Source organism: Pteropus medius, unplaced genomic scaffold, assembly GCF_902729225.1.
Source record: "Pteropus medius unplaced genomic scaffold, Ma_sr-lr_union100, whole genome shotgun sequence".
Lineage (NCBI taxonomy): Eukaryota > Metazoa > Chordata > Mammalia > Chiroptera > Pteropodidae > Pteropus > Pteropus medius.
In genome coordinates, this window is record NW_024344377.1 from 1,211,094 (window position 1) to 1,354,639 (window position 143,546).

A 143,546-nucleotide genomic window follows, 5' to 3' on the forward strand; every position below is an offset into this window, starting at 1 on the left:
TTCTCAGTCCTGCTGCGGTCACAGTGGCTGCTGACCAGACGGGCTATGATGAACAGACACGAGAATCCAAGCAGAAACTAACATAGATTTGCATAAACTTAAAACGATACCATCCTCACTAATCTGTTTTTGGGAAAATATATATCTTTCCAAAATTATATTACTATATAATGGGTTTGTTGTTTTTAAACAACTAAATAATTTTATAGAGCCTACATAAATAAAGGTTCTTTTAGAGTCCTCAATTTTAAGAGTGGAAAGACCAAAATGTTTGAGAACCATTACTCTAGAAAATATGAGAGATTCAAAAAAATACTTTATTTTCAAATAATTATAGATTCACAGGAAGTTGTAAAGAATGATTCCCCAGGACCCTTCACTCAGTGGCCCCAATGGCTACATCTTACCTGACTTCTTACCGTCCCTATCAAAACCAGAAAACTGTGTGAGTACAGTGTGTGTGTGACGCGCTCTCACACGTACACACACTCATGTCAACGTCGCCACGATCACCCTCCTGCTACCTCTTTGTTGTCACATCCACTGCCCTAATCCCCTTCATTCCTCAAATCCCGAGAGCCACTAATACGGTCTCTATGTCTATACTTTTGAGATTATACAGTGGAATCATACAGAAGGTGGCCCCTTGAGATTGTCTTGTCATGCCGTGTAATGTCCTTGAGAGACACCCGAGCTGTGGCGTGCATCCACAATTCATTCCTTTTCATTACTGACACAGATGTACTGCCATTTGTTTAACTATTCATCTACTTTTGGATATATTGGAGTCATGAGATGAGGGGATGAGAGCCTGTACACTAGAAATAATTAGGAGCTTAAAAATGTTTTGATGACTCCAAAATTAGCTCAGGTCACACGTGATCTACACAGAAAAACTTGTGATGGTTCGTCTAGTACAGTGAGACAACAAAAGTGCGTATTACTGTCCATAGCTCCTCTCCGTTCATACAGAGAACTTTCTACTGCAACCCTTAATGATGCCGGTGCCCGCCCGAGAAGGGCCACACCTCCAGCTGCAGGCACGTCTTTCAAAGCATGCATTCTACTCTGTAGAGCATCTATTTCCTGTAAGTGTTTTAATAGTAAAATGTAAAAGCTCCTAAAATTATCACTGGAAACATTTTCAGGCAGTAGTTCTTGAAACAAGAACTTATCTCCAGCTGATTCTCCATCTGCCAAATCTGAATCACGTGTGTTTTACATACTTACCCAACACCGACGATGCCTTCGCCGGGCTTGGTGACGTTTTCCGGCCACTGGGTGTTATGTCCCACCCGGAGATGGTTAAATTGACCACACAGATTCTGCAGAAAAGGCAGCAACTCAGAGTGAGGTACACTGGAGTTGTTGCCCGCTTTCTTTGGCAGGAAAGAAGACGCTGCGTTCTGAAGATCACTCTCAAGGAGAGAACGGTTTGGCGGTACCGTTTTACACTCCTCGAGGCTGGGAGCATGTCCTCCGCCAGGTGGCCGTGTACCCCCATCTACATAAGCTTTTACATCTTCGGTCACGTTTCCGGGTGTGAGCCCAGCTCTGCCAGGGAAGGGTGCGGAGGATGACCCGCCGAGGGCTGCTGGAGGAGACGGCGATCGGAAGTCAGTCACGCGCCTGCACGCAGCACGTCCCCACGCCGACTGGAGCTGCTCCTCGATGGCAGCGCGATTCTGAGCGAGGTGAACGAGTAAACGTTACTCTTCACATAGTGACAATGACAGCTGACCCTGGGGTCATTACTATGAGTCGGGCAATGTGCATTCTTGCTTCTGATCCTCAAACACCCATGTGAAGGAAGCTACGCTTACTAGCGATGCTAAGTTGAGGACACCAAGGTTAAAGGTCCTTGGCCAAGGCAACACAACCCGTGAGTGGCAGAACCGGGCCATGCACCCCCAGAGTCAGGGCTTTTAATCACCTGACTGTAGCTTTTCCTCAAGAAAATGTTAAAACGAATCTTAGCGTGCTTAGTAAAATTGCGTTGGGATATTTTAATATTTCCACCACCAAGGCCTCCTTACTTTATGGCAGTGAGATGCAGTACTCTCAACTGACTCACAGTGGTGGAGAATTTTCGTAGAATGAAATGTCATCTGTCAACTTTCACAGTTAGGAAGCCAGCCTAAGGCTATCTCTAGCAACTATTTTTGCATGAAAGATACCCAGGTTGTTATAAAGTTAAAGTCTGATGTTCTCTGGGTGCACTGTGACATTTTCCGTGACTAAAATGAGCTACCTTGAGCCATGTCAGCTTTAATAATTTGTACGATAATAGATTATGTTCTGTGGCCTCAACTGGCTCACTTTTGAGAGGAGGTGACACCGTCTCCCACGCAGGGGCATGTTCTTGCTATGCTCTTCGATTTTTCCACAAGAGAAAAGCAAAGCCACCTCTTGCCTAGTTAACTTTTAAGTTCTCTGGCTCTACCCTGAGTTCAAAACCTCGACCTCTACCCGAGGGCCTCACCAGGGGGTGTCATCTCGACCTCCTGCTGCTCACTTCCTAGTGCGAGGGACTGAGGAAAAGATTATGCAGGATTAGCTGAAAAGACTCCATCCACTTTCTAGATATTCTGAAAAATGACTCCTGGATTAAGCCAGTCCCAAATTCTCTCATTTGACAAATATTTACCAGAAATCTACTCTGCTTTAGGTACCGTTTCAGGCATTGGAAATAAGACGGTGAACAAAACAAATGAGTATCGCCCGTCTGTGGACCCAATGACCTATGCGGGCAGGGAGAGACAGACAACAGAGAAAGAAAGGAAACATATCCCACGGGTGAAGACGGTGATGAATACTTAAGGGAAAAATAAAGCAGGAAGGGGGATGGTGAGAGCCAGGGCCGGTGGTGGGACCAGGGGGAGGCGTCTCTATGCGAAGTCGTCCCCAGAACCGCGCTCTGGAGAAACGCTCTTCATAAAGAAAGGCTACTTCCTTCCATTGCATGCAAGTTTTGAACAAAGCTTGAGTTATTGCTAGAAGAGGGACTATACGCAATGGTATTTACAAAACGTTAAACTCAGACCAGCCTCCTGTGCTGGAGAGCAGCTGTACTCAGTCATGATGGTGAAGCTCAATTACTTTTGGTGGTGGTATAATACTGCAAAAGACTTTATGATAGAAAATTGAAAATTCTATACCTACAGCAATCGTATTTGCAGTGGAATCAATGTCAAAACTGTGCATGACAATTAATTTGGTAGAAATTTTAATTAAAAAAATCCAAAGGCAAATTAGGTGTTTGCTATGAGAGGCTCCATGATCCAGGCCTCAACCTACTTTAAACTTCTGTCACTTCTTAGCTCCAGAGAAATGAACTTCTATTCGATTCCCAGCTATATCTAGTCCTTCTAGCACTGAAGATTTAATGCACACTATTTTCTATCTGTGAAACTGCATCCCTCCAAATTCCATGCCTAATTCCATGCTTCTCAGATGCCTAAAAACATGAAACTAAAAATCCTTAAAGACAGGCTATCGAGCTCTAATCTGAATCTTCTAAAGTGCTCAAAACAGTGTCTTCTTCACTGAGAAGGTGCTTAAGAAATACTTGCTGAATGAATGAGTCAATTCATGAAAAATTATGAAGTCTGTAAAAAAAATTTTGTAAGAGGGTAGGTCTACAGAATGCTATTTTTACAAAAGTTAGTAAAGGTAACAGTCAAATCAATAAAAGTTCATAGAAAAATTGAAGTCACTGCACGTCCTTATAGAAAGCCATCATTCTGAAATTTTTAAAGGTGTCTGGAAAGAAATCCATCTCTACTTACCTGCTGCTGAAATCTAACCATACTCATCAACTGCTGAGCTCCAGGTGATAACTTTGACCCCATGGACTCCATGATAGTTTGGACTCTCTCGAGGTCTATCCTTGATCCTAGAGCAGGAGAGCTTGTTGAAGAACTTGCTAAAACTGGCCTCATGTGTACCACAACTTTACTGATGAACACACACTGCTTCTCACCAAAGGAGAGCAACTGTGATAAAACAAAAGTTCCAGGAAATAATATTAAACAATAATCACTATTCAAGGTCACCATTTTCATATAACTAGCAATAGTGAGATATTCAGGAGAGCAAATATAAACTTTAAATACATTTTGTTGTTTTCCCTGAAATTGTATTGGTCAGTACTTCTAATTTATTATAAGGCTCAGAAGGCTTATTCGTGTAAAAAAGAATGCCATTTTCAAACTGAAAAAATACATAAGTTAGACAAAGGGGCTGAAATAAAGTTTCACTTACTTAATTTAAGGAATTAAATAAACTATACTGAATCTGGAAACCTTAACACACCATAGCTAGCTGTAATGTAATACAAAATAAAGCTATTCAGAAGGCCTTCCAAAGTATTTACTGAAATAATAAATATAAGTCAGTCCTTTAGAATTTAGAATAAGGGAAAATCAAGATGGTCTAACATAACCTGCTGGTTCGCACACGAAAAGATGAGGTCGGTGGTGATTTTCTAACTTGTTAAAGGATTACCCAATTAGCAAAGGTCAAGCTTGGAACTTAGCTCTTCTGGCTTCTACGGCAGGGTCCTCTCCAATGCTTTATACTGCCTCATTTCATCCATGTTTCTGAACCAGAATGCATTTCACGTGTGATGTGGACAACAGAGTAGCGAGGTGGAAAGGGAACAGCATGTAGAACAAGACAGACCTGAGTTCACTGGTGCCTGTGCTACTCAGACCCTGTACAACCCTGAGCAAAGGCCAAAAGCTAAGTCAGAAATAAGAAGAGGGAAGGTGATAACAACGATTTCACACGGCCGTTGTGAGGATTATGTATTGAAATCCCCAGTACTCACCACTGAGGAAGTGTTCAAAAATATGTATCGGTAACAATTATTTTTAATTTTCATACACTACTGACCCAGAATAAGCTTCAGTAAGTTCAGGATTTTCCTAAATGGAACGGCCCTTTGCACTCCCATGTACTTCCACAGAACAGTTGCAAAAAACACTTAGCTTCAGAGACACACATGGAACCAACCGTAAGCAACATGAAGACGCAGGTCAAACTAGACTCTGGATCCAAGTACTCTGAATGTGGCAGCAAAAAGATGACTGGCCTCAACAATTAAAGAACCTTTCCTTAAATTTATACACCTACCTCCTAACCTCCCTGCTATCCCCTCTGCTTCTCAATCCCATATCCTTTCTCATCGCTGAATATTGTACATATTTTACTCGTTGAGTCAGCCGACTATCTGTCCACCCCACCGAAATGGAAGCAACATCAGAGCAGTCATTCCAGTTTACATATTACTGCTAATTCCTCCATGCCTAGTAGAGTATCCATCATCAGTAGGCACTCACAAATTTGAATGAATATTTCATGTTAAATGAATGAATCACTCTATTTAAATAAATTTGGAAGCTATCAACATACACTATCTAAAACAACATCTTGGAATAATCAGTTCGTAAATTTGCAACCTGACTGCTATGAAAATCACTTACTTCTTTTCTTATTCTAAAGTCTCCTAACCCCGAATGAAGTAATGTGGAGATAAAAAGATTACGATGATTTAAAAAATTTTTTTTAAAAAAGCTTTATTGAGATAATTCATGTGCCAATCAACCCATTTAAATGTATAATTCAATTCAATGGATTTTAGTATATTCACAGAGTTGTGTAACCATCACAATTTTAGAGCATCACTCTAAAAAGTAACCTTGTACCATTGGCAGTCACTCCCTATCCTCCACCTCCCTCTCCCCAGCCCTAGACAACTAATTGACTTTCATTCTCTGTGGATTTGTCTATTCTGGATGTTTCATATATATATATATATATATATATGGAATCATAAAATAAGTGGTCCTTTGTGACTGACTTCTTTCATACAATATGTTTTCAGGACTCATCCAGGTTTGTAGTATGTATCAGTAACCCACTGCTTTATATGACTAAATACTTTTCCACTGTAAGGGTATACCATATTTTGTTTATCCTTTCATTAGGTGATGGATAATTGCGTTGTTTTTACATTTTGGTTATTAGAAATGATATTACGAACATTCACGTTACACAGTAAGGGTTCATCTTTCTAAGCACTCAGATCGCTCCGTGAGGTAGTTCCAGAGATAAGGAGATCTGCCCACTGTCACTCAGCTGGTAGGCAACAAGGCAGAATATTCTGGGCTTATGACGTCTAGCTTACTACTCTTTCTCTAGACTTCAGACACACCACAGAAGTTCACCTGTGATATTTTTCATACTCAAGACACCAGTTCAAGTCCCTTTAACTTTGAGATGCTCTTTCTATAACCTCTACTTCCCTTCCGCTTTTCTTGATATAATGGAGCCAAAACTGCATGCGGTAATCTTGACACTATAGTTTTATGTAAAGAAAACCAGGAGCCAAGTTAGACTAACTGTATTATCAAACCAACCAAAAATAAGTATGATTCATACAAAACATTTGCAGTTGTCAAGTTAGTTAGAATTTACTGATACTTACCTTTATTTTACAAGCAAGAGTGGAGGACTCTAATTTTAAATATTTTTTGTAGAAAATAATTTCATGTTCACTAAAAATAAAATAGAATTTAAATTATTTTTACTTTTATTATCACTTTTAATAGATACATTTAAAAATGAATTGTTTCTAGGTCATTACTTAAACTCTGAAGTTCAATTTGTCTGGCAAGGGACAAAGAATTGGAGGTCCCTCCTCAAGTGACCTCGTTACCAACATTGTGTCTCTTCTTTCTACATTTGTGAGAGAATTAAATGAGATAAACTACATAAAATCATGTAGTACAGAGCATATAGTAAAAGTCAATAAGTCTAGCTTTTATTTCCGATATGCACAAACAGTCCATGTTTTGAGTTATACTAAAGAGAGATTAGGGAAGAATTTCTGTGTAAAGAGCCTGAAGAAAAATCAAACTACAACAGCTGAATTGTGGATTAAATAGGCTGCTATGGTACATGCTCGGGCCCGTTTACCGTTTGTTATGGACTTCTTTCCAAAAAAAATGTGTTCGAAGTTCCAGACCGGCAGCCAAATTAATGTTTGGAGAACACACCACTGTGAGTTCACGGAGAGAGTGAGGCGGCAGTAATAAGGGCCACACTCCATTTGACGACACAGTCCCACTGGCTAGTGCAACCCTCTACCTGGTCACTTCCCCTCTACCAGCCCTAAATTTCCATGTTTATAAAAATGAGAAAGCTTATCTAGATTATCTTGAAGATCCCTTAAAGGTAAAGTTCTATTCCTGCTGGTATATTTTAATCTTCTCTCCCCTAACATCTGGCACCAATGTCAGAGAATTGATAAATATTGCAAAAGCTGAGGAAAATAAGACTACTTCAAAAGAACACTTCTGTATTAAGCAGTCACAAACCTGTTATCCAGAACATTACAAACATTCTCGCCCCTACTGGTTCCACAGTACTCCTCTCCCAAGTATACTTCCATATTTCTTGCTGAACTTAAAACGCCAACAGAAACGATTTCTTCACCTCCACCAGGCTCACATCTTAGGTAAAGGAAGCAGGGGTTTTCATCTTGGCTGTTGAGGCTCCTTTTCAAAATCACCAGATCCTGGCTGAAAAGAAAATTAAGAATATTGTAGAGCCTAGTGCTCTGAACCCCGTTGTTAACCCACTTATTAGGCCACTTATTAGGGGTTGACATTTTATCCAATTCATTTACTTGTGCATTTGAAGCGCAAGAGCCGTGCGACGCAACCGACGAATGTTCAACACACAATTTATAAAGAAATGTTTTACACGTAACGGCTTTCCACTCTATTTTTTCCCTGACCTCTACTTTCTAAGCGACTCCCTGTATCAGTCTCTCCAGTTAAATGCATTAACTGGACACCCAGTGAACTAAGAACCGGTCAGAAGTGGGGGCGGGGGGGAAACAGAATAGAATAAAGGACGAAAGTGTGTCTTTTTGAAAATTAAGAGGATGGAGATTCTCGACGGCTGGAATGCTTTGTAAGCCTATTTGGCCGACAGGAGGTTTTTGTTTGGAGGGGCGGATTCTGATTTTGACAGGGGTCCTCGTGAGCTGACATAACGGACGTAGGGCTGTGTTTGAAACGCCGAGGTGCCAGGTGCCCGGCCCCCACTCCCCTGCGCCCGACACTCACGCACTCGCAGTAACCGCCGCCTTCCCGCCGTCCTGCCCCCCAAGCCCCGGCCTGCCCCTCGCCGACGCAGGCCCGGGCTCCCCGCACAGACCGGTCACCAGCTCCGCTCCCGGATCCCGGATCCCGGGCCCTGACCCTCTTCCCTCACGGCCCCCGGCTCCTCTCACGGCTCCCCCAGCGGCGTGGCTGTCACGGAGCTGCAACCCCTGACCCCGCCGGCCAAGCGCACCCCCGGGCAGGCGGCGCCGGCAGCTGCTCCCAGTCGAAGTCCCGGGCGCTGAGACCAGCTCCGGTGACATGGAGGCTCTGGGCCAGGGCCCCGCATGTGGCATCCCAGGAAGAGACCAGCGTCGGGCGACCAGTCAATCCCCCGTCCTCAACCCGGGTCTCCATTCGATCGCCTCCAGGCCAGGCCAAGCCCGGAACCTCTCTTCCGGCGCTCGCGTTTCCGCCAGGGCAGAGGGGAGAATATCAAGCAGTGCCACTTCCGGCCCGTCCTGCTTCAATCCGAGGAGCCGCGGCTTCTCGCGTCTGCTGGGAGAGAACCAGCTACCGTAGACACGCATGCGCGTGCCGGCCAGATTCAGCAACCGCGTTCAAAACCTGCCGGGGAGACTTCAAGGGCGGAGCGCTGACGGACGGAGCATGCGCACTGGCAGCACCTCGTCCCGCCGCTGGAGCTGCGCGCAGGCGCAGTGTGGTGGGGGTGTTCGACTTTGTCCCGGGAGGAAAAGCTGGTGGTCGATGACGGTTGCTGGGCGGCCTGGAAGAGTTGGTCCAGGGAGGAGAGTCTGTCGTCAGGGAGTTGTGGTGTCGTCGCTCCGCACGGCCTGGCGTTTTCTTTTTACTCCTCTTCCTCTGCCCACGGACGTCTGACCTTAGACGGTGGTTCGGGGAGGCTGGCAGGGTGGCCTTACCGGGCGGAGGTTTGCAGGGTGTCACGGTGCGGCACTGGGGCCGTGGCGGGTGGTGTCAGCAAGGAGGCTTGGGGCACGCCGGGCCTGTGCGACATCTCCATCCTAGCTGACGCCGGCCTGAGGCAGTGGCACGGGCGAGATGAAGACCTCGTGCCCTCGGGCCGCAGGGACAGGGGTGGCGGGGTTGGACAGAAGGTGGAGAAAGGCCAGTGGCCAAAGCGGGGACCACACCGCCGGATCTGCGCCCCTGGCCCCAACAAGAGCGAGCAGCAACGGGGTCTCGGGTCTCTGGTACAGCAGAGTATGAGCTGGGATGTTAAAGGTCTGGGAAGGCGGGTCAGAGAGAGCTTTCTGGATGCCTCCGTGGGTTAGGAAGGTAGATGAGGATGCCTCTTTGCTCCTTTTTCTCAGCTTCACCTTTTGAAAAAAGAATGGAAATTAGGTTCAAATAAAGTTAGAATGTCAGCATTCTTCAATTTTGGGCTGTCACTTATGTATTTAATGGCGATATTCTGTGTAGAAAATAGAAATCTTACTTTACCAAACTTTAGTTTTGTCCGTATAGAACTTCTTGTTTTAGGTTTATGTTTCAGTCAAAATAATTTTTTAGTTTTTTAATTGGTGTATTAGGAGATGTACCTAATGAGGCTACAATGTCTCATTCTTTTTACCTGTGGAGCCGTGCAAGAAAAATTATGAATGTATTTTTCTATAGGTAATCACTTATCTGGGGTCTATATTAGATGGATTTACCAAGTGTGAAGGAGAAACTGAATTCTGACAGTACAGAATTCGTAAAGTTAAAAGTCCTTAATTGTTAATGTCCTAGTTTTTTGTGATTGCAAGGATTAGTACCCCAGAATAATCCCAAGTTGTCTTCAGTGGTAAATTTGTCCTGCCTCTTGTGGTCATAAATTAACTTTGATTCGTGTGAACCTGTTTGGAAGTGCAAGGAAAAATAGGCTCTTCTTCAGAAATGGCAATCTGAAATTTAATGAGCAAGATTAATATTATCAGTTGATCTTGACTTCCTTCAATAAACCTGAAAGACCATAGGTCAGAAGACTGAAGACCCCTATCGTCTCATTTCATTTCTATATATCCCATGAATGAAAGTCTTGTGGTTTTTTTTTTTTTTTTTTTAAAGAACTCCCTCCTACCCCCTTTTCCATGTCTGCCCCTTCTGTTTTCAAGCTCTAACTTTCACCTGGACAATTCCAGGAGTCTCTACTGGTCATTAGCTTTCATTTTCATCACTTCTGTGTCATCATCTGTACTATCCTCTCATTCTGGAGCCTGCTGGTCCTGAGTCACCATCACCTTACTCATTAGCATTGTATACAAAGCCTTTTGTAGTCTGACTCCTGCCTGCCTCCCAGTCTCCTCGCCCTTTGCACATAAGTTTTATATAGCAGAGAAAATTCCGTTTGTCATTCAAAACCAAGCACAGACATCCATTGTGCTCTAGAATTAACCACTAATTCCTCTGGATTGCACTTGGCCGTTTTAGGTACTGTAATTCTCTTGTGGTTTGGAATTTAATAAAATAATCTGACATTTGTGTCCCCTGCCATCTGTATGATTATTGAGATTGGGAATTATTTTAGACCCGGTAGAGGTGTTGAGAATAGGTTTGTTGTATAGAATTGATAGGAGTAGCATCAGAGGTGGTTTGAGAACTTTATCAAAGAACAACAGAAAAATCAGTAAATTCAGTCTTACACTTTCTTTCAAAGCCAGGGTGGTTGTGGTAGTGTGGAGGCGACCTCCATTTTAATCTGTGAAATTATCTTGTCGTGAGCTGCCGATGTTATCTCTTGCTTTGTTTCATTGAAATAAAATACTTTCGTAACCTTTCCACCAGTATTACAATGTGATTTTCTGCTTACCTATTTTAAAGAGCAGCTTATTATGAACATGATATTTACAGCGAGAATCACAGCTATTTAACCATGTCTCGTAGCACAGTTCTAGGACCCTTTATAGCCCTTAATATGTTGCATACTCCAAAGAGTATTGTATTTATGTGCATTTATATGACTAATTTTTTAAAAAACACTTCTGCTTTCAGCTTTGACATGAAAAGAACTGGGAATTCATCACAGCTGTCCTTACAGCAAGAAAAAAACGGAACAAAGTGAAAATCAATGACTTAAAAAAATCTACCACATAATTGATGTAACAGGGCAAACGACCACCCTGAAAACTGGAGAGACAGGTGAATACAGAAAATCACAGTTGAGATCAGTTTACCAGGAACGATCTGAGGGACTAACCAGTGGGGACACGTAAATGGTCATTGTGAGAAGCCTCCAAACTAAAATCTCATCTTCTCACGGTGCATTCCCTAGCCGTGTGATAGTTGAACATCATTATTGAATATCCGCCTATAAGACATTCTCTTTCCCGTCACCTTGTTTTATTGTTTTCTAAGCAAGTATAATTCGAATTATTTATTTTGGTTCATTTACTGTGTCTTCTCTACTTAGAATATAAATTCCATGAAAGCAGAGATTGTAACTCTAATTTTCATTTTGATATTTCCAGTCCCTGGAACAAGACTTAATAAGTAAAAGGATTTTATAAGCCTGGAGAAGAAAAGAAAAAAGAAAATATATACATGACACCATTAACAGTGATTGTCTATGAGTAGTTGGGGTTATGGAATTTTTATTACCTTTCTGATTTTTCTGTAATAAGCACATGTTCTTCTTGCAGTGAGTTATTTTTAGGTAAAAAATAAATAAATAAATAAAAGGCCTTTGTCTTTAGGGCATCACTCTTCGGTCAAAAATAAAACAAAATGTTCGTTCTGTTATACATGAAGATTACAAATCAGAAGTTGGGTTTCCTTACAAACTGATTATTTTTTTTCTATTCTTCAGTTACAATCATCTTCCTTCAGCCTTTAATATACTCTTTGCTTTTTTAAAGACTACACATGAAGAAATCGTAACGATTTTTTTCCCCAGGTCTCAAAATGGGAGAAACCAGTTGCTAGCTGATTACTTTGTAGTGGGGTAAATACTACTCAGAATTAGCTACATGATTGCGTGGGGGTTGCGTGTGGAAGGCATACTCCCACTCACTGCAAGGGCTGCTGACTCTCCTTAATGCCATCTATGGACACCAAGTAAATCAAGCGGCAGGGCCAGCCTCGGAGGGGCCAAGTTGAAGGAAGCCCACAAAGCCCTAATGCTGCTACTTAATTTCAATAACCACCATTAGATGCTAGAAAGACCAGATAATAAAGCATAAGAATCATCTTTTCCACTTCCAGTGGGTCAAGGCTTCAGTTTCCTCATGTGGGTGTGCAGCTCTCCGGCCATCTGGGGGAGTCTCTGTGGAAGGGATCCAGCTGCTCTTACCTACAGGTGACAGTAGCGTCCACAAAACAATGACTGATGTCCTGCTGACCGATGGCTGTCTGCCTGGCACTGGCTCTTAAAGATATTTAATCTTCTCAGAGACCCTATGAGGTAAATTATTATTATATGTATGATAACCTAGGAAGGTCGAGAACTTACCCAAGCCCGCACAGCTAGTAAGGAAGAGGGCCAGGAATTGAACTCAGCTAATCTGGTTCCAGAGGCAGGCTATTATAAATCACAAAACCAATGGTTATCAAGCTGTTTGCACTAGAATCAACTTTAGAGCTTTTAAAATACTATTTTGTAGAACAATTTTATATTAAAAAGTTGAGCAGATGAGACAGTGTTCCCACATGCTCTCTCTGCTGCAGTTTCTGGTATTAACGTCTTGCATTCCCGTGGTACACTTGTTAAAATTAATGAATCGATATTGATACATTTTAAACCAAACTCCACAATTTACGTTTGTTTTTACTCTCTGTTCTACAGCTCAATGGCTTTTGATAAATGCATAATGACATGCATCCACCCTTACAGTGTCATAGAGATAATGAATAGTTTTGCCCTAAAAATCTTCTGTGCTTCACATATTCAATACTACCTCTTCTATGCCCTCACTCCCCACTCCAGCCTCTGGCAACCACTCTCTTTATTGTCTCTATAGTTTTGCCCTTTCCAGTGTATCATGTCATTGGAATCACGAAGTAGCCTTAGACTGTAGCCTAAGTGAAAAAAGACTGGCTTCTTTCACTTTGCAATGTACGTAAGGTTTATCCTATTTTTGTGTGTGTGTATGTGGCTTGATAGCTCATTTTTTTGAGTGCCAAATAATATCCCATTGTATGAATATTCCGGTTTATCGAGTCACCTGTTGAAAAATGTCTTAATTGCCTTTAGTTTTTGTCAATTATGAATAAAGCTACTATAAAAATTCATGTGCATGTTTTTATATGCACATAGGTTTTCAACTTAATTGAGTAAATACCTAGGAGGTCATATGGTAAGACTATTTTGGGAGAAATAATATGAAATGGAAACAAATTTCAGTTTATGCAAACTTTACAATGCATATGACAAGTAGTTAAGAAAAATTTCAAACAAAAATACAAAAAAGTTTATAGAACTAATAAGTGAGCTTAGCAATAGTATAAAAAGTTCATTGCTCCAGATGCCAGCAATGAACACTTGGGATTTGAAACGGAAAAAATATATTACGACAGCACCAAAAATAAAAAGTTCTAAGGTACAAATCTAAAACTTTGAGCAGGCGATATATAATAAAAACTATAAAACGTCGATGAGATTAATCAAATAATATCTAAAATTGAGAGAGATCCTATGTTCATGGATAGAAAGGTGTCGACTTTCTTCAATTTGATACACAGATTCAGTGCAGAAAGGTTTTGTTAGATATTTACAAGCTGATTCTCAAATGTATACGGAAAGGCAAAGGAATTATAATAGCCAAAACAATTCTGAAAAAGGACAAAGGTTGAGGACTCACACTATCAGTTTCAAGACTTATTTCGAAGCTACGATAATTAATAGAGGGATTGGAAAATGATAGACATTGATCAATGGAACTGAACAGAGACCCACAAATAGCTCCAGAGAAACAACTGTGTTTTGAAAAAGGCAGTTCAATGGAGAAAGTATAGTTGTTTGAAACCAACTGAATATCCACATGCAAAAAAAGGTCAACAAATACCTTATACAAAAATTAAAGCAAGTTAATTATAGACCTAAATGTAAAACATAAAACTATAAATAAAACATGTAGGAAATAGAAATTTGTGTGACCTTGGGTTTGGCAATACTTTTTGATATGACGCCAAAAATATAATGTATGGAAAGGAATAAATTGATAAATTGGAATTTATTCTAATTGAAAACTTTCTGCTCCGTGGAAGACACCCATAAAAGAATGAAAAGACGTTTTAGTGTAGAGCAAGATAGCAGAACAGGAAGCCCCGGACCCTCTTTTCCCCAGGTCAGAAAGGAATGGGATGATATAGTCAAAGTATGAAAGGAAAAAAAAAAAACCCCGCTAACCAAGAATGCTATACTTGGCAAATACGAAGGAGACACAGGACTTTCCCAGACAAAGAAAAGGTGAGAGTTCGCTGTTAGACCTGCCTTACAAGAAATGCTGAGTTCTTCACGTTGAAATGAAAACATGCTAAACAGCAATGCAAATGCATATGAAACTAGAAAACTCGTAAATAGACAAATACAGTGTACTGTCATACTGCAATGACGGTGGATAAATCAATACTAGTATAAAAGTTAACAGTATTAAGTCTAAAAATATAATGGGTATACGATATGAAAAGATGTAAATTGTGACAAAAACAAAGTGGGAGAGTAAAAGTGTAGCGTTTTTTGTATACAATCATAGTTATCGGCTTAAAGTAGACCGTAATATTTTATGTAAGCCTCATGGTAATCACAAAGTATATACCTACACGAGATACACAAAAGAAAAAGAGAAAGGAATCAAAGTATATTGTTTCAAGAATGTGCATGTCGGTTATGGTACAGTAGATTTATGTGAGAATGTAGCAGCTGTATAACTGGTGTATTATTAGCAATTTCAAGAGAAGGGGCTGTCCTGCTACTCCACGCATGCACAGAAGGTTTATAGGCACACGACTAAAGCCCTTCACTGCATAATCTCAACACCTGGCACATTCACACTGAGTAATTACTTGTGGAATCAAATCGGCATTCTTGCTTTGCCCTACCATTTGTTAAGATTATAAATGAGTTGGTATCACTGAATTTTTTATCCTTCTCTGCTCTTCCCAGAGAATACAAAATCTTAAAGGTCAAAAGACTGACCTAGATGAAAGCAGGTAGCATGGTGCTGTCAAGAACACATTAGACAAGATGAGATCTGACCGATTCTGCCGGTAAAAAAATATGACTATTCACTTCTAAATTGAATCGGTTATTACCTACATATACAATGAATGAGAGATTAGACAATGGTGCCAAAAACTCATTCCACACTCCAAAAAGAACGATACCAAAACAAAAGGGGGCTGGATGACTATAATGCCGGTTGTAGGATATTTCGGATGCAGTTCCAGTCCGAAGCTAAGTGGTTTTGTATTCCGAAGTTCTGTTGGGGGTGGGGGCAATGCAGAGGCCTCATGCCTCAGCAGAATCAGAGGCAATGAGAAACTGTCTCACGGGAGCCTCCCAGAGGAGAAAGCGGGTGAGTGGGAGATGTGGCAATTTCTTAGAAGCTTCTTGTCCTCCCTTGATCCAGAGGATCACAGAAAAAAAACCTATCTCCCCCACCCCCGTCTCCCCAGCAGAGACAGAACGGAGAGGCTAGAGACTTCCTCTCTCACCAAACCACCCTCCTTGCCAGGGCAAGGTCAGAGACGGCCGAGTAGAGAGCTGAGACTTTGTCCGTGGGTCGTAACACCCCTGCCCGACCCCCATGGTGCCAGTGGACACCTTGGGGAGTCTGGACTTCCAATCCGACCCAGTGATAAGGAGGCACCACTTCACCTGACTCCCAGGGGTGTGTCAGAGGAGGCCTAATTGAGATTCAGGACTTTCACCATTCCCCAGGGGTAACAAAGCCACCTCCACTGTGGTGTCAGTGGAGACCAAAGCTTGAGGGCATCTTTCTGCAGTCTTCACGATAAGAAGCCAGTTGAGCTTTCAGAGGGAAAACTCATGAAAGTGTACCCCCACGTCGCCCCCAAAAACCTGGGTCCCCAGGACATTCTTCAAACTCTCAAGCTAGTCCTCATTCAGCCTCCAGCAATGCATTAACTGCCATTTAAGTGTCCCTACCAGTTGCTGGCCCCAGAAGTGGCTTCTGTCCCCGGTAAGCTGCTCCTAGTAAACTGATTCTCTGTGTTCACCCGTCTCTGGCTGGCCTAGGAAGACTTGCTGATGTTCAGTTTGTCCAGCTTTTTAACTGTTTCGAGAATGACAACTCTCAAGCTCTTTCCATGTTGGGGTGGAATCTAGAATTTCTATGTTCGTTTTTATTCACTGTGTTCTTTCTGTTCCTCAGACTGGATAATCTCAAATGATTATCTAAAAGTCTAAAAGTTCGCTGATTCTTCTGCCCACTCAAATCTGTTTTGAGTTTTAAGCCTTCCTAGTTAACTTTTTTTTTTTTTCAGTTATTCTACTTTGCGACTCCAGAATTTCCACTGGGTTCTTCTTTTTTCCTACTTCCTATCTCTTTCCTTATATTATCGATTGGTGACATTATTCTCATATTTTTCTTTACTCCCTTAGACATAGTTGCCTTTGAATATGTTTAAAATAGCTGATTTAAAGTCTTTGTCTAGTAGGGCTAATGTCTGGGGTTCTTTAAGGAAAGATTTTATTGATTGCTTCCCCTGCCCCAACCCCTTTTTTATGGGTCATACTTTCCTGTTTCTTTGCATGTCCTATAGTCTTTTGTTGTTGTTGCTGCTTGCTATAGTTGTTATTGTTGGATTAGTGACTCTTTTTTCAACTAATTCTGTAAAGTCTGTATTCTTTATTGTGAAATCTCCATTGATTAGCTTAGTGGTCAGCTAATGACTGGACAGAGATTCTCTTAGGTGCCTGGAACCAACAAATCTCCTAGTCTTTCACGACAGGCTGTGTACATGCTGGGGCAATCAGCCAAGCAGTTGGAAACTCTGCCTTAGCCTTCATTTTCTGCTTAGGAAAAGCCTCAAGGTCAGCCAGGGGTGAATGTTTAGGGCCATCTCATGTCTTTCTTGATCATGCTCACAGCCCTAGGCATACACACAGCCCTACACATGTGCCTAACCTCTAGATTTCCAGGGATCTATCAGAGCTTTTCAAAACCTCTGTGGATATCTCTCTTACCGGCTTTTCCTTTAAGCTTTCTGGCTAGTCTGTCATTTGCCCCAATGTTATCCACTGTCTCAGGCAGCCACAAAGTTAAAACAATTGCCTGTAATTGTTTTTGCCAAAGTCCCCTGAGTGGAAGACTTTTTGCGCTGGGTAGGCCCCTACTGAGGTCAAATACAGATTACTTTGTAGGTGAGGTCTTCCAGATAACCAGCAGACAGGTCAAATCATGACAGTTCTTTAGAAATGAAAGAACTGTCATTTCTAAATTGGAATCTGGGCTGTGATTTTCAAGGCTGCCACGGAACTGAAGAGTAAATCATGGAACAGTGACATAAAACTTGCTGTTCATACTGAAATCCAGTTGTTCTTCTTGAATAAATGTTTCCCGAGCTGCTGTAAGATTTTAGCTAATTTCCAGAGTCTGAAAAAGCTGATTTCTGACCAATTTTGCCAGACTTTTCATTGATTTTACAGAAGAGAGAATTTTAAGAGATCTTATGCAATTATTTTTGTTGATATCTCCCCTGTTTTTCATGACTTCACCCAGAGCAGCAAGGAATAACCTTCACGGTTAAAATAATTTCCTCATTTAATTAAACCAACTTAGCTGGATGTGAGTATCCTGAAATTGTAAAAACCTGATTTAGAACAGCTATGCTATCTAAATTACTTCTTGAAATCTTTTTGTCTTAATCATAAAGTATGATAATATTCTGAAGCTAGCGAACCTATATCTGAATCCTGTTAAATGGCTATAACTTTATATTACTTCACCATGTGGCTAAAACACAAAGTCTAATCAGTCTTTTATCACTGAACTTTTAGACCTATGAGTATTTTTAGATATTAGGCTCTCCATATTACTGTCCCTTTATTATGAACTCAAATTTGCTTTTGATTAACAGTCAAATCTGAAAAGGTGAGATGGAGACTAAATGATTTAAAATTATATTTGGGCATTCCTATTTCCATTGGTGCTAAAATATATCTGAACATGGAATGGAATTCAGAACTTCAAGAAAGAGAGGTGGTGTCTCAAGAGTTGATGTCACACAGCCTGTGTCCTGAGAGGCATAGAAGTTGGAGCTGGACAGTGGCTGTTCATTCTGCTAACCGTGGCAGAGACTGCTCTTCTAAAAGCGAGCTCTTCAAACTTAATATCTTAATCACTTCTAATGAGGATAATAAGAATTTTCTTTCTCAAGTTAAAGGTTTAAGAAATTCCTGATAAGATGTACTGTTTCCTAAAGCTTCTTTTAATTGTGTTTTTCTTTTACTGCCAGCGGTCATCCGGCTATCAAGTCGTAGACCCGGGTAAGTATGTTTGGCAGCGATTGCTTATTCTTCTCTCCTGACTCACCGTTACTTAGTTTCAGGGAGTCGGGTTAAACAAGTTGCTTATTCCAGACAAATTTGATTTCCTGGGAGGATTTAGGATTTAGGAGAAAGAAAGTCAGTGGGAGAACTGAAAACTTAGTTCTTAAAACATGTATCGCTTACAAAACGGGTCTGTATATGCTCAGCATTGTCGAACGTGACATTTTGAAAGAGTCGTTCTCTTAATCGTTCCCATAGGAGAGTTTTAAGTCTGACATACAGTGAGAGGTTAATTCTTACATAGTTCAGGGGGCCAGGTTTTGGGGAATAAAACCAGTCGCTCAAGCGCAGGCCTGTTTGTTATTTACAACTGCTCATTACTGCCTACAAAAGGGAGGAGAAGATTCCCACTTGCCTTTCCTTCCTTCTCGCTGTATTGAGCATTTCAGCCCCATCTCATTCATAAACAAAGCCTCTTCTCCATCTCTGGGCCAGCTAAGGCTCCTAGGCTTCCCTGGGAAGTCTCATGTGTGTCTCACACCCAGAAGGCTCTGTGGTTCTGGGTTCGTTCTCCCTTCACTAAAGTAAGCATTTTGAGGTTGCTACCTGGCCATGTGGGGAGGGAAGCCATATTCACTGCTTGCCTGCACTTCTCTGCCTAGCTGGTGCATCTTCTGATATCAACTCGATAATTATGCTCTGCATTGGTAGCTGTATTCTGATGGCTATGCTCGTGTTGATGGGTGTCGTCATTGGTCTTTACATCAAAGTGACCAGGGCATTAAAGTGAGTGAGTAAATAACACCCCTCAAATGGGACCCTTGAGCAGGGTCTCTCCTTGCCCTGGGGCCGCGCGCTGGGCAAGGTCAGGAAGGTGGGGGGTGGGCAGGTTTAAAAAGGCAAAGGCAGGTGAGCCTAGAATCTTGGCTTCCTCCCCTTCTGGCTTGGGGTTGTGAGCTCATAAGTGAGTGTTCTCAGCCAGGTGGCTGTTGTGTCAGCGCTGCGGTGCTGTCGTCGGGGCTTTGCCCTCAGCGGGTTGACTCGGCACACTGGCTGGGCCCCTCTGTCCCCGGCACGGCACCGTGGACCGAAGACTGTGAGGAGACTGCACCAGCGAGTCTCTGCCCCGTGGTCCCTCAGGCCGGGCTGACTCCATCTCTTGCCTGAGCTGAGGGGCGCTCAGGGTGTGCTCATATTCTCTGCCCATGGCCTTGGGGACAGTGAGGTGGTGGCCTGTCGGACTGTGAGGAGCCAGAGCTGTGTGAAGCTCCTGGGAGACACCTGACAAGGGAGTGTAGATCAGACAAGACATAATTAAATTTGGGGACAGGACCTTTCAAATATGGGAGAGGTGAGGCATCAGGAGCAGTGATGTTCCCATTCTAGGGCAGCTAAGCCCGTGAGCTGGAAGGTAAACTCCAGACCCGGGGGCCGGCCGACTGTGGCCCCTTCCCCATCATGCTCTGCACTTGGCGGGCCTGCGGCGACCAGACCCCCCCTGGCACGTCACTCTCCCTTCTTCTCTGTGATCTGACTTGACATTTCTAGCAATCTTAGGAGAGGAAGAAACTAGATAGGAGCTTGGGAGGGGGGCAGACAGCTCTCACGTCAGGCTGGTGACCCATGTATGGCTGGCTCCAGCCCTAAAGTTGCCAGCTCCGCCGACAATTCGTTAACAAATGGACTGAGAGGGAAGATTGTAATCCCGTGTGTTGTGTGTTTTTTTCTTAAGAGTTCCAAACGTTCCTGTTTGTTTCACCTTAAATAACGATCCAGCCATGGTCGCCCAGGACAAAGTCACGGCGGCCACATCTATCACCGCCGCGTCCTGTCCCAACCTCGGGTGCTGTGATGACTGTAACTTGTATGCCAATTTCGAAGCCCTGCCACCGTGCTACTGTAATGTAAATGAGGGGCTCTGACTTGGGGGGACACAAATATCCTGATGAGCAATATTTCTTTCTTAGTAGATGTTTTATTATTCTAGTCGTTTTATAGTGTTTACGTTATATTATGTACTATATAATAATATATTTATGTACTTTTGAATAAATGCAATATTGAAAATAATCCTGCCTCTGGCATTTTTGTTATAAATATACCTAAATTTGTGTATCACCCACTCTGGGACTCGGGGCAACTAGTTTGTAATATTACATTGCAGTAGAAGGAGAGAGTAGAAAATAGGAACATCTAGCACATCTCCAACCCCCAGAAGAAAAATATGTATTGATCTTCCAGCGTTTCCAGTTTCCAGCCTAGCTAAACTTCCCACGCTGGAGTGAGTAGTTCATTCAGCTCCTCTCCTTCTGAGGGCTTCGTTCCCTCTAATCCGGCTACTCCACCTCAGACAATCAGGTTCCACAGCCTGACGGGGATGGCCACAAATCCCGGAGAGCGAGAGAACAGCCAGGTGGGATGGTGCTGGGTTTTTCAGGCTGCGTGACCCGTGTAATGATCGGGTTGAGCTCAGCGGCGCCAAACGGACATTTACAAAACCTGAGATTCCTCCTCCGGGCGTCCTCCGAATCTTCAGATTTCCTCCTCCTCGGATTGCTCTATAATACTGATCTTTGCTGACTCGGTTGTCAATGTCTTTAACTGCTAACGGGCCCCTCCGGCTCAGTGCCAAAGCCCAGGTTCTCTTGGTGCCAGCAGTAGCCATAGGATGTACTACTGACGACTTCTGTTCCTGCTCTTTCCACTGAGCCTTCTGGAACCCCTTGCTAATCACAGACTCCCCATCTGTAAACCATAATTTGTATTGTCATTAACAAAACCCTTGCTTCGTGAGCATCATGTGTCTTACTGAATGTAAAGAATTAACTAGTAACAGGTGTTTACCCACTAAAAGGGATTAAAAAGGATGACAGGTAGAGGGAATATTCAGCACTTTAGTAACAGTGGAATTTGCCAGAAGGGGTATGGGAGTGGAGCTGTTTTCACAGAGCAGTCCTTGGAACTGCGGAGGATCTCCCTGGAGGGTGAGTGCCCCCAGCCCCAGTAGGAGTTTTAAGAAAGTCAAGGCTGCATCCTCCTCCTCGAGAACTTCTGGCTGAGCTGGAGCTCTTTGTCTCTCTCCTGGCATCTACTGCTTCCAGCCTTGTCTTAGGTGGTATATGCGCTTCCATTTTCTCCTGTCACCAGCAAGCTCCTGAGTGGAGCTGCGCAGGTGCCTTGGTGAGCGTCCCACCTCTTAGGGAACACAATGTCTCAATGTCACAGGTGCTGGCCTTGCCACTGCAGCACCGGGCGTGGGGCCAAACACCTGGTGCAGGGACCCAACCTGGAAAGGATCCTCCGGGTCACAAGATAGGCCTGTGCCCTCTCTAAGGACCCCAATATTCTAGAGCCCAGTGAGGAGTTCTGGGCACCAGGACAGTCAGTACCTCATAGAAGGGTTGAGGGCAACCAGGAAGGTTAGAGGATCACTCTAACCTCACTTTACCTCCACAGAGCTGCTGGGAAGATTCTTTAAAAATTAGTCATCATTTCCTGCTTGAAAAGCTCTAATTGAACTTAGAATAAAATCCAGACTCCTCATCCGACCTACAAGTTCTTCACCACTTGAGCATGATCTATCTCTCCTTTCTATCCTCCCATCCACAAAACTGGCCAGACTTCCCTTATTCTGCTGATGTGCCCAGCTGGTTCCTGCCTCAGGGCCTTTGCACGTGCCCATTCTTCTGCCTAAAATGCATCCCCCAAGCCCGGATCACATGCGAACGCCTCTTTCTGTGTTTGTTGGAATTTCGTCTTTTCAAGATGCCCCTCTTCCCACCCTAATATTGCATCTCTCCCCGACCAAACGCAGCCACTCTCTATCCCGTCACCATTTTACTAGATTTATAGCACCTCCCACTATTCGTAGTTTATTTTTATTTGTCTTTTGTCTCTCTCAGAGAATAAGTTCCACGTGGGCAGGGACGGTGTTTCTCGTATTCAATTCTGTATCCCCAGGCCCCGGAACAGTAGCTAATGAATATTTGTTGAATGAATGAATGAATGAATGAGAAGAGGGCAGCCCCACATACAAGCTCCTCATAAGCACAACTTCCGCACATCACAGGTGCCGGACGTGCCCCGGCAGCACTGCTCTCACCTTGGACACCAGAGTCCCTTCTCTCATCTATAAAACAGTGCCCGGGGGACTTAATTCGCCTTCTTCAGGCTCTCTGGACGTAACCAGATAGAAATGCCTGGGAGCTGAACCTGGACCTGCCCCGTTTTTTCCCTCCTCATCCTGTGCCACCACCTCCTGTCCCTCAGTGTCAACATCCTGGCAGGCATCAGAGTGGCCCAGGTGCCACCCCCACCCCCACCCCTCAGGTGATCCAAAGGCTGTAATATTTAAAGAAAGGCAGTGAAGGCCGAAGGTGTGAACGATGGCACCCCTTTGCGATTTGAACAAATAACGGGGCAAGGGCCCGATTCCCAGTCTGCACCACGTGGAACTTCAGTGCCCACTGTATGCCAAGTGTTGCAGATGCCCTGGGAGACCTTTATCTCGGTGCTCCCAGGAGAGCAAACACTCACTGTTGGGGGTGCTGATAATGGACCAGCCTCACAGCTGCTATATTCTTATGGAAATCTACTCCTTATGTGGTCAAACTAACACATGTCCCTGGAGGTCGCCAGGAGGCTTATGAAACCAGATAGTTGTAGAACAGAGAAGTATAAAAGCTCGCTTGCCCTTTCTGCTGTTCCTCTGCTTACGAAGATGGAAGCCATGAGAAGCCTCATCCCTTTGGTTCTTTTAATTGTGTCATGTTTGGCAGAGTTTAATTTGACTCAGTCTGAAGGTAAGAAATTGAATCTGTTTTTTAATCAAAACAGGGAGACCTCCTTTCAAGAGGCCTCTGCCCAAAGTTTTTAAACATTTAATATCTGCCGTTGGCCCTAACACACAGAATATTTACTCATGTGCTTTTGATGGGATTTTAAGTTAGTACTAAAGTTTTTTTTCAGGCCCATAAGGCAATAAAAATTAAAAAGCACAAAGAATTTTACCAGGAAATTTCACTACTAAGAATTAATAGTTAGGAAATACTCATATAAGTGCACAAAGGTATGTGTACCGTGCACTTACATAATCGTAAAAAGCAATGTTCATCTCCATCACTTATTCTGTAAGTTATGATAAATCCATACAAAGGAATAATCTTTGGCAATTTCTGAAAGATAAGATTGGGCTATAAGAAGGGTATCTAGGATCTACCTTAAAAGGAAAAAAAAACTATCTGAAATTTGTACAATAGGATGATGTTTATATTTAAAATACATACATTTGAGAATTAAAAAAAATTGAAGTGGAAGAGAAGAAGAAAAGTAGGTTCTGGAAATATTTGCAAGAAGTTTTTAATGATCATTCTTGGGCGGATGGGGTTATATATTTTTTCTTTAATTGTCTTTGCTTCCTAGTTTTTTTCACTAATAATATTAACAGTTATGGTCAGGGAAAACGAAATAGAAGACTACCATTATAAGGACATCACCCATCTGTCACAGATAAAAATGAAAACGAACACCTTCGTTTCTAAGTGGAGTTTTTAACCATTAGTCAAGTTCTGTTACGAAGTATTTGATTTTTTAAAAATTCCCATTCAGTTATAGTTGCTGCTGCTGGTCTGCCTCTTCTACAATAGCTTTATTGCAATATAATTCACATACTATAAAATCCATCCTTCCAAACTGCGAAATTTAGTGGCTTTTAGTATAGACGCAGGATTATGCAACGATCAACATTAATTCGAGAACATTTCATCCCCCCACAAAGAAACTCCGTACCCACGAACAGTTCCTCTCCATTTCCCCAATGTCCCCAACGTCCCCAAGGGAACCGCTGCTCTCCTGTTCTACCTCTGTAGATTGACCTATTCCGGATATTTTGGACAAAGGGCGTCAGGCCCTATGTGGTCTTTCACTCCACACCGCGGTTACAAGTTTATTTATGCTGCGCCATGTACATCGGCACCCCATTCCTGGTTATCACCGGATAGACCGCACTTCATTTCCTTATTCACCAGTTGATGAATATTTGGGTTTTCCACTTTTCGTTTGGGGGTTGTTAGTGCTGCTAAGAACATCGGTGTACACATTTTCGTGTGGATCTATTTTCATTCCCCTTCGGGGTATGGCTAGCCCTGGAGTCGCTGGGTCATGCTAACTCTGTTTCATCTTTGAGGACTAGCCGGACTGCTTTCGTAGGAACTGTCCCATACCCATTCCCTTGAGCGGCGGTGAAGGGTTCCAGTTGCTCCACACCTTTGCTAATCAACACTTGTTATTTTCTGTTTTTGACTCTCGTTTTTGTCTCACATCCTAATCGGTGTGAAGCGGTATCCCATTCTGGTTTGGATTTGCATTTTCCTGATGACTAATGGTGTTCAGTATCTCTTTTATGAGCCATTTGTGTCTCGTTTGGAGAAATATCTAGTTTGGTTCTCTGCGCATTTTCAATTGGGTTGTCTTTGAATTATTGAGTTGTAAGAGTGTTTCGTATACTCTAGCTATAAAGCTTCTTTTTAAAACTATTGCTTCAGGCCCTAATATATTTATTCTTTGATGCACCATGTATAGAGAAATCATAAATTTCTCCCCAAGGGCTCCAAGAACAGGACATCAATTGCCGGTGGCTGACTTTGGAGTGAGCTGAATTACCATTCACAATTACTGGCCTGCCTGTGTGGATATTCCATGTGGGGTTAGACTCCCAGGCCCTGGATGAGGAGGGTATGGACTGCCGACACTCAATGTCACCTGTGGTCTCTACCAGGCAAATCCAGCTGCAGGGCCAGCCTGGGAGGCGCCAGCCAGTCAGAGATCCACAAAGCCTTTATCCTGCAATTAAATTCCGACGAGGACTGTGCCTGGACTCTAGAAAGACCAGAAAACAAGAGTACCAGGATCGTCTTTTCCCATTTCCAGTAAGTAGAGGCTTCAGGTCCTCATGGGGATGGCTGACTCCTCTGGGTCTCTGTGGGAAGGAGGCATCTGCCCTCTAGGTGGTGACAACACCCACGCCCAGGGTGATGATAATGGCTGATAGGCCCTGACTGATTCCCGCCCCTGGCTCTGGTCACAGAGGTCTTGCGAGCTTGGTACAAGCGCTACAGGCACAGGGAGGTTGGGAGTTGTCACAGGTCACAGAGCAAGTACGTGGACTGTCCAGGGTTAGCATCCAGCCAGCCTCCTTCCAGGTTCTAGGCCCTAAAACACTAAACTTGTAGTTCCAAACATCACTGTGCATAGAATCCACAGGGGAACCTCTACGATCTCAGATTCCCAGGCTGCACCCCACGGAGTCAGGTCACGATTCTGCGGGTGGGGCCCAGGCACACTGTGTGTGTGTGTGTGTGTGTGTGTGTTATTGTAAACATTTTATTTTGCCATATATACTCACAAGCGTGTTATAAGGGCCCAGGTGATTGCAGTGGGGGTCAAGCTGAGAGCAGGCCCCCACCCCCCAGCCCTCCGGGACAGATGCAGTCTAATCCCCATTCACTGCGTGAGAAGGTCCAGAGAAGTCCCTTAAATTCCCCTCAAATCGCATACTCATAAAAGTGGGAAAGGAATTGAATCCAAACAACCTGGCTTCGGAGTCAAACCCTTATTTTCTAAGCCTCGTCACCAGACTCTTGGCTGTCGGTTTGAATTTCCCTTTTTAATCATTGCAAGTCCAAGTATATGTAGTCTACACTAGCAGCAAGCTCAGTAAGTCCTCACCGAGTGTCATCAATAGGTTCTGTGACTTTAACCGAAACGACATATAACAACGCCAATTCTACCATAGGCTTACTGATAGAAACAGGAGTTAAGGGCCCACGGCATCTCATCAACGTTACAATGGAATGGCATTGAACAGAACGGCATTGTTTGAGGACCTGCTGTCCTCTCGCGCCATCCCAGCGGTCCTGAAACCAGAGAGGGTGTCAGACACACCTGCGGGGTTTGATAAGCCATGACTGCTGGGCCCTGGCCCCAGATTCTCTGATTTGGATGGGGTGGGCGGGGCCTGAGAATTCCCATAAGTAACCAGCTCCCAGGTGATGCTGCGGTCGAGGTCCTACACTTTGGGAGTCACGGTCCGATACCAGTGCAGTAGGAAGTAACTTCCGTTTGGCCTTCAAAGAAACAAAGGAGAAGGTGGGCTTTCACACTTCCTGGAATGGTGGAGCTGTTGAGAAACACGTATTACTATTTTCGCCGCGTCGGAAGAGAGAAGAGAGAGCAGAAGCGTGGGCAGCACGAGCAAAGGGGGAAAGGACACTTCGCTCCCCGGACCCCGCCTGTGTGCCGGGCCTGTGCCTGGGACTTCATGCCCTGATATCAGCCCACGTGCCAAAGCATAAAGTCGGCGTGAGAATCCCACCTGCGGGCCAGAGAACTGTAATCGAGACAGGTTAAGTCACTCTCCAGATTACACGGAGGTGTCCCAGGTGGGGGAAGAATTCGGGTTTGCCGGCCCTGGTGGTTTTTCCTCTAAGTCATCCTAGAAATGTGACCTCTGAGGGCATTTGGAGGCACCTTGTCAGCATGGGCTGAAAACACAGCCCTGGACTGCCCTGTCTAAGGCGGGATGTGGGACTCGGGACGAAATGGTGGTGTGAGGGAAGGAAGGGACGACCAGGGAGATGCCCCATTTACTTTACCTTGAGAAGGGTGGCCATTTCAAAAAACTTGCTTCACCTTTAAACAGCTCTGGATTTCAAACGACAAAGGGGACCGATTCTAAACAGGGAGGTTCTGCGCCCAACAGTCAGATGGGCACGGAGAACGGGAGAGATGGGAACGGGGAGAAGGGGCGGAGTCCTGGATTCCAGGCCCTCCCCTTCCCGACTCGCTTCATGTAAGACGCTGGCAAAAGCAGTTCATTCCGCTCGCTGAGCCATTTGCAGATCGGCGCCGCGTGGCTGGATGTTGACGGAGGTGTGTGTGCACGCGGCGGGTCTTGGAGACGTTGAAATGAAGACGGAATTACCACCGCTTGGTAAACTAATGCCAATGTGAACAGTTGACTTCTCTGTGAAACCCTCTCTGCCGGTGGCTCTTTAACCACAGGTGCGTTCTGTTCACAGGCTTGATCCAGATGGAAGTTGTGAACGTGAAAACATTAAAGTCTTTGACGGAAACTCTACCAATGGGTCTCTGCTGGGGGAAGTCTGCAGTACAAGTCACTACGTTCCCATATTTGAATCAGCATCCAAAACGCTGACGTTTCAAGTAGTCACTGACTCTGCAAAAATTCAAAGAACCGTCTTCATCTTTTACTACTTTTTCTCTCCTGGCACCTGTAAGTTCTCATTTATGATTCCTATGCACACAGCACCTTTGAGGACGGAAGGTTATACACTCTCCCACCGGGGCTGTAATCTTGAGTCTGAGTCTGTTCCCTCAGAGACATCTCTGTCTGCCAGAGTAGTCTCTACCTTGCATATATAAGAATCACCTAAAGAGCTTCTGAAATCAGATTCCTGGGCCCCACCACAGAGATTCTGATTTGTTACTTTTGGACTGGAGCCCACGAATTTGCCTTTCTAACCAGGTCCCAGGTGAGGCAGATGGGTGGGGCTGACAGATGGCTGGATTACATGCTGATCAGATCTCTGCACCGTGTTAGAGACCGAAGCAGACTCTCTCGGTCCTGCCTGTCTGATGACAACCCTGAGGTCTCCTGAGATGCCTACTCAGGGCCCGCCCCGCCTCTGCGCTGACTCACAGGCTCTGGGTTGGGGCTGGAGAACCTTCACGTTCAACAGGTTCCCCGGGTGACTGAGGAAGACCGGAGGGCAACGGAGAAGCACCGACCTAACTGGTCGGCCATCCGACGTCACGTGGTTCTGCAGGCACGGCTCCCAGGCTCCACTGCAGCCCGAAGCGGGGCCGAGCAGCTCTGTGGGCGGGTTCACGTGCGAAGCCCCACTCTGGGTCTTTCCGAGGCCCGGGGCCGACCAGGTCACTCTGCTCAAACCTCTGATTCCTTGGTGCTGACACATGTCCAGGTGGAGCGGTCGTGGTTTTCCCAGGCGGGACCCTGGGCACCTTTCCACGCCTCACCTCTGGCCGCTACCTGGGGCGTAGCCTGTGTTTCAGGCCACCCGAACCATTTCCCCGCCCCCTAAAAGGAGCCTTCGGGGTGGTTTCTTCGTGTTTTGTTTGTCCAGCTGCGTGCTCTCTCCTGGGGGAGGGGGAGCCCAGGGCGGCTTCGGGGAGGCGGCACTGAGCTGAGCTTTGAACAGTCATGTGACCAGGGGAGGGAACGGCGGGAATCAGTGGAGGCCTCGTGTCTGCTGGAGCCCCCAGCCTGAGGTGACGTGGGAAGAAAGGACAGACTGGAACAGCCAGTCACGTGGTCGTGGCCAGGGAGCCTGGAACGCCAGGCCGGGGCTCAGTGAGGAGGAGCCTCCAGTGTTAGTCCTCAGAGTGTGACTGCGTTTTCTACGGCTCAGTCCAGGGAATGGAGGGTCTGTCTCTACAGCTGGGACAGATCTTACAGTGAGAGTTTAATAGTATTTGGCAGTGTTATAAAAATTTCCTCTCTGCCCTGCACCGATGGGCAGAAACTCCAGTGATAAGGGTGAAAATCTCAGTGTGCTACCATTTTGAAAGAGGGAAATGAAGTAAAACTTGGTGAGACTTAAGCAACTCCGATTCATGCACAAAACAAAGGAAAAGTCTGTCTTGATTTACACTCTTGGTCATCCTCAACTCCTTTCCAGCTATCCCGAAGTGCGGTGGTTACCTGGACACTCTCGAAGGGTCCTTTACCAGCCCCAATTACCCAAAGCCACATCCCGAGATGGCCTATTGTGTGTGGCACATACAAGTGGAGAAAGGTTACAAGATAAAATTGAACTTCAAAGAGATTTTGTAAGTACTATGGTCCACTTCTGCTGGAGCAAGTGCAGTGAGTCCACCTGGCAAATGGGGCGCTTGGAGAAGAGAAATTTTCACATACACCCTTCTCCCCATCAATAAACACTTTTCAAATAATGGGATGTATAAAAGGAACAGATACTATTGTATTAAACTGACTATTTTTCTGAAGCTGTGGAGGTCACCAGGGACTGGCAAAGCCCTAGGTTTGTCATCCTAAACCTGAGATGTCATTGTAAGGAAAAATCCTTAATCGCTTAAGACTGGGATGGTTGGGATTATAGAAAATAGAATTGCGTGGGTTTGCAAAGCTGTTTTACCAGACGCCCTGCTCCTCCAGCCTGGAAGTGGACGAGCAATGCAGATTTGATTTCGTTGCTGTGTATGACGGCTCCTCCACCACCTCCGGCCTGATTGGACAAGTGTGCGGCCGTGTGAGGCCCACCTTCGAATCCTCATCAGACTCTCTGACCGTCGTGCTATCAACAGATTATGCCAATTCCTACCGGGGCTTTTCTGCTTCCTACACTTCGATTTACACGGAAACCGTCAACACGAGTAAGTCATGTTCCCTTAGCTATTCTGAGCCCTCTGAAGATTGTGTACGTAGAAATGGCTCCTTAATTTTTAGCCTACCTGTGGCTTTCCCTGTGTGCAAGACTGTCACATGCGCTTTGGAACATATTCATAATCAGGAGCTTGAGTTCTCTGTATTGCTTAATACAAGAGGAAATTAATGATTGTATTAACCTGTAAAAGATTTTTACAGAAAATTCGGTTTCCCTTAATGCCTTTTGCAAAGGGCCATTAAAAACATTAGGTTTATAGATTCCGGCTGCAAACAAGGTCACAGCGAACATTGTAAAGCAGTGGATCGTCATCTGCTTTGCTATCTCGGGCTTCTGATGACAGTTTAGGGCAAAATGGGTTTTGCGTGTTTATATATTCTCCTGCTCACACGTAGCTTTCTAAAATCCAAAGTTCCTGGTTAACATAATCTTTTTTTTTTTTTTTAACAGCGTCTTTGACTTGCTCCTCTGACAAGATGAGAGCTATCATAAATAAATCCTACCTGGAATCGTTGAGATACAATGAGATTAACTTAAAACTAAATGACCCAACTTGCAGACCCAAAATATCAAATGTTGTGGAATTTTCTATCCCCATTGATGGATGCGGAACAATCAAAAAGGTAGAGTTAAGCGTCAATAGCTGGGTTTTGTCAAATGCCAGAGGCCGTGGGGTAATGCTGACGGCGTGATACTGGCTGGCTGCTTTAACCAACGACTTCCAAATCTTAGTGCTTGAACACGTGGTAAGCACGTATGTGCATTTGGTGCACACACTCATCTACACACAAGTGCCAACTTACTGCATTCATACTCAGGGTAACTAGAGGGTAGTTATCTTTCCCAAAAGGTAAAGAACTCTGAGAACTCACTGGAGTTTGAATATCTATATGCTGTGGGTTTCACAGCCCACTAGTAATACTTGCATAGAAAATGTTACATCTCATACTTAGCAAAAATCTAGCTGTATTTTTATGATTTTCTTTTCCCTATAAATACAGGAGGTAAAAACATCCTTACTTTAAACATGAAGGACGTAAGTTTGTGATTTGTTCTACATTTTCTAGAACTTCAAGACATTTTCAACCCGTGGGACCCCTTGATACATACATACCCTGGACTTTTCGCTTAGGTTGTTGAACAGGAATTGCTAAGAAGCAAATCATTATTTTTTTGCCCAAAATGTATACCTGGGATATTACAATGCAAATCTCTAGGGAAGGCAGCCTGAGCCTATTGCAGGACCTCTATCTGCATATATTTGGGAAACTGCCCAGTTAGCCATCCTTCCTTAGTGCTGTTTATGGAAGTCAGTATGTTATTGGGTCTAAAATCCTTATATGGCTGAAAATTTGTATTCAAAATTGTTTTTAATGTAACGAAAAATTTCTGTCTAATTTTCCAAGTCTTTCTGATCCAACCTAAATCTTTCAACTCACACTTTTTCTTTCTACCAAAAATGTTTCTTAAAAAAACCCCACACATGTAAGGTTTATAGTATTCTGACATGAAAACCATTATCTCGCGATTTAAGAAAATCATGTCTCTACTGGCAAATGGTATTCACATCAATGCTCTAAAATATTACGGGACTTATAACATTTGAATTCCATCTTGTGCTGCAGGTAGAAGATCATTCAATTACTTATACCAATATAATCACCTTCACGACATTCTCAACTTCTGAAGTCATCACCCGTCAGAAACAGTTCCAGATTATTGTGAAGTGTGAAATGGAATACAATTCTACCGTGGAGATGATGTACATAACAGAAGATGATGTAATCCAAAATCAAAGTGCACTGGGAAAATATAACACAAGTATGGCTCTTTTTGAATCCGAGTCATTTGAAAAGCCTATACAGAAGTCACCATATTATGTGGATTTGAACCAAACTGTTTTTGTCCAAGTCAGTCTGCAAGCATCAGATCCAAATTTGGTGGTGTTTCTTGATACTTGCAGTGCCTCTCCCACATCTGACTTTGCATCTCCAACCTTTGACCTGATCGAGAGTGGGTATGTACTGATCGATGACATTCTTCGAGGATTAGTAATGACTTTAACGAAGTAATATGTCTATATAGCTCATATATACATATATATTCTCTAGTACTACTGCCTTAGAATTTAATAAATTTAACCTTTTCATAAAATAGTGATAGCTACAAATAAGTGAAAACATTTCTATAGCCATAGTCCATATTCACTAGACTTTTAAGTACATTTACAAAATATCTGCTGGTAGAAACAAATTTGTTTTGTCAAGAAGATTTTATTTTTGCTTTTTTCCCCACACATTTTGGTTATTTAAAAAAAACCAGAAGATTATTTCATATGTTCCAGAAAACGTGTAATTAGTAAAGTATATGTGGCATTCTTATTTTTAAAAAAGGTCAAATTCTTTTTTTTAAAAGCTCTCCTTTTTTCCCCCTATAATCGGATGGATTTTAACTATATCAGCCAAACTGACACATTCATGGCAAGTATGTAAAGCAACGTGTTTGAATTTAATACATCCGAATTAATTTTCTAATGAATTCACATGGACTCGGAATTTTAGAGCCAGAGGGAACTATCTCACCCAGGACCTAGGTCTGTAGGCTCAGTCACTGCGGTCTGAGCTAAAGAATTGGCTTTCTAGGGAGATTTTTCAATCTAAAAATTAGACAGTTTAAAGAAAACTTTATATCATCTCTTTTCAATATCGAAACTACTGAACTTCTGTATACGTTCTAAATGTGTCATCAATTCTGCTCCAGATGTAATCGAGATGAGACTTGTGAGGTGTATCCCCTATCTGGACACTACGGAAGATTCCACTTTAATGCCTTTAAATTCTTGAAAAGTCTGAGCTCCGTGTATCTACGGTGTAAGGTTTTGATATGTGATAGTGGTGACAATCAGTCTCGCTGCAGCCAAGGCTGCATCTCTAGAAGGAAACGAGACATTTCTTTATACAAATGGAAGACCGATGCCATCATAGGACCCATTCGTCTGAAAAGAGATCGACGTGCAAGTGCAAATTCCGGTAAGAAAAAAAGCTATTTCACGACCTAAGAACACTTCGTGGCTCAGAAAATGCTGCTCAAATATGGTTCTTCTTAAGCACATAGAGGTTGGAGATTTACGATAATTTCAGCAATCCCCTAAAGAGGGTATGAGTTTTAAGCGCACAAGATTAATTTTTATTTTTCTTAGTATAAATGTAATGTCCTCACTTCTAAACACAACATTTTCCCTTAGCTTTCTGACTTATTATAGACACTATGGCACATAAATAAGTCAAAAGCAATGTATTTTTAAGGTGAACCAGCATCTCACACTATCACCTATTTGGGGGAAAAAAAGCTTTTCTTAAAAAACAGAAAATATTATATTTTTAAAACATCCCTGCTTCTTTTTAAAGGATCGAAACTAGACCTCTGCCAAGTTTCATGAAAAAGAGGCAATGGTAAATACTCAAGGATAATCTATAATTCAGTGGTTTAGGATAAACCATGATTAAATAAAAACTGCTTATAAGAATTTCTTATGTGAAAATGATCCTGGTATAAAAGAATCCTATGATTTGTCTTTATTACTTGAATGGCCTGTGAAGGAGTATGATTTGGTCTGTGCAAGATAGTTCTATGACCAAAACAAAAACAAAAACAAAAAAAAACCAACAAAAATTAAATTCGGTAATTGTGTAAACACATTAGCTAAAAAGACAATGCGTCTATGATAGTTTGAAATTAGTTGAAAAGTCTTGAATTAGAAAAATATTTTTCAATTTCAAAGGAAGAAATTGTTTCTCCAACAATAAAACATATTTTGACAACACTGGGCAATAGTGACCATTAGTAAATGAACCTGCATTCTGTTTGATTATTATGCTTGAATTTCACAAGTTTTTCACCTTATGTCAGGGAACCAAACTGAATTAGCCATTTAAACAAATAAATGAAAGGACATTTTATCTTTGAAATGAAACATAAACATAAGCTAATTCAAATATTTGATAACAGTTCCTGTATGTTGTGTTCGTGTGATACATTAATTGGTGCATGAGATTCATAGGCTATGTAGAAATACACATTTATGAAAATTTTGTAATGCCAAGTAATACTTTCCTTTAGATCATTTTTACCTTGTTTTCATTTACAGGATTTCAGTATCAAAATCACAGAGATGACACTCAGAATCAACCTTTCAACAGCCTGCACCTGTTTTCATTCGTGGTCCTTGCTCTGAATGTTGTGATTGTGGCCACAGTCGTTGTGAGGCATTTTGTGAATCGGAGAACAGCCTACAACTACCAGAAGCTGCAGGACTGTTAACTAAAGGGTCCAGCCTTACGTGAGACATGCTGCTCCTGAGTGTGGAAATGCTACCTCACAGCTACATGCATCATGAATAAACTAGGGAAGGTCTCATCAGAGTGACAGGCAGGTCCTCCTGTCGTTGTGGTCAGAGTGTGTTTCCTTGCAGGACGACTGAAATAAATAAGCATTATACATTAAAAAACTAAGACCACCAAAATAGTTAATGAATTTTTAAAATGTTTTACGTTTATGAAAAAGGATGTTAAGTAAACGTTAGATGATAAGAAAATGGTTATTTTTAAGAAAAGTAGTCTTCAGCATTAAATGTATTTATTTTGTAGATGTGAATATGCTACCTTTGAAGCATATACAATAGTTGTAACTTCTGAAACTAAAGGATGACAGCGAGAATTGACATCTCCTTGAGTCATAGGCCTTACTGCATAAATGTAGAGTCTCAGCACATCACACCTTAAACATCCAGAAAAGGGCATTGGAACGAAGAACCTGACTTTAAAAGGAGACTTCCGGATAGCTTGGTTAATAGATAAAACAACAATTCTCCTCTCATTTACCACTAAACACCAAAACCCAAAGTAATAATCCCAGTAAAGAGTGGCAAGGACAGTATACTTTCCCATCTATAGCAGCCGAACAAATATTGTTAAAGACCTCAGTGTGAACTAATCATACACATGCCCTATGTCACATCTAGTTATCTTAGATGAACAACACAGCTCTATTTTGTCACCTAACAGCGCAGCTGGTTTCAAGTTCTAAAATGCGTCAAAACAGGCAACCACATTCCTGAATGCCCAAAGTGATTCCCTTCACTCCTATATACATGTACTGAGTGTACAGAGTGCTGGGGGATACACATAATGGGTATGATCGCGTCTCTACCCCCACAGAACAGGTTCTTAGGGGCCCGATTGATTTCTAGCCAGAGTTCAATTTGTTCCTTTTGAAACAGACAAAGCTTGTTTTGAGTAAATGACGTGATGAGTAAATGATGATTTGAGTCAACTAACCAGTTAACAGAGTTTAGAAAAAAAATAAAAGAATTATGGCTTCCTGGCAGACAGTTTATTTTTCATAAGACTCTTGGCAAGATCTGAAAATAAATTCTTATGCCAGCAGACGGACAGAAACCAAAAGGTCAACCTACTAGCATCTGAACGTTAAGGAGTCAATTAAAAAAATCTTTAAGGTGGCAATGTGGTAAAGAGAGAGAATTCTGTTCTTTATAACATTTTGTACAGTTTAAGACAATGATAAAGGTTTTGATAATGAAGAATTAGAAAATGCAACATTTCTAGTCTGCAAAGAGAGTGACTGCCATAGAAGTTTAGTAATCAGAGAAGATTTAATTAGCAACAAATCTCAGAACCTCTTTAGCTGTTTCTTTACCCGTCTCTATGAAGACACCCTCTGATTTGTCAAACTTACTACTTTATCAAAGAGAAGTAAACTTTGGTTCTAATTTCTAACAGATTCATGTGAAAATTGAAGAACTCACACTGTTCTTTCTCTGATCAGTTCTCTGTGGATTTCTAGCGGCCCCACCGTTTGGAAATGCACAGCCCGCTCTTCCCTTGCCTCCACGGGGCCTGCACCCCTCTTACCCCGCCCTACACAGCCCTGTGAGCAGCGAGAGGAGTGGTCCCTAACTTTGCACACGGCGACCTTACACTGCAGGTAGACCACATCGTAGCTGCTGAGAAAGCTGAAGGCATTGAACTTGAACTGGGCCATGTTCTTCTGGTGAGAGTGGAGGTTGACATAGGTATTGTCTTTGATGCACCTGATGGGAAGAAGAACGCCAAGTCAAAGGATTAAGTTAAAGCATGAATTCACTCTGATCCAAACAATTAAGCTTGGATCCAGACCTCTGAATTCTAAATAGAGTTCTTCCCATTACCCACTCTTCTATTTAAAACAAACAAACAAACAAACTTTATAACACTACCACGAGTGGAAAAACCATTATTTCTGGCCAGAAATAGAAAGGAATTATAAAATAAACATAATAAAAACAAAACAAGGTGATTATATTCTAGCTAGAACCATTGGCTTCAGAAGGCCTACTCTGTTTTGTCAAAGGGAAGATGAAAGGATGGGGGTTGTATTATTTGAAGGTGAACTTAGATTATTTTAGAATGTATTTATAAACCCTAGTGCAATCACTGAAAGAGTTAAGAAGTATAAATGATACATCAAGAGAGGAGATAAAACTGGAATAATATAAAATGCTCAGTTAACACCAGCATATAAAATGCTTTGTTTAAACCCAAAGAGACAGCACAAGGAGAGAGGGGTGGGGGAGAAACATGGAACAAATGCGACACACAGAAAATAGTCATCAAGATGGGAGATTTTAATCCAGCGATATCAATCATCACTTTTAGTGCGAATGGTCTAAATATACTGATTTAAAGACAGTGACTGCTAGCGTAGATTTAAAAAGAATCCAAGACTTAACTATATGTTGTCTATAAGAAACCCGCTTTAACCATAAAGACATAGATAAATTAAAAGTAAAGGGATAGAGAGTTACTATGCTAGTGCTGATGAAAAGAAAGCTGAAGTAGCCATATTAATTTCAAACAAAACAGCCTTCAGAGCCACGATAATCATCAGAGGTGAAGAGAAGCATCATATAATAACAAAGGGTGAGTCCTCCAAGGAGACATAACAATCCTTAGTGTAAATGCACCTAGCAGCAGAGTGTCAAAATATATGATAGAACGGAATATATGCTGATGGAACTGAAAAGAGAAATCGGTAAATCCACTACTATAGTTGGAGACTTCAACACCCCTCTATCAGTCATTGACAGACCTAACAGGCAGAAAATCAGGAAAAATACAGATGACCCAAACAGCTTTGTCGACCCGCTAGACCTAACTGTCACTTATAGAACACTCCATCCAACAACAGCATTCTTCTGAGGCCCACATGGAACATTCACCAGACCACAGACCACATTCTGGATCACAAAACGCACCTTAACAAATTTAAAAGAACAGAAATCACACAAAATACATCCTCAGATCACCATGGCATTAAACTAGAAATCAATAACAGAAAGGTTGCTAGAAAATTCCTACATATTAGGGAATTAAACTGCACACTTCTGAGTAATTCATAGATAGAAGAAAAAGTCTCAAAAGAAATTTTAAAAATATTTCAAACTATGCAAAAATGAATATACGATTTACCAGAATTAGTGGGAAGCAGCTAAAGTGGTGCTTAGAGGGAAATTTATAGCCTTAAAATGCATATATTGGAAAAGAAGAAAGATGTAAAACCAACAATCCAAGCTCCCACCTTAGGAAATTAGAGCAAGAAGAGCAAATTGAACCTAAAGCAAGTAGGGAAAAAAGTGTTGGTTGTTAAATTCTGGCACCAGACTGTACCAAACTCAGCCTCCTCCTTGATATATTTGTGAGAATTAAAGGGAAGAGCTTTCTCACTCAGACTTCAGTGCCACATCTGTGCACTGCCCACACCATGGCTCACACCACCTAGGGAAGGGGCTGCCTCTTGCTCCTCCCCTGGCTTGGGGAAATAGGCACTACGATGCTTCTCAGGGCTTAGGATATATCAGTAAGCAATGCGTTTTTGATGTTTTTGCACTGGTTGCCAATTGCCCATTTGTAAACCTTTTGCTCTTATTAGGGAACAAGGGAGCTACAGAGGCAAACAACGTGCCAGAGTTCTAACTTGACAGATCCTTTGTTTAACCAAAGGAGCCAGAATAAATCTCACTACTGCACAAGCTTAGCCTGGGATAACTCGCCAGGCCACCAACGTGGGCCAAATGTCCTGAGGACTGGGAAGTATTACAAAGTTATAAACCTCAGTGGAAGGGAATGGGAGTGAAAGCGGGGGATGGGACAGCGGAACCCAAGACAGCAAGGGCTCTGCCCAGGACCCTTGGGGGATTCAAGGGAAGTTGTCCAGTTTCTATAATTTATTTGTCCCGCAGTGGGATCAGAGGGATGGCGAGGGCCTTGACTCTGCCTCTGGGGCTTGATGAAGACTCTTGCACAGGGTGACGATTTAAGACTACTAGTTGAGAAGCCACAGGTCCCCTTCCCCGACGGGACTGCCCCATGAATATAACAGTCAGCCCCAGAGGGCCTTCCATTTTCCTTACCCTTGCCGGATCAAATCATACTTGACAGTTGTAAAATCATGGGGATCTGGAGAAGCCACGCAGGTATCCACGAAGACCCTCAGGCTGGGATTGGGGCTGCGGACCGTGGCCTGGAGGAAGACTTCGTTCCTCTGCCTGGCATAGTACGGCCCCCTGCTCCCCGCGGGCTGGGCCACGGGCAACTCGAGGAATGATATGGACACATCGTAGCCGGCACCCTGCCTCGGGACGTCCGCCCCAGGAACAATTTCAATGGCTGACTGGCCGTCTGCCCTGCAGGTGAGCTTCAGCTGAGGCACCTTGTGTCTCACAATGACCCAGCTGGGGTGGCCCGACATTCGGCCTCTGATGGAGTTGGAGTAGCTGCGGGAGCCAAGGCTTTCCTGAGAGGACAAGAGGGGAGCTGGTGGCTGGTGCTCCTGGCCGCCGACAAGCATCTTCCTTTATGAGTGGAGACCTCTGCTGCTTGGTGCTAGCTCGCTGATGGGCTGGAGGCCAGAGGCTTTGGGCCTCACCTCCGCGGTACCTAATGCCATGATGCGGTGACCGTATATCTTTGCTCCTTGGAGTTTGGGGTGCATGCAGGGAGCCCCCGGTGGGTGAGCCTGGACTCCCTTCTCCCCTCCCGTGAGGGCCGGGCTGTGGCGGGAGGCCCCCGCTGGCTACTGTGATCCTCCACCCATTCCCCTCCTCAGCCCGTAGGCTTCTCAGACAAGCGCAGACACCCGCGCTGAATTCCGATCCTCGCTCAGGCTCCTCCTGCGAGGTCAGGCCACAAGCGCTTACACAGTTAGTACTGTCCTAACCCCAGACCGGTTGTGACTCCATGTGAGCTGTGGGCCTGGCCCTGGTGACTTCTGCTTTCAGCTTTGCTCCCTCGAATCCAGCATAACTTGAAGGAGCTAACGGGGCACTGATGGCTGATGAGCAGAGGGCCACCGCCTCTGGCAGCCTCCTTCCCACAGCCCTGTGTGTCACCCAGAGACTCAGCCTGCTCAGGGACATTTGTTCGAAGAAGCCTCGCTTTGCGTGACTCAGGTCCTGTGACATTCGGCCCTCCAAGGACTGCTTAGACCACTGTCTCTCTGGCCTGTCTTTTCAGACATTTTCTTTTCTACTCATCCTGCCCCCTCTCCAGCCCCCATTATGAAATGTTAGTACAACATACACACTACATATATTCTGTATGTGTATCTGTGCTTTATCCATTAAGAAAGCTTTTTTGTTTTTTGGCCTTAAGAACCAATATCTCTTCTCCCCCTTGAGGGTGACGTCACCCTTGGTGAGAAAGCACAGTCTAGAAAAGCTAAACTCCGTGAACACGTGAATCTGCCCCTTTCCGACTCGACCTTGGGCTTCCTGGAGTTCACGGGCCTCGAGTCCCTTCCTGAGCCCTCCATGCTTGCGGCTGCCTTGGGGCCTGTGCGCCTGCCCACTGCCTGCCCGGGGCATTCCTCCTCTCCATCCTGACCTGGCTCCACCTCCTCATTCAGGCCTTGGGCCTTGGGCCTTGGCCACCCTGTTCGAAGTGGCCTTCTGTTCCCTTCCTTGCTTTATTTCTTCTTAACCCTGTTTTCTAGGAAGGACTCTCATTTGTGTGTTGGTTCCATGCCTGTCTCCCTTTTCTGGACTGTAAGAGCCGTGGACAGGCCCTGTCAGTCTTGTTGGCTGCAGAGTCCTCAGTACCTAAAAGGTTGCTCGTTCATTGGCTCTGAAATCAGACACAGAAGCTTTCTGTGGTGTTCTCCCAGTGGGTGGCCTGGGACCAACCGTCACCCCAGGTGGTCCTGACCTGCTGTGTCCTCTGGCCCTGGCACAATGCTCAGCATACAAGGCTTGCTGAGGAAGCCAGGCTAGCCAGGGCCAGAGAGGACAGCTGAGCATCCTCCCTTATGGCCCAGAAGCTTCTGGGGCTGTCCTCCTCCCAGACACCAGGGGGCTTCCAGCATGGCTTCTAAGGCAGAAACTTCTGAGGTGAAAACTAGAATTTCCAGAGCAAAAAAATGACTGTGGTCTGCACATACCCAATAGACAAAATGTCACATATGGAATGAAAGTGATTATTGGCATCGTGAAGACTATTTGAATGAATTCAATTTCCAACCAAGTCACGGCTTGTGGCTTTCCTCTCTTCCCACCCAGGTTTTTAGCCGGTGGTTGAATTTTGAAACCTTTCTCCTTGGCCTCTATCCACAGAAGGGTGCCGCCACCTTGTCGACTTCTTACCTGCTGGACAGTGCCACAGCGGCCATAGGGAATGCTGAAGATCAGGTAGCGCCCCGTGACCTGGGGGCGACAGAGCTCATCGTTCAGGTGGACATCCCAGGAGGAGTAGCCCAGTCTCCGGAGGTATCCTCGGTCAATGACGACTTGGAAGAGGTGAGGCAAGCAGGAGAGCTGGGCTGCAGGAGGAGGGGGTGGGGAGAAGCTCACACGGAGAACCTGGTACACTGGTCTGTAGGGCTGCAGTGCCGGGTGTGGCCGTATGTTTATCAAGTACCATGGACAGTACCCCGGGTTGGCTGAGTTCTCATCACCACTCCCACCTTAGACGTGACTTTCATTGACTTTATTTAAATCTCCTTTTTCCAAAAGTCCCACCATATCCTTGGGGATCCCACCCACAGCATGCATCCCATGGGACGTGAGTCAGAGCCTCTTCTAAGGATTTCAAGGACCACTCATTTCACATGTTGAGAACACCTGAGCCTGAACGTGTGTCTATCTGGGCCTTTGTAGGAGAGGTAGGTTGGAAAAAGAGTGGAAGCAAAGGGGGAGGCAGGATGGGTGCAAAGGGGCTTCTTCCCCAACCTCCCAAAGCCCAGTGAGTGGACAGAGACAGAGAAATTTCAGTAGAGACACAGAAGCTGGTCCCCCTCACGGCCTGTTCTTTCTCCCTCAGACCACTGCTCTCCTAGACCTCCTGTTCTGCAGCCTCAGACTCTAGGAAAGAAGGAGATTTTGCCATTGTCCTCGGGTACAACAGAGTCAGCTCTCCATGGAGAGGGAAGAATGATGAAAAGCAAATGTCAACTGTGCAGAAACACTGGAAGAGGGTGATGGAGCCAGCGGTAGACACGCAACGTAGGGAAATGGGCTGATTTGATGTAGCTATTGAAGTTGGAATACAACGGCATGAAAATACCCCAGGGCGATGCCAGAGGAAGAAGAACCCAGAGCCTCCTGGTGAGCCGGAGGGAGGGATTCTGGCATGTGCGAAGCAATGTTGACAATGTGAGTGTCACCACCACAAAGATTTGCTGGAGCAACAGAATAGTAAGTAAAGGGCTTCGCAGGTGGTAAACACCGTCTCACACATGAACTCTGGTTGGTGACCCTTCCCATGCTCACGGCACACTCGGAAACTCAGGCTGGGAAATACGAAGTATGTGACCCCAGCACAGAAGCAAGACAGGGCAGTAACCTATGGCCAGTGCCCAGGCCAGGAAGCACAGTGACCAGACTCACTCAGCCCCTTCGGACACGCTTGGCCCCACATCCCGCATCCTTTGGCTGCTGTGCCTGATGAAGAGGAAACTGCTTGGTGCATAACCCAAGAATGAAAAATGAATTACCATTTACGGTGGGCGCCCGGACAGCGGGAGGAACGGCTGGACCTGTGAACAGACGGTAACAGCGAGGCCCTGGAGGAGGAGGACCCATCGCCCCAGGCAGACTGACTCCACGCGGCTCCCGCAGGATTAATGTTTTTCTCAACACGATCAAAGGTTTTCTCTAACGTGTTTCTGATCCCTTTTCTATTGGGGCCCCATTTCTGTGCAAAACAAAAGAAACTCCTACATCAAGGTAAAAGCAACGGCAATGACTTCTTTACCTCGTTTACCTATACAAAACTGAGAACGGAATGGATGAGGTGAGCTCAGATTTGTTCACCAAAGCTTAGAATTCCACGACTTTTTGAGATTTATGTGGGTGAATTTAGGACCAAAATAAGGAAGCCCTACTCCACACGGAAGGGGTCAGCCTGTGGAGGTCAGAACGACAAGACAGATCTTGGATGATAACAAAAGTAGTCCAGGAAAGGCGTAGGCCAAATCTTGGATGAAAGGGACAGAAGGGGGAACTCAGGACATTGCAGGGTTCTGACTTCCGAGGGCTAAGGGAAGTCTGTGCCCTTGATGACCTTGTCAGAGATTGAAAAAGGGACCCAGACAAATTGTGATCTGACTAATAGCAGCGAGTGCTATGTCCTTAATCATTTCATTACACCATTGTTTCTTCCTTCGGCCTCATAATCTTGTAGCTGTCCTTTGGAACAAATATTGCGTTGACTTGCAATTAATCAAAACTGATTATTAAAATCCCAAGCCTGTATGATTAAAGCATTTACCACAACACTTGTGTACCAAATATGCTCTCTCGTTATTCCTGAATCTGGCGCCTCACCAACCTGATATTCCCTGGGATGGTGAATTTTGAGAAAAGACGGGGCGGAGCCTGGGGAAGACCCCAGAGCCGGGCAAGGCGGGGCGGGGCGGGGGTGCTCGGTACCTGCACAGACCACGCCCGCGTCCTCCCGGTGCTGGCAGTTGTGTTGAGCCCAGCCCGAGTGGGCGCAGCGCTCCAGCGCATCCTCGGTGCCCGCGCAGCGCACGTTGTCCAGCAGGATGGGTCCCGAGCCCGGGCCGAAGCGGCTGCGCCCCGGGGCCCCCAGCGCGGGGCCGCAGCCCAGAAGGCGGCACACGACGCGGGCGTTCTTGATGTTCCAGTAGTCGTCGCACACGGTGCCCCACACGCCCTGGTGCCAGACCTCAACCCGGCCCTCGCACGGGCTGCCCCCGCCCGCCAGGCGCAGGCGCGGGCCTGCGGGAGGTAAGACAGCGGGTCAGGTGGGAAGAACGCGTGGGCAGGCCCCTCCCGCCACAGCGATTCTCAGGCGTTCCTTGTTATTTACGGCAGACAGCAACATTGGGATCAGCTCTACGTCTGTTTTGTGCGGTTCTCTCTCCCTCCCTCCCTCCCTTCCTTCCTGCCACCCCCACATTTCTGTTTCTCGTTCACTCTCTCGCAAAAAGTAAAACTTTAATTAACTGAAACCCTCAAGGAATGGCCGTTATGGACAGCCTCATTTCCCAGATACCTAAGAATTTAATCTTTAAACAAAAATACTAAAACTCCAAAGAAAACAAAAGAAAAAGGGCAAAACCTCCTAAATCTTTGGAAGACGATTATTCTAAAACGAGGCATTGCCCTGACTCCAAACAAAAATCTATCCAACGAAATTTCTTCTACTCCTGATGAATAAAAGTCGACATTTTAACTGTAAACACTCTATTATGGGTACAACTTTCCAGTGACAGACAAGTACTGGAGATGTAATGTACAGCAATATATACAAATATTGAATGATTATGTTGTACACCTGGAACTAATATGTTACATGTTAATTATATCTCAATAATAAAAAAAACTATATGTAGCTATTCCATTCCTAGGTATTTACTCAAGATAAATGATAATACATGTCTACAGAAAGATTATATAGTAGAATTCTCAACAGTAGACACACACACACACACAAAAATGGAAACATTCCAAATGTCCATCCACAGGAGAGTGGATAAATAACTGTGATATATTCATACAATGGAATATTACTAAGCAATAAAAGGAACAATAAAAGGAACAAATCACCAATATATGAAGCCACGTGGACAAATCTTATAAACTTGTTAAGCAAAAGAAATCAGACACAAAAGAGCACATATCATTTGATTCCATTTATATGAGAATCTAGAAAAACGAACCTAAACTGCAGTGACAGAAAGCAGATAGATCAGGGGTTGCCTGGGGCAGGTGGGTGAGATTAACTGCAAAGGGACATGAGAGAAATTTCTGGGGTGATGGAAGCGTTTTATGTCTTGATCGATTGTGGTGGTGGCTACACGGTTGTACGCATTAGAAGAACTCTTAGATGTGTGTAATTTCTTGTATATATTTATACTTCAAAAGAGGTGATTTTAAAAAGTAAAAATAATAAAAAATAAAATCTATATTATGTTGGTGGTGCCACACCCACAGATATGTTTAAACTGATTTGTCTTCGTATAAATTGATTGCTAGTGACTATTTTCCAATTTCCTGCTCTGTTTGCTACATAGAGGATGCTTCGTGGCGTGTAACAGACACCACGGGCTCCGATCTCTCTGGGGCTGCATGATCTTGATCTAGGACAGTTGTTCTCATCTGATTTGTTGTTGTCATTTTGGAAGCGAGATAACCATGCTTGTTCAAGCTAGAAGTAAAGGCCAATAACTTCTGAATGAGGTCTCAGGAGGTGAATTTGGGCCTTTTGACCCACAAAGGGGTGTGTGTGTGTGTGTGTGTGTGTACTCATAAGTTTTCTGTAAAGAGTAGGAAATTTTAATGAAAAAAAATGATCTTAACAATATTAATGATATGACCAATTTAGTGCTTAGAAACAAACAAAAAGCACCAGTTAAAGGGACTCTCTTCACCAACTGAAATTGTAACTGTAAAAAAAATAAAATTAAACTTAAAAAATGCATGTCCTCAAGGTCACATATTTAATATGCAAAGCTGAAAAAGAACCACACGTTTTCTCTAAGTTTAAACACTAATACTCTTGTCTAAGTTTCTACTTTGGTTTAGGGACAGAAATACTGTCTGTTAAGTTTTATTTTCTTGGCTTCGGCGTGTAACGAGTGATATTGTGTCCTGTTTATTCTTCCAAAGATAAAATTTTTTACATGGTCAGAAAAGCTTTATAAATATACTGAATTTTTTAAAGGAAGAACGCAAAAGCATTATATTTTGCAGGTAAATTTTTTACAGGGTCTAAAAATGAGATGAAGAAAATCAATTCAGTTTCCTCAGAAGAAATTTGAGGTAAGAGAAAGACCTCAGAAGAAATTTGGGGTAAGAGAAAGATCATATCTGAGAGGCATAATTCCATATGAAAATATACAGAGAGAGAAGCAAGAGAGAAAAAATAACAATGGATTTTATGCTAGAGTATGGTTGTATAAATTACAGCAAAACTAGGCGTTAATCTAGCAACGGGCATATGAACATTACCAGGTGATGGTGTCATTTCTGTTAAAATCAGGTCTGTGGCTGACAAAAAAAAAATTTTTCCAGTGAAAAGAAAGCTTTAAAATTTAGTCGATTAACAAAAATTCCCATCTTGTGTATCTACACTGTGTCATATAATTTACGTTTCTGCTCTTTACAACACTGGTGCCAGGCATCATCTCTATTTTAGAGATGAGGAAATGGAGATTCAGCGAGCTTATATAACACGCACCGTCACCCACAATGCCCACCAGTGAGGTCCCAAAGCACACACACTTTCTATACTGCTTTGCCTTTCGGGAGCATAAGATGTGGGCGTTGTATTCATTCTGGGCTCAGCGAGCTGAATCAGGGATGAGAGGAAAGCAAGGTAATGGTTTAACAGCCACCACCACATCGGTCCTCACACTCCAAAAGGCATCTCCTGCAGAAACAGGAGCGATCTGGGCTGTCCTACTTTCATAAAAGGAAGTAAATCATGTGAGCACTACCTGACCCGTGTGGAAAGCAACCCGGTTACCATCAACCAGGTCTACAAAGAAGAGCATGCCTCGAGTGATGTCGAGAGCCAGTAGGAATTACAACTGGGAATCCTCTGCCAAAGTGGAGTCATGATGGGGGCAGAGAAAGAAGCAAATGAGGAAGTGATGGAGGAAGGGAGGAAGGGAGACAGGGAGGGAGGGAGAGAAGGAAAGGGAGTGAGGAAGGAAAGGAGAGACAGAGGGAGGGAGGGAGGAAGGAAGGAAGGACGGAAGCCAGTGCTTAAGTCTAAGTGAAAAGGAAGTCCTAAACTGTGGTTTCATTGAGTTTACTCAGTATATCTTCAAAGTAACCAGGACTTGAAAAGAAAGAAAACAAACAAACAAACGAACAAAAGCCTAGAAGCAGTAGGTCCTGTTATGAAGACATCAATAGCACAGGGGTTTGGGGGACTCATACAGATGGCTGCATCAGCAAAGCCTGAGAGCAGACAGGACTTCGGATGGGAGCCAAGAGAACAAGCTTTGCCTTGCTCTAGCTCTGTGACTGCGATGGACTAAACTGCAGCTCCTCAAAATTCATATGTTGAAGCTGCACCCCGCAATGTGGCCGTATTTGGAGATGGGGCCTCTAAACAAGTAAGTAAGTTTAAGAGAGGTCCTAAGGCTAGAGCCCTGACCCATAGCACTGGTGCTATTATAAGAAGAGCTTTTGCACTCTGGCAGCCTGTGAGAAATGCAGAGTCCAGGCTCCACCCAGAGTGACTGAATCAGAATGTGCATTTTAACAGGTTCTCCAGGCCTCCCCTTGCACGCTGACATTTGAGAGGCGCTGGTGTAGGTCATCTCTAAGGCCTCCTCCAGGGTTGATGTTTGAAGCTATTTTATGCTCTTCACCCACTACCCACACCTGCCTTTGTTCTGTTCAGAATTAGAACCAGTGATGGGGGCGCGGCCTGGAAGCTGCCTGGCCTCTCCAGGGAAAACAGGAAGTGTTCCCTTTGGTGCATAAACTTGCTGACTGGGGTTTCTCAGAAAGTCACTCGTTAGGGCTAGAGCAAGAAGCAGAAGCATACCTGGTGCAGGAGGCTCTCTGCCTAAAGTGAGAGTTGTGTCTGTAAACGAAGAAGAATCAGATTCAAATATCAGTGAAAAAGCATTTTTTTTTTTAAAGTGGTGTAAAAAAAGAGCTGAAGGGTGAATGGGGAGAAGCCACCTGGTTCTCTGGTGTGTGTGTTTTGGAGTGTTGGATGGGCCAGAGCATCACCTGAAACAGAACACACGACACCAAGCAGGTGGAGGTGTGCACCCCCAGCCCTCGCCTCCCTTGGGCACGTCTGATTAAGACCAGTGCGAAAAGCAGAGGGCGTTCCCTGGCGGAGGGGCCACTCTGTGTTTATGGATGAATCAAGGGAACGTGAAAGCTTAATTTCTGTGAAAAGGCTACTGGGCCTTCTGCTTACATTGGGAATTATCCCATAGACAAATTATTTAGGACCTATGTTCATTCGTTGACTAGAAAGAGCTCCGGAGAGTTGATTGCATTTAACTGAAGAAATGTGACAGGCAGAAAACATTACCAGTGGGTATGTCCACTTCTGCAGAGGTGAAAGGTACATCTGTGTATGAACAAAGAAAACAGGACACTTTAAAACGAGAGAAGGGACTTCCGTGTGTTTTCACTGCGGTTTACTTGGTGGTCATAATGGCCATCGGGTGGGCTTATTTTCTAAATACGACATGGCCAGGAAGAAGCAGATGTCATTGTTTAAAGAGTACAACGAGAGCACCTTTATAAGCGCCCTCTATACCGTCCTCCCCCAAATAAACCTCCAACACTGTATTTGGACAATTCTAAACCCAAAGTCATATCAGGAACTCCGCGGATAATTGCATCCAGCCTCCATTAGCATAGAATGCCATCGCCGATGAGGCTCTGTCTGCTATGCGGTCTCTCCCTCCCAGTCCCTGTGCCTCTCCCCTGTTCGTTGTCTCACGTAAAACACAGACAGTAGGGAGACCAGAAGGGGACTTGCTATTTGTGTAAGAAAGTAAGAACAACAGGCCCTGTGGAACGCGCCTGTGTGTATTCAAGTGCTCCACTTGAACTTGAATGTCGGACCTCACCTTGGCCGTGTAGAGGCCCTCTTTGTCCATTTCAGAGTTCTAGGCTATTATTAAGAGATCAATTCAGCAGAGTGACCTTTGCCAAATAGTATAATTGTACTCTCTAGGTAGAATTGCAACACAGCAATATCTTTTGGATACGTCATAAGAGGAAAAATCAACAGAAAACTTGTTACCCGTTGTAAGCACCACATCTGAGGCTGAAATTGAAGTAAAAACTGTGAAAACAAGCATAAGATAAATGACAATTAAATAGCATCCTTTGCAATCAAGTTTACTGGTAAATAATTTTTTTGCAAGTCACTCTTTACAAATTATGCGCCGGTCATGAGCATATTTGATTCTGTTCTGTTCCTGTTTGACTTTTTCTCCATTTCATTAAGCTAAGGGACCTAAATAATGGAGGACGTGGTACTTGGGTGTATGCACCAGGAGACCTGGGTTCTAACCTCTGCTCTTTGCGTAACCAAGCATGTGACCCCAGGCAAGTCCCTTCTTATTTTGCCTCTCTGAGCTGCTACATCTGCAGGGCTAGTCCATAGACCAGAAGCATCTGTATTACCTTGTTAAAAATGCAGACTCTTAGGCCAACTTCGGACCTACTGAATCAGAATCTGCATGTTAACAGGTTCTCCAGGCCTCCCCTTGCACACTGACATTTGAGAGGCGCTGGTGTAGGTCATCTCTAAGGCCTCCTCCAGGGTTGATGTTTGAAGCTATTTTATGCTCTTCACCCTCTACCCGCACCTGCCTTTGCTCTGTTCAGAATGAGAACCAGTGATGGGGGCGCGGCCTGGAAGCTGCCTGGCCTCTCCAGGGAAAACAGGAAGTGTTCCCTTTGGTGCATAAACTTGCTGACCGGGGTTTCTCAGAAAGTCACTCGTTAGGGCTAGAGCAAGAAGCAGAAGCATACCTGGTGCAGGAGGCTCTCTGCCTAAAGTGAGAGTTGTGTCTGTAAACGAAGAAGAATCAGATTCAAATATCAGCGAAAAAGCATTTTTTTTTTAAAGTGGTGTAAAAAAAGAGCTGAAGGGTGAATGGGGAGAAGCCACCTGGTTCTCCGGTGTGTGTGTTTTGGAGTGTTGGATGGGCCAGAGCATCACCTGAAACAGAACACACGACACCAAGCAGGTGGAGGTGTAGACCCCCAGCCCTCGCCTCCTTGGGCACGTCTGATTAAGACCAGTGCGAAAAGCAGAGGGCGTTCCCTGGCGGAGGGGCCACTCTGTGTTTATAGATGAATCAAGGGAACGTGAAAGCTTAATTTCTGTGAAAAGGCTACTGGGCCTTCTGCTTACATTGGGAGTTATCCCATAGACAAATTATTTAGGACCTATGTTCATTCGTTGACTAGAAAGAGCTCCGGAGAGTTGATTGCATTTAACTGAAGAAATGTGACAGGCAGAAAACATTACCAGTGGGTATGTCCACTTCTGCAGAGGTTAAAGGTACATCTGTGTATGAACAAAGAAAACAGGACACTTTAAAACGAGAGAAGGGACTTCTGTGTGTTTTCACTGCGGTTTACTTTGTGGTCATAATGGCCATTGGGTGGGCTTATTTTCTAAATACGACATGGCCAGGAAAAACAGATCTCATTCGTTTAAAGAGTACGAGAGAACCTTTATAAGCTGGAGATGTGACTTCTGCTGAAGTTGAAGAGATGTCTACGGAAAAAGAAGAAGAAAACTTAAATGTCAGTAGAGAGGACGCCCGGGTTTCTGCTTTACTAGGGCCGTGCTGGGGAAAAAATTTCCATGGAACAGCCTAACTGGAACTCCAAGAGGGACAGTGGACAGTATTTTACCTGGTGCGGAGGTCACGGAAGTTGTGATTGAAGCTGTAGATGAAAAAAAACAAGGCCTCGATCAGCTAGCCGTACAGGCACAAACTTCTGTAAGATACAGGAGATGTAAACAATGGCCACCGCAGGTCAGTGCGACTGGCCTGGCTTGATTTTCTGCTTTCCAGAGAGGAGCTGCCCAAGGCACCTCCAGGTCCTCCATCGCCTCCAGGCCGCCCCTCCACTCCCAGGGTCTCCATTCCGCTCCCCGCCCTTTCCTTCTCCCCTCGGAGGTGGAGGGTACCTGTCCGGAGGGCAACGCCACTGCTCCCAGTTTCTCTGCTGTATGGGGCTGATCTAGCAAAGATTCTGCAGATGGAGTCTTGCTCTCCCTGCGACTTACTTTCCCGGTCCTCCCTCCTCCCTTCAAATGGGTGGGAGGCAGTGACCCAGGAGAGGGTCAGCTCTGCAGACCGGAACCGTCCCTAGGTGGGCTGTCCCAAGATCTAGAGTGAGCATGAGGAGGGGGTGGCAGGTGCACCTGTCTCCTGTGCGAAGCGTTGCCCTCCGGTAATAAGCCCATGTTTGTGTTGACTCTGATGTTTTCTTTCTTAATTGCATTAGCACCTGGAGTGGGGTAGAGGGCCCTCTATACCGTCCTCCCCCAAATAAACCTCCAACACTGTATTTGGACAATTCTAAACCCAAAGTCATATCAGGAACTCCGCGGATAATTGCACCCAGCCTCCGATAGCATAGAATGCCATCGCAGATGAGGCTCTGTCTGCTATGCGGTCTCTCCCTCCCAATCCCTGTGCCTCTCCCCAGTTCGTTGTCTCACGTAAAACACAGACAGTAGGGAGACCAGACGGGGACTTGCTCTATGTGTAAGAAAGTAAGAACAACAGGCCCTGTGGAACGCGCCTGTGTGTATTCAAGTGCTCCACTTGAACTTGAATGTCCTCACCTTGGCCGTGTAGAGGCCCTCTTTGTCCATTTCAGGGTTCTAGGCTATTATTAAGGGATCAATTCAGCAGAGTGACCCTTGCCAAATAGTATAATGGTACTCTCTAGGTAGAATTGTAACACAGCAATCTCTTTTGGATACGTCATAAGAGGAAAAATCACCAGAAAATTTATTACCAGTTGTAAGCACCAAATCTGTGGCTGAAATTGAAGTAAGATCTGTGAAAACAAGCATAAGATAAATGACAATTAAATAGCATCCTTTTCAATCAAGTTTACTGGTAAATAATTTTTTTGCAAGTCACTCTTTACAAATTATGCCCCGGTCATGTGCATATTTGATTCTGCTCTGTTCCTGTTTGACTTTTTCTCCGTTTCATTAAGCTAAGGGACCTAAATAATGGAGGACGTGGTACTTGGGTGTATGCACCAGGAGACCTGGGTTCTAATCACTGCTCTTTGCGTAACCAAGCATGTGACCCCAGGCAAGTCCCTTCTTATTTTGCCTCTCTGAGCTGCTACATCTGTAGGGCTAGTTTGTGGACCAGAAGCATCTGTATTACCTTGTTAGAAATGCAGACTCTTAGGCCCACCTCAGACTTACGGAATCAGAATCTGCATTTAACAAGGTCTCGAGCTGAGCTACATGCATGTTAAGTTTTGAGAAGCAGCGAACAGCCAAATGGAGATGTCTCCTGGACCAGAAATTAATGATGTGGAGTAGAAGGGAACTAGATGGCACATGTCCACATAAAGGGGGTGTGGTCCTTCCCTGCTCCACCCCAGACAATTGGTGCTCTGCCAGAATTCAGGCTAGTATTTCCCATTCCCTGTTTTTTTTTTGTCAGAGCTGAAATTGGTACTTTTATATAAAGCCTCCCTTACAAAAAATGTGGTATTAAAAAAAATGAAAGAGCATATAAGCAAAACTGTTATCCGAATCAAAACCCATTCATGGGTCAAAATTGGCCCATTGGCTGCCATGTTCCGGCCTGAACAACCTCTAACATTTCTTTCACCTCTCGGACAAATGATACCCCGTGATGATGCCGTATTGAAATTCTCCTTGCTTAAGAGACCTGGAGGCTAATTTTCACATATCCAACCTCAAAGAAGAATTCGTTTAACTGTCCGCTTTTCTGTGGAGGTCAGTTTCTAGGCAAGCTATACATATGTGATTGATAAAAGCAAGAAAGAAAGACAAATTACCAGGCGAAGTGGTCGTTCCTGTAGCTGATGCTGAAATTGACAAACAAAAGAAACTAAAATACGATAAAATCCAAACAAAAATCCCACCCACGAATAGGAAATTTAGAAGGCAGGTTTAATTTTTAAAATGTATACCACAGATATACTAAAATGAGACACGAAAGACTCGTGAAATGAAAAGAAACGTTTTCTCGAATGAGACTGAAATGGACATAGGGATGCGGGAAGTGAGAATTGTTCATTGGTTCTGAGAACAGTAGAATCTCTCTGGCAACCAAAAGTGAGTACCTGAGCAAACGACCCCGGCGTCCTCCTGGTGGCCACAGTTGTGGACGGACAAGCCCAGATGCCGGCACTGGCCCAGCGTGGTCTCGTTGCCCTGGCACTGCACGTCGTCCAGCAGGATGCGCCCTGCACCCGCCCCGAAGTGGCTGCTCCCCAGGGCGCCGACGCCCTCCCCACAGTCCAGCTGCCGGCACACCACGTGGGCAGCGCCGATGCCCCACAGGTCGTCGCACACCGTCCCCCACGTGCCGTTGTGGTATACTTCAAGGCGCCCCTCACAGCGACTCCTCCCGTCCACCAGCCTGATGACCGGCAAGTCTGGGGGAGACTCAGAGGTTACTATGAGAATGTGATCGGCTCTTCTGGCAATTAATTTCTAAATTTCTAGTGGGACTTTTCTTTAGTTCTTCATATAATAAACCTTGCCTCCTTTTTCCGGGTCCTATAGGGATAAGTCAAATGAGTGCTTATAAATGCAGTGACTGGCTTTTCCAGCCTATCGTTTCATGTCTTTTATTCCATCATTCCCATCTTTGGATTTGAAATATGATAAATGCAAGGGTAAGATAAATATCGATTTCAAAGCTGAGTCATCAGATTGCTAAGCAATAATATCGGAATATGTCCAGCTTAGCTTTTCATTATTTCCTTTAAGCCAAACGTGTCCACTGATCTAGATTCAAAGTTAAATTTGAGACCCCCGGAGACTAGACAAGCGGCCACCTCTGCTGGTGACCTCTCCATCCACAACTCTTGCCTCCCCTGTTTCCTCAGTCCTGGGGAGGCAAGAGTCTAGGTGGATGCTGACATCACTGGCTATCACCTCGGGGAGTCTGCCAGAAAGAGTCAGTAACCAGGAAGCCTGAGACAAGACATGACTGAAACGAACAATAAGAGGATTACCGGCTGGAGGAGCTGCTTCCGCTGATTCCGGGGCGACTTCAGTCTCTGCGAGAGAAAACCCAAGGCACTTACGTTAGCAGGCAAATCCACGTTGGTGCCAGTGTGCTGGTTCAGGACATCCTGGCCCGTGCAGCGTCGTCACGGGCAGGCCAGCATTTCTAAAGATGGAGTCCAAACCAGGGAGCCTCTCTGAACCACCTTTCCCTCACCTGGCTTTTGACAGTAATTGGAAGCATCTACCTGAATTTTTCCAGGGAGAAGCCATTGACGGCCTCTCAGGAGATGCAAGGCCATAAAATAGACAGATGAGTACTCGATGCCATTTTAACTCAGAGTTCTCATCGGGAGATACCACGACGTGTTTGAGACATCGAACGACCTCCCTTCAGATTTAAATGACTATGGAACAATAGAAGGGGAGAGAAACATCCTCGCCCCATCTCCATCTTCACCCTTTTGGAACCTCCTCTCCACCCGGCCCTCTTGGGATGGAGAAGGTGGCCTTGGGCTATGGGGAGACCCGGCAGTGGGGTGAGGAAGTCACAGGTGTTCGTTGTAGATATTACTTAGGAACAAGAGGTAATGAAACAGGGTTTTTAAATATTCGTTCGGCTTTTTTAAGTGGTTGCATAAAATTGCCTGTAGAGACAAGAAAAACCCACCTTTGGCAATCAACGAATCAGGAGAGTATTAACGTAGAGCTTTCTCTGAGAAATAGCTTCATGAGAAATGTATGAGGTTCACACACATAGAAAAATCATTCCTGGACATTATAAATCTTTCAAGAGAGAGGATACAATTTCCTGGTTCTCAAGTATGTTTTTGCTCATAGGACCTCTTCTCTGCTCTGAGCCAGGGGAACTGGTCGTGATATTGGGCACACTTGAGACTAGCGTGACCAAGGTCCTAGGTTGTCTGAATTTGAGAGGGTTCCCAGGACATAAGACTTTCAGTGCTAAAACTGGGAAACTTCTAACAAACTGGGACAAGGCGGTCACCTGACCTGGGACCCCAAGCCTGCCAGGGTTGGTCTGCTTGGCAGATATGGCTCCGCTGCTTGGGAGAGAAACCGGTGTTGGGAGAGTCCAGGTACCTGAGCAGACGACTCCAGCATCCTTGTGGTGCCCACAGTTGTGGACGGACAGGCCGAGGTGGTAGCACTGCCCCAGGCTGGTCTCATTGCCAACACACGACACGTTGTTCAGGAAGATGGGGCCAGAGCCATCACCAAAGAGACTGCTCCTCGGAGCCTCCAGGGCCACCCCGCATCCCAGCTGCCGGCACACGACCTGGGCAGCGGGCAGGCCCCAGAGGTCGTCACACACGGTCCCCCAGGTGCCATTGTGCTGGATCTCCACGCGGCCCTCACATCCGCTCCTCCCGTTGGCCAACCTCACCACGGGCAGATCTGCAGGAGCCAAGGGCCAAGCTGGCTTGAGAAGGTTCCCTTGACTCTCAAATGAGGCAGCATTCCCAGTTAGAGAATTCTAACTGCAGTTTGCTGTCCCAGCAGCGTATATCTATAGGGAATTACATATGCAGAGGCAATGATACGCTCTCGTAAAAGATGCTTTTTGAATCTGAAATTTAGCACAAACTACGTTTTTCCTCACTGGGCAGGTTCTTTATGGGGATCCAGGCCATGTGCTGGCTTTATAGAAGATGTGTACATTTAAAAGTCACCTCTGCCTTCATCCTCTTTTGGGTGTCATTTTTTTAATGTTGTTTCTTGAAAAATTTAAAACAATTCAGTAGAATGTCTGGGATTCAGACTTCACATTCCTAACCCAGGTCTCTCAAAGAATACTATGAAATTCTCGGAACAAAATTAATTTCACTTTACTTGAATTGAAGAATTATAAAGTATTTATTGGAGGATGATGGCGGAGGTTGGGGGTTAGAACAGCAAGCAGAGGAAGAGATGGTGTCACTACTTCAAGAAGGTAGGGAAGTAAATGGCCAAGTGAAACTGACTCCTCATCCAAAAGTAGATGAAATTAATCTTAGATTCTGAGCCCAAGAGATCCCATGACAGCACTCTGGGGGTCACGGCCTTAATACAGGGCTTTCAGTGATGCTTCGAGGATGAAGGGTGGGTTGGCTCTCCTCCGGGAGGCCCCTACGCAAGAAGAATCCACCGTAACACCAGCTGGCCTCAGATGAGCACAGTTCTATTCCATGTGGCACCAGGGCTGTGAAAGTAATGTCGGCTACATTTCTATTGGCCACAGATGGAGGGACCCCAGCCTGAGAAAAACAGTCACGAAATGTAAAAATAGAAAAAGTACCTATTGGATGGAAAACGTGTGGCCGTTCCCCAGCAGGTGAAGAAACTACACACGTAAAAAGAAAAACAGACATCGTCAGTACATTTCAAGCAAACGCAATGAAATCGCGCCCTCTTCCTCACGCCATCAAAATCACGTGCGTGCGTTTGCCTTTAAACGACCCCCTCCGATCTCTGATCAGATAGTTACCATTTAAAATGTGATGGTAGCTCATAATTGTGTATACGTTATTCTGATTAAAATTTCACCTTCTGGAAGGGTGGAGGGGTCTGGAGCTCAAAGCTCTGTCAAGGAAAGTTAAGGCTGATAAGGAGGACTCTGAACCGGGGGGCTAGTCACCAGTCAGCTAATAAAATGATGTGAACTCACAGATACCTGGACGTCCAGCTGCAGCATCTGCAGAGATAAGGAGCTAGGAGAGAGGTTTGGCCATGGGAACCAGGATGTGGAGTGGATTCGGCCTCACAGTTTAAATGTGACACACAAGCTGGAGTAAACCATTGCTCTTAGGCACCTAGGGCTGTCCCCTCCAGGTTTTTATAGCCAGGTATAGGTTGTATCACCTGGCTAAAAACCCTGAGGCAGTGATTCTGAAAGAATTTGACTTAGTAACTAAAATACCACCATCACACCACCACCAAAATAGATAACGTTCCTGTCCACTTCTGGCATGTCGTTTGCTTGACTGAATGTCTATGTGGAATGTGTTATTTAATCCTCCCGATGATGCCATGAGATAAGTACCATTATTTTCTTTATTTCACTAGTGATTAACCTCTGTAGACGCTCATGTCGAATGCTGTCGCATGTACTAAACAGCTGGCATTCTACTCTTCAGAGCTAGAACAGAAATCCTCAGTCCCAGACATAGGGGCAGAGTTAAGGTATGGAGGCATTTCCAGACTCCATTTGTAAATTCCAGGCTCGTCCTGGGCAGCTCCGTGACTGGCCCAGAAGGGACCCATGCTCACCTGAGCAGATGACACCAGCGTCCTCATGATGCCCACAGTTGTGGGTGAACCAGCCACCATGAGGGCACTGCCCTAGAGAGGACTCGCTTCCCGTGCAGTTGACATCATCGAGGAGGATGTGGCCTGATCCGGGGCCGAAGCTGGCCCCTGGGAGGGCAGACACGACCAGGCCACAGCCCAGCTGTCTGCAGACCACGCGGGCATCCTCTATGGCCCAGCCGTCGTCGCATACCGTGCCCCAGGTGTTGGCGTGGTAGACTTCCACTCGGCCCTCGCACCTGCTCGACCCATTCACCAGCCGCAGGCCCAGACCTTGTTGGACATTCCAAAAAACGACCTCCATCAAGGCTCGTCCGGAAGGGCCACCGGAAGAGAAATACAGGACTTTCTGGAAACTGTGCACTGACCATCGATAATAACAGATCTATCTGCTCCCTGCTGCTCTCCATTTCATTTCATGGATTTTTGCCTTCGGTATTAGTGTGTCTTTTGAGGTTACAACTGGTTAAGAAAGAGTTTTGTTCCCTGGGCGGCTGGCGCAGCGACCTGCATCACCGCACAGCCGCCCGCTTCTCTTTGACTGCGAGCTGCGAAGACTTGGTTTCTGACACAGGATTCATTGGATTTTTCATGAGCAACTATCAGGCACACAGTCACTAGGGTGTGTGGAAAATTCTGTGTGCCCTAGCACATGTCGATCACATGCCAATAACAATAGCTCATCTATGCTGTTCCCAGGAACAGGTACAACCATGCATGGGGAGCCGTTCTGGAGACTGTAAAGAACAGTCGTTATAGCTGACCCCCAAGTTAAAAGGGCAGCTACAAAAAGGAATAGAGGCTGGATATGCTCAGAACACAACCAAGGCGAGCTCGTGGCAGAAACGCGTGGAGATCTGGGGTCAGCAGGGCACCCCTATTCACCTACCTAGGTGCCAGCTTCCCAACCAGCCCCATAAGCCATTCTTGCATCCCCCAGTTTCTTATTTCCTCTCACTTTCCAATCACAATTTTTTGGGGTGAAACCTAGATATTTTCAGCCCTTCCTCCAGCAGCAGCCTTCGGCATGGCCGAGGCTGGGGAGGAAGGCGTGTTCAGTGAGGACACTGTCTCCCACAGTAAGGCCGGAGTTTTTCTGAGCTAAAACTCTACAAAAGGAGAAGAAAAGCTTACCTGTGGGTTTGGCCACCTCTGTTGGTGCCGGAAAAGATGCTAAGGACAGAAGAGTAGAAGGAAAAGTTATACAACATCTCAGATGCCAACACACTTAACTCTCATCCAGCTGTCAGTGGGCTCTCTCCCCAGTGGATCGGCTATAGTGTGCGAGTTTAAATTGATCCCCTCCCCAAGCCATTTCTCCGCGGGGAGCTCTCCTTCCATCGCCCAAGTGGTGTGTCCGCAGCCACGTGATACAAGCTCAAGAAAACCAAAGCATGCCGACTGATATTTTTAAAAAAACAGATATATTTTAAACTCAAGGACACATTCTTTGGGGGTCGTTGCTGTTTGGCATAACCTGCTCCGGTTCTTCCTTTAACAGTTTGGGGTCATTTCTCTTTTCCCCCAACTCTTTTCTGCATATTCTCTTTTACTCTTACAGACCTGGCCGGGGGAAAGCACTGACTTAATTTGAAGTGTGACAATTATTGGGCCGATCACAGAGTCAGGGAAACACTAGAAAGTGGTGCCTTCGGCTTCTTCATCTTTTACAATTCTGCCAAGTAGAGAGCGATACACAGAGATCGATGCCGGCTGCGCTTGAAAGAGGTGGGGTGAGAAGGTCATGGCTTCCCACATCCAAATAGTGTGGCCCATGCAGCCGGCACTGCCCCACCTACTCCTCCCGGAGAGATCCGCTGAACCCCAACACGGCCTCAGGAAGCAAAGGCTATGCTCCCCCTTATCTGGATGAGGAAACTGAGGCACAAAGCAGTTCAGACATTCTCAAGGCGCCACAGCTAGTAAATGATGAAACTGGGAAAACAAATCCAGGGTTTTTGGTCCCCAAACTGTACCTCACCCCACCTCAGGTGATTTTGTCAAGGCGAGTTATACTTAGTCAGTTAAGGACAAGTGACATTACCTGAAGTTGGGTGACTCACGGTGGCCGAGGATGTAGAGTAAGGCAGGGAGGCTACGAGAAACATATGCGGAAAGGTGAGGGCAGGTCATGCCCTTTATCCTTCCTAAACCCGAGAGGTCGGCATGCTTATTTGAATCAGAAAGGCGCATATCTTGTTTGGGGAAGAAATTGCACCCAATCTGGGCATCTGAGAATGGCCTTGAGTGACCGTGGTTACAAACACCCGCCGTCTTTGGTCATTGGTTTCATTTCTGTCCTGCTGCCGGCCGCTGCAATGTCATTTTGTAATGTTTTTTTTTTCCCCCTTGGGAAACCGTGGCCACCGTGGTGGGTGCCTGAGTGTGGGGTGCCTGTCTTGCCAGCAGCTTTGGTTTTCACTTTCTGGGCGTGCGAGTCTTACTTCTCAGAGTAAATGTCGCTTTGCAAAGGGCAGAACCACTTTATTGCAAGGACATACACTGGGTGGGAGGTGACAGGTCCAAGCGTGGGCGAGGCGCTGGGCCAGGAGCTCCAGGGTGGGGATGAAAGACACCTCGGAGCTGCTGCTTTGTGACCTTTCGTGCCTGACAAACCCCCATCGCTCTGCCCAGGGCCCTGGCTCTGAAACTCCCCACTCTCTAAGCCCCCAGCCTTTCCCTCTGATGTCACACTCAGCGTGGGCTTCAGCTCTTGCTTTGCTCTGGACACGGATTCTGTCTGCCCCTTTACTTGTCTCCTCTCCACTCAGAACCTTCCAGTCCCCCCAGCCCCTGTTCGCTCTTTCCTCCTGGTCCTTGCGGCCAGGTCTAGCTGGTAAGCCAGTCTGCCGCTTCCCAGCCAAACCCAGAAGGATGGGGAATTAAACAAGGGCTTTTGACTCCAACGACTGAATTTATTTGCAGAAACTCAACTGGGATGAGGGGGTTGGGCCAAAGAGATGGTTCCCAGAGGCCTGACTCATCACTGGTGGGATGAGAGATCATTCGAGGTGAGGCATCTTCTATTTTAAGAGTTACATACTTATTACATTAAAATTTAAAACTTTACATCAGTTCCAATCTGATTAGGGACGTGTGCAGATACGCATAGCACGAACCGATTAGATAGTTCGCTGTGTTTTAATTTTTAAACATTTTTAACACTGTTGCGTTGCTGCTGCGTTTACTTTTATGTGTTTATTTGTGGCCAGTGATCCTGGCTATCCACTTATGGCGGCGAGGGAAAGTTTGCTCGTGAAGTGAATCGTTTAATTGAAGGAAGAGAAGTCACGTGAAGGGAAGGCCTAAGACAGTTACTGTGTGGGTGGCAGGCGGGTGTGCCTTGGGTCGAGCAGGGACGCCGAGAGGCTGAAGCTCGGGACAGCCCAGGATTTCCCTGCTGCCCTATGCGCAGAGGGGAGCGTCATGTTGCCCACCCCCCCCGCCTCAGAATCAGGCCCACCTGAGCAGACGACGCCGGCATCTTCATGGTGGCCGCAGTTGTGGGTGAACCAGCCGCTGTGCAGGCACTGCCACAGCCTGTCCTCAGTCCCCACACACTCCACGTCGTCCAAGGCGATGGGGCCCAGGCCTCGGTCGAAATGCGCCTTCCCGGGGGCTGACATGGCTGTGCCACAGGACAGCTGCCTGCACACCACCTGGGCATCACGCAGGTCCCAGCTGTCGTCACACACTGTCCCCCAGCTGCCATTGTAGTACACCTCCACGCGGCCCTCACAGCGGTGGCGGCCGCTGCTCAGCCTGAGGGCCACATCTGGGAAACGCAGACACACCTGGTCAGACACACCTGGTCACTGGCGTGGGCACCGCCCCCCGGCCGCTGCCTTTGAGGAAGACCAGGGGTTTCCTCTGATTGACCAGCTTTGGGGGGCTTCGCTCTCACACCGGGGGAGGGGACTGCTGTGGGTTAAGGCAGCTGGAAAGGTACTCTGGGTGTGATCTCTCGTGTCAGTGTGACTTGGGGGGAAGGAGGCTTAAAGCTTTTTCCCCAGAGGCCAAGGAGGCCCCTGGAAGCCCTGCGTGGTGTGGGAAGCACCAAGGACACGGACGCTGGTTGTCGCCGCCCTGAGCGAGGAACGGCGTGCTGTGGGCAGGGGAAAGGAGCTTGCACACGGCTTTGAATGAAGCGGGCGCCAAGACAGCGCCACCAAGGCCCTCCCAGCACGGTGCAGCATGCTGACGGCCGGTGTAGACGGGTGCGTTATTCCACGGCGGTGTTGGGGGTCCAGCCACTTTCTCCAGGAGGATCTTGGGGGTAAACTAGGGAGCATGGGAACCCCTTCCCAATCCCGAGTGTGCAGGCACAGAGTTGGCCATCCGACCCTGCCACCAATACCAGGCAGGGCCCGGGGCCAAGATGACCGAAGGACCCACCTGTATCGTTCTCATCTTGCACGAGAGACTCGTAGGTGGCGTGAAAGCCGATGTTGGTGATGATGGCGTCGCTGTGGAAGACCACTGTCAAGCGATTCAAGGAGGAAGTAAATACGGAGGTCGTACTGGAACAGAATCTCCCCAGAGAAAAAGACTCGCTTTGTGGGCCATCGAAGATTTCAACGAAGTCGTACGGACAGCCATAGAAGTTTTCCAGCCTGTGAAGGGACAATGTCATTCAGACTCAAACCACTGGGGCTTTTCCCCAAATAAGCACGGCTCAGATTGGCTCAGGAAGCATTCTGGAAAAGCCATCCAACACCTGTATCTCTTCACGCAGATCGGAGGAAATGAAGACCCATCCATTGGCAGTCTGCATCTTCCTGATTCAAAATCTTTTCCTTTTTACTGTTTTCAGTCAGTTGTATTTTCCGAATATGTATTACAAATACAAGAAACATAATTTTCTCTTTGACAGCTATTTGTTGAAAAGCACATTTTCTCCCACCCCTGGCTGGCTGCCCTCTCTCTGCATTCCCCTTCCAGAGGCAGCTACAACCCACAATTCCTTTTGTTTCTTTCCGGAGACGGTCTATGTACAAATGACAGCTGCTATACTATTGCCCACGGTTTTCTTGTAGATCATTCCAGAGCAACACAGCCTACAGGTGTGACAGCAGTGTATGGATGTACCCAAATCTATTTCACCGATCTGCTGCTGGGCAATTAGACTGTTTCCAATCTATTGTCCCTGTAAGAATGTCACCAAGATCACCTTCGGTGCCATGAGACTTTACCTGTAGACCCAATTCCTGGGATTAGAATTGCTGGCTTAAAACGTCTATGTATTCAAACTTTGATCAATATTACCGAATGGGCCTCCAAGGCCTACCTCACCTTGGAGCATTAAATTCGGAAGTTGGTTCTTTTGTGGGGCAAGGCATAGCAGGCAGTATAACTGAGTAAGGAAGAAAGTGAGAGTAGGAAATGTTTACTCACTTGACCACCTCGAATGTAAGTTTGACATGAGCCCTGACGTCCACTTGTATGTCCCAGGCACACACCACATTTGTAGGGTATTTTTTAGGGTACCAAGGGCTGGAGAAGGAGCCTGAAGCATTTGTGAGTAAACCGCCACAGTGGAAATTTTCTTCTGCAAGAAATAGTGAAGAAACCCCATCAGAAGGGGTGCTGACCTCTGGTGGCTTTAGAGGGGTCGAGAGGGGACAGAGCGAGGGCACAAGCCAGGAGAACTTGTCCGGTTACTGCGCTGCTTGGGCCAGAACCAAAAAGTTAGCCTTAGAGACCCTTCTGAGTTTCTAACATCTTTTTGGTCAGATAAGATCCTTATCTGTGTCCTGTCGGGCTTACAGGGTTTTGTGAGGAGACAGATAGTGACATATGGTGGAAAGGGCTTTATGAACCCACGTGCACAGACAGGTCCGAGCATGCGTTTCAATGAAAAGAACGCAAAGACAAGGCAGGCCACGGCCTCCTCAGAGCAGTGTTAGAATTAGAAGAGCATCCGCATCCCATGAAATCCTAGCTGAAATCAAGACCAAGATCATGTAAAGCGTCCATGTTATGGCTGAAATGTTAGATTTGGTGTGGAGTTTGTTGAAGCCCCTCCCTGCTGGCTTCCATGTGTAAAAGGAAGAAAGAGCATTCATCCAGCTGTTGGGAGTGTTAAAATCGAAAATGAAGCACATGTACGCCACGCGAAGGGTTTAAATAAAGCTGAATTTACCTGTAGGCGGGCTGTCACCAGTCGAGTCTGAAAATATACAGAGAAAAACAGAATACTGTGAGTGAGGACTTTTATCCAGAACACTCCTTTAAAATACCCACAAATACTGACACTCAAAGCTGTGATTTCTATGTGTCCCAGTGGACAGAGATGACTCTAGTTCTTCAAGAATTTGGACATTTGCACACCACGGGTGCGAATGAATGAGATTTGATACAAACTGTTGGAGGCCAGCCCTGGGATCTTCACTTCCTTGCTCCCCCAGTGTCCATAGCCCGACCATCACGGCAAACACTTAGCCCTCTCTTCACAGCGGACAGTGACTCGGAACCCCACTGGCACAGAAACTGTGTTTCTGGTGACTCTAAACTCTCCTTCCTTCCTACCTCTCTTCCTACCCTCTGTGGCGCCCCTAACCCCACCATTTTGTCAACGCTAATATGCTGCATTGCTCTTATTAATTAGCGACAAAGAATTTAATTAGAGTGGGCCCCAATTTCAGGATCGAAGAATTGCTAGGATTCACATATCTCGGGGGGCTGGCAATGAGTCGAAAGGTATGTAAAAAGCGATAACTGTTTGTCCTGCGTTTGAATGGCCATCAACACCTACTCAAAGATAGAGAATGAGAGATGGGTTAAGTAAGACAATCACATAATTTGTTAAAGAAAATTGGGTACTACTACATTATTTTTTCTTTTTCTTTTCTTTTCTTTCTTCTTCTTCCTTCCTTCCTTCCTCCTTCCTTCCTTCCTTCCTTCCTTCCTTCCTTCCTTCCTCCTTTTTCCTTTCTTCTTCTTCTTCTTCTTCTTCTTCTTCTTCTTCTTCTTCTTCTTCTTCTTATTATTATTATTATTATTATTATTATTATTATTATTATATTTTTAGAATCGAACACATTCTATTCCAGGCAGTTGGGAAGAAGTATCCAAACGATCCGTGTTGGTTAAAGATCAGCAGCCCACGTCCCTGCCCGCTGGATGAGGGACACACTCTGCTTTTCAGTAGGTGGCTCATCTAGCCGCTGGAAGTGCTAACATTGAAAACAAATTGAAAACATGGCATGTATCTACTTTTGGTCAGGTGCGGGGCTGAAGGAACTTCGGTTACAGAGCTGAGCTCAGCCTTCACACAAGGCCATGGAGGCCCTGATGGAGCACGGCTGCGAATGCTCTTGGACGTGCCTTTGTTGTCTTATCAATACAGTGAGACTAACAGTCCCCACTTTACTGCAGACCATGAAGACTGAACAAGAATAGGAATGCAGCGCACCCTTTGGACACCAGCTACTACTCCTATTCTGGAGAGAGTTGGTTGTCACCGACACCATAGCATGCCTACCCAGGAGTGGGATGTCTGATGACACAAACTCTTTATTTAAAGACCATAACTTTTAAAGTGGGACTGTGACATTTTTCTGGACACAATTGAAGAGAAAGAAGACTAACTCTGAAACCAATTGACTTTAAAAAAAGGCTTGAAGCTCAGCGCTCTATTCAGAGTAATTGCCTGCTGGCATTGACTTCTCCCTTCTCAGAGGCTGCTGGTGGGTGAGACTCTCCCTGAGGCGTGCTGTGTCCCTCGGGGCTCACCTAAGCAGATGGCGCTGGCATCTTCATGGTGCCCGCAGTTGTGGGAGAACCATCCACTGTGCGTGCACTGCCACACCTCGGCTTCGTTCCCTGTACAGCGCACGTCATCCAGCATGATGTGGCCAGTACCTCCCTCAAAGTAGCTCCGAGCTGGGGCCGACAAGGCCTCGCCACAGCCGAGCTGCTGGCACACCACCCTGGCGTCTGTCAGGTCCCAGTTGTCATCGCACACTGTGCCCCAGGTACCATTGTAGAAGACTTCCACCCGGCCCTCACACCTGTGGCTGCCGTTCACCAGTCTCAGGGACACACCTGGGGGACAGGAAAATAGAGGTCTCCGAACTGGGCTGTTGTCCCTAAACTCTAAGACCTTTTTCAGATACAGAATGCCCAGAACTTGGGCACATTTTCCCATATTAGCTCTTGGACTCTTGATAGGATGCCCCTCTGTCCCAATTTGCCTGGAATAGTCCTGGTTTATGACTGTCATAGATCAATTAATGACTGTTAATTACTTGAGAGTCTTGAAAACTCTCAAAAGTATCCCAATTAGAGGAGAAATTACATGGTTACCCCAAATATAATCCACTGAGAGCTCTGAGATGTCCACATATCCTGCCGTATAAATGTTCTGGGTGGTTCTTATACTGAATTCAGCTGGGAGCAGGTGGGCTGGTAGTTGCAGTTGGAGACGGTTTTGTTCCAGAAGGATTCGCCTACTGCACATTCCCTACTTTTGAAGAAGAGGGAGGCTCTCATTTGCATCCTCCATCCATAGCCAAAGCAAGATATGAGATGCAGCTACCTGTTTCTTTAGGCAGGATGTTTTAGTGAAAGATAATGATGGTGAGTGGCAGAGCAGAGTGCTGAGTGGGCTGGGGGCTGTGAGTGTCCGAGTGGACGTCACTCAGGATGTCAGGAATGAAAGTGGCCTCTACAGGTCAGATTTAGAAAAGCATATCCTCTCTTAAAGGGGAAGGACACAAATTAGATCTAAATTCCCTCCAAGTAGGTATGAGGATACTTACCACTCTCCCTCCCATCTTGACGAAGGCCATTGTACACAGCGTAAAACCCTGTGTTGGTGATCATGGCGTCACTTCTGAACACTACGGTCATGATGTTTGAAGAGGAGAGGAACGTGAGCTCTTCCCCAGCACAGAATCTGCCCATGGAGAGTGAGGCCACTTGCCGTCCATCAAACACTTCAATGAAGTCGTAAGGACACCCATAGACATCTTCTAATCTGAAGAGGTAACACGGAGTTAATCTTGCCAAAGAAATCTGCAGAACTGTCTTAAATAAAATCATTATTTGCATCGCATTCCTGCCAGAAACCGTGATCATCATCCTTGCTCCCTCCCTCCAACCCACACACCCCACTAGCGGGCCCGCCCCCTTAAACACTGCTTCAGTCTGCCCTCCTGTCCTCTATTGGGACTGGCCCAGGTCCGCCATCCTTTCATCCTATCTCGCTTAGTCTATTTCAGTCTATTTCAAGATACCCAACTGGTACCTTGGCGTTCCTTCACTCTCTTGCACCATCTTTCTTTCTACCTTGAGTGTCTCCTGATTGGCCCCCGACTCTATTCAAACTCTGCCACTCCCGGGGTGGTGGCAAGTGTCTACTAGGTTCTCATTGAGTAAAACTCTCACAAGACCCAGAGCAAAGAGAAACGGTGACAGCTGTAAAAGATCCGAGGGCCTGTTGACGAGGATTCTTCCCTTCAATGTCCCAAACTGCCTGGTTCAAACCAAATTTTTTCGTGACATGTTTCAACTAACTTGGAGGATCAGAGAAGCTGTCCCTGACCATTCCACCTAACGCTGTCGTCTTTGCTGCTTTTACTCTATCCTATTACCTTATATGTATATGTTTGTTCTTCCTAGCACTTATCCACTTACCGCTAACTGAAATGGTCCATCGAGATACTGGTTTATTTGAGTACTATTTGTCTCCCCATCTAGAATGTAAATTCCATGAGGGTAGAGATCTTGTCTGTCTTGTTCAGCGCTGTACGCCCATGTCTAGACCAGAGCCCGCCCAGAGACTGGGCTCAATAAATATCCATTTAAAGAACATCAATATTTATCAAACATGATAAAAACGTGAGATGTCCCCATTTGCATTTAAATAACAATAAGAAGGCCTTGATGCACATGAGTGCTCACTATATAACATATACGTAATGGCCACAACTACACTTGACCACAAACGACTGAATTTGAAAACCTGCTTATTGCACGGCACACCTGTTCCAATAAAGTAAGAGCCAAGTACCTCAAAATAACAAATTTCTAATATTTTAAGAAGAAGTGATAACATTTGTATGTAAGGTGAAAATAGTGTGGCAGTAACAGGTGACGCTGCCACCTGAGAAACCATTTCATCAGAAAACAGGGCACACTTCACTTAGCAAGAATGAAATAGCATACTTTAAATATGGGTATAGTTTTTACAAATCGAGTGCAAAGCAAACCTCCACAGAGGTTTCATGTTCCTCATAAAGCAAGCTTCAGTGCAAATTAGGGTTTTTGTCTCAGCACTATTGACATTTGGGGCGGGATAATTCTTTGCTGTAGAGGCTGCCTTGTGAGTTGTGGGTTACTCAGCAGCTTCCCTGGCCTCCACCCGCCAGATGGCTGTGGCACCCCCACCTCCATGGCGATCATCAAAAACATCTCCACACCTAGCCAAATGTCCTGTTGGAATGCTATCATCTTTCCCAGTTGAGACTCACTGGAGCAACTAATAGCTAACTTTGTATCCTAAAAAGCAAAAAAGCAAATATCAATAAATCTAGACTTAAAAACGTCAGAACCCAAACTAGTGACTAAGCCCTGACTCTAGGCAGCGCATTAGACAGCTCCTTGGTTGGCATGCTCTGAAATTATGGTAGCATATTTATATCGGAATAATAACCTTGAGACACAGGGGGTGTGGATCATTACAGCTGTTTTCTGGAAGTGATATAATGATCCCAAAACATTAGCACCGTGAGTTTAATAGATTTGAAATATATGGTACCAAATCTTCTCACATTGCTTTCAACAAGTCAATGTGTGTGGAATAAATGAACGAATGAATGATAAATACATTTTGCTCTTGATACATCGAATCCATCCCTCACCTCACTGCCTACTCATTTTACATTTGAAGGCAGCGTTTTACCATTCAGAATTTTGACTTCTGTGGCTGATGAGCACAGATGGAAAGCAGTGGCAGAGGTCTGGGACAGACTATGTGACAATGAGAGGGAGACAGAATGACCCAGATGTGACCCAGTGAGATGGAACCAGGGTTAAATATTATTAGGAAAAGTAATATTTTCATTAAATTCACTCCTGTATGTGTACGTGTATGTGAATATATATGCATATAAATACGCATAGAAATAGGGCGAATTCCTTTAAAAATGAATGATGGTTCGGGAAAAAAATAGGAAGTACAAGGCACGCGGGAGGAATGAATGAACTGAGGCTATCTGTAGAAGAAAAGTCTCAGTAGAGACATGATGGAAAAGGGGGAAGTAGATTTGTTTTGTGTAGCATCACAGGGAAGAACGAAGAGGAGAAGATGGGAATGAAGAGCAGGTCTGGGATTAGCCGGAGGAAAAAGCTGTGTCTGCAGATGGAGCTGGCGAGGATGAAGGGGTGAAGTTTTCGTGGTGGGTCCCCTCGGCTGAGGCTCAGCGGCTTGGTGTCAGGGATGCTCGTGGAATGTTGTCTAATTGCGTGGAAAGTTGAGCTCAATGATTAAAACACTCTCCTAAACTCAGATGACCAGACAGACTTTCACCTGAAATGTAAAAGGACTGGTCACGTGGTACTATAGGCCGAATGCTTGTGTTCCCCCAGAATTCATAGGCTGAAACCTACCCCTCGATGTGATGGTGTTAGGGGACAGGGCCATTGGGAGGCGATTAGTTAGGAGGGCAGGGCCGGCGTGAATGGGATTAGTGCCCTTATGAAGAGACCCGAGGAAGCTCGCTTGCTCTTTCTTCCACGTGAGATTATAGCGAAACGGCAACCATCTCTGAGAAAATGGTCCCTTATGAGACACTGAATCTGCTAGTGTATTGATCTTGGACTTTCCAGCCTCTGGAACTCTGAGAAAGAAATTTCTGTTGTTTATTAAGCTGCCCGGTTTATGGCATTTTTGTCATAGCGGGCTAAATGGACTAAGACGCACAGAAAGGCTTCTTTTTTGAGGAAAGAATGGACTCAAATCTAATCCAGCATTTGAATAGAGAAAAGCGAAGCTGCTTACTTCAGGCTTGGTATCATTAACTTTATGTGGAACTTCTCAGCCAAGTGTACCACCCAGACACACTCCACGTTGGTGGGGTAGTTCGTAGGATACCAAGGACTGGAAAAGGAGCCCGAGAGACTTGAAATTACTCCTCCGCAAGAGTTACTTCCTCCTATAAAAACAGACAAGACCCACGGATGGCTTCTTCAGACATGCACCTTGCATTTTCTCAGGTGTGGAATTTAGAATTCTACCCGGCTTAACAGTGAATCATAAAATGGGAAAGGATCATGCTGGTATAGATACAGTTGTGACTTGGCTGATATGTGACTATACCTCTGGGAGGGGACGCAAAAGAGGAGGAAAGGTGTATGACAGGAGGCAGGACCCTAAAATTCATTGTCAGTGAGATGAGAAATGGGATCGGACATGCATGTAGCAGGTGTGGGGTGTCCGGGCCATACTTCAATAATGCTCTCCCCAGCTTCCTGCCTTGCAAGCTCAATCCACAGTCCTTCATGAGGGATCCATCCCACCAATTCTTCCCCCAAGGAAGCCAGGACAGACAGACATCTATTCTGCTTTTATGAATTATCAAAGTGATTCCATCCTTTACAGGTTATACCTTCATTGAAAGAGAGTTACCTTGTGGTAGAGACGCCTGAGGAACAGAAGCTGCAAAATTCAAAACCAGAGGAAGTCAGGAAAGAGCTTAGCATCGTGAAATCATCTTATACTTATACAGATGAACGAATCCGCTACCGCTCTCAGGCAGAGGTGGAGAAATAACTCTCCGCCTCCGTAACCCATGCCAAACAGGCAGCCACAAGGGCTGGTGACCTCCACTGGGATGCCTTTGGGACCTGGATTGAAGTAAGAGGTCCCTGCCAAGTGTCCTTTCAAATGCATCATGGTGGTGCCAGCCCACAGAAGGGACAGCTGCTACCTTCATTGCCCAGCCCTAGAACACTGCAAGGTGCACCCCTGACCTCCACCTTCCCCACATCCAGGCCCCCACTGAGGGCAGAGTGTGGCAGCAGCCACGGGGAAGGTGTAGGGAGGAGGCTGCTTTTGGGGGTCAAGGGCACCAGTGAGCAAGGTAGTGGGCAGCTGAGAACCTGTCCTAGAGAGGCAGGTGGCTGCAGGAGGCAGTTCTACATGTGCTCCGATATAGCTGGAATCTTGAGGTTGGGAGGCCACTGTTACACACCGACTTTGAGTAGTTACCAGATGAAGATCCACCCCTTCTCCACTCCCATGGTGTTGGCTAAGCCAGGAGGCCCTCGGGGGAGCCCCGATAGGTTCACTTCTCACCACCCGTCCGCTCTTGACCCTCCAGGAGAGAGTCTGGCTTTCAGTGCGTCTATATTTTCCTGCGAGCTTTCATTTCCTAATCCATGTCCCTGAGAGGCAAACCTTTCCACCTCCTCTCCTCTCCCTATCAGTCTTCTTCTCAGCCACCGTGATGGAAACTTCCTTCTCCATCCCCTCTCCTGCCCTTCTTTGCTCTGACTCCAGACAGGAGAGGCTTGGATGCCATTTCATTTGGGAGATGTAGCTTTTAGCTCACTGTTAAAGCCACCAGTTCTCAACATTGGCCACACGCTGAAATCACACGGGAAGTTTTAAATAGAACTGATGACTGGTGTGACCTTAGCGGGTCTCATGTGACTGGTCTGGGGCACAGCCAAGGCTTCGAGAATTCTAAAAGCTCCCTGGGTGATTCTAGTGTCCAGGGGGCTGTCCACCGGTGTCTAGGTTAGCACAGAGATTAGACGTCTTATTCGCTTTGCAGAGATATTGTAAATTCAGTGTCTAACCTACCTGGGGGTGTAGGAGTCACATCTGGAGACCAGTCCCCAGCATCTGCATGCATGAAAAAAGGTAAATTTAGGGAATCGAAGTTAAATTCTCTGAAGACAAAGAAGTAGTTTTCTAGTGTGGGCAGGTCTCACGCAAGCAGGCTTCATGTCACACAGCAGTGCCAGACCTGGGCATGGTTGAAGAGGATGGAACCCTCCCATTGTGTGGCCCTGGTGTGTTGTGTTTTCAGAATGGAGTCAGCCTCTCAGCATTCTCTGTCAACCTGGCTGAGGGACATTCATCTGTCAGGCCACTGGCCTTAGTTTCCCTGGCCCTGCTCTGTGCACACCTTCTACCCGTCACTAAGAAGCCACTGGCTGAAAGATCCTGCCATGGGAGGAGAGGCTACCTGAACAGACGACACTGGCATCCTCATGGTGGCCACAATTGTGGTCTGACCAGCTGGAGCTAGGGCACTGGCCGAGGTGGTTCTCGCTTCCCAAGCACTGCAGGTTGTCCAGAAGGATATCTCCAGAGCCCGGGCCAAAATGGGCATTCCCAGGGGCGGCGATGGCCCGCCCGCACCCCAGCTGTCGGCACACGACCTTGGCTTCGTTCAGGTCCCACAGGTCATCGCACACGGTCCCCCAGACCCCCCGGTGAAAGATCTCCAGGCGTCCTGAGCACCGTCCGGAACCGCCTACCAGCCGCAGCTCCAGTCCATCTTCTAAACAGAATGGGATTTTATTTTTGAGTTTGGGACATTTTAAGTAGGAAGGATTTTTTAGCATTCACATTTAGCAAATAAATGCAAGAGCAAAGCCTTAAGATTGTCTTGATCCAGTAATAGGTTGGACTTACGGGCTTAAGAGTGAGGTGGAGGAGGGGTTGAAACCCAGCTCTGTTGCTCCCTAGCTGTGTAACCTTTGACAAGTTACTCCATCAGTCTTGCTAGATCTTCCCACCAAGAGATCTAGCTGCTAGATCTTCCCACCAAGAGTGCCACGTGGGCAATTGAAATAAGGCTGTTCATTTCCACAGGGAAAAGCTGTATTCTCTGAAGGGTCTTGTGCCTGTGTACTGGACATGTGGGAACTGTCCAGAGTGCTGAAACCTAGAAGCCAAACTTTCCCGAAGAATCCACTTCCCTCCACCAGCTGCCCAACCTCATACCCTAGACTCACCCAGATGAGAAGCCTGGGGACTCTTTCAGCCATGGCCCTATGGGCTGTCATTTCATAACCAAGTCCAAGTTGTACCCAGCAAGCATACTACCTGCCAATCACAGAGCCTCTGATGCTCAGGGAGGTCTTTCAAAATTTATCCCAGGCATCTGCTAATAGGGGAGTCCCTCGAATTAGAAAATGGGTCTCTCATTTAAATACCCAAACAACTACTTGAAGCTTCCTACCTGACTCTCCTTTGTCTTGTGGAATCACATCGAACAGAGCGTGAAAGCCAGTGTTGGTGGTCACAGAATCACTTTGAAACACCACTGTCATGATGTCTGAGGAGGAGAAAAACATCACAGCTACTGGGGCACAGAACTTCCCCATGGAGAGTGAGGGAATTCTGGGACCATCGAAGATTTCAACTGAGTCATAGGGGCATCCAAGGATATCTTCCAGTCTGGAGGAATCAGAGTGGAGGGTGAGCAGCAGGTTAGAACTTCCTTTAAGATCTTAAAGCTTAAAAAGTATGACAATCATAAGGTTAAACATTTGAATTATATTTTAAATTACACATTAATATATAAAATATCAATTAACTTTTTTCAGATGTCTTATTATCAGAAGTCTTATTTTCTTTGAGGAATGTGTGATATCTATGGGTACGACTTAGTAACAGAAATTTTAAAATCATAATTTTAGCCAATCACGACCTCCGTGGAACATTGGGAAATGCTAATGTACACTACAAATGAATTCTTAGCAGTCAGATTATCAGCATGTAATCGACATCACAGCCAGATTTTCCTATCTCTGTATTTCACATTTTCCATACCCAAATTCTTAGGGAGAAAAAAATCATGATTTTAAAATAAAAAATGTCAGCATGTTAAAGAGTATTTGCGCTATGGTGATTCTTCACGAGGTATGTGCATGGGCGGTGATTTTGACAGGGTAGACAACTGATACCATGATAGACTTTGGAGATGTGGGTTCGATGTTTTCATTTCCTTGTAGGCTATCTGTATCCTTAGGGTTTTAGTCAACAAAGATAACATGTTTCTAGGATATTCTTTGGCATAGGGCATATCTCACTCCCTGGAGCAATGATTCTGTGCATGCTAAAGGTGGATTATCACCGCATTTCACAGTGTTGTGTTTGTGGCATTATGTGTGTCATAAACAAGGAGAAGAGCTTTGTGCACGCTTTAGTGGTGAAGAGTTGGGCTTTTGATGTCAGACAGACATGGAAGGTTAACCTTGGGCAAGTCAGTTAACCTCTCTGAGCCTCAGTTTCCTCATTTCTAATGGGGACAATTAGGGCTATAGTGATGCTGGAGTATGGCAGAGATTACAAAGTACATAATACAGAGCCTGGGCACGTGGCCAACACCAAAAACATGTCAGCTCTCATCTCATGTCAAGGAGATAAAAATGGCAGTGACTTTGGAAAACTGATTCTCTTCATGTCAGAGATAAAGCAATGACTCCATGGTCTCCTTTTACTTTGCGGCAACATTTAGAAGATGCGGGGCCCACGGCTGGAGTAGTTGGCTAATGTGTGCGTGTGTGTGTGAAAAGCTTCTTACTGTTTGTTTAAAATTTATAAAATGGAAAAAGAAAGTCTAAGAGAATAAATATTGGTACCTGGTGTACAACAAGGGCAAAGCTAGTAAGGAGAATTTTTGTGGTATTTTTTGAAAAAAAAAAATTTTAAAACTATCAAAATAAGGTTAAGACAAATATGTTAATAAATCACTTACTGATTTTTTCAAGCTAGAAGTAACTCCTTGGCTAGCACTCCAAAATTAACCCAAGCTTCAAATTAGAAAGAATTTTGTGTCTTTCTGGTTTCACCCCGAAGGGTTTCCCATCAAAAGAAATATCTTTATTATGATTTCACAAACCAGTATTCTTATTCAGATAAAGTCTTCTCTGAGAAAGTTGTTTTCTTACTTCAAAGTCGGAATCATGAGTTTTATGCGAAATCTTTTATCCACATGGATCTCCCAAACACACTGGACATCTGTGGGGTAGTTGTCTGGGTACCGTGGACTGGAAAATGAGCCAGAGAGGCTAGAAATGACCCCTCCGCAAAAGGTATGTCCTCCTGAGATAACAGGAAAAATGATGTCAGGATGTGTCCACGTGGCACCACTGGTGTGATCCCAGCAAGGACCAGCTCCCGCCAGTGGCCTGAGGCAGTCAGTCGGACAGCAGTCTGCTAGGTGGGCACACACAAAGCTGTCTGGATAGATTTTAGCCTAAAGTCTCCTAGGAAGGAGAATCCGTTCAAATCTAATTCTGATGAGTCAAAAAGTGTTAGTGTGTGAGAGTTCCCTGCCTTTCCCACTCCCCCTACCGTCTGATAAAGAAAATACTATATTTGTCCTGTCTGTTTACTATTTCTTCCCTCTTTCTAAAGTGGGAGGACTTGTGCTTGCTGGGAGAGAGGCAGGGTAGATCTCATGAGAGGTTGAGAAGGAGAGACTCAGAGACAGAGGTGTAACAAGCCTGGAGAAGAGAAGGGTTTGAGGAGTTTTGGGAACTAAAGGCTCTAGAACCGCTTTGTGGTCTGATGAATTGGTGGCCCAGGGAAAGGGGGCGTTGTGGACCGTTTGGGGAGATTACGACTGGAATTTCCTCTTAAGTACATTTTCATCACTTTTTCTGGGTGGACTGTTTCCTTTAACTCAAAATCTACCAAGACTGGAACTTGGTCTTAAAGTTCCTTTAGCTTCAGGAATCCAGGTTGGGTTTTTTTGTTTTGTTTTTCATTTTTGTGGTTTTTGGGTTTTTTTTTTTTGGTATTTATAAGGGTTAAACAAGACAACGGTGAGATCTAATTCTTCCATGTTAGTTGTCTTATTAATATAAACACATATACATTTATTAATATAAATAGATACCTACACATGTGTGCATTTAAAGTAACAGGCCACACAAAAAAGCAGGAAACTTAGAATCATCATTCTTTGAGAAAATTTGAAAATCCAGTGTGCTTTATTATCCTTGTTCCTAAATTATTAAGTTATTTAATTTTCTTTTTTCTATTCCCCACTGTAACCCTCCCAGAATCCCACAGATTCCTGGTTCTTCCTGCGATCGATGACAGGAAGCAGTAAAACACCCGCTTTCGATGTCATTGAAAGCTCTATCGTTAATTGCATTTGTAGGTTATAATAATTAGTGCTCACTACAGGACTGTACCCAGAGAGGGGTGAGTACAACCAGATAGACTGAGCCCTGTTCTCTTCAAGTCTCCTGTCCCCTTCCTGCCTACTCTGACTTGGGCAGATCCACACACCCCCTTCCCGCCTGCTCCTTTGGTTAAAAAGGTCAGTATTCGTAGGCATTAGAAGGCCTAAGGCCATGTCCCTGGGCATGTCCCTGTAGGGAGGACTGGGGGGTTTCTCCAGCTGAGGTCCTGACTGCCCGGGCTCCTCACTGAAAGGGCCGTAACAGGACTGGCGTGGGTGGAAGCAGCCCCTTGCTCACACTGTGACAGTTTCTTTGTCCCATGTCCTGGGCACACTGCCCAGCACCTACTATTTTGGCATCGAGTTACCATTTCAATTTAAGACAAGTGATTACCTGTTACATGATTCTGAGATGCTGTGGAAAGACCTAGAAGGAAAAAAAGAGAGATAATGATGATATCCAGAGGAAAAATACTTAGTCTCACCTACATGTTTGCAAAATGCAACGGGTTTCCTTTGAAATGTCAGTGTACTTAATGCAAACAGAAAAGTCTGAAGGTGCTGAGTGAATCTTCTCCACGATCCTGTGGCAGATTAAAGAAAACCACAAACTCTTGGTCATGTCTCCTGTCATGAGGTGGGGTCTAGGTCCCCTCCCTTGAAGGCTCTGTGACTGCTTTGATTAATAGAATGTGATGGACGTGACATTGTGTCTTTAAAGATTGGCGGCTTCCACTTCCCGTCTCTGGGAACACTGGCTTCTCAGGGCTTCCTGAGCCACCTTGTAAGAGGTCTGAGTGCCCTGCAGGAGAGACCATGCGAAGAGGCTCTGAGACCCATGGAGAGGAAGATGGCCCTGACCAAGCTCACCTGACCAAGGCACCAGGCGTGTGAGTGAAGCCGTCCTAGAGTCTCCAGACCAGCCACCAGGTGAACACCACCAAGTGACCGCTCAGTGCAGTGTGGAGCAGAAGAATCTCCCAGCTGAGCCCTCCCCAAATTCCTGACCCACAAAACTGTGACATATAACCAGATGGTTGTTGTTTTAAACCACTACGTTTCAGAGTAGCAGTAGATAACCAGGAGGGTTCCTTTCACTCACATGGTCTTCTTCATTCCCCTGTCCTCCACATAACTTTCAGCTTAGCTGAGTTACATAAAATGAGAATACAGATGAATGTTCATTTGAATGCCCACTGCCATTGATCCTAACCATGACCTTTAACTTTAGACAGCCCTACCCTTCTCATTCATGATCCCAATTCATGAAGCTGCCTGGCCCCCAAGGACACCCAGAACACATCAAGGTTTTCTCCAGGCAAGTGCCCAAGAGAGATGCTTTAGCCAATAACTTGTGACCTGCATGTATTCTTCAAGGCTCTGTGGGGGCAGCCCCGCAGCAAGAGATGGGGCTTTAAAAATTCCAGCTTGCCACTTTCTAATCGAGTTATCTTGGGCCAGCTTCTTCATCTCCCTCATCCTCAGATGTGAGGATTAAACAAACTAACTTATGCTGAAACCCTAGCATCGTGCCTGCTGCCTGCAGATGCTCAGAAGTGTGCGCTACAACGAAATGAAATGCCTTTGCATTCACCTTCGGCATCATTCCAGATTTTACGTCACACGTATTGGTCTGATTTTTCTATTCTTTGGTTTGTATTACAGATGAATATTATTCGATCATTAAGTTATAAAATCTTTGAAAACAGGCAAAAGTCCTAAGATCCTCGAGAGTGTGTACTTAGAGGTCAGATTGATCAGTGTCAAAACATGGCTCCACCATAAACTTGCCAAGCAATCTCAGGAAAGTTACTTCACCTTTCTGCATCTCGAATTTCTCTTCTGTAAAATATAATATAAAATGCCTTTTTGTAGGATTGTCCTGAGGATTACCAATAATCTGAGCAAAATTTTCTCCTATCTCCACACTAGTTTCCCTGGTCTTTGTGTAGTCAAGGGCCAATGAACAGGTGTGGTACATAAGATTGGTGGTCAAAAGCAACAACAGCTTGGGTTCGAACCCACTGGCTGGTCCTGGGTACATTACTGACTTTCTATGTCTCAATTTACCTACCTGGAAAAGGGGAATAATCCAAGTACTTATCTCAAAGGTTATTGTGGGGATTAAATGAGTTATACATGTGAAATACCCAGAAGAGGGTTGGGGTTTCAGCATTTATAGGTCTTTGATGTTATTATTATTATTTTTATAAAGTTGCTTAGACTAGAAAAAAATGTGGACATACCTGGAGGTGTGGGAGGAGGCAGGTCTTCAGCATCTGGATGAATAAGGAAAGGCAATAGGTTACTTTCTTTAGTGAATTCAAAGCGTGGAGGAGGCGGGGTGACAGGGGCGTGGTTGGGGTGTGAAGGGGAGAGGATCATGGTCTTTCTGGGCATGGAACCAAGGCACCAAAACTGCCCCCTGGGCAATGCCAGCTTTCCTGTTGTGGGTCCCTTGGCTTCGGGAGGGGGTGAACAGCAGCTGGGTTGATTCTGCCTCATGGCAGCCAGGACTGGATTACCTGCGGCCCCTCTAATGCAGAATAACCTAGAATACTTGTTAAAATGCAGATTCCAGAGCCTCTTTCCAAACCGAGGTAGCTGTAACCTCTGGGGGCAGGTACTGGGGTCTGCAGTACAATGTCCTGGGTGGGGCCAGTGCATATGGACATTCATGACCTCCCGCGCACAACCTGGAGCTGCCCATGGCAGGACGTGTGTCTGAGCCCAGGGCCCGGCACAGAGTAGAAGCTCGAGGATTGTTCGATGGAAAAATGAACATGTGGATAGATGGATAGATGGATGGATGGAAATTCCATCTGGGACGCATAGTTTCAAAATGCCTTCATCCATAACATCTGAAATTATTGCCTGGGAGGGGAGAGGTTACCTGAGCAGATGACACTGGCATCCTCGTGGTGGCCACAGTTGTGCTCCGCCCAGCCTGAGTGGGCGCACTGGCCCAGGTAGCTCTCCACCCCAGCGCACTGTAGGTTGTCAAGGAGGATTTCTCCAGAGCCCGGGCCAAAGTGGGCCTTCCCAAGCGCGGACACGGCCCGGCCACACCCCAGCTGTCGGCACACGACCTCGGCTTCATTCAGGTCCCACAGGTCGTCACACACGGTGCCCCAGGTGCCCTGGTGGAGGACCTCCACGCGTCCTGAGCACCGGCCGGAGCCACCCACCAGCCTCAGCTCTGGCCAGTCTCCTGCAGACAGAGATAGAGTGTGAGTCCCTAAAAGACCCACGTGGTGTCCACCAGCACCAGGCCTCAGAGACCAGCCGAACTATGGGTTTGGGGAGGTACATGATCTGGTCTGTAGCCTTGGAGCTTGTCCCTCATGGTTCTCCTGCATTTCTTCAGCCAGTCTAATTTTATTTCAACAGTATTGATTGATTACCTTTCCTCTTAAGTACTGATGATACAGCACTAAACCACAGAGCTATGGTTCCTGTCCTCGCGGAGCCTACAGTCTACTTATGAGCCAACTGTATACACTAGCACAACGCACCGTTCCCATCGTGATAAATGCAGAAAAGAGCAAGAATGAGACGCTCTAAAGAGACTAATGCGGGGTGTTGGGGGCTGTGCAGACTCCACTTAAAACAGTGAGAAGGAGCTGGTCGGGCAAGGAGTTGGGGAAAGGCCTTTGAGCCAGAGGAAAAGCACGTGCAAAGACCCTGATGCCATTTCACTCCTGCATGCATCTCTAACACACATGCAGCCGTGATCACACGCAAAAAAATCAAGAGCGAGAATCCAAATGAGACTTTTAAATGACATCTCAATGGTGTGAAAATCTCTGTGGTTTACAGAGGATAGACTGAGAGCTGGAAGAAGAAACAGCCTCCAAAAAAATAAAAACGGTTGCTATTTAAGTCCCATGAAAAAAAAAGTGTGACCTACCTGGACTATTAATAAGTGACTCTGCGGCATCTGTTTATATAGAGAATAAATAGGTCAGTATTTTTCAGGAATTCTGACTTTTCGTAACTGAGGACAAAAATTTTAATTACATCCTTATAAATGTTTATTGATCTGATATAGGAAAAGTCCCTTTAAATAACACAGTACTAGGAGAACCAGATTAATCCATGGACCTAAAAGAAAGCTGTTCGGATGTTGGTTTGCTATGGCATTATGAGAAAAAGGCCAGACGTGAAGGGCACGCTTGGGATGATAAGACTTAAACTACTGATTTTGTAGCAGCCGAGTTTCGCTTCAGGAAGTTTTGGGGGTACCTCAGATTCAGTCATTCTCTAGAAGGTTGAACCTTGAGAATAACATGTGGCCTGAGAGGCTACTGTAACTGGTTTAGATGTGCCACACATAAGACACCACAAAACAAACAGATGGACAAATGAATGCACAACAAGACAATAGTTATAAATAGGTGCCTCGAATGAAAAGCCACAGGTAGCAGATGCTGACATACAATTGAGCTGCTTCTCACATGGGCAGCTCTAGGTGACACGTGCCCCTTCACATGATGGTGACTGAGTCTTTCAAATAACAGCAGGCGTTATGACTATTAGTGTACCAAAATACATCTCATTATCAAAAAGGGTTATTAATAGACATTCCAGAAGTGACTAAGTTAGTCTAGCTAATTATTCGCACATAAGTCCAAAGTATTTAAAAAAATTGTCACAAAGCAATTAAAATTTGCTATTTTAGTTCACTGATTTCCTTGGTGTTGTGATTGAGGAAAATGGTAGTAAAAATGGCCAAGTCTGCAGCCTCTGGTCAGGGACTATGCAAGTACTTTACAGAAGATAGCTTGAATCCGTCAGCACTCCCGCAAGGAAGCAATTAGTCTCCTAACTTTACAAATGAAATGGAGGCTCTGAGACTTTAAGCATTGCCCAGTGCAGTCTGAGCATTAGCACCAGTGCTGAGATCCAGACTTGGGTCTTTCTAGCTCTGAATTCTTCCTTAAACTTACCACATTGGCTGCCCCTTTGAATGAAAGATCTTTCAATAAGCTCCTTAAAAATTCCCATAATTCAACATGTTCTTTGCCCACATCTGTATTCAGTAAAGCACACATACCTTTGGTAATTCTTACTACCAAATTAGAAAATTAGGTTTTATCCTTAAAGACTAACAGTTTAAATGTTATATATTTAACCAAGTTAGAAGAGATACAGCAAAAATCAAATGCTTCATGTTTGAGGACCCTGTCTTGCCCCTGGCTGACTCTGAATTCTAGCAGGGTAATCTTGAAGCATTTTGGGACTGGCAGTGACCATCTGAAAAAGGAGAGACTACCTGAGCAGGTGACACCAGCATCCTCGTGGTGGCCGCAGTTGTGCTCCGCCCAGCCTGAGTGGGCGCACTGGCCCAGGTAGCGCTCCACCCCAGCACACTGCAGGTTGTCGAGGAGGATTTCTCCAGAGCCCGGGCCAAAGTGGGCCTTCCCAAGGGCGGACACGGCCCGGCCACACCCCAGCTGTCGGCACACGACCTCGGCTTCGTTCAGGTCCCACAGGTCGTCACACACGGTGCCCCAGGTGCCCTGGTGGAGGACCTCCACGCGTCCTGAGCACCGGCCGGAGCCGCCCACCAGCCTCAGCTCTGGCCAGTCCCCTGCAGAGAGAGACCTGGTGACCACTGCCCTCTGGGGACATTGCATATTTCCCATGAGCTGGTTGAGCTCCCCACCCCCGCACTACTATTATAGATGGAGAACTGGTTAATCTCATTAAATCATTGGGATTGTCAAAACAACATTTAACTTAAAACTCCCATTATTTGAGCAGCTACTGGGCCAGAGGGATGTGCCGACCTGTTTTGGCTAAATGCAGAAAAACGTTATAAGTAATTTGCACGGTGATTTGATTTTCAGGAAGTGTTTGTGTGTGTGTGTGTGTGTGTGTGTGTGTGTGTGTGTGTGTGTGTGTGTTCCTTCACCTTTATAATAACTCGAGAAGTTGAGCAGATGAGTACTGATATGCTGAGTTTATCTGGGTAGCAACTGACAGTTGGAGAAGCAAAATGATTCACCCCAAATCCCACATCTGGGAAGCAGCAGATCTGAACTCAAGTCTCCTGATTCCAAAGTTTACTGTTTTTCTTTTTCCCTCTGCTATCCTTCCTCGTTGTCTCTGGAATGGCTCTGACATTCTGCTCACCTTTTTAAAAGTCTATTAGTGATGCGGATGTGAGGTTAGCTAGGATAGGGACTGGCCATATCAAGGAAAGATAGAACCCCACCAGAAGGCACCTACATAGGGTTTGATGATTCTGAAAGGCTCTGGAAAAAAAAAAATCGATTTTGGTCACCCTGGGATGCTAGAGCCGAGAGTTCTCAATAGTTTTAAATGGCCCCCAAAAGTCTGGATAGAGTCATCTGGCCCATTTACAAATAGATGAATCACTTGCTGTTGGTCCAGTTTCTGCCCATGAGGCAGGTACAGATGCAGATACCAAGAGGAAAGGACACTTGGTAATGAATGGATGCCGTCCGGGGCTTACCTGGTCTTGCTGTTACCATCTTGGGTGTTGCTGTCGGGATTGCTATGGATACAAGAAAACGATCTTAGGTAAAAAGGGAAAACTTGAACAAATTAAAATTCTGAGATAATTCTCCATTAAATGCCAAGATTCTGACGAATTCATTCTCCCTATCATCTTTATAAGAAGTGACCTCTGAAATCAGACTCTCTTTACGTGGGAGTCTTCATATTTCTCAGGTGTATGGGATCTAACAGAAATAATGTTCTCTTTTTCTGCCTCGTCACTGAAAAATAGGACAATTAGATTGTGCCCTTCTATGATAAAATGCATTCACAATCAGTGTCCTTCTGGAGAAAACAGCCATTTCTTTTGCATGCTTCTATGTCTTTTTGTTGTCGTCGTCAACTTTCTCTAAAGTTGGAGTTTCCGATTAGGTAGGTGTGTTTCATCGGTTTTGATAAAAACAAGGTATTAGAGAATAAAATTGACAATTACCGATTAGCAGGGATCCAAGTGTTGACACATGTAACTCGGTTCTACTGTGAATGGGCATCATACTTGTGCAAGTGTGTGGACAGAATATGTCAGCCACAGGAGATTTATACAGGCAATTAGGAAGGGTCCGTGAAAGAGATCAAACTATGACAATAAAAGCACCAGGAGTGGGGACAGGGGAAGAAACACAAACAGGGAATGAAGGTTAAGTAACAACAGTAAGTGTGACTCACTGATTGGACGTGGGGTCTGTGACATTGGCTCTGTAAATACAAAGAAACCATCGTCAACAACTGTTCAGTGTCAATTACAGTGACTTTCCCTGGCCCGCTTTGTGACATAGAGCATCTCCACCGTTTTATGGCACGTCCCCACGCTTGCTCAGTGAGTTACCCTGGTGCTTGCTAAAAAGTACAGAAAACTGTTCTGAACAGCATCTTAGCCAAGGTGGATGCTAGAACTTTCCATGAGCTCAGCCTCCTTTCTCTTAGTGATAAGTAGTGCAGGACCCATCCCTGGGTGACCTTGGGACGCTTATCAAAACTTTTAAGCCTCAGTCTCCTCATCTGTAAAGGGGAAAAACCATAGGTTTGTGTGAGAATTAAAGGAGATAGCACATATAAAGTGCTTAAAATGTTGCCTGACATAAAACAGGCATTCCACGAAGGTAAGCTGTTACTGTGATCACTGCTGTTGCCATGACCTGACCTTGGATGCACTGTGCTTCATCCGAAACCCTTGGCTTAGCTTCTGTCTGCCTTCTCACCCCGCAGCTTCTACACCCCATCTCTGTGCTCACACGGCCCTCGCCGGCTGTGCCCTATTTCTCTACTCACAGCCTAACTAGGTTTAAAGACAAATCTAAGGTTGTTTCCCATATTTCCTTAAAACTTTTTTTTGTAGCTTACATTGGTCTCTCTCTTTCGTAATGCCTTTTGTTGACATGCAGGCACACATTAATTTAGTATGTTTCGTTCGTTTGCCTTAATTTACTATATTTCATTTGTCCTCTTATGTTTGCATTGACTTCCTCTATTTCGTGCATGAGCCTCTTCGGCTGGTACCACACCCGTCTAGTACTAGGTGGTAATCCACACAACGAACTCAGGAGGTGAGGTTCTCTTACTATCCTTATTATATGGAGAAGGGATTGAGGCCCAGAAAGGTCAAGTGTCTCGCCCAAGGTCCCAGAGCAGCAATGGGACTATAGCTGTTTCTCAGGCAGATTAGTTCAGTGCCAAGCTCTTGCTCTTAAGCACCATCCTTACCTTTGGCTGCAGAATAATAATAAGCGATGAAGTTTTTCCCGGTGTTGTTGAAGCTTCGGAAGTACTTGACGGTCATCGAGCTGGAGGAGGACTCGTAGATGAGGTAGGAACCGGAGCAGGTCTTCCCCAGGGACTTTGCCGAGGATGGAGGGCCATCCAGAATTTCCAAATATTCATTGGTGCAGTTCAGGCTGGGGAAGGAGACACTGATGGGTGCCTCTCCTCACCAGCAGACCTTAGACGTATGCTGTGAGGCAGACCCTTTATTTTATTACTGTAAAGAGGCTGTGGACGGATTAAAAGCTTGTCATTCATTCAAACGAGTATGGATTCCTTTTATTTTACCGTTTCCCCCTAAGAGTCATTGTCTTGAGGGAATGGGATTTTAACTGGAAGAGGAAAGGGGAGGCTGAGGTATTAGGTGCACCCCTGCTGAGGCCTGAAACCGCAGGGTACCTCGAAGCCTAGGGCCAAGGGCAGCACCAGGCAAACCAAGGCGATTGATCTTCTGGGTGGAAGTTGGCAGAGGCTGCTCGGGCTGCCAGTAGAACATGGCTCCAGGTTCCAAACAGCCCATTTATAAGCTTTTGACAGACAACCTGCCTAGAAGGAAGTGCGATGTCAATTCTACCCAGCTTGCTTTGTGGAAGTCATGATTTTGTGAGTATATGCACTGCCAAAGTGAGCACGTCATCTGATTTTGTTGGTTGGTGTTCTCCATTGTGAAGTTCTGTCTACTTGTGCTAGCATCAGAAAACCATTTCCAGACCTCGTCCCAATGAACCATCCATTTCAAGTCATATTTTGATTAAGCAAAGTTTGAGAGTAATAAATAAAGTTGTTCCTGAGGGTTGATTTCTGTAAGACAGTCATCCATGAAGGACGCCAACTTTCACAATCTATAACATTAAAACCTAGAATTTCTTGATTTACTAGGTCTAGGGTTTTCTGGAACCTACATCTTTAACCAGCAGGCTGAAATACATACACACTCTATCTCAATCTCAACCTCTCTCTTTCTCTAAAGACACACACACACACACACACACACTCACACATATCTATGCAAAGCATCTAAAGTGAATTTGATTTTAATAAAACATTCATGGAAGCACACAAAAATCAATCATATTTCAAGGTCCCAGAATAGCAATGGGACTAACTGGAAACCAAAAATTAAGAGCACAGCATCATTTATAATCACACCAACCAAAAAGAAACACCTACATATTAATTTAACAAAACATGTACAAGATTTGTACGCTAAAAATTACAAACAGCTATTACAAAAACTACTTTCGAATGCTAGCTAGGAGATGGGGAAACGGGATCTCTCAAACATTGCTGTTGGGAATGTAAACCAGTAGTCACTTTGGAAAATAGTTTGGCACAGTCTTAAGAAGCTAAATAAGAATTTACCATACAACCTGGCAATTTCACTCTTGATTATTAACCCAGAGAAATGAAAACTTCGGTTCACACAGAAACCTGTATATGAATGTTATTAAAGATTTACTTATAATAGAAAAGACTGGAAACAACTCAAATGTCCTTCGCTGGGGACATGATTAAACTCTGGTACCCATACGATGAAATACTACTCAGCAATAGAAAGGAACAAACTGTTGGTACATAACAGCCTAGATGAACCTCGACGGCATTACGCTGAGTGAAAAAATGTCAATCTTAAAAGGATACGGACTCTATGATCCCATAGATACAACACTCTCAAAATGGCAAAATTGTAGAGATGGAGAACAGATTAGTGACTGCCAGGGGGCAGGGAGGGGAGTGGTTTGTGAATATAAAGAGCGAAGAGGTAGTTCCTTTCGGGTAGTGGAATAGTTCTGTTTCTAGATTGTAGTGATGGTTACATGAATCTGTACGTAAGATAAAATTGCAGAGACTGCACACACACACACACACACACACTCAACACATATGGTGAAAAATGAATAAGGTCTGTAGCCTAGCTAATGGTATAGTACTAATGTCAGGTTTGTACTTTTGATATTGTGCTACCGTTATATTAAGATGCCACCAATGAGGGAAGCCAGGTGAAGGGTACCTGGGTCTCTGTGTGTTATTTTTGTAACTTTTTGTATGTCTATAATTATTTCGGAGTAAACACTTAAAGACATGAAGGACTCTTTTAGTTATGAGAATTGACCACGGAAATAAATGCTCGGAATTTTAAACTACCGTGTACTTACGTAACATACTTACGACTTACTCAAGATACGGAAATGCCAGCAGCACGTGATTGGATGCGTTCGCCCTGATTTCCCACACGCAGGTGATGTTATCATGCCTCGTGTTCTGCGGGGGTTTTCGAATCGCTCCAGATGTGTTAATGATGATGCCGCCACAGTGAGATTTTTCTAAAAGCAGAAAGATCGTTTAGAATTTTCATTTTTTCCGTTGGTTCAGTTCACTAATTTTGTAATTCACACATTTTTTTTTTCATTTTTTCCCCCGAAAGGGTTCATTGGTTGTTCCTTTGAGAGTATGTCTTAGGATGTATCAGAGGTATAAATTAGTCTAAAAACTCTTACAAACATAGGACATTAGGTCACGAAAGTGTCTGAATTTTTGAAGCATCTCTCACTTCTTTCGAGGATTCTACACTTGACATCAGCTTGCTGGGCAGAGCAGTTAGCTAGCATTAGCCAGAATCTTTCTCTCTGGTTACTTCTTAGTGGTGGGTTTTGTAGCTTTGATTTTTGTCAAGTTACCAGTAGGAATGAGTAAACAGCTTCATTTTCCCAATTAAAGCTGAGTCTACATGGAGCGTCTATATATGTTAAGATGACAATGTTCCACCTTCTCTCCATTGTCATTTATTAAAATTACAGTATTAAAAATCCTCTACTAAGTCCAAAGAAGTTGCCCTGAGTCATTCACTGCCTCCAACACTGGTATCGTTCTGTGTCTGCCTGTCTGTCCACCTATCCGTTTGCTTCTCCATCTGATTGTCTGTCTATCCATCTGTCCAACATTCAGTCCAAAATTAAAGGGGACACTGTGGCAAGGGCTTTCTCCATCAGGTTATCTGGCTGTGTAAGAATTGGACCTACACTCTCTTGTCTCTGGTCATCTTGCTGTCGCTCTTCCCTACAAAGACCAACTAGGCTTTCCAGGCATCAGTATTATTTTAGCCCTTTACCTCCAAATGGTGCTAAGAAAGTTCAATGGAACTTCTGGAAGCTGAGGATACAGGCGAGAGCAGAGGAAAAAATTAGAAAATGAAGAAGAGAAAATGGAGAAAGATAGAGATTGTCAGAGAGCAGGGAAAAGGCGTAGAAGAATAAAATGTGCTTGGTGGTGGAGGGCCTCTGGTAGGGCCCTGGCACGTTGCTGTGTTAATGGCTGCATGCCTGTCCCTCCCACGTGGGGTCCATGCTGGGAGACCAAGAAGGCTGGCATCACTAGATTATCTGGACTTCCTTCTTTGACTGAACAGAAATGGAATTAGAACCATACAATCGCTGGCCCTTGGTACTGGACTCTTCACTCAGAACACAGGTTCAGAGGGGTGACCGAGACAGAGCAGGAGTATTTTGCTCAATTTCCTTGAAGAATCACTTCAGGGCTCGAGCTACAAGGTGATGATCAGGACATCCATGGACACCAAATTCTCACCTATAGGGATTGTCTCTGCCATGGCAGCCAATGGGAGACCTGTCAAACACATAAAGGACTCGTGAATTTTCAGCTGGCACTGAGGTCCACACCTCTGTCTGCACATGAGACCCTGAGGGGCTTGCAACAGATACGCTGGTTGGGCCCCCAGAACTACCAAGTCAGTCCCTGGGGGTGAGGCCAGAGCACGTAGAGACGTTAATGTGCGGGAGAGAAGCAGCGCTGATCTAAATTCTTCCCAGACATTTATGCATTATTCTCTTGTCATACACACAAATGAAATATTTTTAAATTAGGGGGTTTAAGAAAATGAAAGACATGCAATTCTGGCTTCTGTAGCCAATTCTAGTGACCCAAGGGTCAGGGGTTCCAAGGCTTTGATGTAAGAATAGGAAGAAACACCAGTTCACGGATACCTTTGATCTGGAGCTGCTCGGAGATGGTGTCAGGACCTAAGGATGCTATGGATCCTCCTTTGTGTCCCCAACATATTTCCTACCAGTGACACTTGGCCCAAAATCTCCACTGGAGATTCTCTCCCGGGACCAATCTATTCCCACCTGCTAGAGATGGCAACCCAGGAGGGGGTATGTCTGAAGCTCTATGAGAACTTGCCCACTCAGCCTTGCTCATGACTCACTCCTTGACCAAGAGCTGGCTAAAGGCAGGGCAGCAAGGGACCAGGGTTTTTGATGAAGAAGAGAGGGTACTGGCATGGAAAATTCCAGGTGTTGGCATTGAGAGCGTATGGAAAAACCAACAGTGAGGGAAGCTCTGTGGGGCTGGGGCTGCACCAGGACAAAGGCACAGGCAAGGGAAGGGTGGGAATGGAATTGGGTCACCTTGACTTTGGCCAGGTCTGGCCCACCAGACATCTGCCCCTGGTCAGGAAATATCCTTAATTGACTCTCGTATCTTAACCACCCCCTTCCCATATCTCATTGCTATTCCCTTGTAACTCTCAAGATTTATGAACCAAAAGTGCTACACAGAAGCTTGAGAAATTTAGAATCTGCTTCCTGTGTGGCGTAGGAGGAGAGGTGGGAGATGAGCCTGGATTAGATGATCTCTAAGGTACTGTCCATCTCTCCATTGGACAATCAGGCGATTCCACATCTCTCAGCCATTCCACCAGCTTGGAGAATAGGAAACATCTAATTTCCAGCAGAACTTCTTCCCCAAGGTTTTGATAAACCACACCTACAAATGTCTCCTTCCCTACCTAGTGGTGTGGCTGTTGAGTGTTCAGCATCTGTAAGTATGAAAGATGAAAACATCTGCTGTGAGTGAATAATGTGTTGTTTCACTTTCAATAGTTATTTTTACACTGTTTTTTAAAAAGTACTCTCTTGGGAAGAGCCAAAGCCAGCTCTGCCTGGGCAGGGAGCTGGGGTTTACCTGAACAGATCACGCTGGCAACTTCCCCGTGCCCACAGTTATGGGAAAATCAGCCAACATGGGAGCAATCCCCCAGGCGCTGTCTATCTCCCCTGCAGTGCATACTATCCAGGAGGATCTTTCCAGAACCTTTACCAAAGTGGGCCTCAAGCGGGCTGAAGTGGCCCAGCTGCACCCCAGCTGCCTGCAGACAGTGTTTGCTTGTGACAGATCTCAAACTCCCTGTACAGCTCCCGTGGCTGCCCACCAGCCTTACGGGGACCCAGCCTCCCGAGGAGGAGCAGGGAGAGGGGCCAAGGGCGAGAGTCAATTCAGGAAAGCTCCCTCTGCCTGCTGATGGCTGTGCCATCTTCTGCCCAACCTAGCTTTCCTTGTTTTCCATGACTTTGCTACTCACACCCTTCACATTGCCATGAGAGGCCCCATGCTATTCCTCTAAGGAGCCTACGATGTCTTCCTTACCCGCACCCTGTTTTACAGCAGCTTGCATGCGGTAGATCGTTTGGACAAATGGCCCCAGTTCTCCTCTTTATATTCTGGTCCTTTACAATGTGACATTGCAACTCTTCCTGCCAAGAGGTTGGGCTTATTTTACTGCTCTTTGATTCTGGCCTGGCGGCCTCCGATTTGCATTGGCCAATAGAATGAGACAGAAGCACCCATGAGGAGCTGAGGCCTAAAGAGCTGCGACAGGTTACAAGTTGCTCCATGTACACTCTGGGACAAGCACATGAATAAGCTTGAGCTAGCCTGCCGGGTGATGAAAGATATGTGACCTTGTTTCTCCTGTCACCTAGATACCAGCCACAGAACTGTAAGACATGCGAGGGAGGCCATCCTAGGCCAGGCAGTCTTCAGTTTACCTGCCAGCTAACCACAGATGCATGAGTGAGCCCAGCCAGGATTAGCCAAAACCAGCCAAACCTACACCAGATCGGCAGAACTGCCCAGCTGACCCCTAGACCCGTGAGCAAAAATAAATAATCGATGTTGTTAGCCACTTTGTTTTGGGGTAGTTTTACATGGCAGTAGATAACTCATATACTTTTTCTATACCCCCTTCTTAGGTGACCTGTCCTACCCAAAGCCAGAAGGGGGCATGGGGCCAATGCCATGTACCCCATGACCGAGTCTGTCTGGTCAGCTTGACTGGACTGGAGTGTACATCTGACTCCACAGGAACCAAACCATGTGCTGAATTAGGCCAAATTCTCTGCTGGCTATTTGGAATTGGGAAGAGAACCGGAAGGTCATGTGGACTCAGGGTTTGATGCTGCCGTCTGAGGTAGCCATGATGAGTTGTGTGTGAGTGGGTAAGGGAGCAGAGAAGCTGCTCAGAATAATGGTTCATGGGAGGAAAAAAGAGGGAGAAAGGAGAGCCAGGTGCGAGAGAATAGCTCTAGGGTAGCTCAGTTCCCTTCTTGTTTGTACTCGCTTGAGTTCTCCCTGTAGTCTGGGGTGCAGAAGGAGCTCAATGGGACTTCTTTTATGGCACAGACAACTTTTGCCTTATGTTATGGCTTTCTGGCTTTCCGTGTGCAAGACTTGTCTCCTTGCTAAACTGCAAACATCCTGAGAAGTGAGATTATGGCTGGGTCACCTATGTACCCACCACATAACCTGGTTCAGTGCTTGGCACATGGTAGGCATTCAAGATAAAAAGCTATTAAGTAAATGAAGAAAAGAGAAGGACAGAGAGAGTAGATCTTAAAAGGGATTGCGCTGAATGAAATGGGTCAGATAGAGAAAGACAAATATCGCAGGATTTCGCATATATGTGGAATCTAAAGAACGAATCAGCAACGACGACAACGACAGAAGTGGAAATAAACTCATAGATACAGATTATATTTAGAGGGCTACTAGATGGGAGCGGGGTTGGGAGACGGCAAAAAAAAAAGACAAAGGGATTAAGAGGTACAAATGAATGGTTGCAGAAGAGACATGGAGATGTAGAGTGCAGCATGGGGAGGATGGTTAATAATGTTGTAATAAAGACGTAAGGGGGAAGAGGGTTACTAGATTTAGTGGGGTGATCACTTTGCAAGTTATATAGATCTCTGATCACTATGCTATACAACTGAAACTGGTATATTATTGTATGCCAACTATAAGTGGAAAAAAACTCATCTAATCGTACAATATAAATCCAAGCAACTAATTGTCTATTATAGTTCAATAAAGACAAAAAAAATTTTTAAGTTCTCATCACAAGAAAAAAATTGTGTCACTGTGTATGGGTGTGAATTAGGTTATTAGATTATTGTAGTGATCATTTCACAATATATACAATATATACAAATATCGAATCATTTACACCCAAATAAATAGAATGCTATAACGCTATTATACTTCAATTTAAAAAGTTTTAAAAAGCAAATACAAAGAAGAGAGCTTGGACATATACATTAAAAACGTTAACATAAACAATATAAAAAAGAAAGATACAGAGCGTGCATTCAAGCAACTGAAACTCACTGTGCCAACAATGGCATCTTTGGTGATCGCCATACCCCCAAGACTACAGCCATGGCCAGGAGCCATTTCACCAAGGATGCTCTCAGACCCTGGGGCAGGGACAATGTCTCTTCTCTGTTGTATCTGAATCTTTTGGTTGTATAGCTAGATTAAGGGAATGAGGGGGTCCAATGTTTTACTCCTGCCTTATCTGATCTCAGACTGGACCTAATGTGTAAAAAACCAAAATCCAATGCAAGGTTGAATATCCTGAAATATTACTCAGCCATGATCACAGCAAAAACCATCTTAAAGAGCCCCACTCTTCACTAATTATGTGTGGTTATTGGCCAGCCCTGTGTTCTAATTCAGAAAGCATGTAAATGTCTCCCATCCTGCAGCCCATAAGGAGCCTAATTGCCTGGTTTCTTCCTGCCTGGCACAATCTCTTTGCCCCCTCACCCTTCAGTTCTTGGTTTAGATGTTATTTCCTCCTGCCCTGACCCCTCAGATCTGGATACGGACCCTCTTCTGAGCACTCATGGCACTCTGTGCTCCCCCATCACTGTATTCACCACACTCTGTTGTAATAGACCCTTTCCAGTGGACTTAGCCTACATGGGGGTCTGCTTTATTTATTACTATATATATCCCAGTGATACTATATATTCTTAGTGACACATATTCATTCACTCATTCATTGTCAAATGAACAAAGTTGTTCAGAAGGTGTAGTACGAAAAGAAACAGCCTTACCTGGATGTACCGAAGAAGGTGAGTGTTGAGCCACTGATGTCACCGATGATGTGGGAAGTGAGTCCTCATAGGCTGTTGATGGGCAAATAGGAAAGACCGTCATTAGAGAGCAGTCAGAATGTTGGGAGAGAATACACAGGTGTTTCGGGGGTGGGGGTGCAGCATGTGCCTCCTCCCAGGATTCAGCAGGGATAATGATACTGCATTCTAAGGCCAGTGACCTCACATCCTCATGTAGGACAGAACATGGCATTACTGCTTGTTGGCAAACTAGCATGCACCACATGGCCATTAGCAAAAGTATAGCTCATGGGCAATTAGCCCCGAGTGGTCTGCTGAACGACAGGCCATCGGTGGGCCATCATCTCTCTCTTTGCCACCCTCTCCACAGATGTGTTGTGACTTCACCTGAACAAAGCAGGGAAAGACACACAGCAGGTCCTTAGGGGGGCACAAAGAGGAAGGCATCAACTCTGAAATGCATGAGGAGTCCTTTGAGGATGAAGGAACTGTTTCTATATCTTGACTGTGGTGGTGATTACACCATTATACACAATTACCAAAATTCACCAAAGTGGACTTTAAAATAGGTGGATTTTACAGTACATAAATCAAGGCTTAATAAAAAAATAAGATGGGCTGATATGTGAATAGAAGGATGATAGATTGATAAATTTATCATAGACTCTATGTAGGATTTTATTATTAAATTCTCCATCCTCATTATGTATTTGAATATTTTCATAATAAAATGTTGAGCAAAAAGCGTTCTTCAATTTCTACTACAAGACCTACACCTCTGTTTATTAATGACAACCTCTTGCTTTCCCTAGTGGCACGTACTTAATTCGGCTAATCCGCATGGCTGCTTATTCTCTTCTTGTTAGTCATGGAATGTTAAAGGTATAGAATTTCAGGGATCATGGAATCCAACGTGCCTATTCTAATGATATGGAGACTGAGGCCAGGTCATTCAGCTGGAGAGAGACCCGCCAGGATCAGATCCTTACCTCTCATGGCCCTTTCTATCCCCCACACCATCTCTCCTAGGTGGGCATGTGACCAAAGGAAGGAACCATTGCCGTGTGAGTGCCTGCCAGATGCCAGGTATCTTCGGGCATTGTGAACTTCATGTCCTTACTTAATTCTCTGTATCATTTCTACTTTAATGAAGAGGAATCAAGATGAAATGGGATTGAGAGATGATATAAACTTGGCTGAAGTCGCATAATCGAGGGTGATGGTATGCCATGTTTGTCTCTCTTGTTAGGGTACAAGACCAAAGAAAGAAGAGACTCAGGTTTGATCACTGCTATAGCCCCGGTGGCACAGAGTTTGGCACATGGTGAACACTTGGTCAATATCTGTTGAATGAACTCATGAGTGAATGAAAGAAGCTGGGAATCCAACGAGATCTGACTCTAAACCTAATGACCTTGTTTATGTCACGCTGAGTCTAGTAGATGATGTCCAACATAACGCGAGTCCTACCTGTAGGCTGAGCGACTGTGGAATCGGCACCTGTCAACGTGAAGAGAGATTGTGCATGTTATCCTGTTGTAGTTGGTGAGTGTTTCCTGGGAATGTCCTACATTCAGGGAGCTGTGAGAAGTAGAGAGGCAGAGGCCCTGCCCTTGAGGATCTTGGCTTCCTGGGGATTTGAGACATGAGACCAGGCAGCAAATGTTGAGTGTCCCAGTAGAACTGCAGAATTCAGTGCTCCCCCATGGACCTTAAATGTTGACGAAGTGTGGCTCAGATGGGCTAAGTACAGTCTGGCAGAGCTTGTCAGTCCTAGAGATGTTATTCCAGCTGCCAGGAGGACAGAATCAGGAAAGACTGGGAAGTACAGCGGGGCAGAATCAACCAATGGGACACATAGGTTTGGGGAGGTCACCAGGCCCAGATGTGGAAGGCCTAGAGCACCAGCTGACAAATTTGACCCATCACCTGAGGTCACAAACTCAGAAGTTTCCAAGAGCCAAGCAGGTAAGAGGAACAAGTGACCTGAATGGTTGGGGACCGTGTGGGCTGGAAAGCTGTATCCAGTGGCTACTCTTTTTTAGATCCAGCCAGTTAATGTAATAAAAAAAAAAAAATTGTTTTGAGTCTCAACTTCTGCCTTTATTTTTTTCACCAAATGTAAGAATTTGGATTTTTCTGCCAAATACTCGGATTTAGCTGAATTTAAAGCTCAGCTCAAATTTTTAAACCAAACAGGCCATTTCTGAGCCGGGATCCAGCCTGTGAGCCATATGCAGCAATCTTTGCAGTCAAGGGGCTGGCCAGGGTGATGCGTCCCTTTGAAAGGACGTAAGCAGGGCTGCCTGGCTGCCTGGACCCACTGCCATTCCTAGGTTAGGCTGTGGTGTGTGCGTGTGTGTGTGTGCATGTGTGTTCAGTGGGGGGTAAGTACTGTGGGAACAGGGATCCTCCAAGTGAGCCCTGACGGTCAGCCCCTCACCTGTGCAGATGACCCCAGCGTCCTCCAGGTGCCCACAGTTGTGCCCCGCCTCGTCTCTGTGCATGCACTGCCCCAGGTGGCTCTCGGTGCCCACACACTGCACATCGTCCAGCACAATCTTCCCCAAGCCTGCTCCAAAGTGTGCCCCTGCGGGGGCTGCCACGGCCTGACCACACTGCAGCTGGTGGCACACGACGGTGGCCTCGGCCAGGTCCCAGAGGTCATCACACACGGTCCCCCATGTGCCCTGGACGAGAACCTCCACACGGCCCGAGCACCTCCCTGTGCCATTCATCAGTCTCACAGCCATTGGGGCTCCTGGGGAGGCACAAGGAGGAAATCCACAGAGGGACCGGCCTTCCTGTCTCTGGAAGGTTTCCTTCAGCCTTTAAATCTCTAGGTGATCATCTCCCCACTTACAAACATGCAAGTTCACATAGCACGTACACCCACACATTAGGAATAGCCAGAATGACTTTCAACTTCAAGTCACTTCAATGAAACTTTATTAAATTCCCCCCTTGTTTGAAGAGATTTCCAGAATTCCTAAGTTCTCCTAACAAGACCATTTTATCCATATGTTAGTCCCTTGTCATGGACAGGATTAGAAATATGAGATGTCAATATAGCTAATGAAACAGGAAACTAGACTATCCATAGGCAGATCATAGCTAAATGATCTTGTCACCCAGAACTACGTTTGGCCCCGTAAGCCTTTCTTTACATCTTTAGTATGTAAAAGAGACTGAGGGCAGGAATTGACATTTATTGTTTGTGAGTTAAGTGCCAGAGCCTCAGAGAGCCACTAACTTAAACATTTCTCTCTTAATCTTTATCACTACCCCGTGCGGTGGGGGATGGGCTCCCATTTTACAGATGGGGAAACCGAGACTCAGAAAGGTGAAGAGAATTGCTCTAAATTTCATAACTTGTAAGTGGGCTATGTCCCGCTTTAACTGTGCCCGTGGGTCTCTTCGATCTTGGAGAAATGCCTCTCCCCACGCTATCCACAGCCCCGTATTTCTCAGGAACTGCTTCCCATACCTGCAGGTGGAGGTGTCCAGGCCCCAGGGGCTGCGGTCAGCGAAGCCTCCAAGAAGCGGTCAGCTAGGAGGAACAGCAAAGCAAGGTCACTATCAGTCAGAATAAAGCGCACACACCACTGGAAAGACTCATTTTAAGACACTCTGAAGCTTTTTGTTTTCTTTTGATTCATCTAAGCCACCATCATCACCATCATCCAAGACCTTAACTTTTCATTCGCCTCTGTTCGTGGTAAACTTATCCTTGGATCCTCGGCTCAGTAGAAATAAATCTTTTAAAAGCAGAAGATGAATTTAAGAACATATTTAAGAAAACCTAAAGGAAGTAAAGGCAGCCTCTATAAATTAATAATGCTGTATGCTAACATTCATTAAAAATATTTATTGAATGCAAAGAAAGTGATGCGGAGTGCTTGCATTTAAAAGCCTTACAACTCGGTCAGAAGCTAGAATAAGTATACGAGTAACTGTAATATGAGGTGGATTAGGAGGGATGTCAACAGAAAAGGTACAAATATAGAGGACATGCCTCCTCGTGGAGACCAGGGGAAGCTACCCGGAGAAATGGAGCAACGAAGCCACGACGGGACTCCAACAGGTAGAAGAAGAGGGAGGGGAGCTCGTTTAAGGCGGCAAAGGAAGTTAAAAAAAAAAAAGACCGATGTATTTATGGTTATGTGATTTTTAACAAAGTGCCAAGGTATTTCCACGGAGACAGGAGAGTCATTTTAACAAATGGCATTGGGATGATTAGATATCTGTACAGAAAAAAAGTCCTTTAAACAATATATGAAATCAACTAAAATGGCTCGGAGAGCTAAATGAAAAACCTAAAACTATAAAAGTTTTAGAAGAAAATAGGAGAAAATCTGAGAGACCTTTAGTTAAGTGAAGATTGCTTAGATAAAACACAAAAGCACAATTCATTAAAGGAAAAAAATACTCGGTAAATTTGACTTCATTAAAATTTTTTAAATTGTGTTTTTTAAAAAACACTGTTAAAATGAAAAGACGGGTCATAGACTGAGAGGAAAAATGTGCAAAACACATATCTAAGAAAATACTAGTATCCAGAATATATAAAGTACTGTCTTATAACACAATAATAAAAGACATACCAATTTTTTAAAAAGGATAAAAGATTTGAACACATAACTTCACCTAAGAAGAGATGAAAATAAGCTCAGTATCATTAGGCATTAGGGAAAGGCAAATTAAAACCACAAAGAGAGATCACTATCTTATTATAGTAGAGGGACTGTAATGGCTAAAGAAAAAGTAGAAACTCCAAAGTGTGGCCTGGGATGTGGAGCTACTGGAACTCTCACATCTTGCTCGTGTGAATGCGAAATGGTACAGCCACTTGGAAGAATGACTTAACCTGTATGTGAATTTTTAGCAGCTTTATTCATAATGGTTAAAATTGGAAAATAGCTCAATGTCCATCAAGTAGTGAATGAATAAACAAATATTAGTACATCCATACAGTGGAATACTACTCAGCTAAGAAAAAGAATAAATGCTCGATACATGGAACGATGTGGAAGAGTCTCAAAAGCATTACGGTAAGAAGCTCGAAACAAAATGCTACATATTATCTGCTGACATTATGTAATATTCTAGAAAAGGCAAACCCATAGGGTCAGAAATCACATTGGTGGTTGCCAGGATCTTGGGGTCAGAAGAGAAGATTGACTATTAAGGGGCACAAAGAACTTTCTAAGGAAATGTTTTATATTGTAAACATTATGAAATGGTGGTGATGGGTACACAACTATAACCATTTATCAAAATTCTTTTAACTACATAATGAATTTTACTGTAGTTAAATTATATCTCAATAAACCTGACTTTAAAAAAAAGTAATTCTGGGATTAAATTTATGGTAGCTGAAGGAAACTGGACTTTGGGTGGTAAACACACAATAGAATATACAGATGTCAAATTATAATGTACACCTAAAAATTATATAATTGTATCAACCAATGTTACCTCAATAAATTTAATTTAAAAAAAAGTAATTCTGACTGCACGTAAACAATGGACTAGAATGTTGGGCACCTGTAGGCAGGGAAGCCAGTTAGGGGAAGACTGTGGAAGGCAGGAAGAGGTGGTAAGAATTTGGATCAGAATAGTAGCTGCCAGACAAAGAAGAAGCCGTGAATGTGACTCCAGGCTCCTAGCTGTAAATGAAAAATTAATTCATCCACAGAGACCTGTTTGTTTGCATAGTACTAGAGATCCAGATGTTTGCAGATATCTTAACAATTTATTTAAAAGTCTTATTTGGATGTTTGGTTCTATATCTACATAACCATAAAAACCCATAAACTAAAAACAACCAGAGAAGTGATTCACCAATACAAAGTTCAACTTACTGTATGGACTAGTTTCTGCTGATAATGGTGCTGGTGCTGGTAACAACGATGTTAATAATGATGGCATAGATGACGACAACAATCGTGATGATGATGGTGATGATGATGACAATAGTGATGATGACGATGACAATGGTAATGACAATGGTGATGATGATGATGATGATGATGGTGATGGTGATGATGATGATGGCGATGATGATGGTGATGGTGATGGTAATGACAATGGTGATGACAATGGTGACGATGATGAAGATAGTGATGATGACAACGATGAGGACGATGAAGATAATAATAATTCTGCTTCTGTTTATTAGGATAAGAAAGATCTTTCTTTGTTTTAAGCTGGCAGTTCTCAAATTGTGTTCCCCAGAACACAGAATAAACATCCTGGATTAGTTGGAAATGCAAATTCTCACACCCCTCTCTCGGCCTACTGAATCAGAAACCAGTATGTGTTTTAATAAGACCTCAAGGTAATTCTGATAAACATTAAAGTTCAAAAACCACTGCTTTAGGATAAAAAAGAAAGGATTGAAATAGCACCATGGTTTTTTCTAGTAGACTTACTCTAAAATCACACGACTATAATTTTTCAACTGATGTTGTTTCTTTGTCTATTAGAAAGGATCAGGCCTCACAGACTCCAGAGGGATAATTTTCTGATCCAGTCACTCTGGAAAGTAAATTTTCTCCCAAAAAGGTAATTCACAATGATTGATGAGCACCGTCACAAAAACTATATCCTAAAGTCAATAACTATTAATTAAAGTCCTACAGTGGCCCCAGCTGCCCAGTAATTTAGTTCTGATCGGGGAAATTTCCTGTACCCGGTGACTGTGTACTGCTAGCTAATTCCAAAACTCCCTTCTGCTGACATTACTCTTCAATGTTGAGCTCTCAGCTAAGCCACACCCTGAATGGTGCCTGGGAGCTACCCTTGGACATCTGCCCAGAAGAGGGGCCGTTCAGGCCAGGGTCAGTAGGTTGTCTGGGGCAGGAGAACATGAATGCAGGAGAGCAAGGTCAGCACCTTGTATCTGTGTTCTGAGTTCCATCTGTTATGGCGGGTTGACATTATAGACTGGGCTTTAAATGATACAGATCAATCAAACCAGCCTCTGCAAACTGCTTACAGCTTGATTTAACAGAGTCATTTTTATTCCATTTCTACTGCACAGAATAAATATTAGCCAGATGGAACTAGAAGTAAGTGAATGGGACATAGATACAGCCCGAATCAGTCTTAGGTGGAGGGGAGGGGGCTGCCGCTAGAGAAGCTGTTAGTGTGGAGAGAGGAAACCATCAATTGTGAGTGAACCAAATGTCATGGATACAGGGGGCTAAGTGGTTCTCCTCGCCACTGCAGGGCACATTGTTCAGGAGAACATTCCCAAAGTTGAAGTGGGCGCCCCGGAAGCAGACTCCACCTGGCCGCACCTAAGCTGGCTGCACACGACATGTGCCTCCTTCAGACCCCAGCTGTCAACACACACTGCCCCCGTGGAGAACCTCCACCTGTCCCGAGCACCTTCTGATGCTGTTTACAAGGCTCAGTGTAGACCTGTCTTCTGTGGAAATGATATGAAGGCACACTTTTGAAACTTACCTGTTAAACTTGTCTTACTTTCCTAGCTTACAAATTAGGGAAAATCTTTCAATTACTCCACATGTATAAGAGTGTTCTAGGGGGAAAAAAACTGCTTAATAATTATACCCCTGTGTGATGTGCCCTTTACTAGTGACTCAGCAGAGCAGATTAGATTGTAGAACATTTATTTCTCCTCCGTTGGTGATTTAGGACTTGACGTGAGCAGGGCAGGCATAAAAAAATTAACAATATGTATTTCCGTCAGTGGAGAAATGCGTAAATTAAGTGTGTTTTTATTTAAAAAATGTAAAACTATCGCAGTTAAAAGCAGCACAATGTGTATATGTGTGTGTGTGTATATATATATATATGTCAGCATCGATGAATCTCAAAAACATAACGTTGAGTAAAAAATAAAAGATACTGAATGATAAATAGGGACTTATGTCATTTGTGTGAAAGAAAAACAGATCGAATAATTCATATTATAAAAATATTAAAAATGAACTATAAAGAGATACATGAAATTCAAGAGTGTTTGTCTTTAAGGAAAGAGAGAATACAGACTGAGATCGGGAACTTCGAATGTACCTACAATGTTTTGTTTCTTGCTAAGACTGGAAAACTAACAAAACAAAATGTGAGCAATAGCTACGAATAGGTAAAGGGAACACGGCGATTTACTTTCTTATTCTCTATATGGTCTAAACTTTAGAATGTTTCTCTGGATCAGCAGGGAAATGGGATGGCTGGGTGCCAAGCTGTATGGGAGGCCCAGCCAATCGGCCTGATTCCTGGGGACTGTGATCCTTTTCCTTCACTGTGAACTTCCCCGTGGACCTCCGAGGCCTCTGACTGTGCAGCTCCCCAGGCTCCCTCCCCAGCTGTGATGATCTCCCCTGAGGTTCATAAGTGCAAGGGCATGACCTGTGAGGAAGGTGGCTGACCTGATGGCCTGGGCCACGGAACATAGGCTCTAGAACGACATTAAAACAGTAGTCAGGATCGAAACTTCTCTTCCTGAGACAGACACCAGCTATGCCACATGTTATGAAAACTTCTGGACTGGCCGCATGCTCATAACGAATGACCCACCTTCTAATGAGGTTGGAGTCAAGTTCAGGTGGCTGATAGAAAGCTCCTAAATGTGATCCTCTGCCCCCAGATGCATTGCCCCCTTTTAACCCCACATCAACTCCAGGATCTGCATAAGAGTGCCCAGAAGTAGTAAAATAAGTTGTTGAAGAATTGGACAAAAGTTTTAAAAATCATTGACTTCATAAAGATGCTGATTATCTTGGATGACCCTGCAGAAGACATTATCTAAGCTACTGATATGACCCATCTGCTCGTACCTCCCATTTGGACGGTCAGGCAAGTACATATAGCACTAGTGATGGAAGCATTGCTCTACCTGATAAGATAGTTGGTAACTTTTCATTATCTGCTGAGGCTGAAAAATAAAAGTATTTGTTAGAAGGACCGGATTCATTCGTTGTCTCACATGTAAAATGCCAACACTTTTTTCTGAAGAGGGAGATTAGTACAAATGGGCACTACCGACATTTCCCAGAGTGGTGCCTGTGTCTCTCAGAGCAGAGGGATTTGTCCCCACTGAGTGCTGTCTGGTGGGACTGTTCTTAGTCAAGATCAAAGTTGCCCCAAGAGAGGTCAAACAGCCAGTCCACACGTGCTCCACCTGCATATTCATTTATCGATTCAATAAACTTGTCTTGGGTGCCTATAAGGTGCCAAGCTGTAATAGGGGCTAGTGATGCAGTGATGACCAAGGTAGAGAAAACCCTTGATCTCATGGAGCTTAAAATCAGTGCTAAAGGTGACAATGAGCATCACGTTGCCCCGAGAGCCTTTGGTAGCAAATTTTCCCTGATGGCCGTGAGCTTCAACTCATCTTTCCAAGGGGCTTAAAATATTGGAAGTGGTGTGTACAGTGTCTCACACCCAGTTTGGGTGGTTTTAACTCATGGCTCATTGACCTACCTGATGCTGTGGTTGGGTGGTTAGCATCTTCCGGGACGGTGGAGGTTGAGAGGACTGTTGAGAAAACAACAATACGAGGAAAATGACTCCTGATATTTAATCCTAAATGGAAAGAAAAGGCCTCTTTTCATCTGCTTCTAGGAGAAGAATTCAATTAGCTTGATACAAACTCCTTCAACAGAGAATTTTAAAGGACACAGTGACCTTGAGAATATTGGGCCACACAAAAGGCCACATATTATATGACTTCGTTTATAAGAAATATCCAGAACAAGTAAATCCACAGAGACAGAAATCAAGTTGGTGATTGTCAGGTGCTGGGGGGAGGAAATGTGACAAAGTGGCCGTGGCTATGAGCAAAGAGCAGAGCCTCTTTCCCTTGAATGGCTATTCCTCAGGACACGCCTCAAGGCACAGATGAAGGCCCCACTCACTCTGCATGACTGTGCACCAGGCTCTCTGCTAAGTGCTTTACTCTGACCCACGGACTGACTCCTCACAACAACTCTTTGAAATATGGAGTTATTATCCCCATCTGTCAGGTAAGGAACCAAGCACAGAGAAGGAAAGAGATCTGGCGGGGGCCACCCACGTAGCTGAGTGGTAGGAGAGAGTGGCTCCAACCCCAGTCGTCTGCTCTGAGCGCTGTATTGTCAACTAAGTGGACTATGCCATTCAGATTTCTAAAGAATCCTTGGTCACTTAGACATGAGAGCTAAGAATTTAATGTGCTTCCTCTCGCTTTTACTACTATTTGGAAGTGAACACAAATATGCAAACTGGGCTTGACCCAGCAATATTCATTTGTTTGAGCATTAACTTATTTACTCATTTAACTAACATTAAATGCCCACTAAAAGGCAGACATTGTTCTTGAGACTGTGTGTGTGTGCGTGTGCACACGCACATGGTCATGTGGTTGGGGACAATGTCGAAGATGAGAAAGCCATGGATCGTGCTCCAAGAAGCTGACGATGTGATTAAAGAAACGAGTGGACACACACACATTGTACAGGACAGGAATAAAAGCTAAAAGTGAAGACAGATGAGAAGCTACAGGATCTAGAAGACGAAACCAGCACCACCAGCTTGGGATGGGAGGGTCGGACAGGCTTTCTGGGGGCTGAGGCTGGTGTCTCAGTGGCACCCTAGAGGCAATGGACATGTGGGTTTGGGAGAAGTAAGTGTGAGAGTGAGAAAAACAAATGCAGGGCTCCCTGGCTCGGATTAGCCCGCCTCGTTCCATCTGGCTTCCTCGTCTCAACTGAATCCCCGTAGTTTCAGAATAAGCAACATGCCTGGTCCGTCGTTTTAGTAGTTTATAGGATTTTAATGTGGTTTAGAGAGTTAAAATAGTTCAGAGAAGTAGATCTAGAGCTCTGAAGTCAGATTGTTTGTGTTATCATTCCATCGATCTTGGGGACAATATTTAATCTATTTGAGCATGTTTCTTCATTCGGAAAATAGAGATTATAGAAGCTCCCTCATCTGGCTATATGGGAAGATTAGATAAGAAAATCCACGTAAGGCAGCCAACACAGCGATGGACGTGGCATAAGGCAATTCTGTCCAATAGAAATAAAGCACAAGCCACATATGTAATTTTAGATCTTCTGGTATCATATTTTAAAACTAAAAAGAAATGGGCGAAATTAATTTGAAAAATATATCTTATTTAGTCCAGCATATCCAAAATATTAAAATTTCAACACGTAATCAACATAATAAATGTTATTGGGGGACGTCTTACATCGTTTCTACAGTCCTGAGTCTTTGAAAGATCCTGCGTGTATTTGACACACACAGCGTCTCAGTTCCACTGAGCCACAAGTACTCAGGAGCCACATGGACAGGGCAGGTATGAGGGCTCGCTGAAGTTTCTTATCAGCATTGTCAGAATATGAATTCCATGAAGGTACCATTGAAATGTCAGCAGTGACAGATGATGGAGGTGTGGAGACAACACCAACTAGCATGATGATAAAATGAGATGTCTATAACAGTGACAACTTCTCAACACCACAGCTAGGAAGAGGTGTCTTCTTTTTGTGTGACTCACTGATATAAGAATGAAGTCTTTCCAGATTGGACACCTCCTAGATCTTAGGCCAGATGCTCTAGTTTATTTATTAAATTCAAAAGATATGAGGTGACACTTTTGGTAATCTCTCTCTCTCTTACACTAACACACACACACACACACACAAAGACACTCGTACCCCTACCTCTTTCCCTCTTGCTCTTTATATTTGTGAAAACGTGTGAAATGAGGAGTCTTGTGTTACGATGTTCTTTGATGGTAAAATTACAGATTAGCAAACATAAAGTGAAGCCGCACGGCATGAAATCCAGACATCTCAGGGTCCTCTTGTCCCTTTCTTCTCAAATCATTCAACCTTGGATGGAACGTTAGAAGTATCTAGTGATGGAGGCAGAACCACTGCCTATCACCACAGTGCGACTCAGGAGCCCCAGTAAATTCTGAAACGGTGGGAGGGAGGGGGTTGGGAGCTAGTCCTACCTGATGACGTTGAATGCGCCACAGCTATAGGAGAGAGTTGAGTTGAGATGGCACCAGGTAGAACTGTAAAAAGGAAACACTCGTTAACAGTAACAGCTCACAGCGACTTGAGAGAGATGTGGCCAGCCGGGGCTCCCCGTGATTCCACATCATGTAGTTTGGCCTCAACTCTGAAGTGACCGCTGTGTGAAAGAAATGTCAAATCACCTCTTAGCCACTGGCCCTGGTCTTGTCTGACTCAGTCATCCACAACCTCTCTCTCCTAAACTCGAAGCCTAAGGACAGGTGTTTGGTGTTTGGCAGTAAGAATTACGCCTTCTGGGTGTTAACATTCTCCCTACATGTTAGCTTGGTGGTCTGGACCATCAGGAAACCCTGGAACTTTTATTCACTTGTCCTACTTATTTCACCCCTCAGCCTGTTTAATTGCTGACATGTCTCTGTGTCGTAGGTATTGCCCAAGAACGAAACCTCTCCACAGATCCACAGGTCCACAGATCCACAGATCCACACGTGCTCTCCCGTCTCCAGACCTGACTCTGCCACATCTGACCATTTACTGACAACGTCCATACGGGACGCTGATGGAACTGACTGGGTGGACAGCCATCGCCTGTCTCCTGGTATTGACTAGGGCGGATGTTACCCCTCTTGAATCGTGCCTTTCTTTCCTCTGTCTGCTGTTCAAGTCGCCATATTTCAGTGTAAATCCTGAGTGATGTGTCTGATTCCGTGCCATTGGGCAGTAGCAATTACAGAATTGCAGTTGATAAATAAGTGTGGGAGGCAGAATAAGGGCCCCTCAAAGATGCTTACATCCTAGCCCCCGGAACCTGTGGATATGTAAGGCAAAAGGGAATTGAGGCTGCAGCTGAAATTAAGGCAAAAGGGAATTGAGGCTGCAGCTGAAATTAAGGCTGCTGATCAGCCGCCTTAAAATAGGGAGACGGTCCTGGATTATCAAGGTGGGCCTGGTGTAAACACAGCATTCTTAGAAGGGGAGACGGAGGGTAGGAGAAGAGAATAAGAGAAATTCGAAGACCCTACACTGTTGGTTTTGAAGATAGAGGAATGAGGTCACGAGCCAAGGAATGCCAGTGCCTCTAGAAATTGGAAAAGGCAAGGAAATACATTCTCCTCTAGAGCCTCCAGGCTGAACACAGCCCGGCTGACACCTTGATTTTAGCTCAGCGAGACCCATTTTAAACTCCTGACCTCTAGAACTGTAAGACTATAAATTTGTGTTGTTTAAGCCACAAAGTTTGTGGCAATTTGTTACAGAAGCGATAGGAAACTCATGTCATAAGCAAATATTACATGTGATCGACTGATGTTTCTTCCAAAGAAAATTTGAAACATATATCTAAAAGTCGAAAGAGTTTGAATACTCTCAGAGAAGCTGGCCAAAATGACACTCAAAGACAATTACCAAACCACTATGTTCAAAATGGTTTCTAGTATTTATTCAAAACAATGGCATTGTTATTTAATTTTTTTAGGAGTTAGTAAATTTATTAGGGGAAGCACCCCGAAAATGAGCTCCACACAAACTTAACTGTAAGGGGCAGGTTATAATGAGTCACTCAGTAAAATAACTCAACAGCAACTCTTTTATTTATCTCTTTTCTGCATTTGGATAGGTAATCAGAAATGCTCCAGAGGAAAACAGCACAAAAATGTTCTCTTACCTGAAAATACAGTTGCTGAATTTCCATCACCTATTGATACAAGAAAAATAGAAATGCTTCTTATTTAAACTGAATAACTTTTATCCTGCCTACTCATTGATTTTCAATACATCTTTAATGTGACAGGTCAAAAATATGAAATGCAAAATATAGCGAATGCCTGGTGAAATACAGCCCTTTGGACACAAGAGGCTCTCAGAAGCATTTGCTGATTTGATTGTTGTGAAGAGATTCTAGAGGTGATAGCTTTGACTTGTGAGACTAGCTCTTCGGAATGCCCACACACTGAGAGCAAGCCAGTCGCCGTGGAACTCAGGGCCACCTGCATGTCTAGGGCAGTGGTTCCCAAATGGGACCAAAGCGGATGACCATGGCATGTCCGCATCGGAGCCGCTGTCTCAGCTCATGCCTCCCTAGGGACCACTGGCATCATACATACCATACATTCCTCCTGGACCCTTGGTAAACATTTCTATTCATCTGTGTATATCCTGCTAAAGATGTCAAATTACTGACAGTAAAGTAATATATCTTCATAGCAAGACCAGAAAAATAGAAATGCAAGATCAATGACCATATGATGAAAAGGAAATCAATAGAACAACAACAAACCAATCAAAAAAACCCTTAGCTAATTATTAAAACTGACCATCCAATCAAACTCTGAATTTCATAGAATTTGAAGGAAGATGGAATTCTCATTGCCTGATAAGTACTACCCTCCTAAAGGAAATCATTGACTTTGTCTGAGGACCACTGACCATTTTAATGGCTGATACATTGTCTTCAACAGTTTTGTAGGAGAGGCCGAATGCTAACACGTGTCTGGTTTTTCTCTCTTTGTTTTAGTCAGTAAGTATTTATTTAGAATCAGTCATGTCCCAGGAACTGTCCTTGGCTCTGAAATAAAGTGCCAAAGTTCCTGCTCTCACAAAACTTACTCCAGGGAGTAGGGTGGGGAGGACATGTGATGAGCAGGTACACAAAGAAACATACAAAGGCCATCTCAGATGGTGTGAGTACTACAAAGAGATAAACGACAGGCTGATAAAATAAGACATGACTGAGAGAGAGTTTATTTTGGATTGTGTACTCAGGGGAATCCTCTCTGAAGAAATTTTAATTGAGACCTGATTCCAAGGAGAAGGCTGACGAAGAGCATTTTAGACAGAAGAAAGAGCCAGCACAAAGGTCCTAAGGTGGAAACTACCTTGTTAGTTTTGGTGGGGCGAGGCGGCGGGGGGAGTGGACCAGTGGGGGAGCACAGTGCAAGATGAAGTGTTTTACAGACAAGAATTTCTGATATGTTGGTTGTATGGAGTGAGGGAAAGGGAGCAATAGGGATGGCTCCAAGGCCTTCTGGATTGAGAAACCAGACCTGACTGAGAAGAATATGTCCATTGTTAACACCAGCTCTCCATAAAAGCCAAGCGAGGTATTATAATATCTAACCAACTAGCAGCTGGGATCCTTGCTAACTTCATGGCCTTGGGCAAGTAGATTTATCTTTCTTTAGTTTTTTCATCAGTGGAATGGGAATTACAATAGTACCTACTTCGTAAAGTGTTGTGAAAACTAAATAATCATGCCCGCACGATGCTGAGAATTAATTCATTCATTAGAGCAAGGGTCAGAAAACTAAAGCTTGTGGTTTAAATCCAGCCCAGTACCGGGTTTTGTAAATAAAACTTTATTGGAACAAAGGCGTGCCCATCAGTTTACAAATTGTTCGTCTGCTTTCATGCTATGAGAGCAGAGTTGAGTAAATGCGACAGTGACGATCCGTTCCACAGAGCCCCACATATTTACTATCTGACCCTTTAGAGTAAAGATTTGCTGACCCCTGAATTAGAGAATTAAATAACTAATAACTGTGCAGGTAAAGGTCTTAGAACAGAGCCTGGAATATCATTAACACTCGACAGAAGTTGGCTCTTGTTATCACTCCATGTATATGATCTCATTTAACCCAAATGGAGCCCTGTGAAGGGGACGTTTTTGTCCCCCTTTTAAAAAGGAGAGTCGGTGGTTTGCCTACACTGAACACGTAGCAGAGATGGAACCTAAACTCACGTCTTCTACTGTCAAACCCACCATCTCTCCTTTATCTCGAAGCTCACCTTGGCTAGTGTATACACCTGTCTTAAACATATTCCTACTGGGTTTACTCATTGCAAGACTCTCCAGTTTCCTACTATACGAATAAATGGATAGTTCACGGACAAAATATGTAGAATGTTCTCCCCTTCGAATCTGGTTCAGCAATGCCAACAAGAACAACAAAAAACCTTTCGGTTTTAAATGAAAAGGAAAATTTGCACCAAATGAGGACCAAGACTGCAAATTCAATAAGAAAATACTTCCTACCTTGGGGCATTGACAATGATTCCTCCGCACTTTCTTCAGGGAGAGGGGTTGAGGATTCGATGGCTGTTAAGATATAAAAATATTTATTCCCTTCGCCAGCCATACTCAGCCCACATCGTGAGAAAGAACATATGTGGAACAAATAATTTACCAAGATTTTTCCTTAACTAGTGGTAGGAATAATGCTTTTCCTACAACATTTCCACTGGGAAAATAAAAATATCAATACTAGAGAATAACTTAAAACTCTCATGACCGAATGAAAACAAAGCTAACTCTTATGAAAGGGCAAAAGAGGCCCGACAGCATTTTCAGCTTGGTGGTGGGATCATTTTAACAGCCCAGGAATGTGGAAATGGCAAATAATGTTTGCTGAAATACAGCAGTCTGATGCCTCCCAGTCTTTATTCCATGTTTTCCTTTCTGGTTTACCTAACACCTGCCGAGGAAGCTCAGAGAATGAAAAAAGTCAGGTCGATAAAACAAAAGCATGAATTTACTTGCCCAGTGCAGGTTTTAAATACTCAGTCTCTGTTAATATACGGGGGGGAGAAAAGATCACTTTAGAAGGGGGCTTTTATTTCCCTAAAAATGCTTCCATTCAAAATAAATTTTAAAGTGAAAGAATATGACGCCTAGAAATAAAAATATTGACTCTCCTTCTTTAGTTCAGATGGCTTTAATTAACCATCGAGCATATAAATATCAGCACAGTGTGTCTAATAATGCATGATCCACCCAGAGTGGCTGTGCCGTGTCCACCTGTGGACTGTAAACCTCCAAATAGAAGGCAAACACTTGTCGCACACGTAAAAGCCCAGTGGCTTTACAAAAGGGACTGCTTTGAGGGGATTCTAAATCAAAAACCCAACAATAACAACAACGACAAAGCCAAATCAAAGGGAAAAAAGAGAAAAAAATAAATGTAAACAACCCCCCCACCACACATACACACCAATATTTGAGCTGTTTGAATTGACTTTAAAAACTTATTATTTACATTAGTATCATATAGTCTTTCTGGCTGGATACAGGTGGAATTTTTAGCAAGTGACAAAGTTCACTGCTCTGGACCCACTCAATTATTTCTTTTATTTCCCCTTGGCACACTTTTGTATCTAGCATCGGTAACATGCTGAATATTAGTCACGTGTGTGGTGGAAATTTGTTTGTGTATCTAGAGTAGTGGTTCTCAATAGGAGCCCCTCCCCCGCTCCCCGCCAAGGGACATTTGACAATGTCTGAAGACATTTTTGGTTGTCATTCAGCGGGTAGAGCTCAGGGATACTGCTAATTACCCTATGGTGCACCCACCAGAAAGAATTACATGGCCTCAAATGTCAACAGTGCCAAGTGTGATATGACTAACTGGTCAGAGATTTGTGATTAGCAATGCGTGGCCTGGACTCACAATCCACAGGGCAAAAATCAGTGCTACTTTAATTTATAAACTCCTCATTTCTTCGCCTTCGTAAGATTACAAACTTTCAGTGGGGAAAAACTTGCCGTTTTAGCCCCTCACGATGCCCTGAAGAAACAAATAGAGAATACCCTCAGTGAGCAATCGACGCCACTGTCGACTTAAGTGGCATTTTCACCGGTCATTTTCAAACCTAGTCCTTGTAACGGAACCACCAAAATCTTCCACTGCTCTCCCTGTACAAAATCCATTTCAACATCTTGCGGCTAGCAAATTTCTGAGCTCAAGTTGAAGCTCTCCAGTTACCAAGGCGTGTTTACTTTCAGCTCCCCAAAGCGGTCGGAGATGGCCTTCTATGACACAGGCGCAAGCATTGCCAATAAGAGTAGCGGAGGTGCCCACTAGATAATGAGATGTGCATTACCTGAGCAGACGACACCGGCTTCTTCTCCAGGACCGCAGTTATGGAGGGACCAGCCAGCATGAGGACACTGTCCCAGAAAACTCTCTCTTCCTGTACAGTCCACATGATCCAACAGAAACTTGCCTTCACCTTCACCAAATTCAGCCTCACCAGGGGCTGCGAGGGCCTGCCCACAGTTCAGCTGCCTGCATACCACCTCGGCGTCATTCATGTCCCAGTGGTCATCACAAACCTTGCCCCACTGGCCACGGTAGAACACTTCCACGCGTCCAGAGCATCTGCCTGACCCACTCACTAGTTGTAATTGCGGCCAGCCTTTTAAAGATAGAAAAACATTGCCTGTTAGGACAAGGAATATATTCTGTGTCAACCCATCTGTTTAACCAGGCAGCAAGTTTTTATTGAACAGGTGCCAGGTCACAGTAGATAGCTCGGCAGATACCATGTGGTTCACAGAACACACCTGATCTTTGCTTTCACTGAGTTTAGAGTCTAGTTTGAGGAGACTGGAGAAGGCGGTGACATTAATCCAAACCTAAGTTTACAAATCGGCAGTTACAAAATAGTGACAGGGATGTGAAGGATAGCATAGGAAATATAGTCGATACTATTGTAAGAACCATGAATGGTGCCAGGTGGGTACTGGAGTTGTCTGGAGGATCGTAAGTTATATAAACGTCTAACCACTATGCTGTATGGCTGAAACTAATATAATATTGAATGTCAACTGCGATTGAAATTTTTTTAAAAATTAAAACAAAAACAATGACAACAAAAAACAAAACTAAATTTAGATGTATAATAACTATGCTAAGGGCTAAGAAGCGAAGGGAGTTTTAAATATTTGCAATGTTTTAAGAGTACATGATTGGAGTGGGAATTCCAGAATATCTTTTCTAAGAGGTAATGACAGACCTGAAGCTTGCAAGAAGCGTAGGGAATTTGGTGGACAAAAAAAGAACAGGATAGAAATCTCTCTTTGGTAGTATGTGTTAGTAGGTTGGAGACCTACCTGCTGTTTAGAAGCACACAACCCACTGAACCACATCAAATGAGGAGTTAGAAAACCTTGACTCACCACCAGGAAATGGTGTTAGGATCTCAGCGACAGAGAGCAGAGGGAAAGAGGTGTCATTGTCATGTGAAATAGTCCACCCAAGGTGACCGGGGAGTGATGCACGTGTGTGACAGTCTCACAGAGCAGACCTTGAGCTCAGGGCATGCTTTGGGAAATGTATTCTGTAGGCTGTTTTTGAGTCATGGCAAGCGAGACATCGATATGTACTCGGGCAGCTCAGTGTCACTCACATATGGTTCTTTTAAACTGGATTCTTCGTGCAAACGCACCTCTTCCAGAAAGGCAAAAGGGTGGACTATGGGTAGAAGTGTATTTCTCATTAAGGGACTTCCAAAGAAGAGGGGTGACAAAGGGCTCAGGTTAACCATAAAGGGTGTGCTTTCCTTCATTTGTCTCTGGATCTGCCAAATGGGATGGAAAGGTACCCAGGGCCCTGAGGCCATGCCCGGGTCTGCTCAGACTCACAGGCGTCATTGGAGTGTCTGAAGTCCGATGCTTTTTAGTCTGATTTTAGTTCACTTACATCTTCGAATAACTTATCTAGTCATATTCATATCTTCACTCTCTAATTTTCTAAAATACATTTGGGCAACAGGAACAAAACCGTTTGGGGAGAAAATGTTTCCTACATGGTTAAAGGAACCATGTTTTTGTGAGTCCTTTTCTTTGGTGAGTCCTTTCAATTATTACATTCACTATTTGCCTCTGCCCCTCCCCCCACCTCCTGCAGTGGGTGACGTTGGTAAATACAGAGGACTGGGGGCATACACGCTGTTGCGGTGAAGATATACTAAAGTATGATACCAAAAGCTCTTAAAGTTTCGTATTCATATTTCATAAGAAAGAAAAAAAGTTGAGTGTATTTTTAGAGATGGTAAAATTTTTAGAGATGCTAAAAATTCTGAAATGCACAGCACTTGCTGGAAGGGTCATCTATCGTCTCATTGCTGTGACCTCAATGAAAAAGTTCAGCCTGGAATTAGTCTTATATGTAGTTATTCCAAAAAGGAATCTTGGAAGGAAAGATCTTTTGACTGTTTTCCATATTCATTGAAATATAAATATCTTAGTCTAAACTCCATACTTAGCAAGAGCTGAATTCATTCAACTAGGGTTGGTTTTTCTCAGTTTCTCGGCCTGAGATTGTGGTTGGAGACACTCACAGGCCAAACGATACATTTTCCTAAAAGACCAAAGACGCCAGACGTGGAGTATTTAAAACGTTGTTTTCATATTAAGATATATATGGGTTTAGTATAACTTGGAAGTAAAACTCCATGTGACTTGTTAAGATAAAAGGATTTTAAAGAGAGTCTCTAGAACTCTGGGCTTTGCTGTGGGGGGCATTTGAGAAACAGGAATTGATTACTCCATTAACATTCATTCACTCTCTCACTCAGATAGTCAATTACTCCTTTCCCCAATTAACATACGTAAACTTTCTCTCGACATCGCCGGAGGGAAGGGCGCTTAAGGAAATGAAATGTGGGTAGTGTGAGTTTTGATGACGTGGGAAGTTGGGCTGGAGGCCCTGGTTTAAATCAATTAGGTCAGCTCAGCAAGGGGGTTCTCTGCATGTGGGGAGCTCACCGGGGCTTGGGACATGTGAGTGTTCGGGGCTGAAGTAGGTGAGATGGGTTTGGATGCTGGCAGAGCATCAAAGACAACTCCGAACGTTTGCAAATCCCACCTAGATTCAGGGCGATTTTTCCAGAACGTAGGCATGTTTGGTGGAGCGGACAGAGCACCAGGTATGGAGTCCAGAGGCCTGAACAGCTGCCGTGTGACATAACTTGGTCATGGTTTCCTTATTCGTAAAATAAGGATCACAAAACAGGCCCGCCTGAGTTGTGTAAGGATGGAATGGGGTAGCGGGTGGAATGTGCTTAGAAAACTGGAAAGCGCCACGTGACCAGATGGGATTCTTGCTTTAAGGCAGTCTTTTGGACAAAACCATTCAACAGATTCCGTATACCCGGACTAGGAGTAGATGACATGCTAAGAATACAATGAAGAGACGATGACACCAGCATCTCCCCCACATTCAGTTGTGGGTGAACCAGCTGGTGTGGGAGCCTGGCCCCAGCTTGGTCTGGGTCTCAGAACATTGTCCAGAAGAACTGGGCCGGGGCCCTGGCCAAAATGGGCCTCTGTGGGGACAGAGACCGCTGTCCCATAGCCCGGCTGCTGGCACACCACCTGCGCTTCATTCTCATCCCATAGGTCGTTGCACATTGCGCATCATACACCCTCAAAATAGACTTCAGCACAGTCAGAACACCTTCCAGAACCTTCCATGAGCAGCGCAGCAAGCCAGTCTTTGGGAGAAAGGCAGCCCTCCTCCGACTCCCATCAAAGTGTTGGTGAGTGGAGCCATGACCTTCCCCACCACCGTCATCATCAAGATAATAAGTGCCATTTATTGAGCACCATCTGCGTTCCAGACACTGTGCTAAACCCTTTACAACGGACATGTTTTTAAGGCTCATGACTACCAGAGCGGTCACCACAGCGGACTCCAGGTCCGTTTCTCAGCTCTGCCACGCACTAGCTGTGTGATTCGTGTGGGCCCCTTCACCTCTCATTTTCCTTGTCTGTAAAGTGGGGACGATGGTGACAGTGTCTGCCTCAAAGGAGGTTAATGAATCGAGTCTACATAAAGGGCCTGGCACAGAGGCAGCACTTGGGAGCTGGCAATTTTTACTATGTCCATTTTACTAATGAGTAAATAAGAGATAAAGAGACTGATAGAAATTCCCACAGCTAGCCACTGACCGCAGCCCTCACTGGGGTGGTCCCGACTTCTTTCTTCCCAGTAGCACTTCTCAGAATGTGGCGTTCACATAACATACATCTTTTGAGTCTCTGGGGAGGTATGCTAATCATGCAGATTCCTTGAGTGCACCCCATGTCTGGGAGTGGGGCCTGGGGTTTTGCATGCTCAACAAGCTCTTGGGGGCATGACCATATACCCCAAGACTTAAGAGCCCCTGAAACAGAGTCCCTGAAGTCAGTCTTTAATGTGTGGGGACCATGAAATTAGATAAAGATCGGAGGGCATCCCTGTCTTGTTAAGCAGAAATGAAAAGGGGGTGTCTTTATTTCTGGGGATGGGTGACTTGCCCCGCTGGGTGGGGACTGTCCATCCCCAGGGCCCTTCACAGCTTCTCTGCACCCTCCGTCCCCTGCTCTTCCAGGCCAAGGGGGCTATTCGGTTCTGACTCACCATCTTGCTGCTCCACAGGTGTGTCTGGCATGGTGCTTCTCTGAGAGTGTCCCTTCCGTGGCTGTTCTCTAGGTCCTCTGATGTCCCACCTGGAGCAAACTGAGACACGTCAGCCATGTTAAAACCCAGGTGTTCGGGACAGGGAGAATACGACCCAGCATCAGAAAGCAGCGCAGGGCCCTACTCCGAACTCGCTGACTCACAGGCTCAGCAGAGCGGGGCCCGGAAATCCAAATTTTCAATAATCCAAATTATTATTTTGTCGTGCGGCTAATTTTGGAAACCATGTTCTGGGGTTGGCTTTCCTTAAGCTCTTGCTTTGAAGCGTACTGGGTCTTCCTTTTGACCAAGTAAGTGTTGGTACTGGTTACTCCAGCTTTCAATATTTTGTTATGCATCTCGGCTCTCTGTAGTTAATGTTGAAGCATTTTCTTTAATTAAGATACAGTTTACACATAAATTTAACCATGCTTTTTAGTTTTTATTTGGTGTCTTATAGTATCTCCCGAGTTTATCTTTTTTACAAAAAAAAAAAAAAGTCCTTTTTTTGGCTTTAAATTAATTTTTCTATTTTTTATTTTTATAACAGGTTTTCCTTTAGGGATTATCCCGTTCATATCAGTTAATTAATTTTACATGTTGGGATGTGTCTTGTAAAGGCAGCTTAGGTGAGGGATGAGATGTTTGGCAGCTGCAGTTCAGTTTTTTCCTGGTTCCCAACGCTTTCTGGTTAAGCACAGTCACTTCGATCTTTGAAGAAACAAACAAGTAATAGCCTCCAAAGCGGCCTCTCTGACAGATTTTGCACCTTGAGCCTTTCTGCCCTTCAGCTCCCACCTGTTTCTTTCAGCCATGATGAAGTGAAACCTTTCTCGGTAGACAAACCACCCAGGATATAGGTCCATGATGCTTTGGGTGTGAGTAGATTTACAGCTGTGCATTTAAACCATGTCTGTTGGGGAGGGTCTGCCGGCTCTTGTCATTGGATAAGGTCCCGATGGACAGATCAGAGACATATAGAGCCTAGTACTTATAGCTGGAAAAAAAAAAATCTCTGTTGCCTGCAGAGATTGGACACAAGAGCAGACGGGATGCAGTCCAGTGACCAGCAGTGTGGTCTGGGCTGCACGGCCAAGGAGAGGCCTCCGTGTGGGGAGATATTTCTGGAAGTCAACTAATTTGGTGGAGTTAATAACAATAGTGAACCCTCATTCGATGCCTATTGTGTGCCCGTCATGAGACTAAGCACTTTCCATTTCTTAATTGCCTTGATCTGACTTGAAAGCAACTCGATTATTGTTTCCATCCCCATTTAATAGATGAGGAAGTTGAGACGCCAAGGAGCCCAGACCTCACAGCTGAGAAGGGCATGCTGGGATTTAGTTTCAGAGTCTGGCCATTGAGTCCATAAATTATCCAGCCTCTCACATTCCTGGGTGCTTCCTCAACTTTCCTTTACTTCTTTCCCTCCCACACTTCCTCCGTCCCACCATTAGGTCGGGTTAATTCTTCCATTTACAATGCCACTGCTACCTACCTATTCCTCTGCGTGAGCAACCATCCCTGTCTACACAGAGCATTTTCCAAAGCACTTCCACAGCCGTCATCTCGTTAGCGTATCAAGAAGCCCTGTGCCGTGTGCTTGGCAGGCCCAGCAAGGTGACTGGATAGCAGACGGTCACGCCTCAGACAGCAGCATCTCTGCCGCTGCTGTCCCGGCCCCTCCTGGCCACCCTGAATTAGGGTTTTTATTTTTTTAACTTTGTGTGGACTCACATGAACTTTTCTTTTTTAACCAGCTTCCTTAACTCGATCTCCCCTCACCTTAGGCCGTGTCACCTGTGTGTGTACTCATTCCCCTGTCGCCTGCGGCACTTCACCATCCAGTGAATCAAGGCCAAAGTTCTTGGCCTGAATTTTAAACCCCTCCATAATCACAGTCACGGCTTCTTTTCCAGGTCCTCTCCTGTTTACACATCGTTCTCCCCAGTGAGAAGGGAGTGTCACAGTGCCCATCTCTATGACTTCTCGTGGGTTATTAAAATTCCTTGGAATGTCATAATCCCTCATGTCCACATGGCATCCCAGCCAGCTAGACGAGATCAATCCCAAACAGGAAACCTTTATGAAGTGTTTCCTAATTCCCCTAACTGACCTCCCAAAGTCTTCATATTCAGTTCACTCAAGTTTAACAAACATCACTGAGCACCTGGGGACCCGATAACAAATGATAATGTCCCAATAACTCACTGGATATCCATCGGCTTGGAACTTCCTATATTCACATCTTGTCTCTCCAGTGAGAGGGGAGGATCCTGGATAGAAGGAACCGTCCTCCCTGCAGTGCCTGGAATCTACTAGGCACCTGCTAAATGACTGGCAAATGAATTAACGGTGTGGGGCATCAGGTAGACCTTGAAGAATGGACCAGCTAAATTTAGAGGAAGTGAATCAATAGGGATGAGCCCTTCTATCTAGGAATCAATAAGAGAACCCTCTGAACTAGAGTAGCGGCTCTGTGTTGGAGGAAGGGTAGGTATCAGGATGGATAAATAGGAAAGATTGATTTTTTTTTTTTTTAGGGTTTTGAATTCTAGGAAGAGAAATATGGACATTTTAAGTGATGGTGGAGGCTCCATTCTGAGTTCTTGCTCAGAGAAGGGACATAACAGCACAGAGCAGGGGTGGCCAGAGATGAGCAAGAAAAAAGATAGGGAGAAAACTGGGGCGCAGGTGATGCTAGTGAATGAACCAGAAGGTATCATGGGCTTGGACTCTGACAGCAGCTCCCGGTATATAAAAGGAGGGAGAATAAAATGTAACACACTGTGTTCTCAAGGTTGGTCTCCCAATGATCTTAGTCAGAATCACCGGAGAAACTGCCTGACCCCAGACCTACCGATCTATGAGATTATGGCCCATGTTTATAATGAGCTTCCCAGGTGGCGGTTATACACACGAAAACCCGTGCCTCGATTACCCATGGAATACAGAAAAAGGAAAACAGTGAAAGGAGACGTTGACCGCAAGATTTTAAGGCAATTATGGGAGACCGTCAACCAGTCCTCCTCTAATATGGACTGACTGAAACGAAGTAGTTTTAAATTGGGGAATGTACAGTAGATGCCGCACCCACTGATTTCTCAACCTTGTACTTCAAAACATCAACAACGAAGCTAACATCGATTGAGCCCTTACATGCCTCCGTTCGACTGGTATCACTGAGCACCAACTATGTGTCAAGGACTGTTTGAGGCTGTTGCTGTTCATCACTAAACGAAACAGAGTAAGACCCCCATCCATGCGATGTTTACATTCTAGAGGAGGGGGATAGTCAATGAACAAAACAGAAAATAGATAAGTGAACTACGTAGTATCTTAAAAGTGATAAGTGCTGAGAACATAAGAGCTGGTAACAAAGATCGGGATGCTCGATGGGTGCACAGAGTAGGCTTGATTGAGAAAGTAACATTCAAATAAAATTTGAAGCAGGAGAAGGAGTTAGACCTGTTGAAAGTCTGACCCAAGGTGAAGATGACAGTAGACAGCTATGTGGATCCGGCTGAGATCTGACTCCATGGGCTTCTAACCTGACCATGGTGCCAGGGATGGAAGCCCAGGGTCTGAGGAACAACAAAGGCAGGGAGGGCTGAGGGCACCGGGCAGGGTCGTGGGCGTGAGGGAGGGAAAGGAGGTGGCGGCCAGAGTGTCGGACACAACTGAACTGATTGTAACCTGATCGCTTGTGGTTTTCAGGGACTATTTTAACTATTTAACTTGGATTGTGTTGATCAGACAAATTCTATACCAGGGAACAATGACATTTTCAGAAATAGCCCTTTCTTCTCCAGTGGTCAACAAGTTGCCCTTTGTCCTTACATTTCCCATGTGAATCACCCTAATATGAATTGAGCTTCAGTGGTCTGCAAGGCCCCAAATCCCTTCCGATATCAGTGAGACCTGCACTGAACCGTGGTTGTATTTCTGAGTGGCTGTTCCCGGAAGGTCTCACTGGCCCCATTGTCTGGAAGACTCTTGTGCAATAGGCACGAAGAGCCTATAAACACCTATAAGGCCATATCATATCACTAATCCATACGCTCCTGGAAGCTCAGAAACACTCTCCTATAAACTGTAGAGTGAAGTACACATCTTGGGAGAGAGGGGAGGCGATAGTGTGGACGAAAGGTTTGAAAAAAGGCGAAGATAAAGAAGGAAACGGTCCTTGAGAAAATGGCCCCAGTGATAGCTGATACTTGCAAATCGTGTCCATAACACCTATTACACCTCTCAAATATCCTTAGATTTCAGCAACTCAGGGGAAGCCTCACAATTCTGTTGTGTTTATTTTGACAGATCCAGCCGGCAGACATCAACGATGCGATGGTCTCGCTCATTGTTTTTCATTCATTTTTCAGGCTGTTTACGGAGTGTCCTCTACTGCGCCAAGAACTGTGCTAGGAAATGGGTCCATAAGAGTAACAACGTGGGCCCTCGGTGTGGCAAGAATCTGGCAGTAAGTTTGCAAATTCGAAGGAAAGAAGGATAAGGCAGAGGAAGAAGAGGGCCGAATATTGTTATAACTGGATTATCAAAATGCCCAATTCATTATAATTAATAGCCCTCGTTTTGGCTGATTTTGCCATTGGGACTTGGTTTTTTGGTGGGATGGGAAAAGGGGGCGGGACCGGAAGCGAGGCTGATCTCAGCTCCAGGGACCCGCTGTCTGCCGCTTTCAACATGTAATCAAGTAGTTATCTTGAGAGACTCACTGAATTTTAAGGTGGCTTTTGTTCTAGCTCCCAGAAATCATTAAACTTACATATACCCAACTGGGGATTTTCTCTTCATTTCCCGCCTCTCATGTTTATTCTAAATCCTTGGGCACCTAATTCCAAACAGATCGAATCATAGTCCAGTTCTACTTTCCAAGAGAAGCGATGTACTTCAAATAGGTCCACAACTGTAACAGACGTGTGTCCTGGGGGCAGAGTTGACTGAGATTCATTCCAGATTGTTCCAGGGGTCGCTCTCAACCATGCCGATGAGGACATTGCCACAGCCCATACCTGATTATTTTCAGCACCATCAAATTCAACATCATCTTTGCCACATTGGAACAAACAGAGAATTTTGAATACTCTCAGAAATTTGAAAAATGTTATGCTTCAGAATTCTCCATCCCTTTCTCGCCTACACTTGGTAGAGGTCATTACTACAGAGTGCCTGCCTGGACAGTATTGATATGCTGGGCGGCAGGGAGGGGTGGGGGTCGGGGGGGTGACAAACCTTCACTGCTAGATATACTAAAAATATCAAATCTATTACTTGAAATTTATTACTGAAATACTGAAAGGAGAAAATATCTTGGTTTCTTGGGGGAATGGAAACATTAGGTGAAATCTTATCATCTGAATCTGATAACCTATAATTTCACTTCTCGGTTTAAAATACACAGTTTAGAAACTATAGATTTATAATAATAGTTAACATTGATTTGGTATTTCCTAGGCCTGAGGCATTCTTCCAAGTGATTTATGGACATTTCATTAAATCTCCTCAACAATCCAATGAATTATCGCTTTTATATGTGAGAGGGAACAATAGCATGGAGAGATTAAAAAACTTGCCCAAATTCACATGGTCAGGAAATACATAGTTAGGGATTGAATTATACAGAACTTTCTGTCCCTAAAGCCATATTCCCAAACTCTTACATCATCGGATCTATAAACGAAAAGCAAGGCCCCAAATCCCAAAAGATTTAAGAAATCACTTAAATCCTTCTTAACATGCTAGTATGTTTTAATAAATGTTTGAGTAGCTGACATAAACATATCTATTCAATTACTTGCAGAATAAAGAGTTCGAGTATAAACTTTACAATCAAACATTATTCTGTGGGCAGTGAGTTAGGTTTTTCTTTACGGTGAATAAAAATTATAGTCGAGCTATTTGTTGATTAAGGGTATTTCCAAACTTTCATTTGTTAGTATAAAAAAGAAAGCTAAGCCACAAAGGACTTCGATATTTCCCCCGAAAGCCACAAAAGATAAAAATAATTGAAATTATGTAGAGTTCAATAATTTCAATTATTTTAGTTCCAAATTAAATTAAAATTTTCTTAAGAGGACTAGATGTGGAGTACAGATTAAAACTAAGACTATCAAATTGCAATTTTTTTAAATAGAAAGGTACAGAAGACTTCATGAATCAAGTCCAGATCATTTTATGTTACGTCAGATATTTCAAACTAAGATATTCTTTTGTGGTACATTTTTTCCACTTCATTCAGCAACAGTAAAGAAATCATAACAGTAATTCAATACCTCTAATGCTAAATATCAATATATAACACAAAGAACATTTTTAAAATCCTTATTTAATCATCCTACAGCCAAGAATTCCTTCTTTATCCATCTCTCTCCAGAATCCTAAAAACAGAGCCATGCTTTAAAAGAGCAGTAAATTGGCTAGTGCCTTGTTCACAGGAAATAAATCTTATGGAAAATATTTGACCCAACTTGCCTAATCGATCGTGGTCATGTATTCCGTGATTGTCCCAGCAACACTCATTAGTGGTTAGATTGCATGAAACTCAGTAAAAGCTCTATTTTTCTGGATTTAATTTTAAGCTTTCCGACAGGGGGCGGGGGAATATGTGCAAATATCCACACTTTCCCTTTCAAGCCTGGAACAAGGCATGAGCAAATGGCCCCTGGGCATCAGCCGCTGTACCTGCTTCACGTAGAAAAACCGCATGGAAGAGCAGCAGCCAAAGAAGGCAGGCTGGGCAGCCCATGTTGGGAAGGCTTCTAGCTGCTGGAGAACATGGGGTTCAGCTTTTTATGCTCTCTAGGCTCCCCTGAGTGCAGGGGGGCGGATGCGGGGAGGAGGGCTGTGTAACTTGATACTCTTTTCAGGCTCGGATTGGCAGGCATTCGGAGCAGGGGACAACTCATTTGCTTTGGTGTTTTGTATGTATTTACTACGGGGAAAGGTGACTCTATCTACTAGAGGCATTCCATGGAATAGTTGGAAGGTGCAATCGGAGAGATGAAGAGAGAAATTGTATGCTGGTACCGGCGAGGTTTTAATTCACAGAGAGTTATAGTTCAGGCTATGCAAGGTTTTCCTCAAGGATATACCCACGCTCTGAATATACGTATTCACTGTGACTTGTGATCTGCTGGGTAGGAATATACATTTTTGCTCCTTTTCTGGTCCCACGATTTTTCCGTTCCGCACTGTTCACTTTGTCACCACTAACGTCTTGAGCTTCTGTATCACAGTTATCTTTGTCATCATCTCCCGTGAAGTAGATCTAGATCGTAGGGCTATACAGTCATGGAGAAATGCCCTGATTTGTAATCTGCAACAAAGACAGCTTCGACAGCAGCACCCGAGTCTCCACTCTCAAGAAGAGTTGAAGAAAGAGCAAAGCAAGCTGGCCCGCTCGCTCTTCAAACATTCCCGTGCCCCTTGAATTCTTCCTGCTTCTTATCACTTTTCGGAGCGGACTTCTTGCATTTTCTCCCGTGTATTCTGACACACCATGGGTGCCTGTCACGTCTGCCCCACTGGGGAAGAGGAGACCAAAACTATCTGGGGCTGACCTCATTTTTCACATCAGCACCTCGATGGGAGGTAGCTGCAGCTGACTGAGGAGATGGAGCTGGGGTGATGGTGGTGGTCGTGATGGAGGCTGCTATGAGGGGGCGACCATGAGCGGTAGGGGCTGAGGTGGCACAGTGACAAGAACCGCAAACCTCGCCTGTGACTGAAAGGGTGAGGGGTACAGAGGAGGGGCAGGTCGTGAACCCAGCAGCCTCCGTAAGGCTGCACAGATTGTTCTTTTTTATTCTGAACATTTCTATTAAAAATATTAACGTTTGACTTCCCACTGATAGAATCAATGAACTCTTAAACAAAAAAGAGGCAAAACAGTGCACAACCGAGCGTGCTCAGCCCGCCATTTTGAGATTCTCAGTCCTGGCCACTCAGGTGTCCTCCCTGGACTCTGCTCCAAGGCACACAGCTAGAAGACGATAAAAATGTACCCTCCTTGGGGTTAGATCCTGAGTAAGATATACTGTGCCTCCTTCCCTCTTACCTCACAGGAGTCTAGTATCTTTAGGAGATGCTTTGCCAACTGGGGTTTTAAGATAAGATGGTTTCATGTTTATATACCGTAATTCACACGTTCTTCTCATGCTCAGGTGGGTTCAGCCTTCTCAAAAGGAGGCAACTCTTCCCTGGGCAAGTCCCAAGTGGGGCAAGGGGTCTACAGGGGAAGCTCAGACAGAGACCAGCTCTCTACACCATGCTCTCATGCTGTGGAGAGGAACCCGAGCCCTTTAAAACAACTCCTCAGCTGCACCTCAGTTTGTGGAAAAGACCAGGGTTTCACACAGACATTTGCAAACCCAGGGGAAGAAAGCAGAGGTGATTCCAAGTGGGGAACACATCTCATTCCCAGGCAGGAAGAGATAGGGCGGGGCAGGGGGAGGTTCTCCCTGCATCTTATGAAACATGGAAGACTCCGAGGATGATAGTGACACCTGGTGAAATTTCCTGGAAAACTGAAGGGCATTCAGGATTGAGTCCTGCCCCCAGGGATGTAGTCAGCCAGTACAGATCACTGGTAATCAACCAGTACCCTTGTAAAGAGACTGCAGATCTCTCTTACTGCTGGGTAGTGAGCCCCTCGAATGTCCCCTACGACCACGTGGAAGCCCAGCCCCTTTCCTGAGCCCAGACCTCCCCAGCGTAAAATGTAAACACAGCGATAAGTCTGGTCAGCCCTGTGAGGTACACTGTACCAGGGCATCAACATTTCAAATAACATCCAGTCTGTCATAGCAGATTACTACGTTATCTGGTTCTTTTGGGAAGCAGACACCTTCTTGAACTTATATATCATTTAAAAAATATATGCATATTTAAATGAGTTAAGGCACGTATAGCTCCTAGATTGGTGCCTGCTCATAATAAATGTTCGATGAATGTTAGTTATTATCATTAATCTTGATGGCATTCCTTATTTCAGACCAAACCTGCCATTTGAGGGTGGTGACAATGAGCATTGCTAAACCTGTTCCTCTCAGTGTTTGTCTGTGCAAGTTTTCCCAGTTCATATTCAACTTCAATCTCCTTATCAGACTGATTTGCATCTTTCAGTCACCACATCACTTCCTGGGAAATCTAACCTCAGATTATATTGAGCTTGGTGGTTTTTTTGTTTTGTTTTGCTTTTTCTAATTTTAAATAGTGTGACCTTGGGCAAATCATTGAAACGTTCCCCGGGCACACTGGTTCTTTTGTCTGTAAAACTCATGTAAAAGGACCTCCTGAGGGAGAATCAGAAGGAAGGTCACCAAGTAGAGGCAGCTTCTGTGAGCTGCCTCTCCAACGTTCTTTTACAAATTCACACATGGGACTCCTGGAAGCAAAGACCCTATAAATGCAAAAATCACTCTCATTTACAACTTCGCCCCGTGTGCATATCAGGGGTGATGGTGGGAGCCGTCTTTTCTCTTTCGAGCATCTCTCCCTACTTGCAGTTTGATCCCAACAGTTTTCCCTGTCATTTCTTTCCTACTGCATCTGAGCCACCTTCTCGCCTTGACCTTGTCTGAACTCTCATGCATCGGGAGTGGCAGAGCTGAGACTTGAACTCAGGACAAACTCCTTCACCAGGAGGCAATACATTTCTCCTCAAAATGAAACCTGGGCTCCCTGTCTTCCTTCTGAGCCTCATTTGTTGGTGTGACTGTTGGTGTGACCGGGGTCCCGACTTGTTAAGGGACTCGGACATATCAGCAACTTGGAGTTTCCAGTGCTGGTGTCCACAGCGCTGGTCAGAGGACTGAAATGGTTTGCTTTTTTTTTTATTCGCACTTAATCATCTTTCTTTTTTTTTCTAACTAGCTTTTGTCCTGGGGTTTGGTCTGTAAATAATCTTTTATTCTCACTTCCTGGAATATTATATCTTAAGTAGATATTAGGGAGAATTATGTATAGTTCTTAAGAACTATACATAATTCTCCCTAATATCTAATTTATCTGTATCAAGACTTGGTAAAATGAGACAGACATCTGTGTCCGAAGTGTTTCTGTGGCAACTTATGTGGTTTGAATCGACTTCTATCTGCCCTGTGCCCATTTGGGTTTGGTGGACATGTCTCATATTATTTTACAATATTCATGTTTTCAATTTTATTCAAAAATCAAGAATTTAAAAGACTACTTGAAGTTGTAGAAATTCTTCTTGAAGTATTTGCAGAATCAGATCAACTGAAATTGCAGAACGACAGACTTCCTAATCTTTGTCAATGGCCAGATATCCACTAGGAGCCATGAAGGTATTGTGACGAGTGCTGTCTTCTCTGCACAAGAGAACCCAAACAAAAACTTATACGTTAAGTACCTCAAACCTAGCTAAAAAGTGACAGAGTCAGGTAAAGTCAGTGTTTATTTTCCCCAGGCACTTAAAAAACCTTGTATTGCTTTACTTTGCCTAAAACTAATGTCCTTAAAACTATAACTGACCTTTGCAATATCGGGGAAAGAATTTGCTAAACTTGACAAAATAAAAAGCATTTGTATGAATCGTGAAAGTTTGGAGAACACCACCTATGTGTATGTCTTGGCATATGAAGAGCAAACATTCTTTTTCTCTTTCTTGATCTTTTAAAATAGTTGACTATTTCGCCCCAATAATTGCTACAAAAGGTCATAGTTCAGACAAGTCTATCATTCTTGGAGAAACTTATAAGAAATAAACCATAAATATAAACACCCATAAGGAGAAGAATTTCATGGTAATGACTTCATGGCTTTTACTTCTAACGTATGTTTCTTTTATTTCTTTTTTTCCGTGCTTATTCATCATATAGCTGCCTAGGCTTAGGATATCTTAAAGCCATGGTCTATAGTCACAGGTGTAGTTATATTTCAATGGGTCTTCTCTAAGTCACATCCCCGCTCCTCTCAAGTAAACGTCATTTGTACACAATGAATTGCAATAGGAGGCCATATTACCTAAATGATTCTAAAGGATTACAGGGAAGAGGCAATAAAGACCTGACGGAAAGAGCTATGGTGTGTTTACCAAAGTATGTAGAGATTGCCACCCACATAGGAAATACCCATATTCGGCATGAAAGGACTGTGATCCAAACTTAACATGCTTGGGCTGTGAAAATGGAAAGGAAGAAAAGACAAACTATGCAGCCACAGAATAAGGAAGACTTCGACGGAAATTACACCCTGAATAACAACATTAACGCTGATATGCATTGGTTTCTAATTCATAAATATTAAAAAGAAGACGGAGAATGGTTTGCACTTTTGAGATATCAAATAACCCACCTGAAATTATGGTATTCAGTAGTTCATCAACACCAACTTATTGTCTAGGTATTAACAATATAATCAGGCACCCCTGGATCTACCTGGATCCTGTCTCTTTGGGTTTCTGGACATAAAAGAATAGGACTTGCTCCTTCTCCGAGTCAGGCTGGGAAACAGAAAGTTCAGCTGGGAAATGTCCAGCCTTGCACAAGAAAGAAAAAACTCCTGCCTCTTTGGAACTCACAGTCTAATTGGAGGAGAGAGAAAATAAACATTTTTTTTTTAATTAAAAAAAGACCAAAACAAAACGAAAATTAAAAAAAAGTAGTAATAAGTACTATAAAGAAAATATGTTGATTTCAACATATATGCCTGTCTCACCCCACTCCGTGAGATCTTCTGCCAGGGAGGAATGCTGTCTGTTCATCTCTGTGTCCCACCATCTAGCAAAGAGGAGAGCTCATGGCATGCTCGAATGAATGCTTTCATGCACACGGAAATGTAGACATGAATGTGCAAATATTACAGAAAGCGCGTCCCCTTATAGAGTACTACGTTTTTAGTAGACTCTGTGTAGCTCCAAGGAAAAGGGTCTATTCTCCCATTTTATTTGTGTCCGGATTTCCTAAGGACAGGCAGGAAGGGGCATTCTAAATACAAGAAGGCTGCCCAGCCCCTTGTCTGCTGCCTCATTTGGTTGTAGTAGGACCAGTGGAATCATGGTTGGGTTTGCCTGGCGCCATCTTCGTGCCAGACTAATGCGGGAAGTTGTTATTGAAAGATAAGGGAAACCACAGTTAACACCTCCCCTCCATAATCTGATGGAATCTCAGAACTGCTCAGTCATTTCTGTGTTCGCCTGCAGAAAGTTAAGCGGATCTCCAGCCAGACCCTCCGGGGAAGCCATTAAGCCAAGTGAGCTCAGGCATTATTGCAGCTACAAGCTCAGGCAGGTACTTCCGTCGTCATGGGAAGAGGGCAGATTTCTCAGGCATGCACCTACTGGTGCCTCCGTCAGTGACAGAGGGCCAACAAAGTACCCAACTTGCTCCATGGCAGAGAGCCAGGGAGGAGAGCGTAATGAAAAGCTAGAAAGGAAGAGGATCGTTTTAAAATGAAAACATTTGAAAGCAAATCGGTAGAGACAGAAAGTAGACTGGTAGTTGTTAGGGAATTAACTGTAAACAGGCATGAGGGATCTTTTGGGGGTGACAGAAATGTTCCAAAACTGAATCGTGGAGACAGTTGTACAACTTGGTTAAGTGTATTAAAAATCACTAAATTGCATATCTAAAGCAGGTGAATTTTATGGCATATAAAGTATATCTCAATCAAGTTTTTAAAATTAAACCGTTGAGTATGCCACCACCTTCAAAGGAAGTTATTACGCATGCCTTACGCTCTCATGGGAAAGAGCCAGCTCTTCAGCGTGACCTGATAGACCCTTTCGATCTTCGCCGGCCTCTTTTTCTGGCCTCTTACCTGCCACGTCCCCACACTCCCTGTCCTCCCGCAAACCCAAACTGCTTTCAGTTCCCCAAATGTACCAGGCGGGCCCAATTCTCTCACTCCTTGCTGTTTCCTGTGTATGAAATGCCCACCTGCCCTCCTGCCCATCTGATTTGTTGAAGAAACTATAGCTTTAAAGCACAGAGCCTCTCACATAAAGTCTGGATATTACGCAATGTTGGAAAGGAACACCGTTCCCATAAGCCAAGGGGACTGTCTACATGGAGAATGTTAGCCTGGAGAGGTGGCTGGTGGGTCTCTGAGAGTCATCTTTCAATGGGCTGCAAGATCTACCAGAGGACCCAGAGCCCAGAAGGTGACTGCGCGAACAAATGTGGCAAGGGGGAGGAGAATCCCTGGTTTTTTGAGTATGACACGGATGCTCACATGCAAACACACACACATACACTCACTTCTTGATCGCCGTTATAAAAAAAATAGGTTGGAAAATATACTTAAGGAAAAAGGATAGAAATAATTAAACATTGAAGTTAATAAAACGAGGGTAGAAAGTTAAAGTTCAAAAGAAAAAAACAAAGGGTTTCGAGAATGACTTAGAAGATCACTATGAATATACGTGTAATATAACATAGAAGAGCATCATTCCTACTTGGAGTAGGAAACGATTTCTTAAACAAGACATGGAAAGCACTAACCCCTAAGAAAAAGACTGATGAATTGGAGTTGGCATAAGAACACCTTGAAGAAAGGAGCGGGGCAAGTCGAGTAGGAGCAAATGTTTGTAACCTATTTAACTGGCGAAGGGCTTAAATCAAGAATATATAGAGAAGTCTTACAATCGATAAGAAAACAAAAACGTACTAGAAAAAAATGAAGAAAATTCTCGAATGCACATTTCACAAAGGGTACTCTCAATGGCCGATAGAAAAAGTGTTCGACCTCACTTGTAACCAAGGCTACATTGACCATGTGCAAATTTTATTCTATACATGTAATTGCTGGGTCAAAGGGTAAATGCATTTGTAATTTTTGATATATATTGCTCAATCACTTTCTATAGGGGTTGTGCCTGCAACACCCTCGACCCCACCATTGACAAAGGAACCTGGATGATTGTTGATTGAGTCAGCAAACTGACCATCTGCTCTACACCAAGTCCCATGCGAAACGACCAAAAATTAATAAGATGCTGTTGGTACCTGCGTTTGAGCAGAGGGACAGACTTATGCGACGATCGAGTCTGTAGGAGGCAAAGCACCATAGTGTGATACGGGAAGGGCTATGAGAACAGGAACAAAGGGGTAATTTATGTTGCAAGGAAATCTTCGGAGGAGGCCCCGAAAGACAAGCAAGCTGCCAAGGGAGAGAGAGAGATGTGTATGAGCCCTGCGGGAGCACGAACGGCGGCCTGGAAGCTCACCCCAAGAACCCTTGAGAGCGCGGCACGGATGAGGCATGAGAAACTGAGACTGGAGAGCAAGCAAACACCAGAGAGGGACTCTAGCTACCCGAGCCTTCATCCTGACAGCCGAGCAGTCTCTACAGGCTTGTGAGCAGCAGTGGCATGGCCAGGTCGTCCTCCAGCCCATTCTGCAACTCTGGGCTCCGACTCGCCAGGAGCGTGGGAGCGGGTGCCCATGTCACCCCAGGGGATCATTCGATGTCTGAACTCAGACCTCACAATGGCTCCCAAGCAGGCCGGTTATGATGCAGGAAGAGTTGGTGACTGTCCCTCGGGCTCCCATGAAACTGTCTTGTAAAGGTTAACTCCGGGCATTGACACCTCCCATCCTTGCCTGTTGCCAGAGTATGATCAGAGAATGGGAGAATGGCTGTCAGAAGTTTGGAAAACAGAGGGCTAAAGACCCAAAAGCCCGAGAACGGAAGACTGCAGAGAGGAAGTCAGACAGCAGAATGTCAGTCAGAACACCGAACACGAGCGATTCTTTTAGGGATAAAAACTTCCTGTGCTGCCAAGGGGATCGATGTTCTGCTTCACCTTTGGGGTGAGTGTCGTCTGTGTTTTCCATCCATTCCTTCCCCTCCATCTCAGACCAAGGCCAAGTGGAGTAACCAGCCCTGTGGCTGCAGAAACCAGGGTCACAGTGGCCCTAGCCTGACTAAGGTAGAATCACCCTTTGTGAGGTTTTCCATTCTCACAGGGAGACCTAGGAAGACCCTTTCCGGAGTTCTAATACACCTGTCTCTCTGCCTTCCAGGATGTGGACCAAATTCTACAAATCTGACCCACGCATTGCCCTCGGAAAATACTCTCCCTTGGAGAAAGAGATTCTAGTAAGTGCCCTGGGGTTTATACACAGGAAGGCCATGCTAAAGGTAGGCAGTTAGGCTAAGTGGAGCCAGAGGTTCCAAAACCACCAGCAATAGAGACGGAAGTCTCCCAAACAGTGACTCGAGTTGGCTGTGTCTATTAGCAGCATCCACACTTCATAACAAAATACTCTTATTTCAAAATCTCAAACAGAAATACAACTGCAAGTGATAACAAATGACGAGAGCTGCCATTTCTTGAGCCCTTACCTCGCACGAGTTATTCTATATATGCTGTCCTCTCGAGTCAATAAAATTCCTTCAGATTCATGGTAGGTAATAAGGAGAGTCAGGATTTGAACCCAGGCTTGTCTGACCCCAAAGATTCACCCCCTTTCCCACGACACAGAAGCTCATACCCACTCAGCAAGGAAGGGAGAAGGTGCCACGAGCTCCTTCGTTCTGCGGGTGCCCCCTTCTCCCGTCCCGTGGATATTTTAACAATCCTTGTCCCGTTGTCAGCGTCTAGGTGGCGTTCACACCGTAGCATCAAGAAAGTTTCTGACTTATAAGAAAGAAGAAGAACGGAAAATGCTCAAGGAACTACAGCTGATGTCTAGAGACTACAGACAGGCGATGGAATATGAAAAACAACATTTCCCTTGTGCCACCTGCGGGCCTCAAGAAAAAATGTGGACAGCCAAGGTGATCGTGCCCCCGGAGGAGTTCAGAATGCCACGACGGGAGCAGCTCAACATCAGCAAACACATAGAGCGAATGCAGTTCGCGCGCGCCCTGAGAAACAAGCAGCTTTTGCCCTACGTTGAAAGATTCAGGAGCTCTTCCTTCTGTCTGAAGGGGGCCTGGGCCCGACGGTGGACGACAAGGCTGGGGAAGATGGAGAGGAGGAGGAGGAAGATTCCTGCGACGATGCCACACAGGAAGAGAGAGGCAAGGCGGAGGACAAAAGCACGAAAAGACAAGAAATAAAAGTGAACGTAATTTTCAAGTCAGAAGAACGAAAAAAATGTGTCACGTACCATCCCAATGATCTGAAACCACTCTTTTCCACAAAGAAAATGGAACGATCCATCGCTGGTTTTACGAACCGAAACCTTCTGCCCTTAGCTGAATTCCCTGGAGACCTAATGCTAATGAACCAGGATTTTATATCACGAGGAGCCCACCTCAGTGACGTGAGGAAGGCCAACGGCCAGGAAGAAGAGAGAGTCTGGAAAGAGCACCTGGGCAAACCTGCTTCTCGCCGTTATTAAAGTTTTATTTATTCACCGTGGTGAACGGAGTGTCTTGGTCCTTATTCCTCTTGTGGCTCTGCCCCAGGCGCCTTCCCGCCCCGTCATCTTTTGGGACCCGATTTCCCAGGGCTCCTCAAGGTGAGACCTACTTGCTAAGGTTCCCTGGTTTCAGGTAATTCCTGGCTCTCAGCTCCCACCTTCCTTCCGAAGATACAGGCTCTTCCTTTTCATCTGTTCCCATGGGGACTGTATCTGTTACCTGTTTCTGTGAAACAAATCACCCCAAAATTTAGTGGCTTAAAGCAACAACCATCCATTTATCTTATAATTCTGTGGCTCAGCAGTCTAGGCTGGGCTCCACTGGGGGTTCCCCTCCTCTCAGCTGGGCTCCTCCTGTATGTGAGGCCACCGGCAGGTCAGGTAGGATGTTCTTCTTCTGGGAGTTGACAACTATCTGCCAGGTCAGTGGGAGCGACGGGGCCACATGCTTCCTTCCTCCAAAAGGCCAGCCTAGGCATGTTCACGGGGCCTTTGCAGGATCTAAGAGACTAAGTGGAAATTTGCAAGGCCCCTTGAAGTCAAAACTTGGAACTGGATTCTGTCGGCCTAAACAAGATACAAGGCCAGTCCAGATGCAAGGACTTCATCTCTTGATGGGAGAAATTGCAAAGTCATACTGCAAAGGGAATGAACACAGAGAGGCAGGTACAGATGGGACCGTGATTGCCCTCAGTCTGCCGCAGAGTCCCCGGAGCTGGGACCAGCCTTTAGCCCAGATGGGGCTCTTCTGACTTGAAATCATTGAGCACACACACTGCCCTTTTCTCAAAAACCTGCAAGCTAAAGCTGGACAACTCGATATAAACTTTAGAGAAAGCACCACCATAGCTCATGTTTGGACAGTGTTTGTACCTGCTGCTGTATGGGCCACTCAGGAAGTTCACCAGAACACCTGATGACATTCCCAGAGACATTCAGATGCAAATCGGGAAACTCTGCCAGATTGCCAGCACCGGCCCACACTACATCGTCGGAAGACACCTCAAGCCCAGCATCTAGACGTCTTGACCAACCATCCTCTGGACTCAAAAATTTCGTTTATGGTTTGTTACCACCATTAATCTCTGTTTTTCTTTTGTTTCGTAGAAATTTTCAAGACCGAGAGATCGGTTCAGTGGGTTATAGCATAGCTTACTAAATCAGTTTCTGGACTGTGAACATCTTGGGAGAAGTTTCAAATGGGGGAACATGGAATTCAAGCCATGCTACCCCCAAAATATAGCACCTCGACATATTGAACATCTTAAGAGTAAAGAGTTTGGGGAAATGACAGAAGCGGGAAAATCACTCTAAACTCCCTCCACCTCTCTCTCCTCCCCTGAAGCGGGCCATAAAACTCCCATGTCAAAGTACCCCCTGTCTCAGGAAGAAGGAAGACATTCTTATCACCAGAGATGGGGAATTTGGGGCTAAGAAATCTGTACAAACAAATCTTGTTAGATTAACTCTCCTCGTTACTTCACCATTTACCAGGCCTGGCCCAAACTCCTTTGTCTTGTCAAATGTTCACAAATTTACTATTTGTTTAAAAGCTTCCTTGCTTGAGTAACTTCTTTGGGTCTTAATTCTGTTGTGAATGCTCGCGTGTACATGTAAAAACTCAATAGAATTTGTATGCTTTTCTCCTATTAATCTTTCTTTGTCAATTTAATTTCTAGGCCCAGCCAGAGATTTTAAGAGGGTCAAAGGAAACTTTTCTTTCCCTGAAACATGCATGTCTGCTACTTCCGTTGAGTGTTTACCAAAATCTCCAAAAGCCAAAGTCGTCCAAAAATATAACCCAATAAATATCAAAAATAATCCGAGGGAAACATGCAAATAAAATGCTTGAAAAACGCCCCTCCTAAAGGTGTATATAAAATGATTCTTACTGACCTTAAACTTTATTAACTGGGCTTTTCAAAAAATCAAACTGTGGAGACCATGACAGCACCACAACGCTGGCCTGCACGCCACTAACCACGCAGGCACTTTCATATCCACACTGCGAAAAGGGACGTCAGTATCAGTTTGAGTAATTATCACCATCTTTGGTACAAACTCAGAATTCTTCATACGAAATAGATCCAGAGTTCAAAAGACTTCGTTTTCAGTGAAAATATCTAAATTTCTGTAGAGATTAAATGATGCTCTAATAACATCTCTCTTTTTCCTTTGTATTCTATGGTAATTTTTACCTGAGTGATTAAGCACAAAAGATTTAAAATCCATGAAAGTACTCTAGTGCATCAATGACGTTCACTATGCATTCGGGCGAGGCCACGACTTATCAACTGGTGAGCAGCATTCTTCCTAGTCAGTAGTGGAGCGTCTAAGGCAGCCATTACCCTGGGTGAATGTACCACTCTGGTGAGTGACAATGACAGTGGGGAGGCTGGGCGTGCGTGGGACATGGGCTATCTGAGAAATCTCTGTGTATCACTCTCCATTTTGCTGTGAGCCTAAAATTGCCCTGAAAAGTAGTTTTAAGGAAACTATTGGAAAGAAAAGTTTCCTTGAAACTAGGCATGAATATTAATGGTTCAAAAGCACTGATACCATAAAAATATGAGTGCTGCCCAACAAATCTATTCATTTAATGCACTTCCAATCAAAATCAATAGTTTTAAGAGTAATGACACAGGTTTCTTTAAAAAGAACTCTATTCATCCATTCGTTATTCTTTCATTCGATCGATATTTATTGTTTGCCTACAAAAGTGGAATTAGGAATTCAAAGTTTTCTGCTCCAAAGACAGTAGTTTCAGACAGTTTTATAAGGAAATAACTCTTAGAAACTAGCCGCTGAAGGGGAACAAACTTAATGTCACAAATTGTAACTATGAAGAAACCACTAGCAAATTTTTGGTTGAGACTTAGGAAGCAATTCTGTTAAAATTCAGGGCAGGACAGAATGACTGTCATCACCTCTTTTAGTGAACATTGTAACGGAGGCTTTAGCTATTTTTTCCATAAGAAAAGGAGTAGAGGTTATAAGAACTGGCAAAGAAGAACTAAAACTATCTTTATTTTCATTCAATATGATATACATTGAAAATTTAAGATCATCTACAATCAATTTATAAGAACTAATGTTTAGATTAAGATTGCTGGATCAATATAAAAAAATAATAATGTTTCTAATTGTAATAACCAATTAGTTGCATCAAGTGTCTATGGAGGAAATTTATAAATGGTATTGAAAGACATAAAGTAAAATGTGATGAAATGGAGAGACATAAATGTTAACAGTTCAAAAGCCTCGATGTTATTAAAATACCAATTCTGCCCAACAAATCTATTAATTTAATGCACTTTCGATCTAAATCAAATTCCTAGAATTTGACAAGATAATCCAAAATTCATATGGAAAAACAAAAGATCAAGAATAGGCAAGCCAGTTTTGAAAAGGATCAAAAATCACACAAACGGAAGAGAAACTGGACCTATCATTCATTAAGGATAGTTATAAAGCTTTGGTAATTTACTTATCATATTATCAGCAAGAGGAGAGATAACGAGACTGGCGGCAGAAGGACAATTGGGTGTCCATATAGAGCCAAATAAAATTAGTATCTTACCATTCACAAATAATCAGTGGCAATATAAATGTCCATCAACGGGAAAGTGGATAGATGAATGTGAGATTTCTCGTGCAATGGAATACTTTACAGTAGTTAAAATGAATGACCTAGAGCTATTTCTAGCAACCTGGGTAAATATCAAAAAATACAATATTGATAAAGAAACATTCCAACATTTGCAGGGTAAAACCGTTAGATAAACTTTAAAACCAGTGACACAGTATTCCTTAACGCATGTGGATGCGTCAGTGTATACTAAACTTACGGAAACCTGCACAGTAATCACAAAAACTGGATTTGGAACATAGAACAGCTCTTGGGAGGGGTCTGCAGGGAGCTTTATTAGAATCTGTGGTATTTTATTTCAATTTTTAAAAGCTTCTGAAACCAATATGTCATAATGTGAAGACTGACAAACCTGTATGGTGGGTACAATATATTCTGTTCTTGGCTATAATTTTGAGATGTCTCGTGCATGCCCAAAATAAAAATTTTAGGGAAGATTCATTTAAGAAAATTTTCTTTAAACAGATAAATTGTTTAGTGGGAATGTAGGCTCAAATTGTGCAAACCTCGAGAATAGTAATAATTCTTTAATCCAACACTTGCGTGAGCACAGGCAGCCGAGATGTAGGAGCAAGTGGGAAATGGATGTTTCCTTCCTTCCTTCGGTTATCGGAAAAATAGTTTTGAAGGTTATAATGTTTACCTTTTGATGGTTATGAACCAGGTGCTCATTAGGATGAAAATATAATTAGATAACATCTTCCCCACCTTACATTACAAGCCCTTGAATACCACCATGGTTTTGAAACCAGGAATGCCTTGTAAATCTTTAAAAGCAATAGTTCTCTTCTTTGAATGTGTTTCAAGTTTATATGGAAAAACCTCTCCTCTAAGTAAAATGCGATGCTTGGAAAGCATCCACCTTTCTTTTCAAAAATGGCTGAAACGACCCCAGACATGGAGGATGAGTTGAATTGTCAAAAGCTGTGATGGAGAGGATTTCAAGGTAAGGGCTGCCTTAGATGCTAAATCTACACTATTCACTAGAAAGAACACTTATCGATGGGTAAGTAGTGGCCTCATCGGAACAGAGTGGCATCCAACGATGTATTACGGTATTGTAATGGCTTCTGAATCCTTTGTGCTGATCTCCATGGTGGCCATTACCACAGATTACAGAAGAAAAGGAGAGGTGTAACTAGGGCCTCTATTAATCCATGTGGCCATCTGGACATTTTCCAGAAAGTGAAGTCCTTTGTACTTTCTGAGACTGTTTCATTAGAAAAATTCTAGGTTTGTACCACAGAGATAATGACGCAGAATGTACCATGGTTCTTTGCGGCAACGTGAGTAGAAATTGCAGCTAAAAGGAGTCGCGTGTGTGCCATCTGCCCCATCGGCGTCCCGATTTCTGAGACGTGGGTTGTGACAGTCTGGTCACTAGAGTTCAAGTCAGTAAGAGTTGTTTATGTAAACCTTCAGGATAGTGTCTGCCAAGCTTTATACTTTGAACATTTCCTTCTGATCTTTCTTGATATTTATCAGGTTGTATTTTCAGACAGCATTGACTGGTGTTTGAAGATTTTGGTGAAACACTAAACTCGAGTAGCAGATATGCAGGTATATCCACGCCATCTGAGAAGCTTGTGGATGACATTTTGTCTGGAAAGGTCTCTTCGTAAAAACCTGCCCAAGCTGTCTGGATCTTTAAAAGTGAAGAGCTGGCGCGGGTCAGCTCAGCTTGGAGCTCAAACAGAAGACCAACCGTTCTTATCCCTCTGAGACTGGACCCTTATGGGGGAGAGAATGCTTTGTGCTTCATGTGACAGAAACGAATTGCCTTAGACAGCAAGCACAGGTCTTGGTTTCTTTAGCGGGAAGCGTGGAGGCTACCGAGCTGACATGGTCTGGCGGCTATGGATGTGCATCCCCGCCATCCTCGGGCTCCGCCTCCCTTGTGACTCGGCTTCGCTCTCGGCTGGTACCAAGTGGAGGGCAGTCATCTCCCACCGCTCTCTGTGGCCAGACCCTTCCTTTCATGTCATGGGTCACATGCTCCTTCCTACACCAGTCACCCACCAGCAAGAGGAGCCCTCCTGTGACATTCACACCACCTCCCCTGACTGAGGCCAGTTCTCAGAGCTAGTTCTGAGGTCAGCGTGTCCTAAGGCCCATGAGACACACGGGGTAGGAGTGAAAACCTGGATACTCTGTGGTTCTCTTGACGAGGAATCCATGCTGGGGAAGCAACTGACTAAATGCCCAACAGACCCTTCCACTCTTCCTTATCAAAGTCTGGACGCTGGGAAGCAGACGATGGTGACCACGGGACAGTACAGAAAGAGAGTACTTGGCCAGTTCTGACACAGTGGAAGAAATTTAGTCGGGGTCTGTGAACAAGGTGGAGAAAACTACTCAGTCTCATGAGAAGGAGAGAAAAGTCTGCAGTGGAGTAGTCCATAGGGAAGGACCAGACAAAGGGGGAAAAGCAGGTTTGTTCAGGGCCACTCAGAAACTAGGTGTGACTTGACATCAAAGCTACAACTAAACTACGGAACAACCATCATCGAGAATCGCCTGAAGTCTAGCTGAACAGAAGTCCTAGAGCTGAGGACATACAAGAAGCTACCTTGAGATCAGTAGTTGGGGCGGAGACGCAGAACAAGCTGGTCCCACAACCACATGTGACAGTTAAAAATCTGGAGGGCCCCCTGAGGAGCGAGGGGTCCCAGCCCCACACCATGTTCTCCAGCCCCACACCATGTTCTCCAGCCCAGGGTTCGGTCCCAGGGGAAGACGTCCGCACAACTTCTGGCTGTGAAAACCAGTGGAGACCCTGGTCGAGTGAGATGGAGGGTGACTGGAGTCCCAGGCATTTCTCTTAAAGGGCCAATGCACAGACTTACCCACTGACGGACTCGCTTGCTCTGAGATCCAGCACTGGGGCAGCAGCTTGAAAGGCACCAGGGACTTAAGGGGAGGAACTGAATTGTCTGGCTTCGGGACAAGGCCTGGAGGGGTAGCTTTTTCCCAGACAGAAGAGCTAGCAGAAGTCATTTTTCCTTTGTTGAGCCCTCCTCTCGCTCAGACGCAGACGCAGGCGGCCCCTGTATCTGAGTCCCCATTAACCTGGCTCTCGCAGGAGCCCCACCCTAATGATTCCCTGAGACCCCGCCCCCCCAACTTGTGGGCTCACACAAGCCGCTTCCGGTGGCTTTTCCATACAAACGGCCTGCTGCAGACTTTCCTAAAATCTCTCAAAGGTTCACAAACCCCAAATAAGCAGCATCTGGCCTCAGCGTGCCCCGTAACTCCTGCTAAGCAGCCCTGTGCCTGGCACTAGCGGCAGCTGGCCTCAGCATAAGTGGCAACCATTTGCAGATCATTTTGTAGCTCACACCTTGCAGGGCACGGCATAGGCCGCAGCTGAACTTGGCCTTACCAGAGCCCCTCACAAGGGACTCCAGAACCAACACACCTGGTGGCCAGGCTCAGACCATACCAGAGCACCACCCAACCACCTCCACAAAAGACACACCCAAAGGGCAGCCCGTGCAGGCACCTGAGCCCCGCTAGAGTGAATTCTCCTTCATAGGATGAATCCCTGCAAAGCAGCTCCACTGTCATCATGGCCGGTCGTCACGGCCAATCAGCCCGAGGGTCACCTCCTCCCACTGACGTGCCAATAGCAACCAAGGCTCAACCACAACAGGAGGGTAAACACAACCCACACAAGGGACACGCCTGGAAGACCGGCTCAGGTGACCAGGGAGACTGCGCCACTGGGCCCTACAAGACACCTACAACATAAGGCCACTCTACCAAGACCGGGAGATATAGCCGTTCTACCTAATGCATAGAAACAAATACAGGGAGGCAGCCAGAATGAGGAGATGAACACATCTCAAATGAAAGAACAGAACAAAACTCCAGAGAAAGAATTAAACGAAATGGAGACAAGCCATCTACCAGACACAGAATTCAACACACTGGTTATCAGGATGCTCAAGGATCTCAGTGAGAACTTCAACAAGGAAATAAAACATAAAAAAGGAGATGGAAAACGTGATGAAGAACCAGAAATGTGTTCATATGTTCACTAGAGCATTATTTACAATAGCCAAGATATGGAAGCAACCAAGGTGCCCATCGACAGAGGAATAGATAAAGAAGAGGTGGTACATAGATACGATGGAATATTACTCAGCCATAAAAAGGAATAAAATCTTGCCATCCGCAACAACCTGGATGGACCTAGAGGGTATTGCGCCGAGTGAAATAAATCAGAAAAAGACAAATACCGTATGATTTCATTTATATGTGGAATCTAAAAACAAAATATGGGAACAAACAAGGCAGAAACGAGCTCATAGATAAAGAGAACATTTCGATGGTTGCCAGAAGGGAGGGGTGTCGGGGTGTTGGTGAAAAAAGGGGAAGAGATTAAGAAGCACAAGCTGGTAGTTACAGAATAGCCATGGAGATGGAAAATGTAGCGAAGGGAATATCGTCAGTAATCTGGTAATAACTACGTATGTTTTCACATGGGTATTAGATTTATTGGGGTGATCACTTTGTAAGTTACGTAAATGCGTAATCGCTATATTGTATACCTGAAACATAATAGCATATGTCAACTACGATTGAAAAATAAAAATTATTTTTAAAAAAGAAATTAGGTGTGACCTTTGGGGACAAAGATCTGAAGAACACAGATCCTCAAATCTGCTATTAATTTATATTTTCCCTCCAGAGGACATTGCGACTTTGATTCCTGAGTGTCTCCCAGAAAAGAGACTGCACCTTCTTTTCCTCTCCAGGCTGCCACAGCAGTGACTGGACGCTGCCGGGGAGAGGACGGCGGGCCTGACCCGCTGGAGCTGGTGGCAGGGTCCTCGGGCTGGTGTCTGAGGCGAAGGGACTGCCTTCCTGCTATGGTTCCCACGTGTGCTCCATTCGGGCTTCTGCGTCTGATTGGGAAGCTCCTTTGTGCTCTCGGGAGAGAGCGGGCAGCTGGAGTTTTGAGTGAAGGGCACCTGTAAGGCCTCTCCGGGAGAGAGTAGGAGAAGGAGATTCTAATTTGAAGGAGAACTGTGAAGAGGTGCCGCATGGGAAGAAGGGGAACGCAGACAACATTATTTCCCGTCTCCCCTTCTCCTGCAGAGGTGGGCTTCGGGATTGGAGTTCAAATGACTCACCTGGAACCTTACGTACCAAGGAGCACAGTCTCGGCCAAAAGAACTTGGAATTTCCCAACCCAACGTCTGCTTCAGACTTAATCCCTAAGTTCCCCTCTGCCCTGACCTCTCACAGACCCCCTCATCGTTCCTCCCCGCCACCCCCACCCCGCTGGAGCATGACGGCCCAGACCCGCCTCGCTAGGCAGAGAGGGGGGCCCTCTCCACAGAGCGCGTGTCACAGGAGGATGCGGCCTCCTCCCAATGGCTGGAGTCTGAAGAGCTTCAGCATCTTCCGGGTCAGAGGCCAGAGCGGTAAAGGGCGAGCAATGCGGGTCAGAGCGAGGAGGGCTTCCTCACGGTGGCCGACCCTTGGCAGGTTCATTTGCCTTGGCTGGTTGATCGATTTCCAGATCCGGGTGCTGGCTGAGCAGTTTACGAACATGAACTCGGTTGATCCCAAACACCCCTGAGGGAAGTGCTGTGTTTCCCTCACTTACAGATTTAGACCTGAAGCATCACAGAGCAGAGCCCCCGTATCCCCTCCCCACGGGACCCCCTGCGTCTGAGGGGTGAGGCCCCCCAGGTGGGAGACTGCCCGCTTGCTGTTCCTCAGGCCTGGACTAGGACGAGAGCTTCAGGGAGGCAGAACCTGCTCTCCAGTCTAGCGAATATGTTGAAGATCAAGTATACTTTCGTGAAGAGGCGTTAAATTCTTCTATTTTTCCCTCGTCAAAACAAATTGCAGTCATGGGAATGGGTCCCTTTAAAAGTAAAGCAAAAGTAAAGCAAAAGCTGCCTGCTCCACGAGGTCGTCAGCCCTGGGTCACTGCTGTTCAGCTGTTTCAGAAACGGGGCCGTGATGACAGGGGCCCAGGGACGGCGCGGCCCCTCCTGGGCCTGGTGCAGCTTCTGGGGAGCCCGGAATTCTTCTGTCGTGTGGCCTACTGACTGTGGGGGTGTCCCCACAGAACTTTAGGGCCGTATCTCCAACTACGTGGCATCCAAAGCTGCTTGTGTCTGGGCTACTGAGCTGAAACCAGGCCTCAAAGTTGCTGGGGCAATGCTGGCCCTCAGTGAGGCTCAGGCTGTGAGTTTTCTTTGGTGACGTTGTTGTGGTTTTGTGGGAAGGGAGCCCTCCTTGGCCCCTTCCAGTTTACCCCCCACCATCTACCACTCACATCTAAAACACCCCCCTGGTCCAGCCAGGTCTCGCCCTGCTCAGGTCATACCTCTGGAGCTGGGCCTGCCCCCTCTCCAGGCAGGGGTCCTAGGCCTGGCCTTTTCAGGGCAGTGTGTGAAAACTCTCATCCTTACCGAGCATGATTTAGGGGCCCGGGGCCTGGCTTCTCACCCATTTTCTGACCAATTCACTGCCTTTTTGGAAAGCACCCCATCCCTTTGTTCCTTCTGAGATCCTGGGGTCACCTGTCAATCCATTTCTCCCTGGAGACCACAGCAAACAGGACTCCTGATGGCCTCGTCTAACGTACCGGAAATCTCGGGGCCCCGAGGAGGTTGCTCTCTTGCCCAGAGCCTCCCTAGCCCACAGCTCCGGAAATGATGTCAAAAACCGAAAGATGCAGATGCCTGGAGAAACAGAGGCCATCGTCTTTCATTTTAAGATACAGACATTAAAAATTAGAATGCCATTCTCCAGCCTTCGCCCTGCATTTCCTGTTCGGGGCAGAACCAAAACATGCCAAGGACAAAGGACGACACTATCTATTCTCCAGAAGGTTCTGGAGCCACAGGGCAGAGGCCCCTGGCCTTTATCATTCTTTTGGACAGCCCATCCTACTTGTCAGCTTAATTCGAAGGGATTAAGTGCTTAGGTGAGCCACAAACAATGACCCAACCAACGCCTGCGTTGAAAAAACATCTTTATTCAATTTTCTTATAAATGGGAAGGCTAAAATGCACACTTCAGGCCTAAGAGCTAGTTTAACAAAGGTCGGGAAAAAAAAATGCTATCTAGGGAAAGCTCAAATTCTATTGGACGCACAGCTGCATGCAGGCACCTGCTTGCCTGACATTCTGCCTCAGCACCGAGCCTGTGGTTTCAGGAAAGCCTGCCCTTGACCTTCTGCACCCCGACCTCAGCCCCCTCACCCCCACGCCCCCACCCCAGGTGCCTGGGCCAGAGTGCACAGAGTTCAGGTGCTGCTGGGTGCCAAGGTCAGGGCATGTGGTTCTTCCTTTCTCCCTTGGGTTCTAGAGCCTGCACAGCCAACATCTGGGGGCCACCGCGTGCGTTCTCCTGGTCACACTGTAGAACTCAGAGGCCAGCCACGGGCGGTGTAGGTGCTCGCAACGTGAAGGCCACCACGGCCAGGACCACGGCCAGGAAGACCCCAGCGGAGATGGCAGCGCTGTGGCAGCTCCCCGGGGTGCTGGCCTGCTCCTGCACGGCAGCCATCAGCAGGTCGGAGAGGGAAGGGGCGTCGGGGTCAGGATGAGCCCAGTGCAGACAGACAAGGGAAACGGGCGGGGCGATGGCGTCAGGGCTGGTTGTCTAGCAGGAGGAGGAAAAAGAAATGGGAAAGAGAATAAGACACTGAGGCCAGACCCCAAAGGGCAGCTGAGTGTGGGGCAGGAGAGTCGCTGTGTGTTCTCGGCCAGTGGGAGCCAGGAAGGGGCTCTGAGCAGGAAGTTGGAATGAGGTGCTGGGAGACGAAATATGCTGGAGGCTCCCGATGGATGGGAAGGGAGAGAGCTGGGGCGTTCGAGGCCAATGGGGAATGGATACAAGAGCCTCGGGCAAGAGGTACCCAGGCCTTGAGCTACTGCAGTGTGAGGGGGAAGACAGGGGAGAGGAGAGGAGCAAGCAGGGGCCCCCCGGCCCCCTTCGCTCCTCGCCCTGTCCTGCCATCCTTCTCTCCGGAGCTGATTCCCACTGGAGGAACCATGTGTTCCACGTGTGTCCCCGCCTGCTGCAACGTAAGCTCCTTAGGAGTATGGATTTTGAGATCTTTCTATTTCTAGTTGCTTGTCCCTTGGCTCACAGTAGGCCTTCGATAGACATGCGTGGAATGAGGAAATGAGGAACGAGCCCAGGATCAGCTGGACGTGGGGACAGCTGGACATGGGACACGAGGAGACAGAGAGCTGTCAAAGACGCTCCATGGGGTGGAGCCCTGGGCCGGACGGGAGGATTCGCGACAACTTCTGCTTCCCCACACCTGGCCCTGCCACCAGTGCTACCGCGTCTGTCAACCTGACCCCGGCCTGGACCACAGATCCTACGAGCCACTCTGCAAACATCCACACAAACAACAAAACGGCACAGCAGGAAACATGGTCCCCATCCCGGATGAGGAAAACGAAATGGCTTGTGCAGTGTCAGGCCTTGTGAGTAGTCAGAATACATCAGGCCTGCCCGCACCCCCTCGGCCCTGCCCAGACCCCGACGGCATTTCCACTGGGACAGTGTGATTACTGTCACGAGGAACAATGTTCTCACTGACACCGTTAATATTGGGGACAATAATAATAGTAACAAAAGCCGCCATTCATCCCACGCAGAGGCTGAGGCAAATTAACTAATATCGTTTTAGGTAACCCTCTCATCAGAGGTAGATACTGATAGTTTTGTTCTATAGACAAGGAGTGTGAGGTTCTGGGATTTCAGAACCCAGAGGATAAAGGTGTCACATGTGTCCCAGGTCAGAACTCTCGACCAAATCCGACTTCTGGGTCCTCATAGACCAGGAGCCCTAGGAAAAAGGCAGGAGCCAGGTCTAGCTGAACTCCGTATAGCCTGGCATAGCACAGCGCACCTGGCACACAGTAGATGCCCGGTTCCGGTGAAACATGACACCAACGGGAACATCCCGAGTCCCTGCGGGTCGTGCGCCTGGGCCCCGGCAGGCGGCAGGGTGGGAGGGTGGCCACCTACCCAAGCTCCTCTTTTTGGCGTGTGGGGCCTGCAGCCGGATGGGTCCCAGGATGACGTCCACCTTCTGCTGGTAGGAGCCCACGTCCCTCTTGGCCCTCACCACGCAGCCTCTGTGGCAGCGGGAAGAATAGTCGTAGGCCCTGCACACCACCACCCGACACTGCAGGTACACGGAGGGGAAGCGGTTCAGGAAGTGGAAGGAGTTGAATTTGAAGCGGGCGATGCGGGGCGACGGCTGATGGTAGGATCGGTAGGTTTCGTCCTTCACGCACCTGGAAGAAGAGAACAGTGACCCGCTCGCTCTTGCCAGCGCGCTGCGCTCCTTGCGACTTGGGTGTGCGGGGTGTGGAGCCCCCCAGCCCGTCCTCGACGCCCACGCCTCCTGCCTCCCCTCGCTTTCCTTCCTTCTGAACATGTGACCCAGACATTGGCTGTCAGCCCTGCAGGACACTCCCGGGAGCTCTGGCGCGTCTGCAGCGTCCCGAAGCAGCAAGTCGGCCCGGGGTTTCCACGCGGACAAGCAGGCCCCATGCTGCACAGCGGGTGCGCAGTGACTGTGTGCTCAGTGGCCCCGGGTGACCCAGGCGAGACCAGGAATAGCAGGGCCCCAAGGGAGGACAGGAAGGAAGACAGTGTTTCCTTCCCTTTCCTGGTCTCGGGGCCAGGCAAGGTGACAGTTGGCCACTCTCCGGTGTCTTTGCTGTCCTTCCCTCTCCAGACTGTGTCTCCTGACCTATCTCGACCATCCCTGAGTACCCTCCAGGTGTTTGAAGCCCAAGGTCATTCTAAGGGGCATCCAGGTGGGTGATCTGATTGATGCCCAGGTGTAGTCAATGAGTCCCTCTGCTCTAGGTACAGTTGGGACACCTCTGTCACCACATGCACATCCCCTTACCAGGCAAAGGTTGACGTCTACCCCACGAAGACGCTCCTTACCCGCTCCGGATTAGATCATAAGTCAAAGATGTGAAGTCGTTGGAATATGGTGATGCCACACAGGTGTCCACAAACAAGGCCAAGGAGTCATCAGAATGGAGGATTTCGGCTTGAAG

At 45.1% G+C, this 143,546-nt stretch overlaps 6 protein-coding genes across 7 annotated transcripts in view; 3 read left to right on the forward strand and 3 right to left on the reverse strand.

Moving 5' to 3' along the window:
• The window catches only part of CUNH10orf88 (chromosome unknown C10orf88 homolog), an 11,198-nt gene extending 2,533 nt beyond the window's left edge, over positions 1-8,665 (reverse strand). Inside the window, exons 1-5 of one of the 2 annotated variants that reach the window (XM_039870795.1) lie at positions 8,368-8,665; positions 7,383-7,586; positions 6,491-6,560; positions 3,789-3,995; positions 1,231-1,685 (exon numbers count right to left, since the gene is read on the reverse strand). In XM_039870795.1, coding sequence (XP_039726729.1) covers positions 1,231-1,685; positions 3,789-3,995; positions 6,491-6,560; positions 7,383-7,586; positions 8,368-8,531 — 1,100 coding nt within the window. In that variant the 5' untranslated portion in view covers positions 8,532-8,665. Of the gene's footprint in view, positions 1-1,230; positions 1,686-3,788; positions 3,996-6,490; positions 6,561-7,382; positions 7,587-8,349 lie in introns of both variants that reach the window. The other variant, XM_039870794.1, reaches the window with a different exon arrangement.
• Positions 8,666-18,500: 9,835 nt separating this feature from the next.
• Positions 18,501-20,507, forward strand: LOC120608890 (protein FAM24A-like). The gene is made up of 3 exons (XM_039870885.1): positions 18,501-18,582; positions 19,248-19,371; positions 20,318-20,507. The coding sequence occupies exons 1-3, from the start codon at positions 18,501-18,503 to the stop codon at positions 20,505-20,507; spliced, it is 396 nt and encodes a 131-aa protein (XP_039726819.1).
• Positions 20,508-23,305: 2,798 nt separating this feature from the next.
• Positions 23,306-34,349, forward strand: CUZD1 (CUB and zona pellucida like domains 1). The gene is made up of 9 exons (XM_039870886.1): positions 23,306-23,387; positions 25,361-25,511; positions 27,663-27,877; positions 29,304-29,454; positions 29,801-30,018; positions 30,480-30,652; positions 31,655-32,046; positions 32,790-33,058; positions 34,177-34,349. The coding sequence occupies exons 1-9, from the start codon at positions 23,306-23,308 to the stop codon at positions 34,347-34,349; spliced, it is 1,824 nt and encodes a 607-aa protein (XP_039726820.1).
• Positions 34,350-35,849: 1,500 nt separating this feature from the next.
• Positions 35,850-113,470, reverse strand: LOC120608892 (deleted in malignant brain tumors 1 protein-like). The gene is made up of 29 exons (XM_039870888.1): positions 113,440-113,470; positions 94,747-94,809; positions 93,703-94,020; positions 86,629-86,667; positions 85,220-85,367; positions 82,987-83,177; positions 81,952-81,981; positions 81,194-81,283; positions 79,965-80,377; positions 79,218-79,227; positions 77,635-77,968; positions 73,585-73,615; positions 71,777-71,798; positions 70,766-71,118; positions 69,614-69,656; positions 65,365-65,379; positions 64,337-64,648; positions 62,745-62,771; positions 61,895-61,955; positions 60,998-61,215; positions 60,066-60,377; positions 58,647-58,697; positions 56,564-56,875; positions 54,398-54,712; positions 52,405-52,719; positions 43,009-43,329; positions 40,723-40,898; positions 38,497-38,879; positions 35,850-36,138 (listed from the first exon to the last, which is right to left on the reverse strand). The coding sequence occupies exons 1-29, from the start codon at positions 113,468-113,470 to the stop codon at positions 35,850-35,852; spliced, it is 5,223 nt and encodes a 1,740-aa protein (XP_039726822.1).
• A 14,603-nt stretch (positions 113,471-128,073) lies between these two features.
• CUNH10orf120 (chromosome unknown C10orf120 homolog) lies at positions 128,074-129,809 on the forward strand. Its single transcript, XM_039870889.1, is given in 4 exon segments — positions 128,074-128,270; positions 128,484-128,559; positions 129,058-129,382; positions 129,385-129,809. Coding segments are annotated over 4 exon segments (1,023 nt in total).
• Positions 129,810-140,775: 10,966 nt separating this feature from the next.
• The window catches only part of DMBT1 (deleted in malignant brain tumors 1), a 48,197-nt gene continuing 45,426 nt past the window's right edge, over positions 140,776-143,546 (reverse strand). The window contains exons 20-22 of the mRNA XM_039870796.1: positions 143,431-143,546; positions 142,495-142,766; positions 140,776-141,111 (exon numbers count right to left, since the gene is read on the reverse strand). The exon at positions 143,431-143,546 is cut by the window's right edge and continues 273 nt beyond it. Of these exons, the coding sequence (XP_039726730.1) occupies positions 141,098-141,111; positions 142,495-142,766; positions 143,431-143,546 (402 nt within the window). The 3' untranslated portion in view covers positions 140,776-141,097. The remainder of the gene's footprint in view (positions 141,112-142,494; positions 142,767-143,430) is intronic.

What these genes read in the sequence shown, in the direction of transcription:
- LOC120608890 (XM_039870885.1), top strand. Translation starts at nt 18,501, where the DNA reads ATGTACTGTTTCCTAAAGCTTCTTTTAATTGTGTTTTTCTTTTACTGC. An exon ending in CTATCAAGTCGTAGACCCGG is followed by an intron (nt 18,583 to 19,247) that starts GTAAGTATGTTT and finishes TTCTCTGCCTAG; the next exon opens with CTGGTGCATCTTCTGATATC. An exon ending in AAAGTGACCAGGGCATTAAA is followed by an intron (nt 19,372 to 20,317) that starts GTGAGTGAGTAA and finishes TTTTTTCTTAAG; the next exon opens with AGTTCCAAACGTTCCTGTTT.
- CUZD1 (XM_039870886.1), top strand. Translation starts at nt 23,306, where the DNA reads ATGGAAGCCATGAGAAGCCTCATCCCTTTGGTTCTTTTAATTGTGTCA. An exon ending in TAATTTGACTCAGTCTGAAG is followed by an intron (nt 23,388 to 25,360) that starts GTAAGAAATTGA and finishes GGTCTCTACCAG; the next exon opens with GCAAATCCAGCTGCAGGGCC. An exon ending in GATGCGGAACAATCAAAAAG is followed by an intron (nt 30,653 to 31,654) that starts GTAGAGTTAAGC and finishes CTTGTGCTGCAG; the next exon opens with GTAGAAGATCATTCAATTAC.
- LOC120608892 (XM_039870888.1), bottom strand. Translation starts at nt 113,470, where the DNA reads ATGCCAGACACACCTGTGGAGCAGCAAGATG. An exon ending in CGCTGGGGTCATCTGCACAG is followed by an intron (nt 86,668 to 93,702) that starts GTGAGGGGCTGA and finishes TGTGTTTGACAG; the next exon opens with GTCTCCCATTGGCTGCCATG. An exon ending in CCAAGTGTCCTTTCCTCTTG is followed by an intron (nt 80,378 to 81,193) that starts GTATCTGCATCT and finishes CCCAGAGGGCAG; the next exon opens with TGGTCACCAGGTCTCTCTCT.